Below are 144179 nucleotides of genomic sequence, written 5' to 3' on the forward strand. Positions count from 1 at the left end.
AACAAAGATAGCATAGATTTATTTTTCAATTTTTGGTGTTTTTTTTTTGTAAATTTGTATATTTTTTTAACATAAATAGAGTCAGATGGGTGAATTACTTGTATTTGTGGTTCTCTAGTTTGTAAAATGGCTTTTCGATTTACTGTTACCTGTGATTAATTTTATTGATCCATCAAAATAATTTGTAACCATAAAAATATGACATGCTGTCTACCAACTTCTCATTTACAAATGTGACAAATGAACACTGAAATAAAATTTGGAATGTTTAACAGGATATTTGAGACTGACGACAGTAATATACTAGAGCTTGCTACCAACGAGTTTATGGCTCAGCTGTTTTCATTACTGGCTAGTAACATTCTGGATACTGACACAGGTAAGTCAGTCACATTCTGGATACTGACACAAGTAAGTCAGTAACATTCTGGATACTGACACAAGTAAGTCAGTAACATTCTGGATACTGACACAAGTAAGTCAGTCACATTCTGGATACTGACACAGATAAGTCAGTAACATTCTGGATACTGACACAAGTAAGTCAGTAACATTCTGGATACTGACACAGGTAAGTCAATCACATTCTGGATACTGACACAGGTAAGTCAGTCACATTCTGGATACTGATACAAGTAAGTCAGTAACATTCTGGATACTGACACAGGTAAGCCAGTAACATTCTGGATACCGACACAGGTAAGCCAGTAACATTCTGGATACCGACACAGGTAAGTCAGTAACATTCTGGATACCGACACAGGTAAGCCAGTAACATTCTGGATACCGACACAGATAAGTCAGTCACATTCTGGATACTGACACAAGTAAGCCAGTCACATTCTGGATACTGACACAAGTAAGTCAGTAACATTCTGGATACTGACACAGGTAAGCCAGTCACATTCTGGATACTGACACAGGTAAGCCAGTAACATTCTGGATACTGACACAAGTAAGTCAGTAACATTCTGGATACCGACACAGATAAGTCAGTAACATTCTGGATACTGACACAAGTAAACCAGTAACATTCTGGATACTGACACAGGTAAGTCAGTAACATTCTGGATACTGACACAGGTAAGCCAGTAACATTCTGGATACCGACACAGGTAAGTCAGTAACATTCTGGATACTGACACAGATAAGTCAGTAACATTCTGGATACTGACACAGGTAAGTCAGTAACATTCTGGATACTGACACAAGTAAGTCAGTAACATTCTGGATACCGACACAGATAAGCCAGTAACATTCTGGATACCGACACAGGTAAGTCAGTAACATTCTGGATACTGACACAAGTAAGTCAGTAACATTCTGGATACTGACACAGGTAAGTCAGTAACATTCTGGATACCGACACAGGTAAGCCAGTAACATTCTGGATACCGACACAGGTAAGTCAGTAACATTCTGGATACTGACACAAGTAAGTCAGTAACATTCTGGATACTGACACAGGTAAGTCAGTCACATTCTGGATACCGACACAGATAAGTCAGTAACATTCTGGATACTAACACAAGTAAGTCAGTAACATTCTGGATACTGACACAGGTAAGTCAGTAACATTCTGGATACTGACACAGGTAAGTCAGTAACATTCTGGATACTGACACAAGTAAGTCAGTAACATTCTGGATACTGACACAGGTAAGCCAGTCACATTCTGGATACTGACACAAGTAAGTCAGTAACATTCTGGATACTGACACAGGTAAGCCAGTCACATTCTGGAGACTGACACAGATAAGTCAGTACATTCTGGATACTGACACAAGTAAGTCAGTAACATTCTGGATACTGACACAGGTAAGTCAGTAACATTCTGGATACTGACACAGGTAAGTCAGTCACATTCTGGATACTGATACAAGTAAGTCAGTAACATTCTGGATACTGACACAGGTAAGCCAGTAACATTCTGGATACCGACACAGGTAAGCCAGTAACATTCTGGATACCGACACAGGTAAGTCAGTAACATTCTGGATACCGACACAGGTAAGCCAGTAACATTCTGGATACCGACACAGATAAGTCAGTCACATTCTGGATACTGACACAAGTAAGCCAGTCACATTCTGGATACTGACACAAGTAAGTCAGTAACATTCTGGATACTGACACAGGTAAGCCAGTCACATTCTGGATACTGACACAGGTAAGCCAGTAACATTCTGGATACTGACACAAGTAAGTCAGTAACATTCTGGATACCGACACAGATAAGTCAGTAACATTCTGGATACTGACACAAGTAAACCAGTAACATTCTGGATACTGACACAGGTAAGTCAGTAACATTCTGGATACTGACACAGGTAAGCCAGTAACATTCTGGATACCGACACAGGTAAGTCAGTAACATTCTGGATACTGACACAGATAAGTCAGTAACATTCTGGATACTGACACAGGTAAGTCAGTAACATTCTGGATACTGACACAAGTAAGTCAGTAACATTCTGGATACCGACACAGATAAGCCAGTAACATTCTGGATACCGACACAGGTAAGTCAGTAACATTCTGGATACTAACACAAGTAAGTCAGTAACATTCTGGATACTGACACAGGTAAGTCAGTAACATTCTGGATACCGACACAGGTAAGCCAGTAACATTCTGGATACCGACACAGGTAAGTCAGTAACATTCTGGATACTGACACAAGTAAGTCAGTAACATTCTGGATACTGACACAGGTAAGTCAGTCACATTCTGGATACCGACACAGATAAGTCAGTAACATTCTGGATACTAACACAAGTAGGTCAGTAACATTCTGGATACTGACACAGGTAAGTCAGTAACATTCTGGATACTGACACAGGTAAGTCAGTAACATTCTGGATACTGACACAAGTAAGTCAGTAACATTCTGGATACTGACACAGGTAAGCCAGTCACATTCTGGATACTGACACAAGTAAGTCAGTAACATTCTGGATACTGACACAGGTAAGCCAGTCACATTCTGGATACTGACACAGGTAAGCCAGTAACATTCTGGATACTGACACAAGTAAGTCAGTAACATTCTGGATACCGACACAGATAAGTCAGTAACATTCTGGATACTGACACAAGTAAGCCAGTAACATTCTGGATACTGACACAGGTAAGTCAGTAACATTCTGGATACTGACACAGGTAAGTCAGTAACATTCTGGATACTGACACAAGTAAGTCAGTAACATTCTGGATACTGACACAGGTAAGCCAGTAACATTCTGGATACTGACACAAGTAAGTCAGTAACATTCTGGATACTGACACAGGTAAGTCAGTAACATTCTGGATACCGACACAGGTAAGCCAGTAACATTCTGGATACCGACACAGGTAAGTCAGTAACATTCTGGATACTGACACAAGTAAGTCAGTAACATTCTGGATACTGACACAGGTAAGCCAGTAACATTCTGGATACCGACACAGATAAGTCAGTCACATTCTGGATACTGATACACGTAAGTCAGTAACATTCTGGATACCGACACAAGTAAGCCAGTAACATTCTGGATACCGACACAGATAAGTCAGTCACATTCTGGACACTGATACACGTAAGTCAGTAACATTCTGGATACCGACACAGGTAAGCCAGTAACATTCTGGATACCGACACAGATAAGTCAGTCACATTCTGGATACTGACACAAGTAAGTCAGTAACATTCTGGATACTGACACAGGTAAGCCAGTAACATTCTGGACACTGATACAAGTAAGTCAGTAACATTCTGGATACCGACACAGATAAGCCAGTAACATTCTGGACACCCGACACAGGTAAGCCAGTAACATTCTGGACACTGATACAAGTAAGTCAGTAACATTCTGGATACCGACACAGGTAAGTCAGTCACATTCTGGATACCGACACAGGTAAGCCAGTAACATTCTGGATACCGACACAGATAAGTCAGTAACATTCTGGATACCGACACAGATAAGTCAGTAACATTCTGGATACTGACACAGGTAAGCCAGTAATAACTGCGAGTTGAAATCTCAAATATTGAATTATTTTACTAGCAAATATTTTCCTATGACATGATTATGCAAAGATGATTGGAAAAGTGCATGGTCAAGGTGGAGGACATTGGTTCAAAGGTCAAGGACAAGTCAGATGTCAAAGTTTAATTTTTTGCCTCTGAAATGTTTTTTGTAGCAATATTACAAATGCAAAAAATTAATTGAAATCAAACAAGGAATTGTATTATTAAAACAAGGGTAAGACATCCAGATCTTATTGATTACCCCCTACCCTGTAGATATTTTATAATGAACACTTACAATAGAGGCATTAGCCTGTTTCCCAATTTCCATTTAGTTTAGATATTCAGTAAAATCTTTGTGAAATGAAAAAGGAGTAAAAGGTTAAGACTTAATTTTATGTTCATAAAAACAGTTTCAAACTTCTTTTTTTATCATACTTTAGCACAAGAAGAGACTAGCACATGTTATATTGTCAAAAATCTGGAAATAATATAGAATCTTTGAATTGATTTCTCTCTCCCATATTTTTTTAGGTCAAAGAGATCTGCGTAACATACACTTCCTCATCACCAATAACTTCCTGTGGCTGGAACATCATCTTGACATCCAATATGTGCTGCCCCCTGGTGACAACAAACCACTTCCTGTTTTCACCACCAACATGAAGTCTACAGCACAGAGAGAATTTGACCCGGCAAAGGAGTTTGATTTGATCGGAACTCGGAAGTTTGATCATGTATGACTTCTCATTGTTTTCACCACATTTTTATTCCACTTTTATGTATTTGTATTTCGTGTGATAAGTTCTTTCATAAATCTAATTCAAACCAGATCATTATTTGAGTATTTGAGAGAAGAAGATTAAACTTACCCTCCAACTCCCTGAATCAGTGTATGAATATTTGCTGTGTCGAAAGTAGCTCATGAGCTCCTTAAAATGATTAGTTCATGTCCTTACCATAAAGTCATAACATCAAATTCTACACCTATTATATTTTGGTGGAAGGTTGAACGGTCAATAGTCACAATTGACCACTTTAAAAAGAAAGAAACACAAAAAATGCTTCATAACTATTAATATGTAAAAGACATCTCATGGATTTCTCAACATATTTTTATGTCATAATTTGGTTACAAGAACTTCTGCTTCTGATTATTAGATTTTCATGGTTATTGGTCAGGATTAAATGGTTCGAGGTAATACTTTATAATATTACGGTTTGATAGATGCCTACACCATTTTACTGGCACAGTGAGTGGGGATATATCGATACGAGAACCAACTTGTTGGTTTTTGTTATGTAAATATGATCAGATTGCTTGAACTTGAAAGAACTGACTCCATATTAACATGTTTTTACAGGAGACAATCAGGAACTTTACAATACAATGGCAACAACTGCTTCAGTCCGACCTCGGTCTCAGTGAGTTTGGATTCCGGACACTTCTCTACAATCGGCATGAGATGCAGGACGGAGCTTATCTCGAGGAAAATGAAAAGAAACCAGTTGAAGTTTTACGATCTGCATATGAAAATGAAGCAAGGGAACTCGGATGAGGGATTTATCAAGTGGAAAATTGTTTCCGAAATCAATGACTAATGTTAATACATATTTTAGAATCTTTAGTGCCATGTAATAGGTGATACAAACTTACAAACGTAGTGCTGCTGTTTTGTTTATTCTATAAAATCTTCAACATGGGCACAACTTTGTGACTTTCATAAAATAAAAATCAATTTGTACATGTTATATCAGCATTGCCTAAGTTGTAACGGAGAATTGTTGAATATTGAAACTGAATTAATAGTTCAAAAATATTCCGCAGGAAGATAGCAAAAACTGCTTTAAGAAGAAAAACAGCTTTAACATAAAATACTATTAACAAATCAACAGATTTGGTACCTTGTTATGTGTATTTTAGTCATGATCTAGTCCCGTTTTGAATTCTATAGTGAATCTTTTCTGTAACTATGTTCCATATAATTATGTATATATAAACATTACCAAGAAATTAACTTGTTCCTGGATTTTTTCCCATCGTACAAGAATATATCTCCTTATTGTCAATTGTATTGAATATTTTCCTGTTTGAACTTGAATTACATGTGTTTAAACCTCCAAGTAGTGACATTGCGCTTGGTTGTAACAAAGAATTTTTGTTTCTCTTTATAATGTCAATAGATAATTAACATAATCAAATTATTATCAAAAGCTTATTGAGAAACTCACATATTTTATATTTTTATGTAGATAAATCTATATTTCCTGGATAGGCAAATGTATTATTACAGAACTAGGCATTTTAACACATAAAATGATATTTAGTGATTTTAAATATCCAGATTTCCCAATTTTGTCCTTCTACGCAATATTGCAATGTTACAGCTTCATGTACTTAAAAGATTTTACCATTAGCATTGAATGTAGAAGTATTTATATTAATTTTGGTCAGTTAGTCTGATGTGTATTAATACTCTATATCTTTCTATAGATTCTCCCCGTATCTATTTATAACCTTTCCCTGTGTCTATTTATAGCTTTTTCAAGTTATATACAGTATATATTTATAGCTTTTCGCTTTATTTATAGATTTCCCCAGGATCTATTTATAGCTGTACAGCAATTATTTATTACCACACATCATATTTTATGAAGCTCTGATAAATTAATTAATTTCTGTAAGTTATTTGTTATCCAGATGTTGTACCGTCCAAAATACCCAGTTGCTCAAGTATGAACCATTTATATTACCGGTATCTTGTGTAATGTTTTTGTTCTTTGAAAATTCTGTATGTGTATGTTCATTCTGACATTTTTCTTTTATCCAGATTGAAAACACATAATGATCATAGTTGTCAGGTTGGTACTGTGAACCAAACATAATATAGTGTATTACATAATCAAGACTCCCTAAATCAGTTACTGAGGATCTACTCATATCTATATCTAATTGAATTATCAAGTAAATAGCTGTATAACATTTTGGTAGTGATAAAACTGGCTGATATGGATGTAGTACATCGTAGTATAGGTTTGACATAGATCTGTAGTGTAGTATGATGAAACACAAAGATATTTTATTTCAAATATCTGCGCAGTAATTAATATAGTGTTCTAATCTTTGTTAATGTATTTATTTTTGTTACAGTACTTTATAATAGATTCAACTCTCAAAACAGCTAATATACTAATATACATGTTTATTTAACATACATTGTAGTTTAATTTTCTAGATGCATGTTATAGTTAAAGATACTGTTTAAAACTTTTTGGGATATTTTAAACTTTTCGATATTGGTTTTTAAATAATTCTTTATGTCTTTTATTTAGCCTAAGGTATTTTCCTAATTTTTTTTTTTTTTTTTTTCTTTTTCGATTTTACGTCCCTTTTGGCAGTTATCAGAAATAATTCATCACAACAATTTTGTATCCTTTTTAGCAGGTGTTGTTACTGTGGTCAATCCTTCCTTAAACAATTCTTTCTAGTGCTACTTGCCAAAAAATATTGGAAGGATCTTTTTGAAATATATCATGATTGTTCCTCATGATGCCACCCTTCTTCTTCATGTTATGTTTTAAACTGATCAGTATATTGGTATTTATGAGAAACCATGACAGCCATCTTGAATTTTGTTGTTAAAAGTTTATTAGTGCTATTTCACAGAAAGTGAGATATTTTAAAGTTCTCAATGTAGATTTCCCCTGGCTTATAGCTGTGTATATTAAAGTAAAAGATAAGATGGAATTGGTTCGGCAAATCTGTATGCATTCTGTCACAATGGCGGGCTCCAAGATCCTTCTGGTAACACTAGTTATGAATTCCACACAGGAATCCCCTCCAAATCTACTAACTGTAATTAAAGTTTGTTATAAAAGTTTCTGACATCCTGTTTTTGAGATTAGCATGGATTTAAATTTGAGATTTCTATGTATCTAATACCATAATACTGCATTACCTTAACTTTTTGAGTGTTTTTATATTGATCATAGTGTTGGCTACTCTAGCTATCACAAGAACTCCAGATCTATAACACTTGTTCATTGCAAATGTTGGGATCAAGAAGATACTGCCTACAAGAAACGTTTGCCTTGTTTAACTGTCACCATTGCCCAATAGTAAGATTTAAGGGCAAATTTGATAATGTAACAAAAATTTCACAACGCTCTACCATAAACATTTCACATAAATATGATCAATATGTGTTAAATGCATTGAAAAAACTTTTCTTTCATTAGGCAAAAGATTTCTTGGGCAAAAGAACCACTGCATTCACTTGAACACTGAAAATCATGAAAAAGTAATTTATGAATCTTCAAAGTGTAGCAACTTATCAGTTTATCGTTTTTCCCGCCAAATAATTTATGGGGGGGATGTTTTTGTTGTCTCATGAAATGTTAAGACATATTTATACATTATTGTACAGAGACTTTATGACCTTGTTGAACATATGTTTTTGATGTGTAAATTGATAGTCTCCGATCTGATGTTTTTTGTTGTTAACCTTAAGGATTGTTGTCTGTGATATCCATGATATTTATTACTAATTTATGACCAAATAAAGTACTTCCTCCTTACTCCTTGTTTGATTCACATGTATTTTCTACTGGGAAACAGCATATCACATATAAAAAGACACAAACTAGAATGTTAAGACACATGCTAACAAAGTACTCCCAATGTCGGCATTACATGAGGTCAACATCCATACTTATATTGTACACTGAATGTGTGCTCAGGCGGCACAGTTGTACACATTTCACCAAGGAGATGAGGGTTCAGTTCCCTGATAGGACATGAAAAGGTATGGTGGTCACTTCGCTGACCGTGTGGATTTTCTCTGAGTGCTTGGGTTTCCTCCCACAATAACACCCTTTGCACGCTTCCTTTAGGGCCAACTTGAGTGATTAATATGAGTTGTTATCACTTGTTTCGTAGCTGCTGTAAAAGCTAGTTCACTGACCTCATACTTCTCTCCTGTCAGTCCCTGGATATGTTCCATATCCTTTCACTGCTAATCTAAGCCGCCTGCATTCCTATATTTTGTCAACAACATGTTCACATATTTGAGTTGGCTAGTTAGGCCTGTTTGGTGTCTCGTTACATCCAATGACAGTCAGATTGGAATAAAAAAGCATGACTTGATATGATCCACAATAGTTTGTTTGTTTAGGTTTTACGACCCATCGACAGCTATGGTCATTTAGGGCCAAACAAAATACTATTAATTAATTTCATTTGAGTATAAAAACATAAAAAAAATTGTTTAAAAGATTTGTACTGTAAATTTAGATCACTAAGATAAAAAAAAAAGTGGGTTAATATAATAAAAAATTCATATGGAATAGATTATGTGAACTTTGTGATGTATATATAACATCAAAGAGAGTAAGGTAAAAGAACATCAAAGTCGAATAGATACACAATAGTAAGCACCTTTGGGTTGATTATTTACAAACTCTGTGTAGATATCATGATTTCAATAATAGATGTCTAATGTTCACAAAAAACACTTTTAGAACTGATCTAATTTTTTTAATTCAACAAAGGGTATACAATTATTCGGCTGAATCATGTGACAGAGTTGGACCTGATGAGAAATGTGTTGAAACTTTTCCTAATGTGTATGATTGAAATTCAGTATATAACTTAGTGAGTAGGAAGCTCCGTTCTTTACATATGTTTGATGAAAATTGAATTATGTGGGAAAAAATACTATACTATATTGAAAAAAAAAAATTATATATATAAAATTAAAAAAAAAAAGACTTGTGCTGGCTGAGAGTCGAACCCATTCTAATATATTGAAAGGAAGTGAATTTTTGTAGACTTGCTAAAGTTCAGAAATATATCATAAATGAACCAATTTTCATATAATAGTACCGATTTGTATGCTTTTACTTTCCCGAAAAAAAACGCTGTTTTATCCTTTTTAAGTCGGAATTTAAGAACACAAGGGCGTATATAAGATGTTAACAAGTCTTTAAATGTGTATATGTGACACGAACGGGTAGCCAAATTCTATCTGATTAAATTGCGTGCTGTAAATTATACAACTGTAACTTCTAAATCAAATAAAAGAATATGCAAACACCCTTACACACATATTTCGATATATTTTGTGTCAATAACATAGAATGTATGAGACGATGACATTAAAATTTACTTTGTTTACATTTGTAAAATGAACCCTTAGAGCCACTTAAAGATTACTTCCGCATTCTCGGAATGTTTCGCGTTTATCCATCGCTCTGCGAAGAGTCAAGTAAGTTCCTGTTAGAAAATTAAATGAAAATGGCTACCGACGGTTTACGAGTTGATAATCCACAAGATACCATAGAAGCGCTCAGTCGGGAGGCGGAGATGCTGAAGAAAAGACTTGAAGATGAAAAACAAAAACTAAAAGACATCGACAGTATGATCCGTTTTTGCAATAATTATCTAGAAATGCGAATGACCTTTGAATATCGAACCTCCTTTCCCAAGTTCATGTTCCCGTCTGAGATTTTGTCTGTCTGGTATGCAGCTGTTTATTGAAGATTCAACGAATACCCGACAGACTAATCCGTAGCCGTTTGTTAGTTTTAACACCTGTTAATTTGTTTGTACAATCCTATAATGTAGTTATTTATGTTAAAAGAATATGTAAATCTCCCTTTGTCCATTTCGTTTCCTTGTCATCTCGACCAGCTGATCGACTGTCAAAGACCCATGGTACCTGGGAAATCGACCATATGGGCTCGATCGTCATCAAAACTCCGCGTAATCCAGCAGGGATCATTTGTTTTATTGAGTTAATTAATTTCTATTCCCGGGTTGTGAAACGAGTATACTGTCAAAGTGGAAAATAATATGTTGACAACTAGCCCAAGTTTTCTCTGGTCCTGTCACCATGTCTGGTGTAGGGCCACAGCGCACTACTTGTATATGAAAACGTGAAATTATCCGGACGGAATAAAACACCTAGATGGGACTAAATGGGTGTTCTGGGGTAAATAAATATCTCATTTATCCATATATGTAAAGTAGGTGTTATGTCACTCCTGATTTTATTGTATTTACACCAGATTCTTAGCGACACCAAACTGTGTCGAATAATTCCACGTTTTCATATAGTAGTGCGCTCTGGCCCTACACCAGACATGGTGACAGGGCCAGAGAAAACTCGGGCTAGTTGACAACATATTCTTAACATTTGGAACCTACATTAAACCCAAAATATACAAACAATATTTGGTTCAGTCATGTATTCATTGACCTTCTCAGTTTAGCTGGCAAAAGTCTGAGAGTGTGCATGAGTGCAAACAAGAAAAAGTGTAGGTAGAAAGGGCATTTGCAGTTGGCTGCAAATGAAAAACATGTGAAGGGAATGGATTCTGACATTTGATTCTGGTCTAATAATGGAATTCAAAATAGTTCTTTCTATAGAACAGAAGAGAAAGGGATAGTGAGACAAATGTCACTGTCTTTGAAGACGAAAAATGCAATAGCAGGGCCAAAGATGATTAAATCCTGATCAGGACTTAATAAATCTAAACGAACATTATTGATTGAACCATGAGTTACACGGTTACCCTTGTCACTCTGACCCAGTCACACTCAGTACTGAAGAGGTCTTCAAACCAGTGTTATTGTTGAAAATTTATCAGGTCAACCTGCTCATAAAAATTAAATTGTAATTTAAATTAAATTTAATGTAGATGTACAATGCTTAAGTATTTTAATGTCTGATGGGCATGAGCTTTTGTTCAACCATTATCTTGTCTTTTCTTTGGTATATTGTTCCATTCCTAATACAGTATTTAAATCTATATCAACGGAAATTTACCTTTTTTTTTATAGTCTTTTGGGTGCATGATTAGATCTGTTTTGTTTTTCAGTGTGCTCTGCCACAATGAACATAGAAAATACCGGTATAAGTAACTTTGTTATGAAGCAGAGGAAAATGTTGAAAGGACACCATGGCAAAGTCTTATGCATGAACTGGTCAACTGACAAACGTCGTATAGTGAGCTCCTCACAGGTAAGACTGACAAACATTGTATAGTGAGCTCCTCACAGGTAAGACTGACAAACGTCGTATAGTGAGCTCCTCACAGGTAAGACTGACAAACATTATATAGTGAGCTCCTCACAGGTAAGACTGACAAACGTCGTATAGTGAGCTCCTCACAGGTAAGACTGACAAACGTCGTATAGTGAGCTCCTCACAGGTAAGACTGACAAACATTTTATAGTGAGCTCCTCACAGTTAAAACCGACAAACGTTGTATAGTGAGCCCCTCACAGGTAAGACTGACAAATGTTGTATAGTGAGCCCCTCACAGGTAAGACTGACAAATGTTTTATAGTGAGCTCCTCACAGGTAATAAGACTGACAAACGTCGTATAGTGAGCTCCTCACAGGTAAGACTGACAAATGTTGTATAGTGAGCCCCTCACAGGTAAGACTGACAAAAAACGTTATATAGTGAGCTCCTCACAGGTAAGACTGACAAACGTCGTATAGTGAGCTCCTCACATGTAAGCCTGACAAACGTTGTATAGTGAGCTCCTCACAGGTAAGACTGACCAATGTCATATAGTGAGCTCACAGGTAAGACTGACCAATGTCATATAGTGAGCTCACAGATAAGACTGACAGATGTTTAATAGTGAGCTCCTCACAGATAAGACTGACAAATGTTGTATAGTGAGCCCCTCACAGGTAAGACTGACAAAAAACGTTATATAGTGAGCTCACAGGTAAGACTGACCAATGTCATATAGTGAGCTCACAGATAAGACTGACAGATGTTTTATAGTGAGCTCCTCACAGATAAGACTGACAAACGTTGTATAGTGAGCTCCTCACAGGTAAGACTGACCAATGTCATATAGTGAGCACACAGGTGAGACTGACAAACATCGTATAGTGAGTTCCTCACAGGTAAGACTGACAAACATCATATACTGAGCTCACAGATGAGACTGACAAACATTGTAGTGAGCTCCTCACAGGTAAGACTGACAAATGTTGTATAGTGAGCCCCTCACAGGTAAGACTGACCAATGTTGTATAGTGAGCTCCTCACAGGTAAGACTGACCAATGTTGTATAGTGGGCTCCTCACAGGTAAGACTGACCAATGTTGTATAGTAAGCTCCTCACAGGTAAGACTGACCAATGTTGTATAGTAGGCTCCTCACAGGTAAGACTGACAAATGTTGTATAGTGAGCTCCTCACAGGTAAGACTGACCAATGTTGTATAGTGAGCCCCTCACAGGTAAGACTGACCAATGTTGTATAGTAAGCTCCTCACAGGTAAGACTGACAAACATTGTATAGTGAGCTCCTGACAGGTAATAAGACTGACAAACGTTGTATAGTGAGCTCCTCACAGGTAAGACTGACAAACGACGTATAGTGAGCTCCTCACAGGTAAGACTGACAAACGTCTTATAGTGAGCTCCTCACAGATAAGACTGACAAACGTTGTATAGTGAGCTCCTCACAGGTAAGACTGACCAATGTCATATAGTGAGCACACAGGTGAGACTGACAAACATCGTATAGTGAGTTCCTCACAGGTAAGACTGACAAACATCATATACTGAGCTCACAGATGAGACTGACAAACATTGTAGTGAGCTCCTCACAGGTAAGACTGACAAATGTCGTATAGTGAGCCCCTCACAGGTAAGACTGACCAATGTTGTATAGTAAGCTCCTCACAGGTAAGACTGACAAATGTTGTATAGTGAGCCCCTCACAGGTAAGACTGACAAAAAACGTTATATAGTGAGCTCCTCACAGGTAAGACTGACAAACGTCGTATAGTGAGCTCCTCACATGTAAGCCTGACAAACGTTGTATAGTGAGCTCCTCACAGGTAAGACTGACCAATGTCATATAGTGAGCTCACAGGTAAGACTGACCAATGTCATATAGTGAGCTCACAGATAAGACTGACAGATGTTTAATAGTGAGCTCCTCACAGATAAGACTGACAAATGTTGTATAGTGAGCCCCTCACAGGTAAGACTGACAAAAAACGTTATATAGTGAGCTCACAGGTAAGACTGACCAATGTCATATAGTGAGCTCACAGATAAGACTGACAGATGTTTTATAGTGAGCTCCTCACAGATAAGACTGACAAACGTTGTATAGTGAGCTCCTCACAGGTAAGACTGACCAATGTCATATAGTGAGCACACAGGTGAGACTGACAAACATCGTATAGTGAGTTCCTCACAGGTAAGACTGACAAACATCATATACTGAGCTCACAGATGAGACTGACAAACATTGTAGTGAGCTCCTCACAGGTAAGACTGACAAATGTTGTATAGTGAGCCCCTCACAGGTAAGACTGACCAATGTTGTATAGTGAGCTCCTCACAGGTAAGACTGACCAATGTTGTATAGTGGGCTCCTCACAGGTAAGACTGACCAATGTTGTATAGTAAGCTCCTCACAGGTAAGACTGACCAATGTTGTATAGTAGGCTCCTCACAGGTAAGACTGACAAATGTTGTATAGTGAGCTCCTCACAGGTAAGACTGACCAATGTTGTATAGTGAGCCCCTCACAGGTAAGACTGACCAATGTTGTATAGTAAGCTCCTCACAGGTAAGACTGACAAACATTGTATAGTGAGCTCCTGACAGGTAATAAGACTGACAAACGTTGTATAGTGAGCTCCTCACAGGTAAGACTGACAAACGACGTATAGTGAGCTCCTCACAGGTAAGACTGACAAACGTCTTATAGTGAGCTCCTCACAGATAAGACTGACAAACGTTGTATAGTGAGCTCCTCACAGGTAAGACTGACCAATGTCATATAGTGAGCACACAGGTGAGACTGACAAACATCGTATAGTGAGTTCCTCACAGGTAAGACTGACAAACATCATATACTGAGCTCACAGATGAGACTGACAAACATTGTAGTGAGCTCCTCACAGGTAAGACTGACAAATGTCGTATAGTGAGCCCCTCACAGGTAAGACTGACCAATGTTGTATAGTGAGCTCCTCACAGGTAAGACTGACCAATGTTGTATAGTGGGCTCCTCACAGGTAAGACTGACCAATGTTGTATAGTAAGCTCCTCACAGGTAAGACTGACCAATGTTGTATAGTGGGCTCCTCACAGGTAAGACTGACAAATGTTGTATAGTGAGCTCCTCACAGGTAAGACTGACCAATGTTGTATAGTGAGCCCCTCACAGGTAAGACTGACCAATGTTGTATAGTAAGCTCCTCACAGGTAAGACTGACAAACATTGTATAGTGAGCTCCTGACAGGTAATAAGACTGACAAACGTTGTATAGTGAGCTCCTCACAGGTAAGACTGACAAACGTCGTATAGTGAGCTCCTCACAGATAAGACTGACAAATGTTGTATAGTGAGCTCCTCACAGGTAAGACTGACAAATGTTGTATAGTGAGCTCCTCACAGGTAAGACTGACAAACGTCGTATAGTGAGATCCTCACAGGTAAGACTGACAAACGTCGTATAGTGAGCTCCTCACAGATAAGACTGACAAATGTTGTATAGTGAGCTCCTCACAGGTAAGACTGACAAACGTTGTATAGTGAGCTCCTCACAGGTAAGACTGACAAATGTTGTATAGTGAGCTCCTCACAGGTAAGACTGACAAATGTTGTATAGTGAGCTCCTCACAGGTAAGACTGACAAACGTCGTATAGTGAGCTCCTCACAGGTAAGACTGACCAATGTTGTATAGTAAGCCCCTCACAGGTAAGACTGACAAACATCGTATAGTGAGTTCCTCACAGGTAAGACTGACAAATGTCATATAGTGAGCACACAGGTGAGACTGACCAATGTTGTATAGTGAGCTCCTCACAGATAAGACTGACCAATGTTGTATAGTGGGCTCCTCACAGATAAGACTGACCAATGTTGTATAGTAAGCTCCTCACAGGTAAGACTGACAAACATCGTATAGTGATTTCCTCACAGGTAAGACTGACCAATGTCGTATTGTGATAGTCGGAAGGACTTCCAATTGATAGGCGTTTGTTCATAGTCACAAGGAATTATAAATATTGATTGCAAACTTGACACAATAATGAAATACTGTAATGTATTGAACAAACCCAAAGTATTGTTAGAAAAGAAATATCAAGAGCCTAAAGAATTTTGTCTCAATTGTATTGCTTCAGCCATGGCCACATTGACAAACATGTAACATAAATGATGTAGTCTTTACACTGTAATAATATATTTCCATGTTGATCTTATTTTAAAATTGGAAGCCTTCAGCTAAATCATGATTGTGCTAATGGACATTTCTGTTTATTGTATTCTGTGACAAGCACTGTGGGTTTGCTGATTTGTCATTGTGCTAATCTGATTAAAGTCAATAATGTGCTGAAATTTAAGTGTGCAAAGCTGAATACTTTTACAATATTTTGTTTATCCTGACACTCATGGTTCAACCTTAACAAGTTTTCTGTGTTACTACATTCTTCACAAAAAAAATCCTTCCATTTCAGGATGGTAAAATGCTGGTATGGGATGCCTTCACAACAAATAAGGTAAGATATTTAGAAAAGCAGACAAGGTTTCTGATAATTTTCTAGCATTACTGAACCACCTTACACCCAGTCATGGACAAACACTGGCTTTGAAAATCTTGCTTGTATTGACAACTTTATGGCCCATTTCATTTGTTGTTATTTTGACATGTTTTCTTATCATTCTGTGATAAATTGAGAAACCATAATAATCCCTAATTAAGATAAAAGTTTGATTATTTGTACAGGAGCATGCAGTAACTATGCCTACTACCTGGGTGATGGCGTGTTCCTTTGGTCCATCAGGAGAGGTTGTAGCATGTGGGTAGGTACACAATTCTTATCACTTTCTTTGTTTGCCTCAGCTGTTAAGTTTATTATTGTCAAATGCTTCATTTAAAATCAAAACAAAAACAAAAACCTTTCTCTGTTTTCAAAACAATTTCTTTGAAAAAAAAGCTGTTTATGTAAATGTGGCAGTATTATGTTATGACAAATGTAGAGGTTACACAGTGAGAGAAGATATTCTACAGTTAATGCCTCTCATTGGGTCTAGACAACAAGAGTTTATTTTACTCAGTAAGAGAAGATGAAGTAAGATAACACATTCTTCTCATCATCATATTTTAGGGGTCTAGACAACAAGAGTTTATTTTACTCAGTAAGAGAAGATGAAGTAAGATAACACATTCCTCTCATCACTATATTTTAGGGGTCTAGACAACAAGTGTACAGTTTACCCGGTGAGAGAAGATGACCCCGCGTCTAAGAAGAAGGCTGTGGCTACACACACAAGTTATCTCTCTTGTTGTACATTTACAACCTCAGACAAACAGGTACGATTTCACAGATACATAAATGTCTTGTAACAGAGGGACTAACATATCACCTTAACTTAAAGTAGGACGTGGGGATATTGCTTAAAATGGGATATTTCTAAGATCTGAATTTGATAAATATCTTCATGTGGTGTTTAAAATTAGATATTTATGCTGTGTTGTGAAACAAATCATGTTTCGGCATATGATTTATTTAGGATTCAAAACCAAAAACTGAAATAAAGGAAATTTTCTTCTGCATATCACTATAGATACCTGTTATAGATTGACAATAACACAGGCATTCTTGGTATGTGGGCTCTTTCTAGAACTAAGATTTTCTAAGGTTTTTATTTATAAATTAATAGTGGCCTTTTATTTCTAATAATGCAGGCCCCATGAACCTCTTTATAACTGAAATGGCTGGTGTATGTTACCCACATTTGAACCTCTTACCAAGAATTAATAAAACAGAATTTTCAGTGCTCACATTAATTTTATACCCAGCTTTCTTATTTTTTGCAGATTTTAACAGGAAGTGGTGACAGTACATGTGCATTGTGGGATGTCGAGAGTGGCCAGCTGATTCAGAGTTTCCATGGTCACGCTGGAGACGTCATGAGTATTGACCTTTCTCCCTCGGAAACTGGCAATCTATTTATATCTGGGGTAAGTATGAAATGAACATGTGTGTAAATATTCATTCTTCCTGATAAGTTGTTTTCCTGCATGACTATTAGAATAGATCATTAACAGAAAGAAAACAAAGAGATTAAACATCAAAGATTTCTTAGTGCTATTCTAAAATTATCTGTGTGGAAGGAGTGGATAATTTTGAAACAGCCCTACTCAAATCTTGTTTCTGTATGTGAAATTCAGTTTGAATGGAATAAGATTATATAATAGAAAATGTTTTGTTTGAAATGTATGTTTTATCCAGTCCAGTACAGTAATATGTAGTGAATAAATTTTTTTTCAAATTATGTTCTCGTACTTTAAAAAACTGGACATATTTTGATTACTCAGTTGTTTCAACTGATTTCAGTCTAAACCTATTTGAATTTTGAAAAGTTTACAAAAAAGTTTGAAATACTGGTGCATTTCTTGGTTGGACAGAATTCATCCATCACTCTCCTGTGACAGAGGCTGCCATTTCTAATTTTATGTCGTGATAGATTACTAAAACAGATACATAATTATGTCACAAACAGCTTCAGTGTCCTCCTGGCTTGAATTTGAAAATTTTCTAGATGGTCCACCCTCCTGACTATTTTGTTGTAGCCTAGTTTAGTATTGTTTAATGTCCTATCAACAGCTAAGGTTATTTAAGGTTGACTTGTGTTTGAGTTTCATGTGTATACTTGGAGACTGCAACATGTTCATGTTTTTCCTCCTTGTAATGGTGCAGAACTAATGCCAACTTTAAAATGCTATCTATTTTGTTGTTGTCTCTAATGAGGTACCATTTTGTTGTAGCCTATTCTCTAATGAGGTACCATTTTGCTGTAGTCTAGCCTCTAATGAGGTACCATTTTGTTGTAGTCTAGCCTCTAATGAGGTACCATTTTGTTGTAGCCTAGCCTCTAATGAGGTACCATTTTGTTGTAGCCTCTAATGAGGTGCCATTTTGTTGTAGCCTAGCCTCTAATGAGGTACCATTTTGTTGTAGCCTATTCTCTAATGAGGTACCATTTTGTTGTAGTCTAGCCTCTAATGAGGTACCATTTTGTTGTAGTCTAGCCTCTAATGAGGTACCATTTTGTTGTAGCCTCTAATGAGGTGCCATTTTGTTGTAGCCTAGCCTCTAATGAGGTACCATTTTGTTGTAGCCTATTCTCTAATGAGGTACCGTTTTGTTGTAGTCTAGCCTCTAATGAGGTACCATTTTGTTGTAGTCTAGACTCTAATGAGGTACCATTTTGTTGTAGTCTAGCCTCTAATGAGGTATCATTTTGTTGTAGCCTCTAATGAGGTACCATTTTGTTGTAGTCTAGCCTCTAATGAGGTGCCATTTTGTTGTAGCCTCTAATGAGGTACCATTTTGTTGTAATCTAGCCTCTAATGAGGTATCATTTTGTTGTAGCCTAGCCTCTAATGAGGTACCATTTTGTTGTAGTCTAGCATCTAATGAGGTACCATTTTGTTGTAGTCTAGCCTCTAATGAGGTACCATTTTGTTGTAGCCTAACCTCTAATGAGGTACCATTTTGTTGTAGTCTAGCCTCTAATGAGGTATCATTTTGTTGTAGCCTAACCTCTAATGAGGTACCATTTTGTTGTAGTCTAGCATCTAATGAGGTACCATTTTGTTGTAGTCTAGCCTCTAATGAGGTAACATTTTGTTGTAGCCTAGCCTCTAATGAGGTACCATTTTGTTGTAGCCTAACCTCTAATGAGGTGCCATTTTGTTGTTTCCCCAGGGCTGTGATAAGGCGGCTATGGTGTGGGACATGAGATCAGGAGAATGCGTACAGATGTTTGAAGGACATGACTCGGATATAAACAGTGTTAGATTTTACCCAAGCGGTGATGCATTTGCAACAGGATCAGACGATGCTACAGTGAGTGATTTCTTATTATGTCAGATTCATTGCTGATTGTCTCATGATCAATTGTATGTTATTATATATATATATATATAGCAATAAGACATGGCTGATGATAAGCTCTCCCATATGTGTGGCATTTGGAGTACAGTGAAAACTGCCAGCATATGTTATTTCATTGTCTTGTAATTCACTCTGTAATTTTGTGTTGTCTCCCCTTGTTTATTACCTGGCTTGGTCCAAAGGACCAGGTGATCTTATGTCATATTGTGGTGTCTGTCGTCTGTCGGCCGTTTGTGGCCTGTCATCTGTTGTCAGTCCCTTTCACAACAATTTATTCAAATGACTTCTTCTAAACTAATGATTGGAATTTAATTTAATTTAATTGACTAGAAGCATCCCCAGGTGGAGGGGATTCAGACCTGTACAAATGGTGGGACTGACCCCCTAAATTATATAATGGATATCACTGCTGAGGGGCCAGGATAAATGGGGGAAATTTGGTCTTGAGCGATTATTGAGCAAATAAGATTCATGTAATGTTGTAGAAATGGAGTGTGTAGCTCCCCTGGGGGCGGTGGACCCAATTGGAGAAACAAAAGTTTAAACTTTTAAATCGCTACTAGCCCTGAATGACTGTATGGTTTTCCATAGAATTTGGTCTGGAGTATTATTGGACACTGTTGTATAAATAAGGAGCGTGACTTCATCGAGTTCGGGGAGAGGAGCTAGGCGCAATAGGGAAAGAGAGCTTAAGTCTTTAAAATCATTCTTCTTCTATAAGAATGTCAGGTTTGGTCCACATTTGGTGTGAACCATTTGTTGGGAGAGGCAGCTCAAAATGACGAAAAATATTTGTAATATAATACACTTTGGGACTGAGTCAATGTGTCTGATATGACAGTGTGTCAGTTTAGACAGTGTTTGCAATGACATTGAGGTATGTAGCTATTTCGATAGATATGGTCATATGATACAGGAAGTTGTTGAAGTAAGTGGTTGGTAAAGTCAGGTTTCACTGTATCTTGTTTTCCAGTTCGTTTAAGATCAATAGAGCTTACATTTTATGAAGTACATGTATATTCTCCATTCAAACCCATCTTGATTTAGTGTCAAGTTAGGTACAAAGTAGGAGTTCTGTGTCAATTAACCCTGTATAATCAAAAAGTGTTCTGTGTTGTTAAATGGATTGGTTAAACATGTACCGAGTTTGACTGAGGGAGGCTTGAATATATCAACAAACTGATTAAAATTAGTTTATAAAAAAATGTGTTTCCATAAAATTTACAAATGGGTACATTGGTTCCAACGAAATTTGTTGTTAGACAAGTTACAAACTTGTCAGTTTGAAGTTCAAATTGGGGAATATTTATTTGACTTTTCAGTGTCGTCTGTTTGACCTGCGAGCTGACCGAGAGGTGAACTGTTATAAGAAAGATAGTCTAATTAATGGCTGTAACTCTGTGGACTTTTCCATTAGTGGTATGTATCAGGTCAACATTACAAAGGGCTTGTAACCCTTTAATGAGGTACATTGGAAAAATGTTTTGATATTCAATTATACCAGGACCTTAATTTAGAGGTGCTACACCGTGGACAGAGTATAAATGCATGACACCCACAATATTGAAATACATCTGTATATCTAGTTAACACCAACAAATGAAAGAAAATGTCCTAAGACTGATAGTTTATAAGACCGAAAGTTATGTACCAAATATAGGTATAGAGTATGTCGGAATTCCTTCAGGATGTAGTTAATTATTTCTCCAGTTTATATTCTAAAGATAAAAGAGAAGCTCAAAGTTCTTGAGAGTGGTAATAGATAATAGCATTTTGTTTTCAGTTGATCTAGCAGAATCCCCCAACAAAAAATACCTGAAGATATTTTTATTATAAATCAATACTGAAATTCATATTTGTCATGGAATGCAGACGTAAAAACATTCATGTGAAATATAAATTTTCTTACAGGTCGACTTCTATTTGGTGGATACAACGATTACACAGTGAATATCTGGGATGTATTAAAGGGAAATCGAGTGACCATATTGTATGCACATGAAAACAGAGTCAGTTGTCTTGGTGTCTCACCAGATGGCACTGCTCTATGTACTGGAAGCTGGGATTACTCATTAAAGGTATGAAAGAAGGAATGTCGGATTAAGATTTTATTTAATAAATATAAAAGAGAAACATGGTGATAAGCATAAAAATATTTCCATGTATCTGTCATTAATTCATATTGATTACAAATAAACATTACTTCATGGTTATTCTTTTGGAATGGAAATTACGATAGCATAACTTTTCCAGTCATTTGTTGTTTAAAGTAGCATACACCCTTAAGTCATTTGTTGTTTCTTGGCTTTATTTCAGATTTGGGCATAGGCATTTCTTTATATAAAAGATTTGATGGTGCATCTGTGTTAAACCTTTGGCAGTACCCATCAACCAGTCCTCAGTACTACCCCTGTGACAGAAGAAACCAACTTACTGCCATCGCTCTGATGATGATGATACTTATATCGAGGACATACACTCATCATTCTTATGCTGACGGTATTTGTGTAGAAGAACAGACTTACCATGACTGTAATTTTGATGTTAATGGTATTACGTCTAAGTCAAGGCTTACATCTATTTGATATTGATGGCATTTTTTGTTGAAGAAGTGCGGCACCATCATCTTTCTGGTGTTAGTGATGTGTATATTTAGGAATTAATTGATGACTATCCTTGTACTATCACACAGACAGTTTAATTGAAGGTAAGCCCTGTCAGTAAGCAGGTGTGAACAAAATTAACTCTGTCTTCATTTTTGACCCACAATCTGTTAACCTTTGACCCATGACCTTGTCATTTTTATTACCCCTCCCCAACCTTCATTATTCACCCTTAAATTTTTTGTGTGAAATTGAACAAACTCGAGATGCAACGTCAAATTCACATGGAGATATTATTTATGCTGTTAAGAGGTTACATTTATAAATGTTTTGACTTTTGAAGAGATCATACAATATATGATCCTCAGCTTCCAAAAATAAATACCAAATTCTTCTGCTATTCATTTTATTTGAGTCTGAAGTTGTGTGGTATGATATTAATTTTGTAAAAAGGAAATCTTAATTTGCTTGCTATCTAAAAACAGGCAATAACTAACTCCTGTATTTTCACATGGCTTGTACTGACTTTAATATCAGGTTGAATGTGAAAACATGTGACCTTCCTACTTCTTAGAGGTCAGCATGACTCCGAGTATTATAACACTTTGTGTGACCTTGAACCTGGCAAGTCACATGACCTTGGACCTGTACACTGGTATATCTTTTATAGAATGTTTTGAATTATGGGTATACATGCATATTTATAATTCAGGAATGTTTTCTCTTGTTAGTATAGGGGTCATATTCCTATATTTAAATTATGTTATAGATAATTCATCGTGAACTTTTTACATAGAGGTCATATTTCTTATGGATGACTGATACCTGTGTTGTTTCGAACCTTTATAATTATATAAACTTCTTTTGTAATGTTTAGTTTGGTATTCTCTGGCTTAAAATGTAGCACATACAGAGGTAAACAAGATAACAGGATAGATATGCTATTCTAGAGATTATTACAGCCACAGTTTCGCCTTTTGACTTTTCAGCAGATGAGAATTTATGTTCAGAGTTATCTTCCTTACAAATAGCACCATGACACACTGAGAGTTACTGTCCTTTAAACTGTTCATGCTTGATTATATCAAATGTCTGACACTCTGGGTGTATCAAAAGCTTGTATTATATCAAATGTCGGACACTCTGGGTAAATTAAAAGCTTGTATTATATCATATGTCAGAAATGTGTCTGTATAAAATTCACAGGCTGCATTTACAACCATCAATGATTTGTTCAGGGTCATTGTATTAAAGATATTTATAGGAAAAATAATATTTATCTTAGTAAGATGACATAACTCCTTATACAAAGATTAAATGATCGCCTTGTTTGCTTTAATGCATTATAGCCTAAAATTAATAGACTTTCAAAGACGGTTTACAACACAATATTTATTCCAAATATTGAAAATATACAATAAAAATGAAAGAAGACTTTAATTATTGAGAAATGTAGTCATTTTGGCGAGGTTGTTATTTGAAAATAAGTTAAATCCTTCATTTCATCACTGTCAAAATCACAGGGACTTGACACAAGAAATATTATACAGCCTGTTTGGAGGAGTGTGTACCAAGTCCCTGTGATGAGAACCTGTACCGGTGATATCAACACCTGTTCAGTCTGTACACTCAGTTATTCCAGTTCATACATTTTTTTTGTGTGAATTTGACTGTGTTCAATCCTCTAATGCTATAATCTAGTCAGATCTGATATTTTATTATTTTTATTGATATATTATTCTTTATGTAATATTTTGTGTAATATTTTGTCTACTGGTGCTGATTCTATTTTGTTTGATTATCAGAACTAACTGATACTATCCTGTAGAATTTTAATGCTTCAATCTTGTTTTAGCTGTCTCTATTATTGTTAATTTTTATTTTTTATAATATATATTTTAACACTTGTCCCTCTGTAGATGTAAATCTGGATATTTTCAAGAGAGAATGTTTGTTACAATTTGGTACTTAGTCATAATTTTATAGATTCAGAAGTGATAGTCATTGTTAGTCATGATACTAGAAATCCATTGGTGGAAATCGAAAATAAAATAATTCATGAATTGTAGTTCACTCATGAGAATTCCATTGGTGGAAAGTCAAAAATAAAATAATCCATGAATTGTACTTCACTCATGAGAAATCCATTGGTGGAAATTTAAAATTAAAAATATAATAATCCATGAATTGTAGTTCACTCATGAGAAGTATTCAAAATCTGTAATATCAAGCTTTCACAGAGCCTAAGTTTGGTCTTTGATTTGTTTGTTAAGTTATTTTCTGTACCAATACCAAGTTTATATGCAAAAATGACTTTGTAAACTGAATACTAATTGTACAAAAGGAACTTTATATTCAGATTTCTAGTGATTTGCCATGCCGTAAGATATGATATTTTGCTTGTTTTATGTTTTTGAACATTTGGAATATATCAAGTTAATAATAACTTATGTTAAACATCATTGTTAATTTGATAGGATCATGTTTTCATTGAAACAAAAAAATGTAAATTGAAAGGGAAGCATTTCACTAAAATGAGATAATTCTTTGCATTATTTTATCAAATACATGTAGATTTAACATGTAAAAATGTTGTATTTGTACAAATGTATCCAATGTCTGGTTTTGAAATGTTTCCAATTCTCTAGTCTGTGAGTAGTTGACATGGTTCATCACCGAGACACATACTTTAGCACTCCATCATGGAATACTTGCAGATTAAATTGTTCTTTTTGCACATGTCATTAATCCAGAACGAGTGTGAACATGTCCATTGGACAACACACAATTACACCATTACACCAGTCCCTTCACAGTATCGTCAACATGTGTTTAAGACATGTGACAGTTACACGTTGAATAGTATTACGATTAAGGCTCTGTTGTAACTTTGTGTCATGATATATTAATGTATATTTGTCTTGTCGAATCTCAAGGTCTTTCATCGTGGGAAGCATGTGAGAGTTTAAAAATGTTTTTTAGTGTACTACATAATTATATGATCAAAATTTACTAGTCAATTGAATTTTAGTGAAACGCAAACACAACACTTAGCTGAATTTTACATACAGTGTTTTTCTTTTGAAGAATTTGGTACTTTCTATCTGAACAGCATAACCTCATATCTAATATCATAATAGCAATTAGAGACTTCTTAATTGGGTGATTTTATCTTTGTCATTACCTTTCTGAGGTTCACATGACTGCATGTTCACCTCATCAAAAGTCAATAATTGTTGATAATGAGTTTTGTAGTCTGATATTCTGTGAACTTTTTCTTGTGAAATAAACTTTTGTGAAATCTGGTGAATTGCTATGACAGGAAAAAGAAGACCAATAACAGTTTAGTATTAAAAGAGGTTTATATTATCCCTTTAGGATACCTGTATAATGATCTCATATTTTAAAAATTCTCATCCGAAATCTATTTACTGGTTATCCTGAGGGAATTCTGATTTCTTCACAATTTCTTCTTGCTATAAAACAAAAATTGGACTCTTATGAAATCTATTTTGAGTTGGATTAGACAGTCCACATATCTGTAAGGTGGAAATTTTCATACTGTTATTTCTAATATCAATGTTCAGATAAATTTCTGTTTGCAAAATATATAGTTTCGAGTGGAATTAGTAAACAGATTCAACATCACAGGACATGGTACAAACCCCAATCCCCCTCAGTGACTATATAGGTATGTATATTGTATGTTAGGAAACTTACATCACTGTTTGACTTTTACTATTATCATCTAATGACAAGAGAGTGAATTTAACAATGAAGCAATTATTTGACTATTCCATATTTTAGATATCTTGCATTTGATCTGGACAAATTTGAATGTGTCGGAAATGTTCAATTTTGTCAGTGGACAAAGTGTCCTGATATGTAGTAAATACATACTCAATATGTTTTATAAGGCCATAACACTCTTTGATCATGTGACCTCTATAATGTGGTGTCACTGATCGTATCGTTACTCGGGAGATCTATAATCTTACCCTTGTCTCCTTCGTATCGTTACTCGGGAGATCTATAATCTTACCCTGTCTCCTACGTATCGTTACTCGGGAGATCTATAATCTTACCCTGTCTCCTACGTATCGTTACTCGGGAGATCTATAATCTTACCCCGTCTCCTTCGTATCGTTACTCGGGAGATCTATAATCTTACCCCGTCTCCTACATATCGTTACTCGGGAGATCTATAATCTTACCCCGTCTCCTACGTATCGTTACTCGGGAGATCTATAATCTTACCCCGTCTCCTTCGTATCGTTACTCGGGAGATCTATAATCTTACCCCGTCTCCTTCGTATCGTTACTCGGGAGATCTATAATCTTACCCCGTCTCCTTCGTATCGTTACTCTGGAGATCTATAATAATCTTCGTATGTTGGAAATCGATACCATGTCGCGGCCTGTGGGTGTTGGAAATCTATACCATGTCTTTGACCTTGGGTGTTGAAAATCTATGCCATGTCTCTGACTGTGGGTGGGAAATCTATACCATGTCTCTGACTGTGGGTGTTGACAATCTATGCCATGTCTCTGTGACCCATTTCCTTATTTGTTAGGAATAAGTAGGAATTACAGTACGTGATTAATTTATACCTGGCTTTACATGTTTGTACAGCTGTATAATCTGTGTGTGTGGGTAGTTGGGTGTGTGAGCATCACATTTTAACCTTCCTAATATTATAAGAACCGCCTGTCAATGTTGATTGTATACACTATTTAAATGTACAAAATGACTTGTCATGGCTTGAGCACAAATGTACTGGTAAAAAAATCTACTCATTAAAAATATCAACATTTTGCCTGTCTACTGGCTGGAATTAGTGGCAGATTAGCAGGTAAACCAAACTGTTTTTGATCTTTGACTGCCAATTCATGGCATATTTCATTCCTAATGCTTGTATTAAAATAGCTTGTTAATTCTTGTGTAGTTTGCACAGATAAGTAATTTGTGCAGGTAATTATTGGGATTGAAAATACCAACCTTATTTGGTTATTAGTATTCTGTAATGTCTAAAGGAAATAGTATGGAGACTTTTGTTATGGCTGATTTTGTATACAACATGCCACAGTAATGATGAATGCCCCGACAACTTTTGTCTTATGGTTGTTACAGCATGACTGGCACCAGGGAAGGTCTTAACAGTAACATGAAGGGAATAATGATGTCCTCATCAACAGAGGTTTATTGTAGTTTAAATCCTAAAAATGTTCTGTTATTCGGAATGTCAACAGAGATTTTTTTTGTATGAAATTTATATTAATTTAAACTTATTTACAGTCCTAGTAATGTGAAATGTTGATAGCGATGTAATAGTGTCATGATGTAGAAACATGTAGTAATGTGATGATATATTTGTATACTAGACAATATAATCGGTCAGTGCAGGAACTCCTCCTCATAAACAAAACTTAGGTTATTTTGTTTGTTTCCTGGTAATTCCCCCCCCCCCCCCCCCCCCCTAGTTTTGTACTAGTATATACGTATGTTTAATCTCTTATTTGTGAACTCTTGCATAATATCTATTGCAGAAAAATATTCATAATTGTGATCAAGTTGCATAATCTTGACAAAGTTTTGATGTTGATGACAAAGAGCCACAATAACCCAAAATTATTATTTTGTTTCAGATAACGGAACGTTCTAGTAAAAATTATGGTGGTGAGATGGTATAAAACCTTGCACATTGTCCCATAATACTAGTAGTAGGAAAACCCGATAGGTGGTAACCAAATGTTCCTAGGAAAGGTATTGGTGTTAAGACAGCTAACAAGCTCGATTGTAAATCAAATGATATTAACTCTCATTCACATGATCAAAATGATACATGTACACCACATGTATTACTTAAGCATTTTCACACTATATATGTTGGTAGATGCTGTGATGAAATTTATTTGCATGGAAAGGAATTTGATGGATGGATATAAAAACATATTTTCTTGCTAAATGTATGTACATGTATCATACTGTACTTCAAAATTAGTATTCTTACCTGATCTGAAAGTTGATTTGAGAAATTTATTTCTGTGGTAAGGAATTGAGATGTATAATATTTATATGTTTTGGAATTTTGCAGATAAACACATCTTTTTCAAATTATAAAATATTACAGACCTAGAACGGTGGTGTTATTTGATTAACATAGGGACCAAGTTTTGGAACATTTTACGAGTATATGTTCCTGATCACTTATATATAGAGGAACTCAAGATTATGTATTAGTTTATACAGACAGAACCAAACAATTTTGAGTTTTAATGAACAGATTTACATTTCACTCATCACGGACATGATAAGTGTAGTTATTAATCGTCGGAGTTGGTACAGCAGTGTTTAGAATAAAATCCATGACATATTATTGTATATGTTTTCTCTTAATCGTGTAATAATAATGAAGCAAAAGTTCAGCTGATACTTTTCTTTCTGTTAAATCTTTCAATTGCTTCCCTACTATTTGAATTACATTATCTCAACCAATCTTTGGTATTGTTGAAAATCATGCAGATCTAAATACCAATTCTTTGTAACATGCGTGAAATAAAATATTATCAGATGATTCTATGGTAAGAAGCATGTATGGAAAATATTTTTTGAAACCTTTTTAGACGTCGGGTCTTGATAAAACCAAAGACACCCAGCAGGACTCCCTATGTTGTAGTCCTGTAACAAAAGCACAGATCTAGATTTAATTTTCCCCAAATATTTTCCGACAGCCAAAGACCTATTAAGGTAAATGCTGTACTTTGACATAAAGAAAGCCATGGTGTATTATGATGAAAGAAATTTAGAAAGTAGAATATCAGACAGCAGAAACCCGGAATCCATTTATAAAGCAGCAAATAATGATGTATTACACAGTATTTAATTTAAAACAAAATGTTTGAATTGTTTTTATTGTAATCTACTTTTTTGAACTCTCTTGTATACTAACCAATTTGTATAGACGTGAGGCAGTATTATAGATATAGGACTTCCTCATAAATCCATAGATTTGAGTGAGTTTTACACGGTATGTATAATGTTTGTCGGGAGATGGTGGCGACACCTCTCTGCTACACTGGTATTTACGTTCTCATATAGTGCAATAGTGTTCTTGGTGAAGTGTGCAATATATGTTTGAGTGCTTCTTTGATAATCAACACTAAATACATTTTGCAGATAATTAATGCAGCAAAAAAGTACCAATTAATGTGTTTTTATTCATATGACCATCTGAATATATTTGTTATATAGACAGTACATGTTAAATAAAATATTACAAACACATTCAAATCTTTTGAATCGTCATTATTAAATTTGGCACTTGAGCGTCTCTGTCCATGCATTTTTTCCTCTCCTATTACAGAATATTTGAGTAATCAAGGCAAAATATTCCAATTTCCAACTATGGTTTAAACCAAACATTGACCAAATCCCATCTTTCTTCCAGAAGAAGATCTCTTTCGGCAAAATAATGCTTCAGACCAAATTTCATCAAAATACATTCAGTTGTTATGGACAAGTAACGATTTATAGGAAACGTTGGCAGACTGAGGCCGGATGGACAGACGCTACATCATGGCGTAAGCTCACTGGTTCTTTGGACCAAGTGAGCTAATAGAAATAAAAGTGTGTACAGAAAGTGGAGCCCCTGGTGTACCAGATATCATATCGATGGGGGAGGGTGTATAGATATGGGAGTCCCTGGTGTACCAGATATTGTAGTGATGGGGGAGGGTGTATAGATATGGGAGTCCCTGGTGTACCAGATATTGTAGTGATGGGGGAGGGTGTATAGATATGGGAGTCCCTGGTGTACCAGATATTGTAGTGATGGGGGAGGGTGTATAGATATGGGAGTCCCTGGTGTACCAGATATTGTAGTGATGGGGGAGGGTGTATAGATATGGGAGTCCCTGGTGTACCAGATATTGTAGTGATGGGGGAGGGTGTATAGATATGGGAGTCCCTGGTGTACCAGATATTGTAGTGATGGGGGAGGGTGTATAGATATGGGAGTCCCTGGTGTACCAGATATTGTAGTGATGGGGGAGGGTGTATAGATATGGGAGTCCCTGGTGTACCAGATATTGTAGTGATGGGGGAGGGTGTATAGATATGGGAGTCCCTGGTGTATCAGATATTGTAGTGATGGGGGAGGGTGTATAGATATGGGAGTCCCTGGTGTACCAGATATTGTAGTGATGGGGGAGGGTGTATAGATATGGGAGTCCCTGGTGTACCAGATATTGTAGTGATGGGGGAGGGTGTATATATATGGGAGTCCCTGGTGTACCAGATATTGTAGTGATGGGGGAGGGTGTATAGATATGGGAGTCCCTGGTGTACCAGATATTGTAGTGATGGGGGAGGGTGTATAGATATGGGAGTCCCTGGTGTACCAGATATTGTAGTGATGGGGGAGGGTGTATAGATATGGGAGTCCCTGGTGTACCAGATATTGTAGTGATGGGGGAGGGTGTATAGATATGGGAGTCCCTGGTGTACCAGATATTGTAGTGATGGGGGAGGGTTATATATATGGGAGTCCCTGGTGTACCAGATATTGTAGTGATGGGGGAGGGTGTATAGATATGGGAGTTCCTGGTGTAGCAGATATTGTAGTGATGGGGGAGGGTGTATAGATATGGGAGTCCCCGGTGTACCAGATATTGTAGTGATGGGGGAGGGTGTATATATATGAGAGTCCCTGGTGTACCAGATATTGTTGTGATGGGGGAGGTTGTATAGATATGGGAGTCCCTGGTATACCAGAAATTGTAGTGATGGGGGAGGGTGTATAGATATGGGAGTCCCTGGTGTACCAGATATTGTAGTGATGGGGGAGGGTGTATAGATATGGGAGTCCCTGGTGTACCAGATATTGTAGTGATGGGGGGAGGGTGTATAGATATGGGAGTCCCTGGTGTACCAGATATTGTAGTGATGGGGGAGGGTGTATAGATATGGGAGTCCCTGGTGTACCAGATATTGTAGTGATGAGGGAGGGTGTATAGATATGGGAGTCCCTGGTGTACCAGATATTGTAGTGATGGGGGAGGGTGTATAGGTTTGCCCTGCTTATTTTCTCTTGTTTGTGATGAAGAATTGCCTTGTTTGTGATTGTTCAGAAAACACACAAAAAATGTTCAATTACACAAAACAAAATATTTTATTAACTTTAATTTTATATTGCAGTATGTAACATCTCACAAAACAAAGGAAACTAAAATGTTACAAATAACAATTACATTAATAACTCCATAAACAATCAAATTTTTCTTTCATTTACTGCAGGACTGACATAACAAAATCCAAAAATGTATACATTTCATATTGATTGTGACATCTTAATATGAAACGATGCAACTAACAATGACATCAACAACATTTAGGCATGCTTTGCTTAATTCACTCTTTGTCATTGCAGTTCTCCAATAAATTGTGAGGATCTTAATGTCCCATCTTTATCAATGGTTTTAATAGATTCATCAGAAAGATAATAATTCTCAAAAGAAAACTTCTACAAGAGGCCAAATGGGCCTGTATCATCAACCTGTTTCCCAGGTTATATGAAGTGAAGGTTTTGTTAGACGATTCTTTAAATTCATTTGAATTTTGAAGTTGATTTATGACATGGTTACGAAACTCAAAACAAAGAAAAGAATTGAATATTTCTGCTGATTTGACCCCAAGAAAAGAAATAATAATGACTGGAGGGATGGATAAAGCACCAAGGCATAAGCTCACTTGTCCCTAGGGCAGGTTACCGAAAATTTGAGGTTTAAGCATTTAAATAAAAGTTCAACCAAACTACATTTTTGGGACTGAATCTGGACAAAGTTTTGTACTCTTAATATGAACACTATGGCTTCCAAATATATACTTGTAGAACAATAATTATCAGTGAAAACACTTCGAACTTGATTTTTTTTCCCATTGTCAGTTTTTTTCATTGTCAGTTGTCTTTAGGGTCAGACCAGATAAACATGTTTCATTAAACCACACTTTAATATAAATGTAAATCACAGAAATACGTGAATCTGTTGACACTGTAGTATGAACTATTCCGATGTTTATTGACTTTTTATATTCCAATAGTATGAACTATTCCGATGTTTATTGACTTTTTATATTCCAATAGTATGAACTATTCAGATGTTTATTGACTTTTTTTTTATATCTGTCTGGCATTGACTAACACCAGACCAACATAAGTTGATAATACAGTGGTAATAATTTGGACCACACTCCCTAATGAACAAACAATACTGGATGTCTGACACATTTACCCAGGGACTCTCAAAGTCACTGCTCTAGCTGACTAGATCAGAACACTATAGAATATATCACCTCAAATTAAATTGCCATTGTTTTCATCAGATTGACTAACAGTTTGGAGAAATAACATTTGCTGTCACATTTCAATAATACATACTAGCAAACAGATATTTGATGTTTTCAAATTACATACCATCAAATAACTAATACATACCACCAAATGAAAGTAAGAAATGAACTAAACATTATCAGGCTTGGGAAATTCCATAACATCTCTGGTAGATGAGGATGCTGGGAAATTCCATAACATCTCTGGTAGATGAAGATGTTGGGAAAGTCAATAACATCTCTGGTAGATGAAGATGCTGGGAAATTCCATAACATCTCTGGTAGATGAGGATGCTGGGAAATTCCATAACATCTCTGATAGATGAAGATGCTAGGAAATTCCATAACATCTCTGATAGATGAAGATGCTAGGAAATTCCATAACATCTCTGATAGATGAAGATGCTAGGAAATTCCATAACATCTCTGGTAGATGAAGATGCTAAAGTGTTTTAAGACTGGATAATACAGACTTGGTGTCTGGTCAAACATGATATGGCATAAAGTTGATCAGTCAGAAATTAGAGCATGCTGCGTTCATTTGATAAAAAACAGACTTATCGGTTAATTTAGTTTTACTTTGTATGAAAATTGGTCAAAGCTGTTCTGTAACTGTCAGTTAAACACCAATTCATAATACAGTGTAATATTTCGACACGCGACCTATACACTATATACTTAATATGGTACCACAGCATTATGATTTAATACCTTACATTCAAGTCAGACTTTCCATGCAATGAATCCATGACTCATTTCATTATTTTCATGACCAGCTTATTTTAAAGATTTACAGTATTTTAATACCCAGGTTATGACTGTCAGCTTGTATAATAACCTGGATTCTGTGCAGATTATTAATCTCTGAACCTATTAATGAAACTCGGGCCAGTCTATATCAGGTGAAACTCGGGCCAGTCTATATCGGGTGAAGCTCGGGCCAGTCTATATCAGGTAAAACTCGGGCCAGTCTATATCAGGTAAAACTCGGGCCAGTCTATATCGGGTGAAACTCGGGCCAGTCTATATCGGGTGAAACTCGGGCCAGTCTATATCAGGTAAATTCTGGCCAGTCTATATCACCTGAAACTCAGGCCAGTGTATATCACGTGAAATTACTGGTTGACTAGAAATAACATAATGAACCTGTTCTCAGCTGGAAGTTGTTTTCAAAGAATGTGAGTGTACTGTGTTTATACTGTAAATAACCTAGGGTGTCAACCAGTAGTGGGCAGGTTTTTTATCAGCATTTTGATGGCAAAAGGAGAGATGGACTTATTACCAACTTACGGTAATGTGAAACCTCAGCCAGAAATCTCAAATTGGAATTCTTGATACAGTACTTACATTCAAATACTTAAATACATCAAAAGCAAATACATTGATCTAGAAAACACTAATAGCCAATACATTGATCTGGAAAACATTAATAGCCAATACATTTATTTGAACATAACAAATTCCTAATTCCTTCCTGAACACAAATCAATAGTTCTATTACACTGAAAGTTTTGCGTCAATATAGATATAAATCATTTTAAGCTAAGTTGCTTAGCCTCCCAATAGTTCAGGTATAAGTACTCTACATCAATGAATATAGTTTTTTTTCCACATTTTAATACTTATTTAAATATGTCTGTTTTTTGTAGTAACCATCTCCTTGATTTCTTCACTGAATAGGCTGTTTGGGCTGAAAATATACATTAAAATACATCATGAAATGGTTATACAATGTATTTGAAATAACATAATATAGAATTTTAAAACCAATCATCATTTAGGACAAATTTTAATACAAAACACCATTTAGGGTAAAATTTAACTCCAAACACTATTTAGAGCTAAAAGTGAGTCCCCCCCCTCCATAAACACAGACTACCCCTCTCTGTCACAATCTTAAGGTGAGCCACCCCCTCCAGTAACACAGACTACCCCTCTCTGCCACAAACTTAAGGTGAGCCACCCCCTCCATTAACACAGACTACCGCTCTCTGCCACAATCTTAAGGTGAGCCACCCCCTCCGTTAACACAGACTACCCCTCTCTGCCACAATCTTAAGGTGAGCCACCCCCTCTATTAACACAGACTACCGCTCTCTGCCACAATCTTAAGGTGAGCCACCCCCTCCGTTAACACAGACTACCCCTCTCTGCCACAATCTTAAGGTGAGCCACCCCCTCCATTAACACAGACTACCACTCTCTGCCACAATCTTAAGGTGAGCCAACCCCTCCATTAACACAGACTACCGCTCTCTGCCACAAACTTAAGGTGAGCCACCCCCTCCATTAACACAGACTACCGCTCTCTGCCACAATCTTAAGGTGAGCCAACCCCTCCATTAACACAGACTACCACTCTCTGTCACAATCTTTAGGTGAGCCACCCCCTCCATTAACACAGACTACCCCTCTCTGTCACAATCTTAAGGTGAGCCAACCCCTCCATTAACACAGACTACAGCTCTCTGTCACAATCTTAAGGTGAGCCACCCCCTCCATTAACACAGACTACAGCTCTCTGTCACAATCTTAAGGTGAGCCACCCCCTCCATTAACACAGACTACCGCTCTCTGTCACAATCTTAAGGTGAGTCAACCCCTCCATTAACACAGACTACCCCTCTCTGCCACAATCTTAAGGTGAGTCACCCCCTCCATTAACACAGACTACCGCTCTCTGTCACAATCTTAAGGTGAGCCACCCCCTCCATTAACACAGACTACCCCTCTCTGTCACAATCTTAAGGTGAGCCACCCCCTCTATTAACACAGACTACCGCTCTCTGTCACAATCTTAAGGTGAGCCACCCCCTCTATTAACACAGACTACCGCTCTCTGTCACAATCTTAAGGTGAGCCAACCCTCCATTAACACAGACTACCACTCTCTGTCACAATCTTAAGGTGAGCCAACCCCTCCATTAACACAGACTACCGCTCTCTGCCACAATCTTAAGGTGAGCCACCCCCTCCATTAACACAGACTACCCCTCTCTGTCACAATCTTAAGGTGAGCCACCCCCTCCATTAACACAGACTACCGCTCTCTGCCACAATCTTAAGGTGAGCCACCCCCTCCATTAACACAGACTACCGCTCTCTGTCACAATCTTAAGGTGAGCCACCCCCTCCATTAACACAGACTACCGCTCTCTGCCACAATCTTAAGGTGAGCCACCCCCTCCATTAACACAGACTACCGCTCTCTGCCACAACCTTAAGGTGAGCCACCCCCTCTATTAACACAGACTACCGCTCTCTGTCACAATCTTAAGGTGAGCCACCCCCTCTATTAACACAGACTACCGCTCTCTGTCACAATCTTAAGGTGAGCCACCCCCTCCGTTAACACAGACTACCACTCTCTGCCACAATCTTAAGGTGAGCCAACCCCTCCATTAACACAGACTACCGCTCTCTGCCACAAACTTAAGGTGAGCCACCCCCTCCATTAACACAGACTACCGCTCTCTGCCACAATCTTAAGGTGAGCCAACCCCTCCATTAACACAGACTACCACTCTCTGTCACAATCTTTAGGTGAGCCACCCCCTCCATTAACACAGACTACCCCTCTCTGTCACAATCTTAAGGTGAGCCACCCCCTCCATTAACACAGACTACCCCTCTCTGTCACAATATTAAGGGAGCCACCCCCTCCGTTAACACAGACTACCACTCTCTGTCACAATCTTAAGGTGAGCCAACCACTCCATTAACACAGACTACAGCTCTCTGCCACAATATTAAGGTGAGCCACCCCCTCCATTAACACAGACTACCCCTCTCTGTCACAATCTTAAGGTGAGCCACCCCCTCCATTAACACAGACTACAGCTCTCTGCCACAATCTTAAGGTGAGCCACCCCCTCCGTTAACACAGACTACCACTCTCTGTCACAATCTTAAGGTGAGCCACCCCCTCCATTAACACAGACTACCGCTCTCTGTCACAATATTAAGGGAGCCACCCCCTCCATTAACACAGACTACAGCTCTCTGTCACAATATTAAGGTGAGCCACCCCCTCCATTAACACAGACTACCCCTCTCTGTCACAATATTAAGGGAGCCACCCCCTCCATTAACACAGACTACCCCTCTCTGTCACAATCTTAAGGTGAGCCACCCCCTCCATTAACACAGACTACAGCTCTCTGTCACAATATTAAGGTGAGCCAACCCCTCCATTAACACAGACTACCCCTCTCTGTCACAATCTTAAGGTGAGCCACCCCCTCCATTAACACAGACTACCGCCCTCTGTCACAATCTTAAGGTGAACCACCCCCTCCATTAACACAGACTACAGCTCTCTGTCACAATCTTAAGGTGAGCCACCCCCTCCATTAACACAGACTACCGCCCTCTGTCACAATCTTAAGGTGAACCACCCCCTCCATTAACACAGACTACAGCTCTCTGCCACAATCTTAAGGTGAGCCACCCCCTCCGTTAACACAGACTACCACTCTCTGTCACAATCTTAAGGTGAGCCACCCCCTCCATTAACACAGACTACCGCTCTCTGTCACAATATTAAGGGAGCCACCCCCTCCATTAACACAGACTACAGCTCTCTGTCACAATATTAAGGTGAGCCACCCCCTCCATTAACACAGACTACCCCTCTCTGTCACAATATTAAGGGAGCCACCCCCTCCATTAACACAGACTACCCCTCTCTGTCACAATCTTAAGGTGAGCCACCCCCTCCATTAACACAGACTACAGCTCTCTGTCACAATATTAAGGTGAGCCAACCCCTCCATTAACACAGACTACCCCTCTCTGTCACAATCTTAAGGTGAGCCACCCCCTCCATTAACACAGACTACCGCCCTCTGTCACAATCTTAAGGTGAACCACCCCCTCCATTAACACAGACTACAGCTCTCTGTCACAATCTTAAGGTGAGCCACCCCCTCCATTAACACAGACTACCGCCCTCTGTCACAATCTTAAGGTGAACCACCCCCTCCATTAACACAGACTACAGCTCTCTGCCACAATCTTAAGATGAGCCAACCCCTCCATTAACACAGACTACCCCTCTCTGTCACAATCTTAAGGTGAGCCACCCCTCCATTAACACAGACTACCGCTCTCTGTCACAATCTTAAGGTGAGCCACCCCCTCCATTAACACAGACTACCGCTCTCTACCACAATCTTAAGGTGAGCCACCCCCTCCATTAACACAGACTACCCCTCTCTGTCACAATCTTAAGGTGAGCCACCCCCTCCGTTAACACAGACTACCACTCTCTGCCACAATCTTAAGGTGAGCCACCCCTCCATTAACACAGACTACCACTCTCTGCCACAATCTTAAGGTGAGCCACCCCCTCCATTAACACAGACTACCCCTCTCTGTCACAATCTTAAGGTGAGCCACCCCCTCCATTAACACAGACTACCCCTCTCTGTCACAATCTTAAGGTGAGCCACCCCTCCATTAACACAGACTACCCCTCTCTGTCACAATCTTAAGGTGAGCCACCCCTCCATTAACACAGACTACCACTCTCTGCCACAATATTAAGGTGAGCCAACCCCTCCATTAACACAGACTACCCCTCTCTGTCACAATCTTAAGGTGAGCCAACCCCTCCATTAACACAGACTACAGCTCTCTGCCACAATCTTAAGGTGAGCCAACCCCTCCATTAACACAGACTACCCCTCTCTGTCACAATCTTAAGGTGAGCCACCCCTCCATTAACACAGACTACCACTCTCTGCCACAATATTAAGGTGAGCCAACCCCTCCATTAACACAGACTACCCCTCTCTGTCACAATCTTAAGGTGAGCCACCCCTCCATTAACACAGACTACCCCTCTCTGTCACAATCTTAAGGTGAGCCACCCCCTCCATTAACACAGACTACCCCTCTCTGCCACAATATTAAGGTGAGCCACCCCTCCATTAACACAGACTACCCCTCTCTGTCACAATCTTTAGGTGAGCCACCCCCTCCATTAACACAGACTACCACTCTCTGCCACAATCTTAAGGTGAGCCACCCCTCCATTAACACAGACTACCACTCTCTGCCACAATATTAAGGTGAGCCACCCCCTCCATTAACACAGACTACAGCTCTCTGCCACAATCTTAAGGTGAGCCACCCCCTCCATTAACACAGACTACCACTCTCTGTCACAATCTTAAGGTGAGCCACCCCCTCCATTAACACAGACTACCACTCTCTGTCACAATCTTAAGGTGAGCCACCCCCTCCATTAACACAGACTACCACTCTCTGTCACAATCTTAAGGTGAGCCACCCCCTCCATTAACACAGACTACCCCTCTCTGTCACAATCTTAAGGTGAGCCACCCCCTCCATTAACACAGACTACCCCTCTCTGTCACAATCTTAAGGTGAGCCACCCCTCCATTAACACAGACTACCCCTCTCTGCCACAATCTTAAGGTGAGCCACCCCTCCATTAACACAGACTACAGCTCTCTGCCACAATCTTAAGGTGAGCCAACCACTCCATTAACACAGACTACAGCTCTGTGTCACAATCTTAAGGTGAGCCACCCCCTCCATTAACACAGACTACCACTCTCTGTCACAATATTAAGGTGAGCCAGCCCCTCCGTTAACACAGACTACAGCTCTCTGTCACAATCTTAAGGTGAGCCACCCCCTCCATTAACACAGACTACCCCTCTCTGTCACAATCTTAAGGTGAGCCACCCCTCCGTTAACACAGACTACCCCTCTCTGCCACAATCTTAAGGTGAGCCACCCCCTCCATTAACACAGACTACAGCTCTCTGTCACAATCTTAAGGTGAGCCACCCCCTCCAGTAACACAGACTACCCCTCTCTGCCACAATCTTAAGGTGAGCCACCCCCTCCAGTAACACAGACTACAGCTCTCTGTCACAATCTTAAGGTGAGCCACCCCCTCCATTAACACAGACTACAGCTCTCTGTCACAATCTTAAGGTGAGCCACCCCCTCCAGTAACACAGACTACCCCTCTCTGCCACAATCTTAAGGTGAGCCACCCCTCCATTAACACAGACTACCCCTCTCTGTCACAATATTAAGGTGAGCCACCCCCTCCATTAACACAGACTACCCCTCTCTGCCACAAACTAAAGGTGAGCCACCCCTCCGTTAACACAGACTACCCCTCTCTGTCACAATCTTAAGGTGAGCCACCCCTCCGTTAACACAGACTACAGCTCTCTGTCACAATCTTAAGGTGAGCCACCCCTCCGTTAACACAGACTACAGCTCTCTGCCACATCCTTAAGGTGAGCCACCCCCTCCATTAACAAAGACTACCCCTCTCTGCCACAATCTTAAGGTGAGCCATCCCCTCCATTAACACAGACTACCCCTCTCTGTCACAATCTTAAGGTGAGCCAGCCCCTCCATTAACACAGACTACCCCTCTCTGCCACAATCTTAAGGTGAGCCACCCCCTCCATTAACACAGACTACCCCTCTCTGTCACAATCTTAAGGTGAGCCAGCCCCTCCATTAACACAGACTACCCCACTCTGCCACAATCTTAAGGTGAGCCACCCCCTCCATTAACACAGACTACAGCTCTCTGTCACAATCTTAAGGTGAGCCACCCCCTCCATTAACACAGACTACCACTCTCTGTCACAATCTTTAGGTGAGCCACCCCCTCCATTAACACAGACTACCCCTCTCTGCCACAATCTTAAGGTGAGCCACCCCCTCCATTAACACAGACTACCGCTCTCTACCACAATCTTAAGGTGAGCCAACCCCTCCATTAACACAGACTACCCCTCTCTGTCACAATCTTAAGGTGAGCCACCCCCTCCATTAACACAGACTACCCCTCTCTGTCACAATATTAAGGTGAGCCACCCCCTCCATTAACACAGACTACCCCTCTCTGTCACAATATTAAGGTGAGCCACCCCCTCCATTAACACAGACTACCCCTCTCTGTCACAATCTTAAGGTGAGCCACCCCCTCCATTAACACAGACTACCGCCCTCTGCCACAATCTTAAGGTGAGCCACCCCCTCCATTAACACAGACTACCGCTCTCTGTCACAATATTAAGGTGAGCCACCCCCTCCATTAACACAGACTACCCCTCTCTGTGTCACAATCTTAAGGTGAGCCACCCCCTCCATTAACACAGACTACCCCTCTCTGCCACAATATTAAGGTGAGCCAACCCCTCCGTTAACACAGACTACCCCTCTCTGTCACAATATTAAGGTGAGCCAACCCCTCCAGTAACACAGACTACCCCTCTCTGTCACAATATTAAGGTGAGCCAACCACTCCATTAACACAGACTACCACTCTCTGTCACAATCTTAAGGTGAGCCAACCACTCCATTAACACAGACTACAGCTCTGTGTCACAATCTTAAGGTGAGCCACCCCCTCCATTAACACAGACTACCGCTCTCTGCCACAATCTTAAAGTGAGCCGACCGCTCCATTTATACAGAGTATCCCTCTCTGTCACAAGGTCAAGGTGAGCCAGACCCTCCATTAATATGACCTACACCCCTCTGTCACAAGGTCAAGGTGAGCCAGACCCTCCATTAATATGACCTACACCCCTCTGTCACAAGGTCAAGGTGAGCCAGACCCTCCATTGATATGACCTACACCCCTCTGTCACAAGGTCAAGGTGAGCCAGACCCTCCATTGATATGACTTACACCCCTCTGTCACAAGGTCAAGGTGAGCCAGACTCTCCATTAAGATGACCTCCACCCCTCTGTCACAAGGTCAAGGTGAGCCAGACCCTCCATTGATATGACCTTCATCCCTCTGTCACAAGGAAAAGATGAGCCAGACAAAACGCTCTGTAAAGGTGAGCTAGACCCTCCATTGATATGACCTTCATCCCTCTGTCACAAGGAAAAGATGAGCCAGACCCTCTATTAATATGACCTACACCACTCTGTCACAAGGTCAAAGTGAGCCAGACCCTCCATTAAGATGACCTACACCCCTCTGTCACACAGTTAAGGTGAGCCATTGAATCTTCATCTCCCATTTTTCTTCAGACCAAAGAATAAAATCCTTCCACACAGGACATTAAAACAGAATTTCCTATATTTCACCCTTTTGGGCCCTGCCCCTATCACCCCCTTAGGAGCCAAACCTTCCTCTACATGATGAATACCATATATGATACTGAGGTAAAACTCACCACTGTGGTAGGTTGTGCTCTTGGTGCATGTCTTGGACTGCCAAATTCATGGGATATTTTCTCAAAAAGAAATTTTGCTGTTCGTAGGATAGCTGCATGTAATACGTATTGAAAAATCACAGCTCCAAAACCTTTGTAAAGTCCAGAAAACCCTTCCTCTATCACAATATCTCGAAAACAGTCGATTACTCCATTGTAACGTGTGCTGATGGGAATGACATCCATGCCAGTATCTGTATTGTCTATGATAGTCCGTGTGCCCTGTAGATATAATCTGTGTACTACGGTCTCCAATGGATACGTCATCATGTCCGCCAGCACATTTCCTGTAAAGCTAGCAAGCATTTCTGTGAAGAAATTTTCGTACATCTTCTTGGCAACTGTGTGACCATCCACTGGTGAAGAATTAGCCTAAATGACAAATATACAAATGGTTTATTAGCATTTAGTTTTAAAGATGGACATATGAGATTGTACATCAAATTAACTGAACATTACAAAGCGAATAAGTAACTTCTGTGAAGCAGAGAGGAGTGCATTAGTGGAACATTTAGTAAAAGTCATACAATGGAAAAACTAGAGGCCCATGTGACTTATGGTCATCTTACTCTAAAGACCCTTCAACTACTGAAGTATACACACTCAATAGCAAATATAGTGGTACCATTGGCCTTAGCAGATATATATGTATTTCTGACCAACCGGAAAAAATTACAACACTTTGTCAGGACCATCTCAGGATCATTGTAGGCAGTTTTTTACAAGGTTGAAAAATAACAACACTTTGTCAGGATTATCTCAGGATCATTGTAGGCAGTTTTTTACAAGGTTGAAAAATAACAACACTTTGTCAGGATTATCTCAGGATCATTGTAGGCAGTTTTTTACAAGGTTGAAAAATAACAACACTTTGTCAGGACCATCTCAGGATCATTGTAGGCAGTTTTTTACAAGGTTGAAAAATAACAACACTTTGTCAGGACCATCTCAGGATCATTGTAGGCAGTTTTTTACAAGGTTGAAAAATAACAACACTTTGTCAAGACCATCTCAGGATCATTGTAGGCAGTTTTTTACAAGGTAGAAAAATAACAACACTTTGTCAGGACCATCTCAGGATCATTGTAGACAGTTTTTTTTTCAAGGTTGAAAAATTACAACACTTTGTTACGACCATCTCAGGATCATTGTAGGCAGTTTTTTACAAGGTTGAAAAATAACAACACTTTGTAGGATCCACTTCCTTAACATCCCTAACAATGCTTAGCTCAATGGCACCAGTGGAACTAAAGAGAAAGTTTAAAATGTTTTTCACAATGTCCACCTTTTCAGGTAAGTTTGAGCTGAATCCCACTGGTTAAATTTGAAAAGAAGTTTGAAATGTGAAAAGTTTGCGGACGGTGAACTGAACTCTGTGGCGGACAAAGCAAGATGGCTATAGGTCATCCTGACCATTCGAGTTAGATGACCTAAAAACTATTATTAAGATATTAATAGTAACTATTAATCAAGCGAGTATTTAGAAATTCATGTACCGGTATATCTGAAAATGATGGATTATCTTACGGAAATAACATATTTCATAGTAAACAGCCACAAGATTTTGGTCTATAAATTTCAACTATTTTACAACAATTTTATAACAAGTTATATCAACTTATTCTAATAACTCTTGTTGACCCTGATGGAATGTGAGGGAAGGAAACAGATTACAGGAAGAATCAAAGTACTGAAAGTACTGTAGGAGGCGTTAGTCAGATGTAAAAGGAGATATTTGAAATAAAGCAAGAATACAAATTAAACTGATATCAACATGACTAAACATTTCCACTTAAGTGTGTCAAACCAACCGGACATAATGGTTTTCACAGTCCTGATGAATGTAATGGTTTAGACTGTTCAGATATACATAATGGTTTTAACCATCTTAAAGTTTCAAACCTACTTCTAAAAGTAGTTAAACATTTCTTATTTCAATCAAACCTTTACTTAAGAAGTCAAACATTTTAAATTTTTTCAAATCAACTTCTACTTAGGTACATGTCATTAACATTCATACTTTAAACCATCTTTTATATTTAAGTAGTTCAAAATTTGCATTTATGTGTTTAAAACAAACTTATATTTTATAGGCCTGGGTATTAGAAATGTCGAAACAATATGATATGCATTTCGATAAGTTATAACAATACACGATATGTATTGAAAATACAGGGAGTGTCTGCTACTTTTTTTGTTGAAAGTGTGCAATGTCTTTCAATATCTTGTAAACAAAATTGTTTATTCCTTTCTATTTTGATCTTAGAATAATATCAAAATTAGATTGAAGGCTTTTAAAAGTTATTACACTTTTTTTTCAACAAAGACCTCATTTGTTAAGGACAATTATTTTAAAATTAGATATCAATTCCATCTATTTTAATAGATCCAATGTCAATATTAACAATAAACTGTGATTTGTGATTTGTTGCTTTTTAATTTACCACCAAGATGTAGATAATAGCCTAGTAGCTATAGGTACTGTATATAAATATACAGCGTTTTACATGCAAAATATTGAAGAAAACTTTCATATTTGATATCAATTCAATATGATTGTATAAGTCCCTTGGGGTGGGGAAAGAACCCTGGGCCTATTTTTACATCAGGATTGTGTTCATCTCTTGGTCAATTTGGCTTAATTGACATAAATAACTTCTTCTCTGAAACTAAGCAATCGATATAGCTCATACTTGACTGGTAGCGTCATTTTGGGTAGGGATTCAAAATTGTAACAAGGGCCCAATGGGCCCAAATCGCTCACCTGCAATGCAGTGATCTTTTCATATATGGATCCTACAGTTATTTGAAAGCATGCTACAGGACCAATATAATGTCTCTCTGCACTTTGGCTTTTCACTAAAAGTCATTTAAAGATTTAAGCATACTTGATCGACGTGACCTTGAATGAAGGTCAAGGTCATTCATTTGAACAAACTTGGTAGCCCTTTACCCCAGCATGCTACAGACCCAATATCAACTCTCTGGGACTCTTGGTTATTGAGAAGAAGTCGTTTAAAGATTTTAGCCTTTTTGACTCCTGTGACCTTGAATGAAAGTCAAGGTCATTCATTTGAACAAACTTGGTAGCCCTTCACCCCAGCATGCTACAGGCCAAATATTAGGTCTCTGGGACTCTTGGTTATTGAGAAGAAGTCGTTTAAAGATTTTAGCCTTTTTGACTCCTGTGACCTTGAATGAAAGTCAAGGTCATTCATTTGAACAAACTTGGTAGCTCTTTACCCCAGCATGCTACAGGCCAAATGTTAGGTCTCTGGGACTGTTGGTTATCGAGAAGAAGTCGTTTAAAGATTTTAGCCTTTTTGGCCCCTGTGACCTTGAATGAAGGTCAAGGCCATTCATTTGAACAAACTAGGTAGCCCTTCATCCCAGCATGCTACAGACCCAATATCAACTCCCTGGGACTGTTGGTTATTGAGAAGAAGTCGTTTGAAGATTTTAGCCTTTTTGACCCCTGTGACCTTGAATGAAGGTCAAGGTCATTCATTTGAACAAAATTGGTAGCCCTTTACCGCAGCATGCTACAGACCCAATATCAACTCCCTGAGACTCTTGGTTATTGAGAAGAAGTCGTTTAAAGATTTTAGCCTTTTTGACTCCTGTGACCTTGAATGAAAGTCAAGGTCATTCATTTGAACAAACTTGGTAGCCCTTCACCCCAGCATGCTACAGACCCAATATCAAGTCCCTGGGACTCTTGGTTATTGAGAAGAAGTCGTTTAAAGATTTTAGCCTTTTTGACTCCTGTGACCTTGAATGAAGGTCAAGGTCATTCATTTGAACAAACTTGGTAGCTCTTTACCCCAGCATGCTACAGGCCAAATGTTAGGTCTCTGGGACTGTTGGTTATCGAGAAGAAGTCGTTTAAAGATTTTAGCCTTTTTGGCCCCTGTGACCTTGAATGAAGGTCAAGGCCATTCATTTGAACAAACTAGGTAGCCCTTCATCCCAGCATGCTACAGACCCAATATCAACTCCCTGGGACTGTTGGTTATTGAGAAGAAGTCGTTTGAAGATTTTAGCCTTTTTGACCCCTGTGACCTTGAATGAAGGTCAAGGTCATTCATTTGAACAAAATTGGTAGCCCTTTACCGCAGCATGCTACAGACCCAATATCAACTCCCTGAGACTCTTGGTTATTGAGAAGAAGTCGTTTAAAGATTTTAGCCTTTTTGACTCCTGTGACCTTGAATGAAAGTCAAGGTCATTCATTTGAACAAACTTGGGAGCCCTTCACCCCAGCATGCTACAGGCCAAATATTAGGCCTCTGGGACTCTTGGTTATTGAGAAGAAGTCGTTTAAAGATTTTAGCCTTTTTGACTCCTGTGACCTTGAATGACGGTCAAGGTCATTCATTTGAACAAACTTGGTAGCCCTTCACCCCAGCATGCTACAGACCCAATATCAACTCCCTGGGACTCTTGGTTATTGAGAAAAAGTCGTTTAAAGATTTTAGCCTTTTTGACCCCTGTGACCTTGAATGAAAGTCAAGGTCATTCATTTGAACAAACTTGGTAGCCCTTCACCCGAGCATGCTACAGACCCAATATCAACTCCCTGGGAATCTTGGTTATTGAGAAGAAGTCGTTTAAAGATTTTAGCCTTTTTGACTCCTGTGACCTTGAATGAAAGTCAAGGTCATTCATTTGAACAAACTTGGTAGCCCTTCACCCCAGCATGCTACAGACCCAATATCAAGTCCCTGGGACTCTTGGTTATTGAGAAGAAGTCGTTTAAAGATTTTAGCCTTTTTGACTCCTGTGACCTTGAATGAAGGTCAAGGTCATTCATTTGAACAAACTTGGTAGCCCTTCACCCCAGCATGCTACAGACCCAATATCAAGTCCCTGGGTCTTTTAGCTATTTAGAAGAAGTCGTCTAATTTTTTTTTAGCCTTTTTGACTCCTGTGACCTTGAATGAAAGTCAAGGTCATTCATTTGAACAAACTTGGTAGCCCTTTACCCCAGCATGCTACAGACCCAATATCAACTCCCTGGGACTGTTGGTTGTTGAGAAGAAGTCGTTTGAAGATTTTAGCCTTTTTGACTCCTGTGACCTTGAATGAAGGTCAAGGTCATTCATTTAAACAAACTTGGTAGCCCTTCACACCAGCATGCTACAGGCCCAATATTAGGTCTCTAGGCCTTTTGGTTATTGAGAAGAAGTTGCTTGAATGGAAAGTTGACGCCGGACGGACGGCCGGACGACGGACGGACGACGGACGCCGCGCCACGGCATAAGCTCACTTGCCCTTCGGGCAGGTGAGCTAAAAATGGTGGGGTTGACCCCTGGGGGGCAGGGTCAAAAGGGGTCAATTGGTTTCTCTGAAACTAAGTTATGGATATAACTCACATTGGTGTGGTAGCAATCCCTATGGGGTTGTACCCAAAGTCAATTTCATTTCATGGATTAATTGCACAATTTGGTATAAAACCTACATTTGTATGGTAGCATGGTTATGGGGTGGGTATTCAAAATTGTACGAATGTTGGGGTTAACCTCCCGGGGGCTGAAGGATGGGACCAAAATAGGTCAATTTCGCTAAATTGACATTTTTAGAATAACAATAAGCCAATGTACATGTACCCATATAAAATGCTTATGATATATTGACATAGAAATACCAGCGACAAATTAACTTAAGCATCATTCTTGTTTCATATCTCATAAAACCAGGTGAGCGATACAGGCCCTCTGGGCCTCTTGTTTTATCTGTGAAACCATTCAGATCCCAACTCCATAATCTTGCTGGACACCCCTTTTGAGCCAACAATTGAATTACAATTTATGGATAATTTTTAATTTTGGCAAGAAAACATTCTTTAAAGGGCATGTCTGCATCATTTTTAATAATTTGCCCATGAAACTTCGCACACACCTTCATAAGAGCCGGTTCTTTAAAATGTGAATGAAGGTCATGGTCAGAGAGATAAACTCAATATTTGTAGCCAGTCACACATGTTACATGTATCTGTTTGCCAAATATCCAGCCTTCATGTGTATGTGCAGTTTTGGGTCATTTTTTCATTTTGGTAGGAATTTCTTTTTAAAAGTGCCATATCTGCGTCATTTTGATTATTTGACCTTGATACATTGCACACACCTTTAAAAGGGCCGATTCTTTAAAATGTGACCCAAATTAATAATTTTGAAAGAACTTTGAATTTTTTTCAACATTTGACCCCCGTGACCTTGAATGAAGGTCAAGGTCAAATATAAATATAACATTTGTAGCCAGCCATACGTTATCGATGCGCCAAACATCAAGCCTTCATGTGTATATAGATAAAAGAGCAGAAACCTTTATTCTGCAATTTTGGATTATTTTTTAATTTTGGCTGGAGAAAATAGCTTTATGATTCTTTTCCAAGTGCCATATCTTTCTGCCTTATTTTTATCTGATGACAATAAAATATGCACATTCTGTTTCAGTGGACTATGTTCTTTCATATGAAATGAAAAAAATAATCAATTTGAGATTTTTATTTTTGACATTCGAACCCATAACAAGTCGTTGGCCTTGACATTCTCTGACAATATGTCATTGAGAAAAGTTTGCCCTAACTACGTGCTAACCAATTTCCAATGAAAATGAAACAAATTATGCTAAAATATGTGTGATGAGTTTCCTATATAAACTATAGTAAAATGTATCCTCTCCCCAGGGAGAATGCGACACATAGGGGGCCATGAAATTAACAATTTTGATAAAACAGCTTAAGAACCTTTTGTACACCATTCTGCGATATCTTGGTCTTAAGAAGAAGACCGACGCATGACGACAGATCAAATTATAATGGTGTATATTATGAGCTGAATGTCAAAGGATTGTAAACTCTGTACAAATTGTATTATATTATCAGGCAGTCAGCCTAAATGTATGTTTCATATCTACCATATTAGAAGTTTGAGGTTTTGTACGATATATATATATACTTAATTTTTACACATACATTAAATGAGTTAGCTACTTTCATAAATTAAGATGTTTTTTCTAGAGTTTACTAGGCCGGATGAAATATGATCATGAGCAATCAGTATGGTCAATATGAGATTTGATAAAATGCCTCTCGTAGGTCAACCACTCATGATCACTCAACTTCTTTTTGTAGGAGTCAATATTATATGTACGAGAATTAAACTCTCGCGATGTCTGTTGCACATAAGTACAAAGAAATACATTATCACTTAAGCCGAAAAAATTCACACTTAAGTAGCAATAACACATAATAGTCGAAAACCCAATATATGTTATCAGTGATAAGAAACAGTACTTATAAGCATTTTTGGCAATTTATCCTGAAACAGCTATAGCCTTCCATATTTGACATCCCACAGATTGTTGCTTGTATATATATATAGTTTTAAAGGTCAACATTGGAAAAAACCTAAATGGTTATACATGAATTCATAATAAATAGAATTATTGACAAACAAGTTTCATTTATTTTCACACTTTCTGGAGACCAATAAGGAGATTGATGATTATTTTAAGGGATATGTTCGCGACATGAAAATCAAACATTTTTAATTAAATTTCAAAAGCAAATATAGATTTATTTTGAAAGTTATGAGGAATTTTGATATTTGAGAAAGTCTTATATTATATAGATTTGATATCGATTGCCAATAGATATACATGTATTTATCATTTTACATGAAAACAACAAAAAGTTATATTACATGAAAACAACAAAAAGTTGTACTAATAGGTTAAAATGCAATTGGTATACATTTTGTTAATCTACAATTACTTTGTATTTTTTAAATATTCTATGTAATACAAACATTTCACAGCTTGGTGCATACAAATGTATATATATATTACATGAAAACATTTGAAAAGGTTGAATTGTGAGCTGAATAATATATAAATAAGACAAGCTGGTTCAATAATAATTTAGCATTTCATATATATTACGAGCGCGAGTAGCTACTGCAGTAAACCTTATCACAGAAATCCAGATTCTGTATATTGTCTCTGTCGGGGAAGGTACAGCACAAATGACCACCACAACAGATATGTGCCAGTTTTCTTAGTTTTAAAAAATAAACGATCGAATTCCATCACGCCATCACGTAGGTCTACCGATTCATGGATTTGAAACACAGGGACTTCGATCAGTTATCGCAGTAATCCGAAGGGTTCTGGGGTTGATATCGCCTTTAAGCTGATTAAAGTTTGCATATAGTATATAGCAAGATCGTCAGAAAATTCGGACTATAATCGCAGTAGATATTGTGATTTTGAATTCGGACTATAATCGCAGTAGATATTGTGATTTTGTGGTCTGGCCAGGCTTGAACAACTTATCGTAAACAGTTTCGTCCTAAATAAACAAACACTTATTTCAGTGAGTCAACAAACAGATTTAAACTTTGTAAGCAACTTGCCTTTAATTCATGTTGATAGATATTAATTTCTAGCGACAAACATCATTTTGATGCTTCGTGTGAAGCCCGTGTCCACGTGCTTCCATTTTGACAGAGTGCTCGCTCACGTAAACAGACGGAACACGTGATCGCTAAATATCGGACTAAATCTCATAAAATCTCGTGAACAAACTACCAAGTTGTAAACAAAAGAAATGTTGTTAGCCAAAACCTGGAGGGTATTATGAAAATCAGGAATTTGTTTGCGCTTGGTTGTTATGCCATCCTTATTTCTAGTAGTTAAACAAGTGTCCTCTGTAAGGTAACGTCAGAATCTCGCAGTTATCTCCCTTCAAACAGTATTTTCAATATAGATTTGCAAAAATCGATGCAGGTGTAGATATTTACAAGACATTACTCTTATTGTTTATTCAAAATAATTCCTGAAATGTTCAAAACATTATCAGCATAGTTAATACATTTCTGTGCACATCTACTTTGAATGACGGACTACAATGACGTGCCTCATACTTGGAACTAATTATAAGCGAATCATTACCCCTAGTTACAGAAATTCCCACCAGAGGTCTCAAACTCCGGACTTCCGCCGAACAGAAATTTATACTGAATATACCTTTTTCCATGTAATAGCACTTTATTTGTAGTCTTGATAGTTTTCATAAATGTATATATAGTTCAACTACATCATATATGTACCGAAAGAAACTACAAAATGAACTGTGAAAGGAAATATAACGAAAATGAAAGTGAGAGATTGTGACGTCACAACTCGTAGGTGATTGTAATATGGCAGGCGTAAACGCCTCCATAAAAACCATGTAGTTGGGAAGGTGACCCTCAGACCTTTTCACATCACGTAGGTGAGAGGCGAGTTTGTCACCACTGTACCATCTCACCACCCAACTCAGACCTTTTCACATCACCGAGGTGAGAGGCGAGTTTGTCACCGCTGTACCATCTCACCACCCAACTCAGACCTTTTCACATCACCGAGGTGAGAGGCGAGTTTGTCACCGCTGTACCATCTCACCACCCAACTCAGACCTTTTCACATCACCGAGGTGAGAGGCGAGTTTGTCACCGCTGTACCATCTCACCACCCAACTCAGACCTTTTCACATCACCTAGGTGAGAGGCGAGTTTGTCACCGCTGTACCATCTCACCACCCAACTCAGACCTTTTCACATCACCGAGGTGAGAGGCGAGTTTGTCACCGCTGTACCATCTCACCACCCAACTCAGACCTTTTCACATCACCTAGGTGAGAGGCGAGTTTGTCATCACTGTACCATCTCACCACCCAACTCAGACCTTTTCACATCACCGAGGTGAGAGGCGAGTTTGTCACCGCTGTACCATCTCACCACCCAACTCAGACCTTTTCACATCACCGAGGTGAGAGGCGAGTTTGTCACCGCTGTACCATCTCACCACCCAACTCAGACCTTTTCACATCACCTAGGTGAGAGGCGAGTTTGTCACCGCTGTACCATCTCACCACCCAACTCAGACCTTTTCACATCACCTAGGTGAGAGGCGAGTTTGTCATCACTGTACCATCTCACCACCCAAATTCTAATGTTGGAATAGAAAACTTAGTAGGTACCCTTGATTCCTGTTCCTCCAGCTTAATGGTGGAGATGACTGTGTATTTGGCCAGCTGCGTGATAGTGTAAGATGCGATGCCCAGGATGGCTGTTGGCAGGACGAGTTTCCAGACAGGCAGAAGATGTGTAGTTTGTGGAGTCCACCACCCCATCACACGAGCAACTCCTTCCTTTAGACAGTCAAATGTTCCAGGCCTTTCACTGGACACATCAGCCTACAAAATACATCACAAGTTTTTGACTCGATTATTAAGAATTTTTCCGAGCATACCAGGTAATTTATACCATTTTTGTGGAGGTGTTTATGCCTGCCATATTGAAATCATCAACAGGGTGTGATGTCACAACCTTTCACTTTCATTTCCATTTTATTTCCTTCCACAGTTTATTTTGCACTTTCCTTTGCAGTGACAGTCATTAAGACAGGCGTCTGCCAGATTTCCACCAGCAGTGAATTTTAAATCAAGAAAACCTACTTTACCCTTACGATTGTGTAACTTACAGATTCTAAACTTACCTGAACAGTTTCTAAACTTACCTGAACAGTTTCTAAACTTACCTGAATAGTTTCTAAACTTACCTGAACAGTTTCTAGTAGACTGGCAGCCAGGAAGGGTGTGGCTATCATGTATGACAGACTGAAATGGACAGACATCATCATCATCATCATAAACAAAATGACCCATGAATCATTTGTACACATATTTGATATTGTTTTAAAAGGTTATTTATTAATCGTTTGTACACATATTTGATATTGTTTTAAAAAGTTATTTTTTAATCGTTTGTACACATACTTGATATTGTTTTAAAAGGTTATTTATTAATCGTTTGTACACATATTTGATATTGTTTTAAAAGGTTATTTTCTAATCGTTTGTACACATATTTGATATGGTTTTAGAAGGTTGTTTATTATCACTTTTTTGTGTATTTGATTTAGACTGCATATATTACATGTAATTTTATCCCCATGAATTCCCTTTTAAAGCAGTTTACGTTTCAAGTGCTTGAGATTGCAAATAGAAAGTTTTTGAAAATGTTTTTATGTAAGCTTGATTTATTTTACAACAATTGTAAAACAAGTTATATCAACCTACATGTATACAATTTATTAATCAATTTTGTAGCAGATTCTTACAAAAGTTTGCAATCAATATTTTTTTCATACCCCTATGACACTTAGAAAATAATTGACATCAATGCTTATAATTAGGGGATAGTAAGTTGTTTTGAGTGGCTATACTGGCGATTAGAACATGAAATTTGGTTTGAACTCGAGACCGATAGGTTGAGAGTTTAAACCAAATTTCATGTTCTAATCGCCAGTATAGCCACGAAAAACAACGTACTATCCCCATTCTAACACGTTTACTATTACATATATTTAGAAACATTGTTTTACAGTGCTACAAGTACGCTGTTAAGTACTCTGTGACCTCCGTTAGTGACGTGTCATACTGTGGCGGATTGACCAATCAGAGAGAAGCTATCAAAGTCGGTCAATTGGCCACGCCCATACTGGCGAGAGCTCGGTCTGTATGTTAACGAAGCGGGGTATTTGGATTGTTGTGAAAGTCCTGTTTCCGTAGATTTAAAGACATATTTGGATTTACGCAGTATGCTTAACGACATGCGCATTTTAACAAAGTCAGGGTTGATGTGTTTCTACAGGCTCAACCGTTATGTGAAGTTGTGTGCACTTGTTCCATTTCATTTCGGATTTTACTTGACCTTAGATGCTTACACACGGACGAAATGAACGTTTCAATCAATAAATGACGGTAAGAATGATGTTAACGATTTTTGTTGAATTTATTAAGTTAATTCATTCTATTCGATTTCTTCACTTTCGATTCCAATATCACGGGTCATCAATCATAAATGGTGCAGAGTGTTGAATTTCGCTACGAGTCGAACTTGATGCCATATTGTTTTGATTAGGAACGGGGCGTGGCTTAACACGATATGTCATGGTTCTATCGCAGATTAGAAGTCGGTCCGCAACCAATCAAAACACGCGTTGCAAACGAATCGTGTTAGAATTGATTTTTGAAATTGATTTCAAAATGAAAACATGTTTTATGTACAATTTAACACCCCTGATCTTATAAGGGATTCTTTTTCACAAATCAGTACGTAACATAAATGGCCGTATTGTGACATCACATTTTCCGCGCCATTTTGGGATTTTTTTCCCATAGAGATATGAAAAATAAATCTCAACCAATCAGAAAGCTGCATTCTGCATACAAACAATAAAAAATTAATTATTGATTAAATAACTTACCCTTTCAGTAGCATGTGTTGGCAATGTTTTTTAAGTGGACTGTGTTTTGATACTTCTCTGAAAAATAAAAGGACAAACCTGTGAGAAGGACATTTTCGGTTAAATACAGCATTATTATTTACAGTAAGTAATTTTATTTGCTCCACTTTATTGATTCCAATACAGAGAAATCACTCTAAACTGATCTCTCCCTATTCCAGAACTCTCTCTCTTCTGGCAAAATAAATAAAACCCTTCTGATAGTAAACTCAGACTATTTTCTAAATAAGACAAATCATTTGATTCCAAAGTCGTTATGTTTCAGAGTCCATGATAATAAGCCCATGCCTGCTGATAAGCCCACCCGTATTTAAGCTATAGTTTAGTAGAATTATCAGCTACTTCACTGTCAATTATAAGGTCATTCCCTAATTTTGAATAGGGGATGGATTTTGGGATGGATTTTGACTTACTTAGGAAGGGGTGTGACTTCACTGATGGCTGTTTCTATACTTACTTAGGAAGGGGTGTGACTTCACTGATGGCTGTTTCTATACTTACTTAGGAAGGGGTGTGACTTCACTGATGGCTGTTTCTATACTTACTTAGGAAGGGGTGTGACTTCACTGATGGCTGTTTCTGTACTTACTTAGGAAGGGGTGTGACTTCACTAATGGCTGTTTCACTGACCATGAAGATTCCCTTGGCTAGAAACACACTTCCTATACCTTTCCATAGAGTACCTAGGCCCTGGAAAATTAATGAATCATTACTACAATGAACCTATAACCAGAAATCATCACTACAATGTACCTTTAACCAGAAATCATCAAATGATTCATTACTACAATGTACCTATAACCAGAAATCATCAAATGATTCATTACTACAATGTACCTTTAACCAGAAATCATCAAATGATTCATCACTACAATGTACCTATAACCAGAAATCATCAAATGATTCATTACTACAATGTACCTATAACCAGAAATCATCAAATGATTCATTACTACAATGTACCTATAACCAGAAATCATCTAATGAATCATTACTACAATGTACCTTTAACCAGAAATCATCAAATGAATCATTACTACAATGTACCTATAACCAGAAATCATCAAATGATTCATTACTACAATGTACCTATAACCAGAAATCATCTAATGAATCATTACTACAATGTACCTTTAACCAGAAATCATCAAATGAATCATTACTACAATGTACCTATAACCAGAAATCATCAAATGAATCATCACTACAATGTACCTATAACCAGAAATCATCAAATGAATCATCACTACAATGTACCTTTAACCAGAAATCATCAAATGATTCATTACTACAATGTACCTATAACCAGAATTCATCAAATGAATCATTACTACAATGTACCTTTAACCAGAAATCATCTAATGAATCATTACTACAATGTACCTTTAACCAGAAATCATCAAATGAATCATTACTACAATGTACCTATAACCAGAAATCATCAAATGAATCATTACTACAATGTACCTTTAACCAGAAATCATCTAATGAATCATTACTACAATGTACCTTTAACCAGAAATCATCAAATGAATCATTACTACAATGTACCTATAACCAGAAATCATCAAATGATTCATTACTACAATGTACCTATAACCAGAAATCATCAAATGAATCATTACTACAATGTACCTTTAACCAGAAATCATCTAATGAATCATTACTACAATGTACCTTTAACCAGAAATCATCAAATGATTCATTACTACAATGTACCTATAACCAGAAATCATCAAATGATTCATTACTACAATGTACCTATAACCAGAAATCATCAAATGATTCATTACTACAATGTACCTATAACCAGAAATCATCAAATGAATCATTACTACAATGTACCTATAACCAGAAATCATCAAATGATTCATCACTACAATGTACCTATAACCAGAAATCATCAGACTGCCTAAGTACAAGTGACCAAACTTAAGATGGATTCTTGATTTGTATGACATTTCAAGACATATTTCAATGTTTCAAAGACTGGGTCAAGAGATAAAAAATAAAGACATATTAACTTATCTTTTGGTACACAATTGTCTGCCATAGCTATACAGTTGAACCCACTTTATTTGAAATTGAATACAAAATGTATATTGAGATATTGTTTAATTTGAAATTTAATGAAATCCCCGTCCAAATGCCTTCTTTGTATTTTTTCATCGGTTAGTTTGAAATATTGCTTTATTTGAAAGGAAAATGTTACCTCTCGGCAATGCTAAACCATTCTTTATACAAATGTATATTTAACATAACATGCATTTCTAAGAAACTGTGAAAATATGATCATTTGGGAACCAATTGCAAATACTGACAAAATAAAATGTTGTTTAATAATATAATCTATAACTATAAAATGTTGTGTTGTTTGATGTAGCGCAGTACTGAAATATGTCGGCCACAGACTGGACCCTGGTTATATTGAAAACCGATTCATTTGAAGTATGTTTTTCATTCCCCGAGGATTTCAATATAACCAGGTTTGAGTGTTATTGTACTGTTAACACCAAATTATCAATTACAGGTATCAAAATAGTACAGCAGCCATAATTGGCAAAGCATGATGGACAAAATATACCTTTTTTTCACTGGTTTTGGTTGGGGGCTTTTTTGCCTCATTTTTGGAAGAAAGCTGGTGAATTGGGAATGAAATTTTCAGGAGTAAATTTGGCTTATACATGAAAGGAAAGCCCTGCATGCATACCATATAATTAAGAAATAAAGAATGACAAATTGCCATCTTTTAGTCCCCTGTGGTATATAAATGGAGGCTGGACAAAGTACTGGATGAATTCTCACCTGTGTTCTCTCCAGATTCAAAATGACATGGAACAGTGAAAATGGAGTCAGGTGATACCAGGAGGCATTGTGATGGACCTGGAAATGATACATACAATATGATAGAGATAATTAAAAATGAACTAGTTTGCAAAATCACTTACATAAAAAATATTTTTAGTTGATACGTAACACTTCAGAAAGAGGATTCTAATTTCCTGAATTTTTATTTTATCTATAAATTATTTTCAGGTCTTATCAATTGTACTTCAAGCAATATTTCTACAATGATGCACAGATTAATGGAAAATAAATCTGACATTCTTATTACAGAACAATGAAACAAAGACATGGAGACATACCTGACATTGTCATTACAGAACAATGGGGAGACATAAAGACATGGAGACATACCTGACATTGTCATTACAGAACAATGGGAGACACAAAGACATGGAGACATACCTGACATTGTCATTACAGAACAATGGGAGACATACAGAACAATGGGAGACATACAGACATGGAGACATACCTGACATTGTCATTACAGAACAATGGGAGACATACAGACATGGAGACATACCTGACATTGTCATTACAGAACAATGGGAGACCCAGCCAAAGACATGGAGACATACCTGACATTGTCATTACAGAACAATGGGAGACATAAAGACATGGAGACATACCTGACATTGTCATTACAGAACAATGGGAGACATAAAGACATGGAGACATACCTGACATTGTCATTACAGAACAATGGGAGACATACAGACATGGAGACATACCTGACATTGTCATTACAGAACAATGGGAGACATGGAGACATACCTGACATTGTCATTACAGAACAATGGGAGACATAAAGACATGGAGACATACCTGACATTGTCATTACAGAACAATGGGAGACATACAGAACAATGGGAGACATAAAGACATGGAGACATACCTGACATTGTCATTACAGAACAATGGGAGACATAAAGACATGGAGACATACCTGACATTGTCATTACAGAACAATGGGAGACATAAAGACATGGAGACATACCTGACATTGTTATTACAGAACAATGGGAGACATACAGACATGGAGACATACCTGACATTGTCATTACAGAACAATGGGAGACACAAAGATATGGACACATACCTGACATTGTCATTACAGAACAATGGGAGACACAAAGACATAGAGACATACCTGACATTGTCATTACAGAACAATGGGAGACATACAAACATGGAGACATACCTGACATTGTCATTACAGAACAATGGGAGACACAAAGACATGGAGACATACCTGACATTGTCATTACAGAACAATGGGAGACACAAAGACATAGAGACATACCTGACATTGTCATTACAGAACAATGGGAGACATAAAGACGTGGAGACATACCTGACATTGTCATTACAGATCAATGGGAGACACAAAGACATGGAGACATACCTGACATTGTCATTACAGAACAATGGGAGACATACAGAACAATGGGAGACATACAGACATGGAGACATACCTGACATTGTCATTACAGAACAATGGGAGACATAAAGACATGGAGACATACCTGACATTGTCATTACAGAACAATGGGAGACATAAAGACATGGAGACATACCTGACATTGTCATTACAGAACAATGGGAGACACAAAGACATGGAGACATACCTGACATTGTCATTACAGAACAATGGGAGACACAGACATGGAGACATACCTGACATTGTCATTACAGAACAATGGGAGACACACAGACATGGAGACATACCTGACACTGTCGACGCAGAACTATGCATGGGTGGGACAGGATGTGTTCTGCAAACACACTACTGTAATAAGAAACATTTTTTTTATGACAAAGTATGTGGCACAAAATGGAAAGAAAAGAATGAAATAACTAGAGGCCCATGGGCCTTAACAGTCATCTGATTCTCAACACACTTTTACAATGTAGTTTTCATACAAAGTAGCAAGTATATAATGGTATAATTGGCCATGGTGGCCATCTTGGATTTTGGACCATCTGTAAGATAATAACAATTGGTTGGGACCATCTCAGGATAATTGTAGTTAAAAGTATTTTCTTTTTATGCTTGAAGCGTAGAGACTGCCGCAATCTTGGGAACTCACTTAATTCAGTTGTGTTCCATTATAGGGTAAAGTAGCAATTCAATACAACTGGTATGAACCAAATAAAGGAACAAGTGGCAGGTGTTGTTCCAGAAAACCATGATTGCGCATGTTACAAAATGGCCATCATGGCTGCCACGTAAAAAGATTTTACAAGACCGAAAAATATTACCACTTCATTGGCTCAACTTCCTAAACATTCTGACAAATTTTCAGCTCAATGGCACCAGTTGAACTGGAGAATAAATTGATAATGTGATTTTCAAGATGACTGCCATGGCGACTATCTTGGATTTTGGACCAACTCAAAAAATATTAACACTTGGTCAGTACCATCTCCGATTTATTTTAGGTATGTTAGAGCTGAACCAACTAGGGGAACTGGGGGAAGTTTAGAATAGGTGTTGTTCAGGAAAACCATGAGAAGAAGCTTAAAATGTGAAAAGTTTATGGATGGTATATGGTGGATATCAGACAGCAAACAACACATAACAATGGACAAAGCATGATGGCTATAGGTCATCCTGACCCTTCAGGTTAGACCTAAAAATTGAATGGTAAACTAGATTTCGGATATTGTTTCTATTACTTCTATATACTGTAAGTCATCTGTTGTCGCCAATGCAACACTTGGGACATTTGATTTAAATTTCTTGGTCTACAAACTCTTCGTATGTCGCCCAAGGAGTAATGACATTAAATCATGCACAAAGTAAAAATACTACCAACCTTGATATTCCTATTGCCCATCCAGCAAAGGTCTGGAGTTGTTCTGAAAAAAAAAAGAAAAAAACAACTGATTTTTGAAATTGAAAGGGAGAGATTGTGTGTTTCTATTATAAGCATAGGAAAATCTCATTTTATATACCTCCTCCAGACAAATAACTTTACTGTCAAACAATACATATTTGAAGCTAGTCTTTATTCTGGATCCAAAATTAGGAGTTTCTTTTATAAATAGTAGATAGTAACTTGTTTATTACTCAACGTTGTAACTGTTACTCAAATGCAGGGATATGCCCAACCTCTTAATAACAACAGTACAAAAGTCAGATCTACACTTGGATTCCTACGAAGAAACCTACAGCAATATATGATAGAATGCAGAAGAACATCATATAGGTCTAGTTAGATCAATTATGGAATACTGAGCAATTATTTGGAACCCTCACAAAACCAAACAGATCACAACGTTAGAAAGCAATTCATAAAAGCTGTGAGACATGATGCACGACAAAAATGCTGCAAGATCTAAACCTACCCCACACTATAATCAGAAGACAACACCCATGTCTCCTACTCTTTTACAAGGCAAAAGAAAGGCAAATACCAGCAATACCACCTGACCACTCAATCACACCCCAAAACAGTAAGGAACATCCCATCAGGAAAAACTGAACAGTACAAACAGAAACACATTTGTTGTGCGCACAGCAATTGACTAGAAACCTCTACAGAACTGCACTAATTCCAGTGATAAAAGTTGAGTCATTCAAGTAGGCACTGCAGGCAATCTAATTAAAATTAGACTTGTAATTTCCGTTCCTCTACGATACACTGCAATACAAGATCTAACAACACCCCGTAGGAGGTCATCTCAGCATGACCTTTGAGCCTTAGATATAAGCCAATGATAATTGTTCAATGACGTCATCAGTCAACCAATGACAAACAGCCTTATACGAGCCTTCGGTTGCGTCTCCTTAGTATTTGAGACTCAAATCAGCGCTTGATTTGAAATACGCAAAATTTCACAAACTTTGGTAGACTACTCAAATGGCTACGATTTAAAAAAAAAAGTTGCTAATCCCTGGGCGTTACATTGAAAGAAGAACAGAAAACGATAAGGCATATATATTGTCTTAGTCAACAGGACGGACTGTGTTGCCAACTGGATTTCGAAAACCGTTACCTTACACGTTATTCCCTACCAAACTATTTTTACACGACGCTGCTGTCCTCACTGTCTCTCTCTCTCTCTTTTGTATGATTAATGAAAAATCTCACAGGTAGCACGCGTTTGTAAAAATATAAATCTGTTGAAGTGTTCTCGGTGAGGTGGAATGGGTGAAGCCATGTTGTTTACCGTTGCTATCGACCATCGGAATACCTCGGGAACGTTACGTAAGTATTTATACTTCCGAATAATGAAATCACACCGAAAATTTCATAGGCGACGCGCTGATTGGCTGAGCTCAAAGGTCATGCTGAGATGAACTCCTACGGGGTGTCGTTAGATCTTGTATTGAAATGTATCATAGAGGAACGGAAATTACAAGTCTAATTTTAATTAGATTGGCACTGCAGGTAAGACAGTGATTAATCGCTCTCCCTATACAACATATTATAGCCAAACTGGGAATCAATGACATACTAAATATAATACAAATACACATAATTTGCTATAGCCTAGCTTACTCATATTATTGAATATCATTGTGGGTTTTTTTTAAAAATGAATTGGTGTTTAACTAAGTTTTTGTTTTTAATTAGTAGCTACTCCAACACTTCTACAGTCTGGACAATGTCATCCTCCAACAAGTGTCTGACAGTCCATACAGAAGACAATATGTCATCCTCCAACAAGTGTCAGACAGTCCATACAGAAGTCAATATGTCATCCTCCAACAAGTGTCAGACAGTCCATACCTAGGAGACAATGTCATCCTCCAACAAGTGTCGGACAGTCCATACCTAGGAGACAATGTCATCCTCCAACAAGTGTCGGACAGTCCATACCTAGGAGACAATGTCATCCTCCAACAAGTGTCGGACAGTCCATACCTAGGAGACAATATGTCATCCTCCAACAAGTGTCTGACAGTCCATACAGAAGTCAATATGTCATCCTCCAACAAGTGTCTGACAGTCCATACCTAGGAGACAATGTCATCCTCCAACAAGTGTCGGACAGTCCATACCTAGGAGACAATGTCATCCTCCAACAAGTGTCGGACAGTCCATACAGAAGTCAATATGTCATCCTCCAACAAGTGTCTGACAGTCCATACCTAGGAGACAATATGTCATCCTCCAACAAGTGTCAGACAGTCCATACAGAAGTCAATATGTCATCCTCCAACAAGTGTCTGACAGTCCATACCTAGGAGACAATATGTCATCCTCCAACAAGTGTCAGACAGTCCATACAGAAGTCAATATGTCATCCTCCAACAAGTGTCGGACAGTCCATACAGAAGTCAATATGTCATCCTCCAACAAGTGTCTGACAGTCCATACCTAGGAGACAATATACATGTCATCCTCCAACAAGTGTCAGACAGTCCATACAGAAGTCAATATGTCATCCTCCAACAAGTGTCTGACAGTCCATACAGAAGTCAATATGTCATCCTCCAACAAGTGTCAGACAGTCCATACCTAGGAGACAATGTCATCCTCCAACAAGTGTCTGACAGTCCATACAGAAGTCAATATGTCATCCTCCAACAAGTGTCGGACAGTCCATACCTAGGAGACAATATGTCATCCTCCAACAAGTGTCAGACAGTCCATACAGAAGTCAATATGTCATCCTCCAACAAGTGTCGGACAGTCCATACTAAGGAGACAATATGTCATCCTCCAACAAGTGTCGGACAGTCCATACTAAGGAGACAATATGTCATCCTCCAACAAGTGTCGGACAGTCCATACCTAGGAGACAATATGTCATCCTCCAACAAGTGTCGGACAGTCCATACCTAGGAGACAATATGTCATCCTCCAACAAGTGTCTGACAGTCCATACAGAAGTCAATATGTCATCCTCCAACAAGTGTTGGACAGTCCATACCTAGCTTAGCTAGGTGACAATATTTAATGTCATCCTAGGCCTCCAACAAGTGTCAGACAGTCCATATACCTGAACTAACTATCAGCGATAACATGAAATTTGATGAACAGATCAACAAAATTACCTAAAAGGCAAACTCATCACTGGGTTTTAATGGAAGGAATTTAAAATACTGTCTATATAAAATCTAAAAACATCAGCCTTATATACACAGCATTATTACAGTTCATACTGGAATAGTGAAACCGTATGGGACCCATTTCTTCAAAAGGATGTAGACAAAATCGAGGCTATTCAAAGATGAGCAACAAGATTTATTTGTTACAATTACAGTAGAAAATCTGTTGTACCGTAATGACAGAAAGACTACACCTTTACTACCCTGGCAGAAAGACAATGTGAACAATTGCCTCACTATGATGTTTAAGATAATAAACGGTCTAGTAGCAATCCCCCTGCAAACTTTATTACTCAAAACACTTCAAGAACATGGCAAAAAACATTTCAAAACTTAATAGGGCCTAACAGTTTAACTTCTGACAGCAACCAGTCAAATATACAAAACAGCTTCTTCCCATCAACAATCACGAGTTGGAACCACTGAGACAACAACTGCAAAACAGCAACTGATGTGGAGGACATGTGACAGAACCTCCACAAAATGGACTTAATTCTGCCAACCCCTCCCTGAGCAGAAATCTTTAGCTTCAGATCTGAAGGTACAATAAATGTAGATCAGTACTACACAGAACAGAACAGAACAGAAAAGTGGAAGTCATATTCTCATCACAGTTCTAGTCCCATTCATGTGGACCTAAGATTCGTTTAATATTTATGAAAAAAAGTCTAGAAGCATGAGAAAATATCTAGTTGATATAATGCGCTGATTTGGACAAAAAAGAACAGTTATCATTATTTTCTGACTTCTTTCTATTGAACGGCATTTTGTCCCGCTTGACATTGAATCAATTCGTGTAAGAGTTATCTCCCTTATAACATTTTTTCAAACCTGTTTGTCCACGATTTTCCTGTGGTTGCTGGTGTGATCGTCCGGTCCTCTCGTAAAAAGCGTCATCTTGCCGCGATTCTTGGTGTCTGAACGACTGTCTTAAGTTTCTTTCTTGCACAAAGGAACGGTCACTCATTATTTTACCTCCGAAGCAGGAACCGACAATCTCAGTGGCATTGCATGTCGGGGAACGAGTTTTGACAGGTGAGTTCGTAATAAAACACTATCATGTTCATTAGTTTTAACGTGAAAAACGTATTTTAAACGCAAACAGCAAACCCAATTTTACATCAAATTTTATATAAGAAATACATGTATTAATCAATGCATTTGTGTTTCCTTGAATATAGAGACATATATAGATATGTCTCTGAATATACCCTGTAATCAAGAGATAATTTATCCTGCTGCCATAAGCGGTGCGTTCGAACCACAATATGATTGTTCACTTCCGGTTAGGGTGGTAAGTCATGTAATTATAGTTTCGGTTCAGAACTTTTATCAGTGTATAATAGAGTACAACAGGGTTTGACATGGGTTTTAAAAATTAAGCTCACACCATATATTGGTACTTGTCCAAAATAATATTTTAGAATAAACCTCATTGCTGATGCTGGAAATCTTAGCCAAAGTCAATGTTATTAGCAATTCTAAATTTAGTTGAAATGATAATAGCCTATATATACACTGCACGTTCTCGTAGGCCTAGCTACTATAACACATTGACATAGTTGTCGTGGATTCTGACTAACTTTCCACAGAATTGCTAGTGTTGGACAATTTTTGCTTTGCAGTTATATGCTGTAGTTTGGACCCTTTTTTATGGGTGGGGTCTTTTAGTGTTATATTGACAAGCAATATGAAATATTCATCAATGATAAGCAATTTCAGTATTAGGAATAGTTAAAAAAATGTTAAAAGAATAGGCACATGAGATTTATATAGTTTAAGGCCGTCTTTTGACAAATTAGTGTAACAGAGTGCATGATTAATTAAATTTGAATCCTGATCATTAGTCTCCGCTTATTAAAGGGACCAAACCCCGGACATCTGGCTTACTAGTTTAACACTCAACCGATCAAGCTAAAGAGAAGATCTCTCTAAGGTGAGTAGCATATATATTGCGGCTAGTATTTTAACAGGGTTACATAAGAAACAAAATCTTTAAACTGTTGGACTTAGAAGAATAAAATTATAATTAATATTTAAGAAGTACCAGACTGAGAGCTTCTGACACCAAGATGTCTGGGTACACCGTACAACAATTCTACACTGGACTGAGCTGAATGCCAGTGGACAGTTAGCTCAAATGGTTATAGAATCTGGCTAGAGGTTAGAGGTCCTTTGTTCAAGTCCCCTGTCTGGTCATTACATTTTTAGCTCACCTGCCTGAAGGGCAAGTGAGCTTATGCCGTGGCGCGGCGTCCGTCGTCCGTCCGGCGTCAACTTTTCCATTCAAGTAACTTCTTCTCAATAACCAAAAGGCCCAGAGACCTAATATTGGGCCTGTAGCATGCTGGGGTGAAGGGCTACCAAGTTTGTTCAAATGAATAAAGTTGACCTTCATTCAAGGTCACAGGGGTCAAAAAGGCTAAAATCTTTAAACGACTTCTTCTCAATAACCAAGAGTCCCAGGGAGTTGATATTGGGTCTGTAGCATGCTGGGGGGAAGGGCTACCAAGTTTGTTCAAATGAATGACCTTGACTTTCATTCAAGGTCACAGGGGTCAAATATGCTTAAAAAAAATTAAACGACTTCTTCTAAATAGCCAAAAGACCCAGGGACTTGATATTGGGTCTGGAGCATGCTGGGGTGAAGGGCTACCAAGTTTGTTCAAATGAATGACCTTGACCTTCATTCAAGGTCACAGGAGTCAAAAAGGCTAAAATATTTAAACGACTTCTTCTCAATAACCAAGAGTCCCAGGGAGTTGATATTGGGTCTGTAGCTTGCTGGGGTGAAGGGCTACCAAGTTTGTTCAAATGAATGACCTTGACCTTCATTCAAGGTCACAGGAGTCAAAAAGGCTAAAATCTTTAAACGACTTCTTCTCAATAACCAAGAGTCCCAGAGACCTAATATTTGGCCTGTTGCATGCTGGGGTGAAGGGCTACCAAGTTTGTTCAAATGAATGACCTTGACCTTCATTCAAGGTCACAGGAGTCAAAAAGGCTAAAATATTTAAATGACTTCTTCTCAATAACCAAGAGTCCCAGGGAGTTGATATTGGGTCTGTAGCATGCTGGGGTGAAGGGCTACCAAGTTTGTTCAAATAAATGACCTTGACCTTCATTCAAGGTCACAGGAGTCAAAAAGGCTAAAATCTTTAAACAACTTCTTCTCAATAACCAAGAGTCCCAGAGACCTAATATTTGGCCTGTTGCATGCTGGTGTGAAGGGCTCCCAAGTTTGTTCAAATGAATGACCTTGACCTTCATTCAAGGTCACAGGATTCAAAAAGGCTAAAATCTTTAAACGACTTCTTCTCAATAACCAAGAGTCCCAGGGAGTTGATATTGGGTCTGTAGCATGCTGGGATGAAGGGCTACCAAGTTGTTCAAATGAATGACCTTGACCTTCATTCAAGGTCACAGAGTCAAAAAGGCTAAAATATTTAAACGACTTCTTCTCAATAACCAAGAGTCCCAGAGACCTAATATTTGGCCTGTAGCATGCTGGGGTGAAGGGCTCCCAAGTTTGTTCAAATGAATGACCTTGTCCTTCATTCAAGGTCACAGGAGTCAAAAAGGCAAAAATATCTAAACGACTTCTTCTCAATAACCAAGAGTCCCAGGGAGTTGATATTGGGTCTGTAGCATGCTGGGATGAAGGGCTACCAAGTTTGTTCAAATGAATGACCTTGACCTTCATTCAAGGTCACAGGAGTCAAAAAGGCTAAAATCTTTAAACGACTTCTTCTCAATAACCAAGAGTCCCAGGGAGTTGATATTGGGTCTGTAGCATGCTGGGGTGAAGTGCTACCAACTTTGTTCAAATGAATGACCTTGATCTTTATTCAAGGTCAAAGGGGTCAAAAAGGCTGAAATATTTAAACGACTTCTTCTCAATAACCAAGAGTCCCATGGAGTTGATATTGGGTCTTTAGCATGCTGGGGTGAAGGGCTCCCAAGTTTGTTCAAATGAATGACCTTGACCTTCATTCAAGGTCACGTCGATCAAGTATGCTTAAATCTTTAAATGACTTTTAGTGAATAGCTTAAGTGCCGAGAGACATTATATTGGTCCTGTAGCATGCTTTCAAATAACTGCAGGATCCATATATGAAAAGATCACTGCATTGCAGGTGAGCGATTCAGGCCCATTGGGCCCTTGTTCATCTCCTATTATGTTTGACGCCAAGCTAAATACCCATCCAATTATGTTTGACGCCAAGCTAAATACCCATCCTATTATGTTTGACGCCGAGCTAAATACCCATCCTATTATGTTTGACGCCAAGCTAAATACCCATCCTATTATGTTTGACGCCAATCTAAATACCCATCCTATTATGTTTGACGCCAATCTAAATACCCATATACCTATTATGTTTGACGCCCAGTTAAATACCCATCCTATTATGTTTGACGCCAAGCTAAATACCCATCCTATTATGTTTGACGCCAATCTAAATACCCATATACCTATTATGTTTGACGCCCAGTTAAATACCCATCCTATTATGTTTGACGCCAAGCTAAATACCCATCCTATTATGTTTGACGCCCAGCTAAATACCCATCCTATTATGTTTGAAGCCCAGCTAAATACCCATCCTATTATGTTTGACGCCAAGCTAAATACCCATCCAATTATGTTTGACGCCGAGCTAAATACCCATCCAATTATGTTTGACGCCGAGCTAAATACCCATCCTATTATGTTTGACGCCAAGCTAAATACCCATCCTATTATGTTTGACGCCGAGCTAAATACCCATCCAATTATGTTTGACGCCGAGCTAAATACCCATCCTATTATGTTTGACGCCAAGCTGAATACCCATCCAATTATGTTTGACGCCAAGCTAAATACCCATCCTATTATGTTTGACGCCAAGCTAAATACCCATCCAATTATGTTTGACGCCAAGCTAAATACCCATCCTATTATGTTTGACGCCAAGCTAAATACCCATCCTATTATGTTTGACGCCAAGCTAAATACCCATCCTATTATGTTTGAAGCCCAGCTAAATACCCATCCTATTATGTTTGACGCCAAGCTAAATACCCATCCTATTATGTTTGAAGCCCAGCTAAATACCCATCCTATTATGTTTGAAGCCCAGCTAAATACCCATCCTATTATGTTTGACGCCGAGCTAAATACCCATCCTATTATGTTTGACGCCAAGCTAAATACCCATGGATGTGGTTAAGGGTCGTGTGTGTGCATATCTTCGGGGTCATAGACTTTGTTGATGTCAAACATATTGCAGAAATCATTGTAATTTCAAAGTACTAAAAATACTTCTATTTTTCATTTGTTTGCCTGGAAGATTGCTGAAGACAGCATGGTAGTAAATCTCACCATCAGCCTTTTGAACAACACAAGTGCTGTATATTCTCCTGGACAAACAATTCAGGCTAATGTCCAGTTCAACTCAACAGAGAGCAACCGTGTGAAAGGTTAGAATCAGTGTATTTCTAGCTGAAGATACTGTGGAATATTTTGATTTGGATACTGGCCATGGTATTCCGGTCATTATCACTTTCCAGACTCAAATAATTACACTAGATTGAGGAATGAATATATACATGTACATTCATCCTAATTACCAGTAGCCACAATGAAAGATGGCGTCAGTTGTCTCCCCTGACAGTTATATTTTCTTTGAACAGCTGTTTTTTTGTGTATGCAGTTTTTGGACTTACCAAAAATATGATAGACTGTACTTCTGCACATTATAAATTGATTATGGAATTTTTACCATTTATATTTTCTTGGTAAAATTACAGGTTGACTGCATGTCATTTATGTACACAAAATGATTTACCTGACTATTGTCTGAAATATGTATTAAAAATCACATCGTTCTTAAAAAAAATATATATATATACATGTATATATGTTACAGGAGTGTTTGCTAAATTCAAAGGAGAGTCCCACACGAGTTGGTCAACTGGATCTGGGGACAATAAACAAAGCCACTCTCAGACTGAGCAGTATTTCAAAACAGAGATATCACTATTCCAAGGTTTGTTACATCATTTAGGCACTTTGGTGGTACCATTTCTCATGAAAAAAAAAATGAGAGGTTTTCTAACAAATAGAAGCAGTATAAATAAAATCTTTTAGTTTTTTTATTTGGAAAATGTTCATTCTACAACCTTTACAAATATACATATATTTAGTCACTTTCAGGTAGCATACAGTCTTAAATCTCCAAATCACTATCAGATAGCATACAGCCTTAAGTCTCTAAGTCACTATCAGGTAGCATACAGTCTTAAATCTCCAAGTCACTACCAGGTAGCATACAGCCTTAAGTCTCTAAGTCACTATCAGGTAGCATACAGCCTTAAGTCTCTAAGTCACTATCAGGTAGCATACAGCCTTAAGTCTCTAAGTCACTACTAGGTAGCATACGGCCTTAAGTCTCTAAGTCACTATCAGGTAGCATACAGCCTTAAATCTCTAAGTCACTCTCTGGTAGCATACAGCCTTAAGTCTCTAAGTCACTATCAGATAGCATACTGACTTAAGTCTCTATGTCACTATCACATAGCATACAGCCTTAAGTCTCTATGTTACTATAATGTAGCGCACTTCTTATAAGATTTGTATGATGTTTTATTGTCAGTTCCTGATGGAGACTTTGTGGAACTAGATCCAGGAAACTATGACTACCCAGTCAACTTTGTATTGCCTCAGGTCTTGCCCTCTTCCTTTGAGGGTGGGACTGGCTATGTGCGGTACTTGATCAAAGCCAAAGTCAAGATAAAGGGTGGAGCCGTTTACAGGGTACAGCATCCGTTCACAGTCATCTTTATGCTGGACCTAAACACTATACCAGAGGCCAGGGTGAGTTCAATATTTATCTTCAGATAAGCCCCCTCCACCCGTGTATAAGTTAAGTATTTAAGTTTAGGGAGTGATTACTTGTGAACCACTGTGAGCTTTCTATTTCAAAATTGACAATTCTTCAAAAATGAAGAAGGGGCTTATTTGTAGGTTGGGAACTTATTTGCTTGGAAATTTATAACAAAATTTAATATGAATGGTTTTATACTACCCTTGAGACGAGGCATCAAGATGGCCTAATTAGGGGAATCGTGTACCTGACATTTTATCCTTTGGATATGTACTGAAATGGTGTAGAGTGACATGTGAAGTTGTATTACTGTGGCTGTCCTGTTATTCTACGAAGGTCGATACATACTACACTTGATATTTCACGATAAAGTCAGAATTATCCATGCTTTATCCATCATAGATATCTTAGGATAAGAATGGAGCAAAAAGCTAGAACAAATAAGATCTTTTGTGTTTTATATCAATGACATTATAAAAATCAATACCTGTATATATACAAGTATTGATTTTTAAGGTAAGCATACACCCTTTAAATGGGTGAGGGGAGAAAGGTCATTAATCTCTTAAAATTAATGCCGTAAGTATTGTAAAAATAGCACTAGTGTTTTGTTGTTTTCAGATGCCGACTCAGATGCAGGATACTAAGACTGGATGTTGTTGGTGTTGTGAAACAGGGCCTGTTACCTGTATGATGAGATTAGATAAACAGGGCTACGTTCCCGGGGAAAGTATTTACATCAACGCTGAGGTCACCAACAATGGCACGTCATCGATCAGTAAGACCACTATTAGCCTCCATATGGTAAGTAACTATTTAAAAAAATAGGTCATTAAGTGATGCTTTCTCAAGGATCATCAAGTTAAGGTGTTATGCTGTATTTGATTAGGATCAATAATGCACTTTGTTTTCTGATATAAGTATATATATCCTGTACTGTATATTTACGTACTTTCACAGTGTTGTTATTTTAACACGTCTCCCATTGCAATTCTTCCACTAAATTATGGCTAATTAAAGTGTCTGTATACAGATTTTCTATGCCAGTTACTATGGATCATTGATTCATCTCTGTGTTAGTCTGTTTAGATATAGTTATAAACTAGAAGTTGAGTGCATCAATATCAATATGTTAATAGTTTACAACTTGTTTTGATGAGTCCCCATCATAAGTTTATGAACAATATCACCGCTAATTCCACACTCTTAATAAAGACCTGTGGGCCTTTTGTTTTAGACAACAGAGTTCCGAGCTCATAGCAGTACAACTAATCGTCACAACGTTATATCGACAATTTCCCATGGGGCTGTGGGCCCTGGAGAGTCTGATGTTTGGAGCGGTGACCAACTTGCTGTACTACCCACCCCGCCATCTTACCTCTACGGGTGTTCTATAATTGATATCAAGTATACATGTCAGGTAATCAGGGCATTGTCCTCTTTAGCAATTTCTCATGGCTGAAGTAAAAATATTCTACTTCATGCTAAAGTTTAAGGTTGAGGAATTAAATGAAAAGTTTAACATGTAAATAAAGGAGTCTTTTATTATGTTTACCATAATTCACCCCTTGATATATCCAAATATAGTCATTGGGATTTTCTTTTCGGGTCATCTGACCCGAAGGCCCAAGAGTCGGGATGACCCACCATATATAGTAATTGTGTTATATCTCTCTTTGTGCATCAAGCACCATGTGTAAACTTTTCATATTTAAAACTTCTTCTCAAGTTGTACCTGTCGGATTCAGTTCTAACTAACCTGAAATGATACTGAGATGGTCCTGACCAAGTGTTATTTTTCTGACTTGTCCAAAATTCAAGATGCACACCATCTTGAAAAAAAACAACACATTTTAACCTTCTTCTCCAGTTCCTCTGGCGCCTTTGAGCTGAAAATTGGTAGGAATATCAAGGAAGGGGAGCCAACAAAGTGTTGTTGTTTTTTGGCCTTTTAAAAGCTTTTATATGGCAGCCACAGCTGCCATTGGGTAACATGATTGCACAACCATTGTTTTCCTGAGCAACATTTATTTCAATCTTCTTCTCAAGTTCCACCAGTGGGAATGAGCTCTAACTTGCCTGAGATGGTTCTGACTAAGTGTTGTTATTTTTTGGGTTTGTCTGAAATCCAAGATGGCTGCCATGGCCAACAGTACCACTATACTATACTGAGCCACAGGCACAAACATACTCATACCAACATATGGATTGAGAATGTGTGCCAAGTCCCTGTTTGCTGAACAGATGTAGAATTCTTAGCTCACCTGGGCTGAAGGACCAAGTGAGCTATTGGGATACCACAGTCTCTGTAAATCATTGAACCACTTTGAGTCTTTTGCCATAATTACTGAAATATCCATGTGAATAATACAGACCCTGTGGTCCTCTTGTTTTTAACTTACAATGTATCACTGGGGGCTGCGACAGCTCAGTCGGTCACATTCCTTCAGGTGAAGATCCGAGGTTTGTGGTTCGATACTCCCTACCTGTGTTGGTTGATGTTTCTTGGAAAGCTGATCTGTGCTGTTGTGGTTGTGTCCTTGGGCAAGATACCTTACCTGAATTGTTCTGGATGGCATGCAATGGGCCTCCTGTATGTTGTTCAGTGTTGTTCAGTGATTTAGTCACCAACTACTACAAGGAGACCAATCAGAAAATGATAATTACTTTGGTAAAAGTGGAGAGAATAGGTCACATTACTAGCCCAGTCTAGTGGGAATTTTAAATCCAGCAAACATGAAATCTTTCGTCATTCCTGATGTCTTTCAATCTTTCGTCATTCCTGATGTCTTTCAATCTTTCACAGCTTGCTGCTGACATGGAAGGATCATTAATGGACATTAAGTTTGATTTGCCGATCATAATTGGCACAATCCCGCTGCGCCCTGAAGGTCAGTTTACTCCTCAACCAGCCCCTGTATTGTATCCAGGACAACAGCCACAAAACTGGGGGATTACCAACAACCAGCAACCAGACGGTATACCGTTAGACAACATGGCGGCTGCCCAACCCATTGTCTCACAACCGACTCTCCCCGCTGATGGTAATATACTGTAAAATTTCAATTGTGTTTTACTCTTTATATGTCAAGCTATATCACCCTTGATACTACAGCGATTTATGTTGACTTTCACTCACTGTATCCCTGGAATGTGTCATTGTATCATCAAAGACACACGACAAGCTATTTGATTGGTGTCAGAAAAAGACTATAGTCAATAAGCTGGTACATTTCTTTTGAAAGGAGCAACAAACAAGTTGAAATCCAATCAATTTAATGGTATGGCAACCACAAGGTTTGTTTGATGGACATTCAAAAGATAAAAAAGTCTTTCTGATTTATCAACAGTGACTGATCCTTTGATTTTGCCATGCCATATTCCAGGGATGCAGAGAGAGAAATTGAATGTAACTCCTGGAGTATTGAGGATGACAATGTGTTGTGGTAGGGGACATGTATTGTATCATGACTAGACAATGTGTTGTGGTAGGGGACATGTATTGTATCATGACTAGACAATGTGTTGTGGTAGGGGACATGTATTGTATCATGACTAGACAATGTGTTATGGTAGGGGACATGTATTGTATCATGACTAGACAATGTGTTGTGGTAGAGGACATGTATTGTATTATGACTAGACAATGTGTTGTGGTAGGGGACATGTATTGTATCATGACTATATGATATATGTGATATATGGGTTGTGTTTTTATGACTATAATATGTTATGACAGAAACTGTATGTACATTGTATCAATTCACAGCACCACCAAGCTATGAGGAATGCATGACAACAGACAGAGTCCGAATCATGCGTCAGAACAGCACCAGTGCAGACCAAGAGGAAGAATTCACCAACTTCACCCCTTCCTACCCATATTACAAACAGAAGTCATAATCAACTATTATGGAGGACTATAATTCCTCATGACATCAGAAATAAGGAACTCTTTCATGTTGGAGGAACAAATGGTGGTGGTGATAATGAATTTCTCATTATTTGCCTTCTGTCCAATGTGTGTACTTTGCTCTATTTTTATAAGCCTGTCAAAATTTTATTTTATTTTTTGAGCATTTTGGTATCACATTCTCTGTTTGTCCAGTGTAAACTTCGATGGAGTATTTTGGTACCACATTCTCTGTTTGTCCAGTGTAAACTTTGATTGAGTATTTTGGTACCACATTCTCTGTTTGTCCAGTGTAAACTTTGATGGAGTATTTTGGTACCACATTCTCTGTTTGTCCAGTGTAAACTTTGATGGAGTATTTTGGTACCATGTTCTCTGTTTGTCCAGTGTAAACTTTGATGGAGTATTTTGGTACCACATTCTCTGTTTGTCCAGTGTAAACTTTGATGGAGTATTTTGGTACCACATTCTCTGTTTGTCCAGTGTAAACTTTGATGGAGTATTTTGGTACCACATTCTCTGTTTGTCCAGTGTAAACTTTGATGGAGTATTTTGGTACCACATTCTCTGTTTGTCCAGTGTAAACTTTGATGGAGTATTTTGGTACCACATTCTCTGTTTGTCCAGTGTAAACTTTGATGGAGTATTTTGGTACCACATTCTCTGTTTGTCCAGTGTAAACTTTGATGGAGTATTTTGGTACCATGTTCTCTGTTTGTCCAGTGTAAACTTTCGTCTGTCCAAAGATCAATTCCTTCATTATTCAACTTAGCTCTTTGGTAAGCTTTACAAAATTATAATCATGACACATGTACATTTATTATGTAGTTAGGATTTCTAACATTTTAATTTGACTATTTGTGCAAAAGTCATTGACCCCATGGATTTGTTATTTCATGACTTGTGGTGGATTTTTACTGGAGATTTCAACCAAATTTTTAAAACTTGCAATTGGTATGGTTTATTTTCATGAATAATGGTTGTATTTTCCCTGAGGGACAATTTGATTGAACATTTTGTTTTCATGAGTGATTGCCCTTTGTTTATTTCAGGATTTGATTTTGTCCAGACATCACTAAGATTCTACATTTTTTGACTGATATTTTTTAAACTATTTTGGCTATATAATCAGATATATAGTTGTGTTTTCCTAAATGACATTTTGATTAAGACTTTTTTTGCAAAGAATTTTGCCCTTTGTTCATTTAAGTATTTGAATCTTGTTGATATTGTTTGTAGATCTTCGCCCACAGTTGCCAACTAATTTCATTCCAACTCTATACAGTTTGATATGACATGAAATTGTACCTTCTCAGTGCCATTTTGACAATTATTGTTACTTTGATGTATTTGTATTCATTCGGAAACATTAATACATTTCTCTTTTGTATGGGACAGGTGTATATTGTCTACCCTGCTGTACTCTTGTTTGAAATCAGATGTTAATTTTAGATCCTTTGTGTCGTGTGATTTATTTGAATTCAGCTCTCCTGTCATGGTAAGTGATAACTAATACTGCAGTGGGTTGTCTCACACATTACCTGTTGTTCATGTTTTGATAAAAAAAAAAGATCAATTATGACTGATGATAAAAAAGTGTTAGTTTGACATGGATGTTTTCGTCCTGTTTATGGTTTGTAGAAGTTTCAGAAGTTTACTATATCTACGATTTAATTAAATATAGCAAGAAAATCTATACATGTACTCGGCAAATATCTATATACAATCAAATGTAAGGGAGAGTTACTGAAGAATGTTTTCTGGGCATGTGAACTAGGTCGGACTGGGAAAACCAGAAATATTAGCCCGATGAAATAACAACTATACAGTACATGTATATACCAATGTAGCATTGTTCTTAGTCAGAAAGGGGCCGCAGTGGCCGAGTGATGAAGGTGTCTTGACACATTATCACTAGACCTCCACCTCTGGGTTGTGAGTTCAAAACCTACGTGGGGTAGTTGCCAGGTACTGACTGTAGGCCGGTGGTTTTTCTCTGGGTACTCCGGCTTTCCTCCACATCCAAAACCTGGCACGTCCTTAAATGACCCTGGCTGTTAATAGGACGTTAAACAAAAACAATCCAAACTTAGTCAGAAAGTTATCCTCGACGTTAAACAAAAACAATCCAAACTTAGTCGGGAAGTTATCCTCTATTTGAGGGAGGCTCCACTCCCAAACTACAGGCGATATGTCCGTGTTAAATTATTAAAAAATATTGATTTTAGAAATAGCAGTTTAAGAATTTTAGGGATGTTGTTTAACATCATGACATTTTTCAGGTAATTTCTAGTACTCTAGGATGTATCAGATGTTTTTTGAAGAAATTATTAAATTTAAATTTATTATGTGAGGTATAACATTTGTGTCATATTTAACTGAGAAAGGACCAGGTCCGGTATGGAGTGTTATTTGCCCAATTTTTAGAGATATTTTCTAAAGTTTCCTTTGAAACATAACATCAAACAGATTTGATGCATTAGATGTTTAGAAAGTGATATATGGTCAAATTATGTCCACTATGAATCTTAGTCCGATGCCATTCTTCTTACATTTTATAGTCACATAATAGTTTTAAAAGTAATTATATATACACAGGGACTTGGCTCTCATTTCTAACACATGATTCATATATATGTATCATAAGTACCACAGGGACTTGGAGCTAATTTCCTACATGATGTATCATATAAATGTGATATATATATATTATATATGGACTGTAGGTTGGAAATGCCAAGTCCCTGTGTACTGTATATAGTATCTGTGGAAATAAGCAGATGTGTACAACACAAACAATCAAATAGTTGTGCCTTTTTTAGCTCACCTGGTCCGAAGGACCAAGGTGAGCTTATGCCATACCGTTGCGTCCGTCGTCCGTCGTCCGACCGTCCGACCGTCCGTCAACAATTGACTTCTTCTTCATAACCACACATCAGAATTTGACCAAATTTGGTCAGAAGCATCCCTATGGGTAGGGGACTCAGAATTGTACAAATGATGGGGCTGACCCCCTGGGGGCTTCTGGGGCGGGGCCAAAAGGGGTCATTTTTGCGCTATTGATATAAACGTCTTCTTCTCTGAAACCGAGCAATGCCTGTTACTCATATTTGCCTGGTAGCATCACTATGGGGTTGGGATTTAAAATTGTACAAATGATGGGACTGACCCCCCAGGGGCCTGAGGGGCGGGGCCAAATGTGGTCAATCGGGCTATATTCATATAATTGACTTCTTCTCTGGAACCAAACAATGGATATCTCTCATATTTTACTGGTAGCATCACCTTGGGGTAGGAATTTGAAATTGTACAAATGACGGGGCTGACCCCCTGGGGTCTGAGGGGCGGGGCCAAAAGGGGTCAGTTTTACAGAATTGATATAAACGACTTCTGCTCTGAAACTAAGCAATGGATATCACTCATATTTACCTGGTAGCATCCCTATGGAGTGGGGATTCAAAATTGTACAAATGGTGGGGCTGACCCCCAAGGGGTCTGAGGGGCGGGGGGCTAAAAGGGGTCAATTTGGCTCTCTTAATATAAACGACTTCTTCTCTGAAACCAAGCGATGGATATCGCTCATATTTGCCTGGTAGCATCACTATGGGGTGGGGATTAAAAATTGTACAAATGATGGAGCTGACCCCCGGGGGCCTGAGGGGCGGGGCCAAATGTGGCCAATTGGGCTATATTGATATTAGCGACTTCTTCTCTGAAACCAAGCAATGGATATTGCTCATATTTGCCTGGTAGCATCACTATTGGGTGGGCATTCAAAATTGTACAAATGGTGAGGCTGACCCCCCGGGGGCCTGAGGGGCGCGGCCAAGAGGGGTCAATTTGGCTGAATTGATATGAACAACTTCTTCTCTGAAACTAAACAAGATATATCGCTCATATTTGCCTGGTAGCATCCTTTTGGGTAGGGATTCAAAATTTTATAAAGGAAGAAACTGACCCCCACTCCCCCCGGGGTGCAGAAGGCGGGGTCAAAAGGGGTCAATTGGTTTAAACAACTTCTTTTCTGAAACTAAGCAATGGATATCACTCACATTTGTGTGGTAGCATCCCTATGGGGATGTGCCAAAAGTTAATTTTATTTCATGGATTAATGCATTTTTTGACATCAAATCCTCACGTACCCACATAAAATGCCTATGATATATTGACATAACAATACCAGTGACAAATATACTTAATCGTCATTCTTGTTTCATATCTCATGAAATCCAGGTGAGCGATACAGGCCCTCTGGGCCTCTTGTTATTAGTATAAAAACCTTATAACCAGGTATTTACAAATGTATTAAATGGTTTTTTTCGACCTGAAATATTTTTTTGTATATGATATACCACTGTCGTTGTATGTAAAGCTCAAGTGGTGATTTTTAGCTCGCATGGCATGAAATGTCAGTAATAAAATCTTGGTCATCAAGATATATCTATGTAAATAATAACCAAACAGTTTGGTGATCTTGAATAAGAGTTCTCAAAGTATATGATATATGTATAGTGAATGGATATATATAACCTCCTTTCTTATATTGATAATTTTCATTATTTCTTTGTTATTTCACTGATAATATTGTTATACAAGTGTCTGTGTATGAACCTGTACCAATGTCATATATCGCGTGTGCAATAGTTAGTTTTTTTATTTGCCTGTGTAAACAATTTGTTTACATATTTTACATATGTGTTCAGGATGTATCTAGTTTATTATATGTTGGTAGAATATTATTTAACAATCCAGAAGGGTTCTACTTTTGATGGGCTGATTTCATCTCGACAGTCTATTTATATAAAGATAGAGAAAATCAAAGCCTGCTGGTCAGCCATTTTCTTGGTTCCAAACAAAATAGATACCGACCAAGCACAAGGCTCGTCAATATCCTGATAGTGCACCCTGGTACCTATGTACCTCGCAATAAATACCCTGGTACCTGTACATTACCTCACAATAAATACCCTGGTACCTGTACATTACCTCACAATAAATACCCTGGTACCTATGTACCTCACAATAAATACCCTGGTACCTATGTACCTCACAATAAATACCCTGGTACCTGTACATTACCTCACAATAAATACCCTGGTACCTGTACATTACCTCACAATAAATACCCTGGTACCTGTACATTACCTCACAATAAATACCCTGGTACCTGTACCTTACCTCACAATAAATACCCTGGTACCTGTACATTACCTCACAATAAATACCCTGGTACCTGTACATTACCTCACAATAAATACCCTGGTACCTGTACATTACCTCACAATAAATACCCTGGTACCTGTACATTACCTCACAATAAATACCCTGGTACCTATGTACCTCACAATAAATACCCTGGTACCTATGTACCTCACAATAAATACCCTGGTACCTGTGTACCTAACAATTAATACCCTGGTACCTATGTACCTCACAATAAATACCCTGGTACCTGTACATTACCTTACAATAAATACCCTGGTACCTGTACATTACCTCACAATAGTCCTTTTATCTTCACCATAGACATCACATGTGTTAATATCTCTACTGACAGAGTCACAAGGCCAGGATCATCCACAAGGGGGTACATTGGGTGGTCGTTCTCGTGGTACATTGGGTGGTCGTTCTCGTGGTACATTGGGTGGTCGGTCTCGTGGTACATTGGGTGGTCGGTCTCGTGGTACATTGGGTGGTCGGCCTCGTGGTACATTGGGTGGTCGGCCTCGTGGTACATTGGGTGGTTGGTCTCGTGGTACATTGGGTGGTCGGCCTCGTGGTACATTGAGTGGTCGGCCTCGTACATTGGGTGGTCGGTCTCGTGGTACATTGGGTGGTCGGTCTCGTGGTACATTGGGTGGTCGGTCTCCTGGTACATTGGGTGGTCGGTCTCGTGGTACATTGGGTGGTCGGTCTCGTGGTACATTGAGTGGTCGGCCTCGTACATTGGGTGGTCGGTCTCGTGGTACATTGAGTGGTCGGTCTCGTGGTACATTGGGTGGTCGGTCTCGTGGTACATTGGGTGGTCGGCCTCGTGGTACATTGGGTGGTCGGTCTCGTGGTACATTGAGTGGTCGGTCTCGTGGTACATTGGGTGGTCGGTCTCGTGGTACATTGGGTGGTCGGTCTCGTGGTACATTGGGTGGTCGGCCTCGTGGTACATTGAGTGGTCGGTCTCGTGGTACATTGGGTGGTCAGTCTCGTGGTACATTGAGTGGTCGGTCTCGTGGTACATTGGGTGGTCGGTCTCGTGGTACATTGAGTGGTCGGTCTCGTGGTACATTGGGTGGTCGGTCTCGTGGTACATTGGGTGGTCGGCCTCGTGGTACATTGGGTGGTCGGTCTCGTGGTACATTGGGTGGTCGGTCTCGTGGTACATTGGGTGGTCGGTCTCGTGGTACATTGGGTGGTCGGTCTCGTGGTACATTGGGTGGTCGGTCTCGTGGTACATTGGGTGGTCGGTCTCGTGGTACATTGGGTGGTCGGTCTCGTGGTACATTGGGTGGTCGGCCTCGTGGTACATTGGGTGGTCGGCCTCGTGGTACATTGGGTGGTCGGTCTCGTGGTACATTGGGTGGTCGGTCTCGTGGTACATTGGGTGGTCGGTCTCGTGGTACATTGGGTGGTCGGTCTCGTGGTACATTGGGTGGTCGGTCTCGTGGTACATTGGGTGGTCGGCCTCGTGGTACATTGGGTGGTCGGCCTCGTGGTACATTGGGTGGTCGGTCTCGTGGTACATTGGGTGGTCGGTCTCGTGGTACATTGGGTGGTCGGTCTCGTGGTACATTGGGTGGTCGGTCTCGTGGTACATTGGGTGGTCGGCCTCGTGGTACATTGGGTGGTCGGCCTCGTGGTACATTGGGTGGTCGGCCTCGTGGTACATTGGGTGGTCGGCCTCGTGGTACATTGGGTGGTCGGCCTCGTGGTACATTGGGTGGTCGGTCTCGTGGTACATTGGGTGGTCGGTCTCGTGGTACATTGGGTGGTCGGTCTCGTGGTACATTGGGTGGTCGTTCTCGTGGTACATTGGGTGGTCGGTCTCGTGGTACATTGGGTGGTCGGTCTCGTGGTACATTGGGTGGTCGGTCTCGTGGTACATTGGGTGGTCGGTCTCGTGGTACATTGGGTGGTCGGTCTCGTGGTACATTGGGTGGTCGGTCTCGTGGTACATTGGGTGGTCGGCCTCGTACATTGGGTGGTCGGTCTCGTGGTACATTGGGTGGTCGGCCTCGTGGTACATTGGGTGGTCGGTCTCGTGGTACATTGGGTGGTCGGCCTCGTACATTGGGTGGAAGGTCTCGTGGTACATTGGGTGGTCGGCCTCGTGGTACAGTGGGTGGTCGGTCTCGTGGTACATTGGGTGGTCGGTCTCGTGGTACATTGGGTGGTCGGTCTCGTGGTACATTGGGTGGTCGGCCTCGTGGTACATTGGGTGGTCGGTCTCGTGGTACATTGGGTGGTCGGTCTCGTGGTACATTGGGTGGTCGGTCTCGTGGTACATTGGGTGGTCGGTCTCGTGGTACATTGGGTGGTGGGTCTCGTGGTACATTGGGTGGTCGGTCTCGTGGTACATTGGGTGGTCGGTCTCGTGGTACATTGAGTGGTCGGTCTCGTGGTACATTGGGTGGTCGGCCTCGTGGTACATTGGGTGGTCGGTCTCGTGGTACATTGGGTGGTCGGTCTCGTGGTACATTGGGTGGTCGGTCTCGTGGTACATTGGGTGGTCGGCCTCGTGGTACATTGAGTGGTCGGTCTCGTGGTACATTGGGTGGTCGGTCTCGTGGTACATTGGGTGGTCGTTCTCGTGGTACATTGGGTGGTCGGCCTCGTGGTACATTGGGTGGTCGGTCTCGTGGTACATTGAGTGGTCGGTCTCGTGGTACATTGGGTGGTCGGCCTCGTGGTACATTGGGTGGTCGGTCTCGTGGTACATTGGGTGGTCGGTCTCGTGGTACATTGGGTGGTCGGCCTCGTGGTACATTGGGTGGTCGGTCTCGTGGTACATTGGGTGGTCGGTCTCGTGGTACATTGGGTGGTCGGTCTCGTGGTACATTGGGTGGTCGGTCTCGTGGTACATTGGGTGGTCGGTCTCGTGGTACATTGGGTGGTCGGTCTCGTGGTACATTGGGTGGTCGGTCTCGTGGTACATTGGGTGGTCGGTCTCGTGGTACATTGGGTGGTCGGTCTCGTGGTACATTGGGTGGTCGGTCTCGTGGTACATTGGGTGGTCGGCCTCGTGGTACATTGGGTGGTCGGCCTCGTGGTACATTGGGCGGTCGGCCTCGTGGTACATTGGGCGGTCGGTCTCGTGGTACATTGGGCGGTCGGCCTCGTGGTACATTGGGTGGTCGGTCTCGTGGTACATTGGGTGGTCGGTCTCGTGGTACATTGGGTGGTCGGGCCTCGTGGTACATTGGGTGGTCGGTCTCGTGGTACATTGGGTGGTCGGTCTCGTGGTACATTGGGTGGTCGGCCTCGTGGTACATTGGGTGGTCGGTCTCAGTGGTACATTGAGTGGTCGGTCTCGTGGTACATTGGGTGGTCGGCCCTCGTGGTACATTGGGTGGTCGGTCTCGTGGTACATTGGGTGGTCGGTCTCGTGGTACATTGGGTGGTCGGCCTCGTGGTACATTGGGTGGTCGGTCTCGTGGTACATTGGGTGGTCGGTCTCGTGGTACAGTGGGTGGTCGGTCTCGTGGTACATTGGGTGGTCGGTCTCGTGGTACATTGGGTGGTCGGTCTCGTGGTACATTGGGTGGTCGGTCTCGTGGTACATTGGGTGGTAGGTCTCGTGGTACATTGGGTGGTCGTTCTCGTGGTACATTGAGTGGTCGGTCTCGTGGTACATTGGGTGGTCGTTCTCGTGGTACATTGGGTGGTCGGTCTCGTGGTACATTGGGTGGTCGTTCTCGTGGTACATTGAGTGGTCGGTCTCGTGGTACATTGGGTGGTCGGTCTCGTGGTACATTGGGTGGTCGGTCTCGTGGTACATTGGGTGGTCGGTCTCGTGGTACATTGGGTGGTCGGTCTCGTGGTACATTGGGTGGTCGGTCTCGTGGTACAGTGGTAACATGCCTGCCTTTCACCTTTAACAGTTGCTCCCTGATCTGATGTGAAAAGGTATGGATCACCTGCCCAAAAACATGGGATTCTTTTTTGTACACTGGTTTCCTTCCACAGTAGGACCCCTCTTGTGCTTCCATCCGACAAGTGTGATCAATTTAGGTTGAAATTACTAGTTTTGTAATTGTTTTAAAAGAAAAACAGTTTACAAGGTGTCACATTCAGGTTGAGACAGGAACCCTTTGATTTTGGAGATGCACTCCGGTCATTTTCCTATTATATTTAATGTCCTCCATAGCCTTTATAATAGGTATATGTAACATTCATCTGTAAGTTTGTACATTCAGGTTGAGACTGGAACCCATGGATTTTGGAGATACACTCCGGTCAATTTCCTATTATATTTAATGTCCTCCATAGCCTTTATATAGGTATATGTAACATTCATCCATAACATTAGGCTGGAACCCTTTGATTTTGGAGATGCACTCCGGTCAATTTCCTATTACTAGTATATTTAATGTCCTCCATAGCCTTTATATAGGTATATGTAACATTCATCCATAAGATTAGGCTGGGACCCTTGGATTTTGGAGATGTACTCCGGGCAATTTCCTAGCTATTATATTTAATGTCCTCCATAGCCTTTATATAGGTATATGTAACATTCATCCATAACATTAGGCTGGAACCCTTTGATTTTGGAGATGCACTCCGGTCAATTTCCTATTACTAGTATATTTAATGTCCTCCATAGCCTTTATATATGTATATGTAACATTCATCCATAAGATTAGGCTGGGACCCTTGGATTTTGGAGATGTACTCCGGGCAATTTCCTAGCTATTATATTTAATGTCCTCCATAGCCTTTATATAGGTATATGTAACATTCATCCATAACATTAGGCTGGGACCCTTGGATTTTGGAGATGTACTCCAGTCAATTTCCTATTATATTTAATGTCCTCCATAGCCTTTATATAGGTATATGTAACATTCATCTGTAAGGTTGTACATTCAGGTTGAGACTGGAACCCTTGGATTTTGGAGATGCACTCCAGTCAATTTCCTATTATATTTAATGTCCTCCATAGCCTTTATATAGGTTTATGTAACATTCATCTGTAAGGTTGTACATTCAGGTTGAGACTGGAACCCTTGGATTTTGGAGATACACTCCGGTCATTTTCCTATTATATTTAATGTCCTCCATAGCCTTTATATAGGTATATGTAACATTCATCCATAAGATTAGGCTGGGACCCTTGGATTTTGGAGATGTACTCTGGGCAATTTCCTAGCTATTATATTTAATGTCCTCCATAGCATTTATATAGGTATATGTAACATTCATCCATAACATTAGGCTGGGACCCTTGGATTTTGGAGATGCACTCCGGTCAATTTCCTATTATATTTAATGTCCTCCATAGCCTTTATATAGGTATATGTAACATTCATCCATAAGATTAGGCTGGGACCCTTGGATTTTGGAGATGCATTCTGGTAGGATCTTATCCTTTAACTGTTACAAATAATGTCTTACATAACCATTGTATAGGTATAGCTATTTACAATTACTGTCCTCTATAACTTTATATAAGTACATATAGTTATCTACAATTGTCCCCAACAGTCCTTGTATATCACCATGGTATCTTGTTTTCAGTTCAAAAATTGTGAGAATGTTGTCAACTTATATGAGTCTTATGAAGCTTGATAAAACTGCTGGAGAGAAGTATTTTTGAAAAAATGGAAAATAAAATAAGTATTTACAACGGGGGAACCAGATTTTGTATTTATTCTTAATGCATCTTTTTAGCTCACCATCTTCAGGTAGTGGGCTATTCAACTATCACCCTGCGTCTGTCGTCCGCCTGTCTGTAAGCAATCGTTGTCGCTATTTCTTGAATAGTACTGGGGGGATATTTGTAAAACTTCATGTGTAGGGGGGGACCAATTTTATATGAACCATGATTCTGGCCCCCTTAAGGAATGTCTTTAAAATCCTTCTTCTGTAGGAATAAAAGGATTTGGTCAATATATGGTCCATGGGTGGGGATTCGATTATGGACCATGGGTGGGGGATTTGGATGGACCATGGGTTGGGGATTTGGTTATGGACCATGGGTGGGGGGATTTGGTTATGGACCATGGGTTGGGGATTTGGTTATGGACCATGGGTTGGGGATTTGGTTATCGACCATGGGTTGGGGATTAGGTTATGGACCATGGGTGGGGATTAGGTTATGGACCATTGGTGGGGATTTAGTTATGGACCATGGGTGGGGGGTTTGATTATGGACCATGGAGTGGGGATTTGGTTATGGACCATGGGTGGGGGGTTTGATTATGGACCATGGGTGGGTGATTTGGTTATGGACCATGGGTGGGGGATTTGGTTATGGACCATGGGTTGGGGATTTGGTTATGGACCATGGGTGGAGATTTGGTTATGGACCATGGGTGGGGGATTTGGTTATGGACCATGGATGGGGATTTGTTATGGACCATGGGTGGGGGATTTGGTTATGGACCATTGAGTGGGGATTTGGTTATGGACCATGGGTGGGGATATGGTTATGGACCATGGGTGGGGGATTTGGTTATGGACCATTAGTGGGGATTTGGTTATGGACCATGGGTTGGGGATTTGGTTATGGACCATGGGTTGGGGATTTGGTTATGGACCATGGGTGGGGATTTGGTTATTGACCATGGATTGCAGATTTTGTTATGGACCATGGGTTGGGGATTTGGATATGGACCATAGGTTGTGGATTTAGTTATGGACCATAGGTTGGGTTTTAGGTTATGGACCATGGGGTGGGGATTTGGTTATGGACCATGGGGTGAGGATTTGGTTATGGACCATGGGTTGGGGATTTGGTTATGGACCATAGGTTGGGTTTTAGGTTATGGACCATGTGGTGGGGATTTGGTTATGGACCATGGGTTGGGGATTTAGGTATGGACCATAGGTTGGGTTTTAGGTTATGGACCATGGGGTGGGGATTTGGTTATGGACCATGGGTTGTGGATTTAGTTATGGACCATAGGTTGGGTTTTAGGTTATGGACCATGGGGTGGGGATTTGGTTATGGACCATGGGTGGGGGATTTGGTTATGGACCATGGGTTGGGGATTTGGTTATGGACCATGGGTTGGGGTTAATTATGGACCATGGGTTGGGGATTTGGTTATGGACCATGGGTTGGGGATTTGGTTATTGACCATGGATTGCAGATTTTGTTATGGACCATGGGTTGGGGATTTGGTTATGGACCATAGGTTGGGTTTAAGGTTATGGACCATGGGGTGGGGATTTGGTTATGGACCATGGGTTGTGGATTTAGTTATGGACCATAGGTTGGGTTTTAGGTTATGGACCATGGGGTGGGGATTTGGTTATGGACCATGGGGTGGGGATTTGGTTATGGACCATGGGTTGGGGATCTGGTTATGGACCATAGGTTGGGTTTTAGGTTATGGACCATGGGGTGGGGATTTGGTTATGGACCATGGGTTGTGGATTTAGTTATGGACCATAGGTTTGGTTTTAGGTTATGGACCATGGGTGGGGATTTGGTTATGGACCATGGGTTGGGGATTTAGTTATGGACTATGGGTGGGGATTTAGTTATGGACCATGGGTGGGGATTTAGTTATGGACGATGGGTGGGGATTCGGTTATGGACCATGGGTGGGGATTTAGGTTATGGACCATGGAGTTGGGATTTGGTTATGGACCATGGGTGGGGATTTAGTCATGGACCATGGGTGGGGATTCGGTTATGGACCATGGGTTGGGGATTTGGATATGGACTATAGGTTGGGGATATGGTTATGGACCATGGGTTGGGGATTTGGTTATGGACCATGGGTGGGGATTTGGATATGGACTATAGGTTGGGGATATGGTTATGGACCATGGGTTTGGGATTTAGATATGGCCCATGGGTTTGGGATTTGGTTATGGACTATGGGTGGGGATTTAGTTATGGACTATGGGTGGGGATTTAGTCATGGACCATGGGTGGGGATTTGGATATGGACTATAGGTTGGGGATATGGTTATGGACCATGGGTTGGGGATTTGGTTATGGACCATGGGTGGGGATTTGGATATGGACTATAGGTTGGGGATATGGTTATGGACCATGGGTTGGGGATTTAGATATGGCCCATGAGTTTGGGATTTGGTTATGGACTATGGGTGGGGATTTAGTTATGGACCATGGGTGGGGATTTGGATATGGACTATAGGTTGGGGATATGGTTATGGACCATGGATTGCAGATTTAGTTATGGACCATGGGTTGGGGATACGGTTATGGACCATAGGTGGGGATTTGGTTATGGACCATGGGTTAGGGATTTGGTTATGGACTATGGGTGGGGATTTGGTTATGGACTATGGGTGGGGATTTAGTTATGGACCATGGGTTAGGGATTTGGTTATGGACCATGGGTGGGAATTCGGTTATGGACCATGGGTTAGGGATTTGGTTATGGACTATGGGTGGGGATTTAGTTATGGACCATGGGTTAGGGATTTCGTTATGGACTATGGGTGGGGATTCGGTTTTGGACCATTGATGAGGATTCGGTTGTGGACCATGGGTGGGGATTTGTGTCAAGTCCCTTTGTTTGTATGGAACAATTCTTAACCATTGATGTATAAGGTATATAAAGAAAATACATTTTACTGATAAGATTATTTTATTATCAATGCATAATTCTCGATATGCAATTAATATACACATCATGATTTGAGTAATTTTTTATCACTACTGGTATATCATTACAAAAAATGGCCTTTTCACCACTGCAATAGCTCAACTTCCTTTTCTGACAACCCACGACCAGGGGATGTAATTATTACTGTACACCACTATATATATATCTTGGGTCAGACAATTTGGTGACATTCTAAAGCCAGAATAGGAACTGGGCACGAGTAAAAAGTTGTCTCCCTTCATTTAACATTAATAGAATTATATTGTTTCTATATTAATAGAATTATATTGTTTCTACATTAATAGAATTATATAACTTGTAATAGATCACAGTAACGTCCCATCATTAAGGAAAACTTTTCTTATAGCTATTATATACAATATACATTGTAAATGTAGGAATGTATATGGTTAAAAATGATAATTTATTTAAAACAAACAAATATAACAAAATATGTCAACATATCTAACATTGTAAAAACTAAATCTACTACATCAATGACAAGATATATTACCATGATTAAGTCAGGTAAAACTCTAGGAGAGGTCAATGGCCACTGACACTTGTCAGAAAGGTCAAAGGTTAAATGATAACACATGTAAGAAAGGTCATGGGTCACTTAAATCTGTAAGAAAGACCAATCCAGCCAGGAGGTCACCTTGTCACTGACATGTGTAAGTAAGGTCAACAGTTATTTGACAAAGTTATGATAAGTTGGGTTGGCAGGATCAGGAATGAACTGAAACTGGGACCCATATTCACGCATTATGGTGGAGTAGGCCACGGCCTGAGGAATGAAGGTGCTGCCTCCTAGGGCTGTACTACTCTGCATGTACATGTTATTTGGGTCGATCCCTTGAGGATGTTGCTGTTTCTCCATACCGTTACCATAGATACCATTCTGTGGGTCAAACTTCATTCGCCCCTGTCCAGGATGGGAGGACATTTGTGACTGTGGTGGGAGATAGTGTTGTGTCGGGAGGTGGGGTTGTCCATGTTGTATGGATAAGGGAACAGGTTGCCGTGGTGACTGTGTAGGTGATGGAGCAATATGTGGCATCATATCTGTCTGTCGGTCAATCACCATGGGTTGAGAATTATTCATAACAGTTGTCGACACGGCAGTGAATGGCATGGATTCAAGAGTATGGTTAGGTTCTGATGTCAAGTTGCCATTGACTACTGATTCATCTGGTTTGGCAGTTGATGTTGAGGCAGTTCGTTCATCAAAATAATTATGATCAGATCTCCCAAACTTCAATGCTTTTTTGGTACTTTTTGTAGTTTTCTTGCGACCACTTGTAGAAATTTTACTTGTTGTCAGTGAGCCTGTAAGCGATCCTGGATTTTTCTTATCACTGTCCAGAGTATTAACTCTACGAACCGGAGGAAGGATGTCATCAGCACCATGGACAGCTTTCAAATGACGACGAAGGTTGTACATACGTTTAAATGCAGTGCCACACCAACACTTGAACTCCTTCTCCACAGAATGTACCTTCATATGACGTTTAAGTGCATTTTTAGCCTTGAATGTAAGAAAACACTGATCGCAAGTAAATTTCCGGTCCTCATTATGTTTATAAGCATGGTGCATTTCTAGAGTTTTCTTGGCATGGAAAGCTGCTCCACAAATCTCACAAATGAAGTTTCTCTGCGATTCAAAGTGAAGTGACATGTGTCGTTTGAGATTGTTGACTTCACGGCAGCTGTAACCACAGTACTGACACGTGTGTGGTTTCTCACCTGTATGGTAACTCATGTGGCGCTGTAGAGCATGTTTTCTGGAATGACAAAAACACTGGTAATTATTTTTAGGCCAAAGAAGAGGTTCGGGGGCCTTAATTGTTACAAAAGTTTGTGTTTGTATTTATTTTTTACAATGCAGACAAGGTGAGCTTAAAATCCATTCAATATTTTAAAGAAATAATCTTCATATGTTGAAATGTAGAACCAGCTATTTTGTTCACCAAGATTGAAGCAGGCAAGGATACTTAATAAGGGAGGAGTTACTACAGAAAACCCACGTAGTCTGGTATGTGACCCTCATACAAGTGGATTGAACTGTACATGTGGTCATAAGTAAAAGGCGAGAGCGTTACCACTACAATACCCGACCATCCCTCTTTTCTAACCCTGTCCCCTTTCCACCCTCATTGGCCCCTTTTGACCTATAGCTACTAGCTAAATCAGGAAAAATCAGTTAGCACTGAAAAAGTATTAATAAAAAATTTAGACAAGCAAAGGGGTGGACAAACAGCATGCAACAGCTGGTTTAAAATCAAACAAGAGCTGTCAGAAGACAACATAGCTCATTGAGTTGGTTGAAATTCAGAATTTGTTTTTAAAAGTAGGTCAAAGGTCACAGTTAATTAGGTCAGCACGTCCACAAATGTACTAATGGAAAGGTCTTCTCACAAGGAACACATGTATGTCAAATACCTGAGCTGTATCCTCATTAGTATTGATACAACACTGTTTTATAAAAACATTTAATGAGGCTGACTATGGATGCTGATGCGAAATGCCAAGGTATCGCAATATCTCCCTTGGAACTTTTTCCTGGGTCAATCACTAAAAATGAAGAAATTACGATAAATCAGAAACTATAAACGTAGCTATTTCCAGGATTGTAAGTGTACTGACCTGAAGTAAGACTTGCCACAGGTAGAACAGAGAAAGGTGCGTTCCTTCACCTCCTCCCCCGCCTTGATGGAATGTGTGTAGGTCTGTTTGTGTTTAAACAGTGCCTTTCCTGTCCGGAAAAACAGTTTACAGGCCGTACACTCTACTGGACGCTCCCCTGTAAACAACACAAATATGAAGTTAACAAGTGAACCAGAGGGCCTGTATCACTCAACTGGATATAATCTACAATCATGGCAAAACATACTAATATCGTAAAATCTAAAAATATTTTCAATATCATGGGAAAGGTTGAACACTATTTCCTTACATAACTTAAATTAGGTCTCAAGGATAATTCAATTATTTTCTTTATAATCAATCCCACTTTCTATTTGTCCTCCTCCCATCTCTCTGTGGGTTTCGTCTTCCCTCTAACAGTCTACACTTTCGGAGGCCTGTGATTTCAGACTCTTTCGGAGGCCTGTGATTTCTGACTCTTTCGGAGGCCTGTGATCTCCGAGCCTTGCATTATCCCTATTTTAACTCCTATATTTATCCCGTCTTTACACATTGGTTATATATAATTACCTGTATGGATTCTCTTGTGTACAGCCAGACTATATGGACGGTCAAAGGACTTGCTACAGATGTCACACTTGTACTCTTTGCCATCGTTACTCTGGATGATATCATGCTTTTCCTTCAGATGTCGACAAAGATCACGGCGTGTACAGTAACTTGAACTACACAGAGGACATGCATGCTTGTTTGCCATATGACGATCAAAATGTTGAGATTTTGAAAATGTGGCACTGCACTTGCTGCAAGAGTAGGCCCCAGTCTTTCTGTGTGTACTGGAATGTTCAGTATGAGCGGCCAAATCGGCTGAGAAATGACCACACTTCATGCAAACTATTTTACCATCTGCATGCTTTTTATAATGTTTGTACAAAGACTGCTTCTTGATGAACCCAGTTGGACAGTACTCACAAAAGAATTGTGATTTCTGAATACCATGCTCACTACACATATGGTCACTTAGAAGTTTGGCATTTTGGAATTCATCACCACAGACTCGACATAACCTTAAACCATTCACTAAAGACTTTTTCTTACATCGATGAAGAGCAATACTCTCTTGAGATAAAAATTCCTCATTACACATCTCACATGATTTTGCCTGTTCTCCATGCTCTAGAGCATGGACAACCAACGATTGTTGATGAGTAAATGTTTGTCCACAAGTCACACATGTGAACACTTTCCGTTTGCGGGGCCGTCCTCGAGCACGTTTTATGATAATTGGCGCCACTTTTGGTTCTGGAAAAACTTCTGTCTCTTTTTGTTCAACTTTTAGGTGCTTCGGTTTTCTTCCCCTCTTTTTACCTGTATAGACAGTTCCTTTGACTTGTGTTGTTAGAGTTGTCTTTCTTGGGTATCGCTGCTTCCTGTTTCTTGGTGAGATTTCTCTACAAGAATCAGTATCAATGTCAAAGTCTGAAATGTCTCCATTGTTTTCTTGGTCTTCATCTTCACTTTCACGACTGTCTTCAACTTTCACATGAGACCATCGTCGCTCTCTCAGCCTCTGAGAAGGCCAGATTGTTAACTTGTCTTCTGCTGTTTTTACCGAATGGTTGACCAACTCATACAAAATACCTTGAATCACCTGTTTGGGACTGTAATACCTGTCGAGAATTTTGTTAGTCTGTGGGGCAAAAGTTGTCCAGCTATGATTCGAGCCCCCTACAACCTGTTCACAGGTCTTACACATTGAACTGATCACTCCCAGCGCCTGGTCTTGTTGTCTTGGATTCAGATGTTTGAACAAGATCTCAGCTTCGATGATCTGAAATGAGATACAGTGTTATCATTAACACAATCATACACAGCTATATAACTATATATTGATCTGTGATTATTTCTGAACATTACATTTGCAGCAGCAACCACCACCACCACCAGTAGATATTGATGCCACTCTTCAGCCTCAAGGGGTCCCAATATTCCAACTTACTCTGCTACCCAAAGACCATTCTAGTTCAGACTTTGGGGATCTTATTTTACAGCCCATGGCCATAGGCCATCCATCAGTTTGATGGAGCCAGCTCAGAGGTCATGTCATGAGGTCATGTGATGCCCAAAATCGGAGTTCATATTGAGTCCAATGAGCCAACTAAACTCCTCACCCCCTGAAGGCCATACATTTTTTATATTCACTTGTTCATGTCATTGATAATATTTAATCAATGCCTCTGTTATATCGAGAATCAAAATGGTTGTATCAATTGTAGCTAGAATTTACCGAGGTTACATATAGTCTGAATTTTCTGAGGACCTTAAGCTTGCAAGGCAGTTTTTAAGGCGATATTAACATCAGAACCCTTCAGATTAGGTTACATATAGTCTGAATTTTCTGACGATCTTAAGCTTGGAGGGCAGCTTTTAAGGCGATATTAACATCGTGATCAGAACCCTTCAGATTCGGTTACATATACATTTGTAGTCTGAATTTTCTGACAATCTTAAGCTTGCAAGGCAGCTTTTAAGGCGATATCAACATCAGAACCTTTCAGATTAGGTTACATATACATCCCCGTCCTTGTAAGAGTTTTCAAGAGGTAGGCCTAACAGCCAGGATGAGTTATATCTGACTCGATCACTACACGCTTGCCAATGTAACAGGCTTTTATTTATTATATTTATTCTAATGCCACAGCTAGGATCGAACCCTGGACCTCTAGCTTACAAAGAGAATGTCCGTCTAGCCGAGTTGGATATTGCGGCTGTACGATGTATATCATTCATTTTCAAATTCCACAAGGAGCTTTTACCCCTTTTCACAATCATTAATTTCACTGCCTTTAATCCTGTTACCATTAATTTTAATATCGTTGATTAAGTCTGTTTCAACATCAATTAAAAGTGCCACTTCTGTATTCCTTTATACTTTTTAAGATTTATTTGTAGCATTTCTTGTACTTGCTTTGTACTTTTCCATTGGTGTGTATAATATGATGTTAAAGGAAGATGAGAAATTTATGTTGTGTGTCCAATCAATGATTTTATCAAATGATGAGTCCAAGAAATATTATCTACCTTAACACTCACTCACAGTGACACACACCAATATATCTTAACTATAAACTTTTATTAAAATTCTATTTTACACACTTGCAAACATTAAATTATATCAACTTAATATACTAATCATGGTCTTGACTGTGGGGGGGAACTGAAACCCACATCATGGTAGGGCAGTTGGCCCCCATTCCGTTTCTTAACTGATTTTATAATTAGGGTTACAAGAAAATACACGAAACTTTATTTTACTTCAAATGTACAGTAACAACATATTCTTGAGCTTGTGTTTTGAGAAAAAACACTCAATCAATGAATTTAAGGAATCATGGGAACTTAGGTGAAAAGAAATTTGTGTTCGAGCTGTATCACCAGACCAGTCATTATATTTTTTAGAATTATAAAAATATGTACAAACTGGCTCGCTTAATATTTTATTATATTTTAAGGCGGATTGATATATAATTTGACAAACCCTTACGTAGCAAATACTTTTAATCTGGCAATAACAATATTTGTTATAGTGTACAATAATAATATGCACACAGGCAACTGACACGTTCTTATGACCTAGAATGAAAAATTAATTCCAAGGTCCAACCCATAGATCACTTCAAGCCCCTGTGAGTATGCATACCCGGAACGAAATTACCAGGTGCAAAATTGTATCTGTACGAAAATTTCCGTAAACGAGAGATGCTATAAATTCAAGCTTATCGAGAGACCCGTGACATGATCAAACAATTAGAATATTTACTCCCAATTTTCTGCTAGTAAGGACAGTAAGAGCAAATCTCTAAGCGACGTTGACACCGTTGCTGGGTCGATATAGGGGGACCTGGAAAATATTTGCATAATAAATTCCGGTCGTCTAACAAATCTCAGCAATTAATATTCTGTCATTAAACGTCACCTTTGACACGAAAAGTCCGAGATCATCCTGCTCCATGTCTGTTGCTGTCGTGTTTTCAAGTCGACAAGAACATTAACACCGATATATTTTCTCCGCTAACGGCGACCATGACAGTTCCCTCGTTTCGACCCTCCATAACCGATCAATGCCACATCCGGTTACCGAGGGAGCAGTTAGTTATTGGTAACACACCAACTAAAACGTGTATCTTAGGGCGAATTTGTTCTCCTAAAACCAGTTTTAGTTTCGAACCGGTTCTGTAAACTTTCCATTTGTTGAGTAAACCAGTTTCAAACCACATTTAAACTGAAACCGGTTCATTCATTTGTTTCTGATAAACCTAAACTAGTTTATTAAACCATTCAAACCACCACCGGTTGTGGTTTGGAAGGTTTCGTTTCTGAAAACAAGATGGCGAATGCTGTCAACACACATGCAGAATGTGCTCTTGAAGTGCGCTACGTGCTCCAAATTTGCCAGCTATGGCTTGTAGTGTCATTTGACTGGACAAATAAAATATAAATTATAAATATAATAATTGTTTTCCCATTGGTATGACAGTTTTCCCTTGTGTTTGAAAGAAAGTCTGCTAGAACTGCATGCGTTTCCCTGTCATTGCATTGAATTGTGGAAGTATGTCTTCAACATAATTTGGGATTCGGGGGATTTTTGTGCGTTCATGAGGTATTAACGTTTCAAATACTGCTCTGAAGCTTTTTCTCCCAAAGACACCATATTGAAAACTAGAATTTCGCATTTGTTTCTCAAGAGCAAACTAGTTTTAGTTTACAAACCGTTTTGAAAACCAGGTTTAAACCATAAACCCAAACCTAAACCAGTTTATTTGCAACAAATTTGCCCTATAAAAGAACTAGGTTTCAATAGCACATTGACAGTGTAGAAATGTTGTAAAAATAGAATAATAATAATAAAAACAACTTTTAAAAGGATCTTTTACAGAATTCAACTTCAAAATTCAAATATTATATCAGATATCTACTGTATACTAGTCTAATTTAGTCTCTGATAAACGTTATATTAACAGATAATTTGGCTACACGGAGTAGAGGTCTCTGAGTAGACATACTACTAGTAGAGCAAGCAGTATGAGTTTTTAAACACATTCGATCAAATTACCAAGAGAAAAGGTCCTTGACCTACTTTCCTTTTAAGTCTTATGGGCAAAATATGTTTAAAAAATTTTAGCATTTTACAAGCAGTGTGCTGAGTTGAAAAAAAATCGACAACTTTATTTTCAAATTCCTGGCATTGACAACTTTTGTTCAAAGTTAGAATGTCAAAATATATCAACATGTATCAAATGAATCGCGTATAGATATACTCGGCTGCAATCAAATGTTGTTGTTTCCCCCCTCCCCTACCCGAGACAATCTTTTCACCACCATTTCATTTTTGTGTGCGATGGTGTATCAGAGACATATATGTATATATGTCTCTGGGTGTATTTATGTTTATGTTTTATCGAAAATTAGACTCTTCATAACATCAATTATTATTTGCAAAAAACAATTGTAAATTAATAAATTAAGGCCGTTGTTGAAACTGTAATAATTTGTAAAATTGAGGCCAGTTTGGTGGTGAAAAAATCCTATGATCAAATGTCGTTTTTTTCTGGTAAATACTTTCCCCAACAGAAAGTTTTACTAGTAGCCATACTTTACAAGTGGTTTCTTATTTTGATGAAATATGGCGAGCTTTTACGACACTGACATGATAGATAACTAAAAGTGCGTCGACAGGTTGACTTGATTGTATTTTACTTACCATAGAGTAAATTTAAATTAGCGTCGCCACAAAACAAAAAGATACATAAATAGATAAATAAATAATATGTGCCTTTTGAAAATTATGATGGTCATGGGCAAGTGGTTTTTCTAATTGTCATTATTATCACATAACTGAAATTCGCTAAGAATAAGTTAAAACTACGGAAATTCCGTGTAAAAAAGCGAAATTCTGACAGAATGATTTCGCGTTATTGAGGTAACAAAATTGAGTTACTTCCCTTCGATCATTCATTGCCACTGTAACCCAGCTACCACCCTGTCTATAACGACCGTTCTGTGACATGCCAAGTACTTTACTTTATTAACATGTGTGTAATTACACTGTAACAACGGTCGCGTGTATACCGACCCACAGGGAAACTTGTCTATAGCGACCACATGGTCTGTTACAGACAATAATATAATTATTATACTTATAGTGTTTCTTCACCAACCATTTCACATCTCGTCAAAGTTGCTCATTATTTGACCTGGTTTTAATCTTTATTTTCTATTAAAAAAACTCACACAACTTGATACAGCAACAGAAAAAAGTAGAAATACACGAGAGAGAAAAAAACATGTTTCACACATCGTTAGATATTTAACCTAACTAAAACTCAAGTGGCAAAACAAGACTAGCCCGTTCAAAAATTGATCACCAAAACCCCTGTCACCTAAACCCGGATCAACCAAACTCCAGATAAACCAAACCCCTGATAAATCAAACCCAGCACTGATAAACCAAACCCCTGATAAACCAAACCCTTCATAAACCAAACCCGTGATAAACCAAACCCCTGATAAACCAAACCCCTGATTACCCAAATCCCTGATAAACCAAACCCCTGATAAACCAAATCCCTGATAAACAAACCCCTGATAAACCAAACCCCTGATAAACCAAACCACTGATAAACCAAACCACTGATAAACAAACCTCTGATAAACAAACCCATGATAAACCAAACCCATGATAAACCAAACCCTTGATAAACCAAACCAGTGATAAACCAAATCTCTGATAAACCAAACCCCTGATAAACCAAACCCTTCATAAGCCGAACCTTTGATAAACCAAACTCCTGATAAACCAAACCCCTGATTAACCGATCCCTTCATAAACCGAACCCTTGATAAACCAAACCCCTGATCAACCAAACCCCTGATACACCAATCCCCCTGATAAACCAAACCCCCTGATAAACCAAACCCCTGATAAACCAAACCCCCTGATAAACCAAACCCCTGATAAACCAAACCCCTGATAAACCAAACCCCCTGATAAACCAAACCCCTGATAAACCAAACCCCTTGATAAACTAAACCACTGATAAACAAACCCCTGATAAACAAACCCGTGATAAACAAACCCCTGATACACCAAACCACTGATAAACAAAACCCCTGATAAACCAAACGCCTGATAAACAAACCCCTGATCACCCAAACCTCTGATAAACCAAACCACTGGTAAACAAACCCGTGATAAACCAAACCACTGATAAACAAACCCCTGATAAACCAAACCCCTGATAAACAAACCCCTGATACACCAAACCCCTGATACACCAAACCCCTGATAAACCAAACCCCTGATAAACAAACCCCTGATCAACCAAACCCCTGATAAACAAACCCCTGATAAACAAACCCCTGATAAACCAAACCCCTGATAAACAAACCCCTGGTAAACCAAACCCGTGAGAAACCAAACCCCTGGTAAACCAAACCCGTGAGAAACCAAACCCCTGATAAACCAAACCCCTGATAAACAAACCCCTGATAAACAAACCCCTGATAAACCAAACCCCTGATAAACCAAACCCCTGATACACCAAACCCCTGATAAACAAAACCACTGATAAACAAACCCCTGATAAACCAACACCTGATAAACCAAACCACTGATAAACCAAACCCGTGATAAACCAAACTCCTGATAAACAAACCCCTGATAAACCAAACCCCTGATAAACAAACCCCTGATAAACCAAACCCTTCATAAACCAAACCCCTGATAAACCAAACCCCTGATAAACCAAACCAGTGATAAACCAAACCCCTGATACACCAAACCCCTGATAAACAAAACCACTGATAAACAAACCCCTGATAAACCGACCCCTGATAAACCAAACCACTGATAAACCAAACCCCTGATAAACCAAACCCCTGATAAACCAACCCCTGATAAACCAAACCCCTGATAAACAAACCCCTGATAAACCAAACCCCTGATAAACCAAACCCCTGATAAACCAAACCCCTGATAAACCAAACCAGTGATAAACCAAACCCCTGATACACCAAACCCCTGATAAACAAAACCACTGATAAACAAACCCCTGATAAACCAACACCTGATAAACCAAACCACTGATAAACCAAACCCGTGATAAACTAAACTCCTGATAAACAAACCCCTGATAAACCAAACCCCTGATAAACAAACCCCTGATAAACCAAACCCTTCATAAACCAAACCCGTGATAAACCAAACCCCTGATAAACCAAACCCCTGATTACCCAAATCCCTGATAAACCAAACCCCTGATAAACCAAATCCCTGATAAACAAGCCCCTGATAAACCAAACCCCTGATAAACCAAACCACTGATAAACCAAACCACTGATAAACAAACCTCTGATAAACAAACCCATGATAAACCAAACCCATGATAAACCAAACCCTTGATAAACCAAACCAGTGATAAACCAAATCTCTGATAAACCAAACCCCTGATAAACCAAACCCTTCATAAGCCGAACCTTTGATAAACCAAACTCCTGATAAACCAAACCCCTGATTAACCGATCCCTTCATAAACCGAACCCTTGATAAACCAAACCCCTGATCAACCAAACCCCTGATACACCAAACCCCCTGATAAACCAAACCCCCTGATAAACCAAACCCCTGATAAACCAAACCCCCTGATAAACCAAACCCCTGATAAACCAAACCCCTGATAAACCAAACCCCCTGATAAACCAAACCCCTGATAAACCAAACCCCTTGATAAACTAAACCACTGATAAACAAACCCCTGATAAACAAACCCGTGATAAACAAACCCCTGATACACCAAACCACTGATAAACAAAACCCCTGATAAACCAAACGCCTGATAAACAAACCCCTGATCACCCAAACCTCTGATAAACCAAACCACTGGTAAACAAACCCGTGATAAACCAAACCACTGATAAACAAACCCCTGATAAACCAAACCCCTGATAAACAAACCCCTGATAAACCAAACCCCTGATACACCAAACCCCTGATAAACCAAACCCCTGATAAACAAACCCCTGATAAACCAAACCCCTGATAAACAAACCCCTGATAAACAAACCCCTGATAAACCAAACCCCTGATAAACAAACTCCTGGTAAACCAAACCCGTGAGAAACCAAACCCCTGGTAAACCAAACCCGTGAGAAACCAAACCCCTGATAAACCAAACCCCTGATAAACAAACCCCTGATAAACCAAACCAGTGATAAACCAAACCCCTGATACACCAAACCCCTGATAAACAAAACCACTGATAAACAAACCCCTGATAAACCAACACCTGATAAACCAAACCACTGATAAACCAAACCCCTGATAAACCAAACCCCTGATAAACAAACCCCTGATAAACCAAACCCCTGATAAACAAACCCCTGATAAACCAAACCCCTGATAAACCAAACCCCTGATAAACCAAACCCCTGATAAACCAAACCAGTGATAAACCAAACCCCTGATACACCAAACCCCTGATAAACAAAACCACTGATAAACAAACCCCTGATAAACCAACACCTGATAAACCAAACCCCTGATAAACCAAACCCCTGATAAACCAAACCCCTGATAAACAAACCCCTGATAAACCAAACCCCTGATAAACAAACCCCTGATAAACCAAACCCCTGATAAACCAAACCCGTGATAAACCAAACCCCTGATAAACCAAACCAGTGATAAACCAAACCCCTGATACACCAAACCCCTGATAAACAAAACCACTGATAAACAAACCCCTGATAAACCAACACCTGATAAACCAAACCCCTGATAAACCAAACCCCTGATAAACCAAACTCCTGATAAACAAACCCCTGATAAACCAAACCCCTGATAAACAAACCCCTGATAAACCAAACCCTTCATAAACCAAACCCGTGATAAACCAAACCCCTGATAAACCAAACCCCTGATCACCCAAACCCCTGATAAACCAAACCCCTGATAAACCAAATCCCTGATAAACAAACCCCTGATAAACCAAACCACTGATAAACCAAACCACTGATACACCAACCCCTGATAAACAAACCCCTGATAAACCAAACCAGTGATAAACCAAACCCATGATACACCAAACCCCTGATAAACCAAACCCCAGATAAACCAAACCACTGATAAACAAACCCCTGATAAACAAACCCCTGATAAACAAAACCCCTGATAAACCGAACCCCTAATAAAGCAAACCCTGATTAACCAAACCCCTGATAAACAAACACCTGATAAACCAAACCCCTGATAAACAAAACCCTTCATAAACCGAACCCTTCATAAACCAACCACCTGATAAACCAAACCCCTGGTAAACCAAACCCCTGATAAACCAAACCCTTGATAAACAAACCCCTTATAAACCAAACCCCTGATAAACCAAACCCCTGATAAACAAACCCCTGATAAACCAAATCAGTGATAAACCAAACCCCTGATAAACAAACCCCTGATAAACCAAACCCCTGATAAACAAAACCCTTCATAAACCGAACCCTTGATAAACCAAACCCGTGATAAACCAAACTCCTGATAAACAAAACCCTTCATAAACCGAACCATTGATAAACCAAACCCGTGATAAACCAAACCAGTGATAAACCAAACCACTGATAAACAAACCCCTGATAAACCAAACCCCTGATAAACCAAACCCCTGGTAAACCAAACCACTCATAAACAAACCCCTGGTAAACCAAACCACTCATAAACAAACCCCTGATAAACCAAACCCCCTGATAAATCAAACCCTTGATAAAGCGAATCCTGATAAACCAAACCACTGATAAACAAACCCCTGATAAACCAAACCCCTGATAAATCAAACCCTTGATAAAGCGAACCATGATAAACCAAAGCACTGAAGTGACGTTTAACTGCGATAACAGCAATGTATTATTATCAATTGACAGTTATAGCCAGAAGTTAGACATGTCTGCAGTGTACCGAAGTGTTGGATGTCACGAAAACTAAATCATACAAAACTTTAAAATGTTCAAGAAATGAAAGTTATGATTATATGCCTGATGATTTCTTTTTCACGTGTTTACTATTTTACTTTCTTTAATGAGAACAGTTTCGAAAAATGTTCATGCTTTTGGACAAGTTTTTACAAGTTTCAAGGTCTACATTTCATTCTAAAATAGCATTATTAATTGTTTGCATAACTGTTGAATTCAGTTTGTGAAATATAGAATCTAAATAAAAAAAAATATCTTCAAACGTTAATGAATATTTTTTGGGGGACAAAGCTTGATTTTCTTTCTTGGCCTGTAAGTATTACCGTACGTATGGACTATGTAAACACTGGAAAGGCCCAAAAGACCTATTAGGGCTACGGTTTAACAGCCGGACGGCCTTTTGTTAAAAGAAAATCAAAAGGGTAGGGAAGGAGATGGGGAGCTTACTTAATCACTTTTTTTTGCATTGGATTACAAAAAAAAAAAAAAAAAAAAAATATAATCTCTTGAGAAACCCGTCCTTGTTTTTCGAGATGAGGGCACATTCACCGTTTTAAAATGCCATTCTGTTTCATGTAGTGCGGCATTTTGTGTGATTATCGAACTCGCGTCGAAGTGTTTGAGGAAAACATATTAAAAGCGAAAATCCTCACCTCCGACACACAGTGTCGCCTCGGAATCATGACTCCACGTCAAACACATCCGTGACTCCATGTGTGGCGCTGTACTCGGCGGATCATTGAAGCTAACGTTCACACAATGATAAAGTTTTCTGAGGGCAGACATTAACTGCATATGGATTGGCAATGCCAGAAGTCGGCCATTCTTCTTGTCTCAAGGTTCATCTAAGTAGCGAATCCAGTGATATGTTACAAGCCTATAAATCACACCTCTGGTGCAATATAACAGAGTAACTCATTAGTATGTATCATGGCTAGCCATGGGTCTTACTCTTAACATGTAATTTGTTAGGATGCTCGTTAATTTGGGCAAAACATGATTAAACATGCAATTTTTAGGAGAATACAATAAAGTCATGTGGACCACGTATATTGCACAAAATAGCCATGTCATTATACTCAAAGGTGTCTATAACATGGATTCTGTTTTAACCTTAAAATGTTAATGGCGGCTGTGAATTATTTTGCAATTAGATGCTATAGCTCCGACAAAGAGTAATTATGACCGATTTTAAACAAGAATAAGCTGTTGGATATTTTTATTCACAACCCGAAATTTGATACCCAAAGTTACTTTTAAGCTAATCCATTACCACACTTCAAAAGTGTCAGCTTCTTAATATTTTAATGTTTATTCAACTGTTATCCTTACGGCTCATAAGCATACTATTGACAACATCATACAATTAACAAGCCTTAATATGTCATACAAATTAACGCAATATGAACGGCATTAACAATAATACTTTACATGTACAACAGATCTATACCATGTTGTAAATAACTACTAGAGTAAGTTACAGGTGATTTGACAACATTTCTGAGTGGCAAAACCGAATGAATGAGTGGAGTATACAATAGTGTAGTCAGGGGATAGACGGCTATAATGTTGGTAAACCTAGAAACTGATATGAGTGAAAACACAATAAGCTGAAGCCGAGATCTAGAACGTGCTGTAAAACACAATTTCAAGTACTTCCCTAAAGTACAAAGCTCTTTCCTGTTACATACAGACAACAACTGGACAGGTTTATATGAAGGTGGGCGATTCCAGTAAACATTTTGATGAACTTCGTACCATTATCTCTGTAGAACAGACATATGAAAACAAAACGAAACTCATCCTCCACATGGTTTTGGTCCCAATAACGACAGACTTTGTCAAGTAAAAGTGTAACAGGTTATAAGAACTTAACACAGCATTTTGACGACATTTCAACAAATACATTTTTGCTCGAATAAAATCAATTATCAGACGCTGCCTAAAACAATGTAAACCACCCTTCCATTTTAAACAGAATGAGTAAACCAAACCTCACCAAAGTCAAAAGACAGCAATAGATTTCTAACTTGACAACGCCAATTACAGTTTCTGTGATTACAATAATACATTTCTCATAAATTGACTTTAGAATACAACTATCAGATTAGATTAATTTGAACCAATATCAAATAATTCGATATTTCCTTGTTCATGGATAACTCTGGAGGGAGCCATGGGGACCATTTGCCCCATATTTTCCAAAATGGCCCCACCAAAACTCACAAATTTCTTCAATTTTCTATGTTTTGGCCCCTAGGATTTCTGAAATCTTGTCTAAATGGCCCATGATATTTGGGTCCAGGGTGAACCCTGCTGGTTATATATATGTAGATCCTGGCAGGCGTCCTAATTCAGTGTAATTCATAAAAAATGGCGTACTCTTCTTAACAAATCAACTTGTACTTTTTCTACCGAGATTACTGTATTACAGTTTAAAACTCCCATGTTTCGCAACCCTTGGCTAATTCAGAACAGAGAATACTTCAACATCACTAAGTTAAGATTCTACACTCAGGGACAAATTATTACAAGTTCTAAATGCATCATAAATATACACTGCCCTCCAAAAGTTCAGTTACATATGTTAAGGTTTTACTAAAAAAATGTTTTTGAACAAAACTATTGGAAAAAATGATTTTCTGTTTATAATTTTCAAATGATGAATAGGGATATAATGCTTTTTAAAGATTTTTCTTCAACGATTGTCAAAATTGAGTCACAAAATGGGTCTTTATGAACAATTTTATTATTTCACATTAATGTAAATCTACTACGTGTTTGATGAAAGTAAAATTAATTGAAGTATATTAAGTATTTAATATAGATTTAACTGATAAAATACATTACTATTCACCATTCATTGACATTTTGTTATCATTTATGTAAAGATATACAATTCAATTGATTAACAAGACTTATGAGACGAAATGCAGCGAATGACAAGAGAAGACAGATTCCAGTGTTTTTACCATCGTAATGGTGTTGGTGTGGCGCAAACTGCAAGGATGCTTGGAACCAGCCGGTAAGTGAATGCACTTGTCGCGAATTTGTGTGCTTTCCATACATTTCCTTAGGCAGTACCAGTCTTAAGTTGTTTTACTCTTTCTATTGTGTTGCAGACATAACGTGTATAGGGCCATTAAAAGGTATCTTGATACTGGAAATTATGAGGATAGAGAACGTTCTGGCCGGCCACGGACTTCAAACCCTGGTGATGACAGATTGGTAGTCCGGACTAGTCTTAGACATCGGATGGATACCGTACCGGAGCTTAGAATGGTGAGGATCCAGGATACCTTACCGGAGCTAAGAATGGTGAGGATCCAGGATACCTTACCGGAGCTAAGAATGGTGAGGATCCAGGATACCGTACCGGAGCTTAGAATGGTGAGGATCCAGGATACCGTACCGGAGCTTAGAATGGTGAGGTCCAGAATGGTGTGATGGCATTCAATGCCTCAGCGAGGAGACTACAAAATGCCGGATTAAAAGGTTGTGTCGCTGTCAATAAACCACTTTTGACTGCTACCCATCGTCAGAAGAGATTAACATTCGTACAGAACCATGCGAATTGGACCTGGGTGGACTGGTCGACGGTTTTATGGACTGCTGAATCTAGGTCACCCTTTTCCGATCAGATGGCAGGACGTATGCTAGAAGAAGAGGCAATGAACAATTGCAAAAAGACTGTAGTGCCCACAGTGAAGTTTGGTGGTGGTGGTGGTGGTGTGACTGTGTGGAGTACAATGCCCTACCGAGTGTGGAAAACTCACGCCTTTAAAAGGAAATCTCAACGGAAATAAATACATTGACATTTTAGAAAATAGCGCTTTACCATCAGCACATCTACTGGGCTATGGAAACAACTATTTCTTCCAGGATGACGGTGCTCCATGAATGGAAGGAGGAAAACAATATTCACCCCCCCCCCCCCCCCCCCCCCCTTGAACCCCATAGATAACTTGTGGAGAGATCTTGGCTTGGATGTTCGTCGAAACAGAGGGTTTCTTTTCTTCGAGTTGCGAGTTGCAAAGTGCGAGTTGCGAGTTACAAAATGCGAGTTGCAAACTGCGAGTTACGAGTTACAAAATGCGAGTTGCGAAATGCGAGTTGCGAAATGCGAGTTGCAAGTTACAAAATGCGAGTTGCGAGTTACAAAATGCGAGTTGCAAACTGCGAGTTGCGAGTTACAAAATGCGAGTTGCGAAATGCAAATTACAAAATGCGAGTTGCAAAGTGCGAGTTGCGAGTTAACTCGCATTTCGCAACTCGCAAATGACAAAAAGTGAACCTCGTCGAAACAAGAGCAGAAACCTAAGGGAGCTTGAAGCTGCCTTACTGCTGGCATGGGATACCTGCTAGGAGATGTAGAACATTTATTAGGAGTATGTCTGACTGTGTACAGGCTGTAATTAAAGCACGTGGATGATATACCAAATATTAATGAAATTACAATGTTTTTGACAATTTCATAATATCCCAATTTTGGAACATATTAAATTATTTAACATATCAAATTCACCAGAAATGATTGTCAAATAAATTGATTAATAACATATACAAATGATAATAGAAACAAGAATCGCATGATTTTTTACTTTGATTATATTCATTGAAATGGATTTGTATCAGAACTTTTGGAGGGCAGTGTATTTTCAACCGTGCTCAGCATTTTCGGAATAATCCCATGTAAGGCAAAAATAGCATCATTAGTTCCAAAACCAGGCGTGAACCGGATGAAAAGACGTCCGAATATAAAATAAGCCTAACCCTAAACTAGACTTGGAGGGAGACGGCCGAATAAAATATAACATTAATTTTTTTTCAAATGTTTAACAAAAAAATATTAAGAAGGTTATTAATTCCAGGTTACTTACCTAGTTTAAATATTCAGCACTTCGTTATTCGTAATATATTCCAACTCATCAAACAAATTTGAATCTTCAAAGTCTGACAAATCTAGTGGATTATCAAAATCTGCATCACCATTACTTACAGTATTTACAGCTTTAGAATACTTGAAAAAGTCACCAATACACAATTTGTTACTTAGTATTTTGGACAGTCAGACTTTTTCTTAAAAAGGTTTTGGATTTCTTCTACGTTACATGCTGTTACTGCCACCTTCTGATCCAAAATACAAACTTTTACGTGCCTTTCATAGTGTTTATATTTACACTATGTCGCAGGACATCTATAGGAATTAAAATAAAATAAACCGCGTCGATATAAGCTGTAGAGTCATCTACAATTATCATCGAAACAAGCTTTGTGGATACGATGATTTGTTTGATATACATAAGAAGGTAGAGATATACGAAAGCCTATTATTGTCAATACGATAAAATATAGTTAATTGTTACACGTTATAACGCGAAAAAAACCCCACGTAATTACGGAAATAATGACGCTTATTTGCGTTATAACGAAAATCGAAACGCCTAATAACGCGAAAAAACACGTTATTACATATTCCAAACCTATATAAACTCCCACATAAGACACATTTAGACATTCTGTCAATGGATGAGATGGACCAAAACATAAGTGTGTACTTCCAATTGGGATTTAACAAAATAGAAATAGTATCCTTACTAGCTCATTCAGAAAGAGTTACTTTTAACATTTTCAGAATAATATATGTACATGTTCATTAAAAAATCATAAAATGAACTCCTAATAGGTGCGAATAACCCTTAAGTTAGACCGTTTAATATTGGACTCTTTTCAGAATATCGTCCGTATACTATACATCACCAAATCTACAAATGATAATGCATGTGTTTTTTGTTCATCGGCATGTGACTTTTTTGCAATAACAAACACACATACCAGGTAAAAGTTTATTTTAATGTAATTCATAACCGAAAAAGTTGATATTTGATATGATTATCAAAACCTCAATATCTAAAGCCTTGTTGATCATCATAAATCAAACAGATCCTTTTGAAATATTCTGGGTGTCAATGGACATTTTATCAAGCAAACGACAAGCGTTTAAGATGTGGTTAATGATTCGATTTGCGTTATTACGTGTTTTTTTCGCGTTATTACGTGTTTGTATGCGTTATTACGCAAATAAGCGGCTTTATTTCCGTAATAACGTGTTTTTTTTCGCGGCTAACGTGAATCAATTAACTACCGATTTTATCTTATTGATACCAATAGGCTTTCGTAGAGAAAGGGATTTACTACATGGGCTAAATGTTTCATTTATAACAAATCAAAAACGGTCAACGCCGTGATCTACTGAGTCAACCGAGGACTGCTTGTTGATAATAATTTAATGTAATAATTCAATGTTATCATCTTAATTACTTTTCATTTAAGATATGATGAACATTGAACAGCTGAAAGTATAGAATAGTGTAATGTCAACAAATGTCAGCTGAGTCGAGAAAGATCACTCGCTCTGTTTAAAAATAATATTTTAAAACTTTCTTGTTAAAAATGTTCTGATCATTCTTCAAAAATTGTAAATTAAATTGCAAATGAAGGAGACTTCTAAATTCTCTTCCTCCGTTTCCCTCTTATTATCACCCTATCTCTACTCTTCTTAAATTCACATTTTCAAAAATAAAATCACTTTATGTAAATTCTAATGTCATCTTGTGTAAATATTTGTGTTGTACAATGTTTTTGGGAATGGGCTTTATATAAGTTTGAAAATTTGTGCCCGATCCCTTTGTATATTTATGATCCAATATAATATGTCTAAACTAAAATTTGAGATCGCTCATCGTCATTTCATTTATACGTTTTTGTTGTTTAATTGCTATTTACATATAATGTACATAATTTACCTAATTAACATGTCTTGCGTGTATTTCAGTTGGACGAAACAGTGCATTTAATTTAAAATCAATCAGTGCGTGGTCATACCATTAAAATCACCAGGGACGTGTAAATAGATATTTCGGTGTTCGTCCCCAAAAAAAATCAGTCTGTATGAAATCATACTTTACCCCCAAATGATTGTAAAAGGTACTTTTTACACAGTTTTCATGATTTAAGTCTAAACGTATTAACAGTACTATCGACAGGTTTACGATTAGACATAACAGTATCATTGTCATGTGCAGAAATGTTAAAAAGCGTATGGAGGATAGTGGTCTAGGCACAGTATAAATTCCCAGCAACAATGGCGGTACCAACTTGTGAGTAAAAAGAAACTCATTACATTTTCAAGGATATAGAAGACATTATTTTCGAACAAAGCGTATATGTATATAATAATAATAATCATCATCATCATCCAAACCACCATCAAGTATCTTCATCATCATCATCATCATCATCATCATCATCCAAACCACCACCACGTATCTTCATCATCATCATCATCATCATCATCATCATCATACAAACCACCATCACATATCATCATCATCATCATCCAAACCACCATCACGTATCTTCATCATCATCATCATCATCATCAACATCATCATCATACAAACCACCATCACGTATCATCATCATCATCATCATCATCATCCAAACCACCATCACGTATCTTCATCATCATCATCATCATCATCATCATACAAACCACCATCACGTATCTTCATCATCATCATCATCATCATCATCATCATCATACAAACCACCATCACGTATCTTCATCATCATCATCATCATCATCATCATCATCATTATCATCGACTCTTCTTAGGATACGAAAATTAGGTGATGTGTATCGAGTACATACAAGATATCTCGAACAGTGACGGGTCTGTAAACAAATCCAAATGAATTAATGTTGTATAAATTACTGGGCATGGCCCCTTTGTCATACTCAATGTGTCTTTATAAACAGATGAAGTGCAGGTGAAGTGATACTTTATGAAACTACATGTAAGATCGTGTGGTATAAAAGGGAATATTTATGCTTGATTCTCAGACTATTTACACCATCGCTGTCAACGTGTCGTTATATATTATGAATGGTAAACAATCCTATTTAACATACATCACAGCAGGAGTCCCCAGGGATCAATCTTAAGCTCATTACTATTTTTAATATTCATAAACGACATTGTTTAAGACATCAATTGTACTTTAAAACTATTAACGATACGTCTCTATATGTCGAAGAGGAGTCGCCGGATCGGACTGCCATCTTTTTGAATGATAATCTAACAAAACTCCACAAGTGATCTAAAACATGGCTTGTTGATTTAAACCCCAACAAAGGTGTTACAATGACTGTAAAATAAAACCACTCTTTATTTATGAACAACATTTCATTAACATAATTAGTCACGTACGACAAACACCTCGGTATCACTATCTTAGCTAAAAGAAGTTGGATTGACCATTTAAAATACAATATTAGTAAAACCTCTGAAATACTTAGTCTACTTAGGAATCTTAAATCTGTGATTGACAGGAAGCCCCTTCAAACAATATATTTTGCTTTTATCAGACCTTTGTTAGAGTACGGTGAGATTGTATGGGACAACATAACTTAATGCCAAAGTCAGATGCATGCAAATATACAACTCGAAGCAGCTAGAATCGTGACAGGTGTTACCAAACTCACAAGTCACGATAGACTATAATATATAGAAACCAGTTGAGACCCCCCTTTTTGTACGAAGGAAGAAACATAAAACTATCCAATTCCATAAGATTGTTCATATGCCTTTCTTACCTAACCAACGCTCTACCTGCTCGCCACACTAATATACATTGCCATAATACCAGAAGAACTAACCATTTTTGTAAAGTAAACTGCTGAACTAATCTCTATAAAGATTCTTTCTCGTCCTCTTCTGTTGATTTATAGAACGCACTTTCCGATGATCTCTATTCGAACAAACACTGGTTCTACTGCATAGTCTCGTAGTCATATATTTTGCTGGGTTCCTGGACATTCCGAAATACCTGGAAATGAAAAAGCGGCATTATCACTTCCACCAACTGATTTTAAACTTCATTTGACCGATTTGAAGCCGTCAGTAACTATTATTTTTACTATCACAGTGGCAAAATGAATGGAACCAATATGTAGACAATAAACTACACTTAATCAAAGGAAATATCGGCGAATAGTCTCCTCGTAGAGAGACAATCGACGAGACGAGGTTGTTCTTGTCCGTCTTAGGATGGGCCATACACATATAACGCATTCCTACTTATTGAAGCGTGAGGATCAGTCTCGGTGCATTGCGTGCAATGAACCATTTACCGTTAAACACTTTTTATTGAATTGCATTGATCTACAGCTTGCAAAAGAGAGTTTTTACAACATCATAGCAAGTCTAAAGGTTCTTTTCCGGGTTGTTAGTATATACAATAAATTTGAACCATCTGAAAGATGTTTGTCTGTATCACACCATCGAGTAACCACAACTATTTTTTTTAAATTTTAAACTGGTCGCCAGTAACTGTGTGCCAATATGTTTCGTTTTTTATGTCTTTTCATCTCTTGCCCATTTCGCTCATATTTTTATCACTTTTTCTGGCCCTAATGACCATTATAGTGTTGATGGGTCATTAAGCACTTTAACTAACATAAGATACAATCCGTCAATTACTTACAGTTACACTTAAACAGTTCCGTAATGACGATGTTGTTCCCTCATACTATAATTACACGGCCAGATCCATCATGTAAGACTAAGGATAAACTACGGTAGTCCAGATCTATTACAGTACAATGGAACTAGTTCTGATTTTGTTCAAAACTTTATCAGTCAATCTAAGCGCCTTTAAAAAGCTAATTATTTGTTACCTTCGCCCCTTAATATCAATAAAGGATGGTATCTGCAGTATTGTTGTATAAGCACTACTTTCCACAACAGCTGCTGCCATAATGGTTCTATCATCATAGTTCCTGGAATGAAGAAATGACCCCAGCATCATCCCTGCCTGAACCCTTGCACCCTTTCTCTTTCATTTTCCCGCACATGTTACATATTTAGTTTGATACATGTAAATTTGTCTGTACTGTTCAATAGCTATTCTATAAACGCAATGGGACGGTTCATTAGTTTCTTAATCATTTCATTTTTTGTGCAACGTATTTTCTATTGCAATTTACAATAATTTGATCATGTTTGAATTAAAATGAAAGAAATAACATACCTAGTCGTTGCAATGTAGGCATGTCCGTTCATTTATTTTCAATAACATTAATTGGTTAAGGTTATGAAATGATTTTACATATTCGTATTGTTAATATTGAACAATTATATTATTGTTGGTCCTTGGAGTAAAGGAAGAACAAAGTTCTTTTGGATCGAATCTCGTTATACTTAAAGCTACAACATAAACATAATGTCCGGCAAAAGTGACTTAGATATTCTCTATTTTCAATGGGACCGGTCATCATTGGATTCAATTATCCAGTATATTAAAGGTATATATACATAACATAGTCCAGCGGAATAAGACTTAAGTGATTTTAGAGTATATCTATTTAACACTCTAAACAGTATGTATAGATCCGTATATAGAGTGAACACTTTACCAGACAAGAACGGATAAATAATGCCTTACTAAATAAATGTCGTGTCCCGTGAAAGGCGACTTAAGTGGTTTATATATATATATCTATTTTTAATTTTGGAGATGTAAATGTTTACAGTGTCTCGTAAGTCTGATAAGGTTGTGTCTATATTATATTGTATCGTAAGTCTGATAAGACTGGACATTTTAATGTATTATATGTATGTGATTGATGTATTTTTAGGTATTTAAAATGTGTGACACTTCAATAAAATACACCTGTACTCGCTGACGTAATCACCACGACTGATTCGTCAATATAAAAACAGTCTCTCACATCATTTTAAACTGTTGCATGTTACACATATGAAATATACATATTTCCATGCATTAATATCGACTCGTCTGTCAATCAAAGGTCAACACGACAGGATCCTCTGGTGGAATTATATCTCCAGGTCTTAAAAACTATCCTTACTGGGACACCGTTATCTTTTTGCTAATAAGATAGCTTGGACACCATGAATGCAAATCCTTTATGCGTTGTCGTGACGTGCAGTGTATTGGCCATCGGCTCTGTAGCACCACAAATCACATGTTCAGTAGGACCCATGGTTAGCCATGATAGATAGAAACAATAGATCAAGTTACTTTTGTTCCATTGCACAATAGAAGTGATGTATAGGCTTGGTAATTATCACTGGATATGGTTTTTACATGAACCTCAAATTTAAAGTGCACAACATTCAGTAAAGGTAAAATTGCGTCACCTATCACTGCCAATATAATATTTTTCGTGTGGACAGTGTATTGGCCTCTTACCAAGACGACAGGAGTTCGAATCCTCGATCAGATAGCAATAATTATCGGTCACCTGCCCGACATCGTGAATTTTATCGGGTAATCGGTTTCTTCCACATATTTAGACCCCCTGTATGTAAAGTAAACAGTTTTTCGTATAGAACGGTCATGATCAGTCAACAATTTTAAACTTTTTGCCGGGTTGTGTTTCCCTAGTACTTGATATCGAGCACCAGTAGAACCTACAATGGATATCTACTCTCATATATATGCCATTGTCTGTGGCCTTCCTACTTTACTGCGTGTCATTGTTTGTGTTTGTTCAGACGTTTTATGTTTCGAGTAAATAAAACGTAGAATGGGAGGATATTATAAATTAAACTTTTTCTCACTTTTGGCTAATGGCCATAACCTCATTTCGGCTATAAACACATAGGTATATCTAAAGGAAGGCTTTTCGTCCTTTACTGTCACCATATTTGTTAAAACTAGTCAGAATGCTAACATAATTTCTTCATAGGAATTAAATTATGATTTTTCTTGGGCAGATATGTCTTAAGGTAATTAGCGGAAAAGGAAACGAATAAACATTGGTGACGGACATTAATTAATGAGGCATTTTGAAAACGTCCTATTTCTTTTCCTTTTGTTATGCTTGGAGAAAGACATTTTGCATTCTAAAATAGATGTTATCAAAGCCATTTTAACATAACCACACGTTTGAATTGATCTAACCAGTCATCGAGGTCTCTGTAATAAAATACACAGGGATGTTAAGGATTAAATTGTGTACACATGTAAATTTTATCTTATTGACTATAAAGGATATTCCAGATTACCTACAATAGTGTTTATCACAGTGATCAGTAACTAGATTCCAGGAGGTGGAGATCTATACTTTCTCTTAAATAAAATCGTTTGTATATACATTTTGTATTTATATTTAAATTAGACGTTCTCTTTGATAACGAGTGTAATTATTCATTTTGAGCCGTATGTTCGATTTGCAATTCCACATGGATTAGCCGGACATGTTTACAGTTGTAGCATGTTTGTTTGTACGTCATGTAAGTTGTTTTTATTATAATCACCATATTTATAATCAGGTATTTTTACAGTCAAATAAATTTCCGGCGAATACATTTGAAGTAAGGAGAAATAATTATCTAGAAAAGACCTACAGTAAGGAGGCTTTGACCCAGCTAATAGTTAATTAATGTTAATGTCTTATTACATGTCCGTCAGACATGTCGTCGTGACGCGTGACAAAACAGCAAGTATATCCGGCTGTGACCGAGGTCAAAGGTGACAGGTACTGTCGAGCTTCGCCATTCCCAGCCTCAAGGGGCTGTCAAGCGCATCGCTTTAACGAAGGGAAGGAACTCTGATAGATCAGAATGCACTTGTCACATCCCAGCAGTTTTCGTACCTGCATCAAATGAATGAAATGGACCGGGATTATTTGAGGTTAGCCCCATGAATTTCTCGCGGAAACATTTTATGGAGGAACGACCCGCGGGCCGGCGATAGTCTGGTGGTAGGACACTGGGCTACGTGACCGAAAGGTCGCCAGTTCGAGTCCCGACATGGACGACTGTCCCTTCAAGAAGATACTTAACTCCGTTGTGTTCAAGTCGAGGACTCTGCTGTAAATAAGTACGCAAAAGGGCAGTGTAATAAATGTCGTGTATAAGCTGTTAGTGTCGAAATGGCCGCTCCGGCTGTATGAGACGAGAAAGACACTGGCTGGCTGTATGCTCCCCAGAGAGACGAGAAAGACACTGGCTGGCTGTATGCTCCCCAGAGAGACGAGAAAGACACTGGCTGGTTGTATGCTCCCCAGAGAGACGAGAAAGACACTGGCTGGTTGCTAAAGTCCAAATAACCACGGATAATGACTTGGAAACCGACATCAGACGATTACGGTATATTATTGTGTGTTAGCAGTATATAAGGACTTCAAATTAATTATCTATCACAAGTAATTGATTTCTGAATATTACCGGAAATTTCTCATATATGCTATCGGCGGACAAAGCTATCAAATATGACCCTGATGACTACTAGGGATTCTAGTGATTAACCTGTATGACCCTGGTCATGAATATTAATGAAACTTACCTATCTGCACTCGGACCTCCTTGGGGAATCTATCATTACGCAACCAATCGGAACGCCTCGCCTAGAAGTCTTTCGTAAAAAATGACGAGGGGTTCCGATTATTACGCACCATATTTCGACGACAATTCCTGATGAATCTGTTTGTATCTATATTGGATAGCATGTCGTAGTTCTTCTACTCGCCGCTTGGTGTCACTTCGAAAATACAACGTGCCAAGGGCTACGAGATACTCTTATCCAACATTTTAGGTCTTTAAATGTTGAATTCAATTTGGAAACAATTTGGTTTAGAAACCCGCATCTTACCGTGTACCTGAATCTTAATGTCTTCAGTTATGTGTACACGTTCATTAAATCCAGCAACATATTTCAATAGTAAAACATTTGTTTGATATTGTATACATATGCGTTTTCATTGTATTACTAGTCTATGTAAATGTATAATGGGAGAAGCGTAGATAAGCTGTTACAACTTATGACTAATCTTTTGTTATAAGTTTAACAATAAATATGTTTAAAAAAACAACCTATCCTGCCATTTCAATTGACAAATATCTATGTCTGCTTTATCTTTTTCTGTCCTATACTGGGGTTAGAACGGTACGGGCCGCCTTGGTACCAATTATCTTCGCGAGGCTGTGCTCATAATACAAGGCCAACAAGTTTGTATAAAGTAAAATTTTCGAAACAACCCAGGTGGGGAGTAGAAAAATACGGCAAGCAATCCATTTTATCTCTTTCCAAGATTGGTACACGGAATTTGCGTGATAATGAATCGAATTTCTTCTTCTTCCAATCGCTCATATCATGGACATATATTATGTACGTCTAAGTCCGTACTAATATCATGGACATATATTATGTATGTCTATGTCCGTCCTAATATCATGAGTATAAACTGATCAATACCTATCGCATTACTCGTGTGTATATTGATGGTCATTGTCCCATATCGCTGGTTGGATATTGACTACAAATCAGGAGGGAATCCCAAGACACAAACCGAACCAATTATTTGTTAATCCAACTTTCAGGACTAATCATTTGCATTAGTCAGGACACTGAAATCCGCCGTATTCTTCCCTTCGGAGATGGAAATGTCAAATTGAATGGGTTACTTCAAGTGGAGGAACATGTTGCGATCATTCATTGTTTGATTCCGAGTCTTGACGGAATTGACCGATGTGTAGCTATTGATAGCTCGGCTAGAGTAGTGCACTGGCATATTATATTATATATATGTATATATATATACATAGGTTTTTTTTCATTTCAGAATATTTTATTGTGCAGATCTTTGCTACAATGGGAATTAGGTTACAGGCATAGCCAATACAAGCCCTCTCCCTACAATGATAATAACAGTACATACACATCAATACAATAATATATAAAATCATTATTAATATATGAAAGTGATAATTTATAAATAGCAGACTGACTGTACCATATCAAATAAATCATCATGACATAGAATTAAGTCTTGTATTCATAAAATTATGTATAAATTACAGTTTATAAACTATTCAGGTAAAGCGATTTGTATCTCTGACGTAACATTGAACCTTCTCTAAAATAATTTTGTTTGTGATAAGATTGTGCGTTTCAGATCCGTGCAAGAAAGTTTGGATAGTTGGCGGAATAATGCTTCGAGTTCAGAATTAGAGTTAAAAAGAAGTCGTCTTGGATTAGTATAAAGGGGACAGTGTAATAATGATAACGATCTTCATTTGGAAAACCACACAGGCAGGCTGAACTGTCACCAAGATGAGAGTTAAAAAGATCATTATTGGGATAACTAGCAAACTTCCTAAGCTGGCATAGTATAGTATTAGTTCTACGATCACCATAATACATGTACTTAAAAGTGTGTGTACATTGGGTATTCCTATCAACTATATGTGTATTTAAGATACTCTTCTTTGATTATCTTATATATGATCATTCCATTCCGACATAAGGGACGGGAAGAAGATATTTTGATATAAATGGGTTCTTACTGCTGGAACATTAAAAAATCGACTATGACGAAAATTATAGTTGTTTCCTGTATTAATATAAGGTTGTAAAAGTTCGTGAATATGAGAGGGGCAATTCTTATTATAGATATTAAAAAATGCAATATTTCTCAATTCTTATTATAGATATTAAGAAATGCAATATTTGCATGTAGATGTCTTCTTTAAGTAAGTGGTATTAAGCCAGATTCTTGATAAAGTATATCATGGTTTGTCCCTCGTCTTAACCCGTAATGATGCGAATTGCTTCTATTTGAATTGACTCCAGGACGTCACACTCAGTCTGATTACAATTTGACCATACAATATTTAAATACCCCAGAACTGGTCGAATAAATGTGGTATAAAAGTTAAGAAATTCTTTTATGAAGTCTGAATTTTAGCATTCTAAGTATATTTATTCGTTTATAGGCTTTTTCATAGATATAATATATGTGGGTTGACCAGTTTGCCGTTGTGTTGAAGAATAAACCTAAGTGTTTATGATGGGTAACATTGTTGATAACTAGATTATTAAAATAAAGATTAGATTGCAATGTCTGGGAGTCAATTCGCCTAGAAAAAAGAAGAGATACAGTTTTATCAGGATTGAAAATTATGCCCCATTTTTCAGGCCATAAAGATTTTTTTCTCAAATCATCATTTAAAATGGCAGCGGGTTCCTGATGATTATCTTCATTAAGGCTTCAAAAAGAAGTATCGTCAGCAGACAATTTAACATTTGAATTTATATCATCACCAATGTCATTGATATACAACATAAATAGTCCTAGGACAGAGCCTTGGGATACCCCTGCCTGTATTGTTTTCAAAGTAGATTTGAAACCATCTATGACCACTCTCTGCCTTCTATTACTAAGATAAGATGAAGACCATATTAAAATGTTACCAGTTATGCCATATTTGTTTTAACTTGTAGACTAAACAATCATGCCAAACAAAATCGATTGAAATCTTTACTGATATCACAAAAGATCATCCTTGCCTCTTTACCTTTATCCAAATGTTTTGTAATTGCATCATATATAGCTAAAAGTTGATGTTTTTGAATCTTTGGGTAGAAAACCTGTTTGATTTTTGGAAATAATTTTGTTTATAGAGAGATAATTAGACATGTATTTGAAAACATGTTTTTCTAATATTTTTCTGAAAATAGGATTAACAGATTGGTCTATAATTAAATGGATCGTACCTTAAGCCGTAAGCTTTATCTATAGGGGTAACGTAGACACATCTCCAGACATTAGGAAGTATGCCACAGGATATTGACTTATTGGATATAATGTGAAGATGATTTATAAGTAAATTGGAAACACCTTTAATGAATTTAGGAGGAATGGTATCAGGGCCTGCAGGTTTGTTAGTATTGAGGAGATGTAGTTGGTCAGTGATATCTTGTTCGGTGATGTTGCATTTAGAAAAATTGTGTTGTGGTTGGTGACAATCAGGGGGTAAATCGTCAACATTTTGTCCGTTACAGATATGGAGGTGAAGTAATCATTAAGTGTTTCAGCTCAGTGAGTAGGATGTATTTTTAGTTCGCCGTTAATGATTAACGGAAAATCGGTTTTGCTTTTTGTTTTTGAAATTCATTACAGATTTTGCGATTCGCCACCATTTTCCAGGCGATATAGATTTGTCAACTAAAGGTCCATGCAGTTTCGATAGATATATTTCTTTGGCCCCTTGGATTAGAGAAATAGCCTGGTTTCGAATAGTTCTAAATTTGTTCCAAGAAGCTGGTGCATTTAGTAATTTTGCTTTAGAATGTTGACGAATTCTTTGGCGTATTTTTAGCCGAATATCATTTGTCATCCATATTTTATCGTTAGGTCTTATATTTACTGTTTTGTGAGGTACAAATTGGTTAATAGCTGTAAGGATCTGTTAAGTAAGTGTAGAATTCATATCATTAATGTCACCTTGTAATTGGGCATCCCAGTCCATAGATCTAATATATACATTAGCTCCTTCATAGCCTGTACTATTAAAATATAAAAGATTTTTCTTATAGGTATGCTTTTTTAAGCGATTTAGAATTTAGGTCGGTACTTACAGGGCACTGGTCACTAGAGGATGGGGTGTATACTATGGTGTTATTGGTGATATTAATATGGTTAGTAATAACACATATAATACAGTTAAATGAATAGTATGGATCAAACTACTAGTTACTAGAAGCCATCAGAATAGAACGTAGTATAGATGCGTGGTATAAAAAACTTATCCAAATCACTTAATTCTTTAACTTTACCAGTTGATGGTAAATCGAATAACTTATAGACAGAGGGATTAACCCGATGGTAAGACTTTATATATGTTTTAGAAAGTGTAGTTCTGACATCTGAAGGGTCTGACAATGTAGGGATTCCATCATGATACTGTATTGGTCTGACCAGTGGTCTGATCCTATATCGCAGCTATTCCCTGGGTTTCCTCTAATTGTTGTTTATCTTTTAAATCCCAAATGGTGCAGTTGTACATGTACTCCTTTTTGGTCATCTTAAGGTATTATTGCAGGCTATTGACCATGATTTGGCCGAAACTTACCAATGTGGGTTGTTGACCATGAATAAGGACATTACCATTTGACCATGGCTTAGTACAAAAGTGACCAGTCGGTTTCTGGCCGGCAATAGGTACAAATGAACTGTGCGATACAGGTAATGTTTATCAGATTGTCTACAATTATTGTCTACACACGTAAGTCGGTTTATGTATGATTACATTGTCTTACGGGAATATATCGATGGTACATATTTGATTACAATCATAAACATATGGATTGGACAAGGATTTTTACCACAGTACATATATACCAGGTATACGTTTAGAATTAGTATATTAATATCAGTCATAAAGAACGTCATGCTCATTTTACATGGAATAAAATTGTCAAACACAGCAAGGGACTATAAGCACCTGATATATCAGAAGAATACATATATTAATAAAAGTTTATATGATAATATACATGTATAACAATGCTCAAAATTTTAGATTATTTTAATACAATAAGACTCTACTTAAAAAAAGAGCATTCCTCTGTTCTGAGAACGGATGATGACTTGCGTGTTTACTTACCTTACATATGTAAAACAAACCCCACAACTATGTATATTTGAAATCGGACCAATTTTAATGGCGTCAGTCACCCTTAAGGAGCCTCTTATAATTTGAATATGTGACTGTTGAATGGTATATCCTCGTACGTCGGACAGGTATTCGTTGTTTGATGTATCACATGATTAAGTCACAAAAAGTCTATGTGTCAAAATAATTTAACCAGAAAATTCCGCAGATGGATGAGAGCGATCATTGCCATACGTCAAAAATAGCCATCCGGGCCTTTTACCGATGGTGTATAATTACTTTTGTTTTGTGATTGGTACACCGCCCCTTTGTTTCCATGTAATTTTGATTTTACCTGTGATTCCTTACCTAATACATACGTACTTGTGGAGAGACAGAAGGGACGTAGCCCCTACAGACAGGTACATTGTATGGGATGTTGTCACTGGCTTTAAGAGACTATAAACATATACGTACATCACCTATCATCACGCTACTGTAGGGGCCTACACGATACCAACACATCTATATAGTACATCGACTCGCTGTTACACCGATCGTTTACCTGTTGATTAGCTGTAAACAGGAGTTTCTACTTACAGGTGATCGGTATAAAAAGTTTCCCTAATAGCATCGTGCCACGATATAGTTTATTGCTGTTCGCTTTAAAACGGCACAAGGACCAAAGCTCAGTTATACAGTACACACCTCTGTCGACGGCACTACGATTTCGGGATTTACAAGGAGAAAGACCAAAACAGATTTGAAGAACTCTGTTCTGCCAGTATGAACAAGTATCTAGTGATTTTATCACTGCTCGTGCTTTTATCAATATCACGTGACGCCAATGGCCATGAAGATGAACATCCCCATACACATCCGCATGAAAAGGAACATGCAATTTCAGGAAGTGATAGTTTTATTGGATTCGGGGATTTGCTTCCCCCAACGTGCCGTAATCTTATGGAGACACTGAAGCTTAACATGACAAGATTGCAGAAGAAATCGATTCGTGTTGAAGACGAATTTAGCAGTCTGGCCGTGTATTGTCCGTTCTCAACTTTACTTCTGACATGTCTTATGCAGAATGTATACGAAATCAGGAGAACACCGAACGCTCTAGTTTGGTCATCCGGGTATCTTTTAAACTTTCGAATGGCTTCGGATATATCCCAAAAAGTGTGTCTGTGGTATCAATACCCTTCGAATGGAACGAAGGAGTGTTTGAAGAAAACAGAGCACGCACGCGCACTATGTCGAGAAAGGGTAGTGAAAAACCTTCAGTATGTTCGGACGACGATGTATCCAGAAATTAAAACATACGAACAATTTAATATGATTTGTTCTGTCCAACAGCAACTTCCGGAATGCGTTGCCTCCGAACTATCGGGGCATTGTGACAATGAAACCGTCCACCAAATGAAGATGTTTTACGAGATATTGGGTCGTCAAAACTGTTCCATAATGGACCCTTCAAGCTCGGAGTCGAAAGCAGCCGCCCAAGTCAATCTAAAAGAAGTTATAGTTCGAAAGACATTATCCGGGTGTGGGTTTGAAGAAGCTTTGTATGGATTACCAACGCAAAAATTCTCCTTCGAGCGTTATGTTTCGTCCCTAACTAGAATTTGTGGTAAACTTGACAGTATTATTACATGTTTGAACGACAAAATTGGATACCCAAAAACCAGTAACGAAAGATATCTTAAGGAAAGTATTGATATCAAAGCCATGACGTCATATACTCGTACTCTCTGTAGCGCAGAGAGGACATTCCGGAATGAGGTGAACTGTTTGGAAGGTTTGGATAATAACGTGGAATATTGTATAAACACAGTCAAAAGCAACAATATGATTGACAGATATTTCGATATGAAAAAACGCAAGGAGCCAATGATTTGTTCTGTCCTGGAAGACTTCTCAAGCTGTTTTACGATCCAATCCAGCCGGTGTAGTTCGAAAATCTCCGACGTATTAAAGAAATCTCATTCAGATGGTATGCATGGCATGTGTAAATTAGGCAGGCATACGCCCAGTCACATAGGAGGAGCCGTACTTCTGCACTGTGGGGTTACCATGGCAATAGAGGTGGAGGGACTTATGGCGACAATGAAAAACAACGGATCCAACATGCTTACGATTATCGATCGATTGATAGATTTTGGGTGTTCGGAATTAAATAGATACATGGACTGTCTCGAACGGTATTTTGATAAATCTACCAGTTTATTAGATGGATTTATGAGAAGCATTTTGAATTTTTCGAATAAGGAAAAAATGAGAGCTGTTCTGAAAGAAACATGCCATCACGCTAGTCATATTAAACAGAATATGCCATGTTTATTACAGCACGAAAGGGACTTCCGGACATGCGCAAGTTTGTCGCTCCCTCTGGTGAACAATAATTTAATTGCATTGCATAATTCAAACGGAAAACAAATCCGTGCAAAATTCTGTTCCGATCTTGCCGCCATGATGGCATGTTCAATCGATGCTTTAGGACATTGTGATGGAAGTTTGGCTACCCTCGCTAACAACACGATCTTACAGCTTCTAAACCACGAACACTGTGGTGAGGTGGGGCTCCAGGGTAGCCTCCAATCCCCGAATTCCGCGCTACCCTTAATGGTGGACACATTAATGACCTTTATGTTTATATGTTTATATGTGTGTTTACTTTAATGTAAATATAGTATATAATTGTTCATTTCTTTTGACATGCTTTCATTTTTGACAGTCAAATGATTTCAATGTGACGTTTCGGTGACTACTCTGTCACCTTTGCTCGGTACACATTTTTATACAAGGACATCTCGATTCGGCCACACTTTTAACAGATGTACATTGAGGTGCAAAGTGTGAAATGAATGTTGAATATGGTATCAAAAATATGTCGATTCGGTCGCATATTAGTGTATGTTTAGGTGTTACTACGAACGAAATGACTACAATAACATTACATATAAAGTCGATTCGGCACATACCCGGTATAAGTGTATGTTTAGGTGTTACTACGAACGAAATGACTACAATAACATTACATATAAAGTCGATTCGGTCACACTTATACAAGTAAGTGTTAACAATGAGCGAAATGTTTGTCGCATAACATATACATAAAGTCGTTTCGGTCACACCTATACCTAAGGCATGAACAATGAAGGGCTAACGATATGCTAATCGAAAGGTCAATTCGGTTACTCTTTTGTAGTAATGAATTTTTATGTGTGTGGTATGCCAAAAAGGACCTGTACGGAATCGATACGAGGGCAGACAATGGACTTGTCGATTTTCACCTCGTTTGTTATTTTTCGGATCGGTTGACACATTTAAGTAGACAGGACTCGTTAAACGTCACACAAACTTCAGACTGGTGCTATACAGAATCTTATCTCCGGATAAATCATGATTGACCTCTACATTTAATAAAAGACCGATAAATTCAACAATATGTTTATATCTGTTCGGTTGAGGAACAGCAGATTTATTCTCAATTGTTTTTGTGTTGAATTTAATATATATATTGAAGATTTATTTATGAAAATTGGCATAGGTGGTGTTGAAATAGCCAATGTTTTCCGAGTGTGTAGATTTGTTTTGGGGTCGGAATGGGGGGAGGGGTCCGGGGTCGGATTGGGGAGGTCTGTTTTTGGGTCTAGGTTGGGAGTTTCGGCAGATCTGTTTTGGAGTGGGGCCAGAATTGGGGAAATCATTTTCGATTCGGGATGGGGAGATTCAGTTTAAGGTTGGAATGGGGAGGTTGGTTTAAGGTTGGAATGGGGAGGTTGGTTTTGGGATCTGAATGGAGAGTACTGTTTTTGAGTCGGAATAGTGAGAGTCGTTTTCAGGTCGGAATGGGGTAGGTTTGCTTTTGGGTCTTAGTGGAGAGATTTGTTTTTGAGTCGGTGTGGGGAAGGTTTGTTTTTGGGTCGGGATGTCGGATAGGTAATCTTTATAATCTCGATCACGTGGTTTGCATTAAGGTCTCGGTAGCTGAGATTTGTTTTCGAGTCGAGGGTGTTTGGGGTGGGGGGTTTAGTCGCTGTATTGGGGAGGTTTGTTTTCGAGTCGAGGGTGTTTGGGGTGGGGGGTTTAGTCGCTGTATTGGGGAGGTTTGTTTTCGAGTCAAGGGTGTTTGGGGTGGGGGGTTTAGTCGCTGTATTGGGGGAGGTTTGTTTTCGAGTCGAGGGTGTTTGGGGGGGGGGTTTAGTCGCTGTATTGGGGAGGTTTGTTTTCGAGTCGAGGGTGTTTGGGGTGGCGGGTTTAGTCGATGTATTGGGGAGGTTTGTTTTCGAGTCGAGGGTGTTTGGGGTGGGGGTTTAGTCGATGTATTGGGGAGGTTTGTTTTCGAGTCGAGGGTGTTTGGGGTGGGGGGGTTTAGTCGATGTATTGGGGAGGTTTGTTTTCGAGTCGAGGGTGTTTGGGGTGGGGGGTTTATTCGCTGTATTGGGGAGGTTTGTTTTCGAGTCGAGGGTGTTTGGGGTGGGGGGTTTAGTCGCTGTATTGGGGAGGTTTGTTTTCGAGTCGAGGGTGTTTGGGGTGGGGGTTTAGTCGCTGTATTGGGGAAGTTTGTTTTCGAGTAGAGGGTGTTTGGGGTGGGGGGTTTAGTCGCTGTATTGGAAAGGTTTGTTTTCGAGTCGAGGGTGTTTGGGGTGGGGGGTTTAGTCACTGTATTGGGGAGTTTTGTTTTCGAGTCGAGGGTGTTTGGGGTGGGGGTTTAGTCGCTGTATTGGGGAGGTTTGTTTTCGAGTCGAGGGTGTTTGGGGTGGGGGGTTTAGTCGCTGTATTGGGGAGGTTTGTTTTCGAGTCGAGGGTGTTTGGGGTGGGGGGTTTAGTCGCTGTATTGGGGAGGTTTGTTTTCGAGTCGAGGGTGATTGGGGTGGGGGTTTAGTCGCTGTATTGGGGAGGTTTGTTTTCGAGTCGAGGGTGTTTGGGGTGGGGGGTTTAGTCGCTGTATTGGGGAGGTTTGTTTTCGAGTCGAGGGTGTTTGGGGTGGGGGGTTTAGTCGCTGTATTGGAAAGGTTTGTTTTCGAGTCGAGGGTGTTTGGGGTGGGGGGTTTAGTCGCTGTATTGGTGAGGTTTGTTTTCGGGTCGAGGGTGTTTGGGGTGGGGGGTTTGGTCGCTGTATTGGGGAGGTTTGTTTAATTGTCGGGATGGATGAGGTTTATGGTATAGATGGAATGATTTGTTTTACATGTAGTTGTGGTGTGAGAGGATGTCATCCTGATTTGTGAGGATATAACTGTGGTATGTGTGATACAGATAAGCCGAATCAGATACAGTAAGACAATAGAAGTATGGAATTGGTCAGAAAACATCGTTATGTTATCGTTATGTAGTGAACAACGATATAATTATTGTGTTTTGTTCAACTTGGTATATATCTAAGACAATACTGTGTTTTAAACTGGTGCGTGACATGACGTGATTTACAAGATAAAAAGTGGTAAATATTTGATATCAATAATTTTGTCCTATAAACATTCCATTGTTAATCTCTAAAGCTACGACACGGTTATCACCTGATCGACTGGTCTACAGGTAAGTATCTTACCTCTTATAATCAAACAACCTGTCGATAGCGGTCACTCTAAGATTAGAAGTGGTCTTTGTAGGCAAGTAGTCTTTGGTGTGATTTAACATAATTTATTGTTTAGACACAACTGGATTGGGCCCAAGTTTTTAACAACTAAAAACCCTCTCCACAAATATATATTACAAATATTGTGATAGTGACACAGTATACTCATAATGACTATATAGAGGTTCAGACAATGCATTGTGTTACATTTTGACGTTTACGAACTGGAACAAGCGGCATTTATGGAAAGATATTTACTATTTAAAGTGGTCTGTATTGACAGGGTTTGCTATATACATGTGACCTTTATAGTGGTCTGTTTAGACAGGGTCTGCTATGCTTTTTTATTATATAAATTGACTTTATAGACAGGTTGATATATATTATTGGCCTCTACATGTATAGGTTTTTGTTATATATAAATGGTCTTTATATACAGGTTTATATATTATTGGCCTCTACATGTATAGGTTTTTGTTGTATATAAATGGTCTTTATACAAAGGTTGATATATTATTGGCCTCTACATGTATAGGTTTTTGTTATATATAAGTGGCCTCTACATGTATAGGTTTTTGTTATATATAAGTGGTCTTTATAGACAGGTTTATATATAAGTGGCCTCTACATGTATAGGTTTTTGTTATACATGTATATAAGTGGCCTCTACATGTATAGGTTTTTGTTATATATAAGTGGCCTCTACATGTATAGGTTTTTGTTATATATAAATGGTCTTTATAGACAGGTTTTTATATGATTAGTGGTTTCTACATGTATAGGTTTTTGTTATATATAAGTGTTCTTTATAGACAGGTTATATATATTATTGGCCTCTAAATGTATAGGTTTTTGTTATATATAAGTGGTCTTTATAGACAGGTTATATATATTATTTGCCTCTAAATGTATAGGTTTTTGTTATATATAAGTGGTCTTTATGGACAGGTTTATATATTATTGGCCACTACATGTATAGGTTTTTGTTTTATATAATTAACCTCTACATGTATAGGTTTTTGTTATATATAAGTGGTCTTTATAGACAGGTGTATATATATTATTGGCCTCTAAATGTATAGGTTTTTGTTATATATAAGTGGTCTTTATAGACAGGTGTATATATATAAGTGGCCTCTAAATGTATAGGTTTTTGTTATATATAAGTGGTCTTTATAGACAGGTTTATATATATTATTGGCCTCTACATGTATAGGTTTTTGTTATATATAAGTGGCCTCTACATGTATAGGTTTTTGTTATATATAAATGGTCTTTATAGACAGGTTTATATATATTATTGTCCTCTACATGTAGAGGTTTTTGTTTTATATAATTAACCTCTACATGTATAGGGTTTTGTTTTACATAATTAACCTCTACATGTATAGGTTTTTGTTATATATAATTAACCTATACATGTAGTGATTATATAAAAGTAACTTTTATATATGCTCGACAGTAAATTCATTTCTTCAATTGGCTTGTGAATGTTAATTTTAGTCTGTTTCTGTATGATGCATGTTTTTAGATAAAAGCATATTTCAGAGTAATCTACACATGACAGATGACGCCAAATGATTCATGATACATGTATATCTTCCTACAATACAAGCTGTGACGTATCTGTTAACATTGATAAATCACTGTTTTCCCTGATTTAGTGATCATTGATAGTCCCCCGAGAAAACAATGGGAATATTCCAATATTATAGCGTGTGGGTTACATCTTACCTTCTGTTTTATTTTCCGATGTTAAATCCTACATAGTCTGTGTGTGACGTAACGTCCTAATGAGTCTACCATTTGTACAGTTATTACCCTATAACGAGTCCCCTATAAAACCATTAACGTGCCTTTATTGTCATACTGGCCTTGTATCATATAGGCGCTGTTATTTACCCTTTAGAACAAGTCGCTTATTAAGGCCGGGTTATCTCTGTGGCGATATAAATGTCGGTATATTAAATAAGTCGACTTTGGATTGCCTGTCATACTAGTACCATTATCTCCGCTAGGCTGCGCTCTTTGATACTTTCTACTCTTTGCTTTGATATGCTTCGAAAAATTGTCTAATAGTTTTATAATGCATATATGAATAATGAAATTAATATAAATGATCTCAGACTAACGTAGATAAATGGTACTTGGGCAGGTAACAAACAATATACCATCTATCATGTATAATCATAAAAATACAACGACAGGAAGGCCCAATCTACGCAAGATTTATTTTATATCGGCAAATTAGACCATGGATTTAAGTGTTAGGGCGAACTTGATTCTAGCTTGCCGTTTGTGCCGTACAGAAGGTAAGCCTAGCTAGCTGTGTCATTTACAAAGTGATAGGTGTCGAAACAATAATATTACAACATACCATGTATTTCTTTAGAAGGAGCGATTCATGCATGTCCCTTTTCTATTAAAACCATACATTATTTGGAATAGTCGTTTGTCTTTTTTCCTTGAATAAATCCAACAGTCTCATACCCCAATTTCATCAACATTCCCATATGCCAGCTTCAATCAATATTCCGCTGATTCCTCCCCTCCCCCCCCCCCCCCCCCCCCCCCCCCCCCCCCCCCCAAAGGAACATTTTCCTTAACTCCAATAACGTATTCACGTAAACATTTTAAGGTGAATAATTTGACTTAAATAAATGAACGTTTCTCAGACCTGGACGGAGTTGTGACGGAGTATATACATGGGAAAGGTGACCAATTTGTGCCATTTCGTCCCTTCGTCTTTCCCGCTACCACTGCGCATGCGCCACCAGACTACTCGTAAACTTGGTTCAATGGATCCTAGAGATCCAGACGAGGATAAGATATTTCTGTAAGAGTATTCTACTTAGATGTATTACGATGAATTCAAACACTACAGGGAATATTACCCATAACCTTGTGTTTACTTGTAATGTTCACTGATGTAGAGTATTTTCAACCCGAAATCGCTACATGGCAGTGTAACTAATTTGTCTGTGGTGACAGCAGATATTGAGGAATAAAGTATTTGATGATTAAATTGATTCTAGGGAAATGCTATTGAATGCGACGTAATGTCATTGAAGAGTTGCTGTCACATAATTATGTGAAGACAAAAGTGTCGGTGATCAACTTGGGATTCCTGAAAATCATTTGTCCACAAACATCATGGAAAGGTTTCCCGTCTGAACAATCAATTTAGAATCACACTTAGGCAGTCTTGGAATATATGCACCACTACTTAGTGTCTTACTGATAGGCACCCAGTAAAAGGTTTCCAAATTCGTGGACATGATATAAGAAAAAGGAGTTGTCAAACATTAAGATTGACATGACTTACAGAGAAACGATTTACAATCGATAAAACTACAGACAGTGACGACAAACCAAACCGTACCGAGTTTTAACTCAGAATTGATAATACGACAAACCAAACCGTACCGAGTTTTAACTCAGAATTGATAACACGACAAACCAAACCGTACCGAGTTTTAACTCAGAATTGATAACACGACAAACCAAACCGTACCGAGTTTTAACTCAGAATTGATAAAACTACAGACAGTGACGACAAACCAAACCATACCGAGTTTTAACTCAGAATTGATAACACGACAAACCAAACCGTACCGAGTTTTAACTCAGAATTGGTAAAACTAAAGACATTGACGACAAACCAAACCGTACCGAGTTTTAACAGAATTGATAAAACGACAACATAACATAAGAAGATTTTTTTTTGAAAAGGAAAGTGTCTTTTTACTCCGATGTTATAGACAAATGGAAGACATTTTTGGAGACTTCTGCCTTCTTGGTTTAGAGTTTGTGTGACAACTGCACAGAATATAGTGTTGTAATGTAAACTTTATATATTTTACAACACATTGCGAAACAAGTTATATTTAGGGGATAGTATGTTGTTTTGAGTGGCTATACTGGCGATTAGAACATGAAATTTGGTTTGAACTCGAGACCGATAGGTCGAGAGTTTAAACCAAATTTCATGTTCTAATCGCCAGTATAGCCACGAAAAACAACGTACTATCCCCATTCTAACACGTTTACTTAGGGGATAGTATGTTGTTTTGAGTGGCTATACTGGCGATTAGAACATGAAATTTGGTTTGAACTCGAGACCGATACAAGTACGCTGTTAAGTACTCTGTGACCTCCGCTAGTTACGTGTCATACTGTGGCAGATTGACCAATCAGAGAGAAGTTTTCAAAGTCGGTCAATTGGCCACGCCCATACTGGCGAGAGTTCGATCTGTATGTTGACGAAGCGGTGTATTTGGATTGTTGTGAAAGTCCTGTTACCGAAGATTTAACGACATATTTGGATTTATGCAGTATGCCTAACGACATGGGCGTTTTGACAAAGTCAGAGTTGATGTGTTTATATAGGCTCAATCGTTATGTGAAAGTTATGTGCACTTGTTCCATTTCATTTCGGATTTTACTTGACCTTAGATGCTTACACACGGACGAAATGAACGTTTCAATCGATAAATGACGGTAAGAATGAAGTTAACGATTTTTGTTAAATTTATTAAGTTAATTCATTCTATTCGATTTCTTCACTTTCGATTCCAATATCACTGGTCATCAATCATAAATGGTGCAGAGTGTTGAATTTCGCTACGAATCGAACTTGACGCCATATTGTTTTGATTAGAAACGGGGCGTGGCTTAACACGATATGCCATGGTTCTATCGCAGATAAGAAGTCGGTCCACAACCAATCAAAACACGCGTTGCAAACGAATCGTGTTAGAATAACTTATATTAATCACGCTTGTTGGCCGATGGAGGGGTCTTACTGTGGGAGGAAACCGGAGTACCCGGGGAAAACCCACGTGGTCGGAATATATACTGCGCTGTTAAATTTGTTCGTTGGAAAATTAAATTGTTCCTGTAACAGGCTATCGTAAACAAATGTTTTTTTTAAAGCACATTGCAGCATTTAAAGAACAAATGTGAAACTATAATCCAATATCGCTACTAGTTCTATTTGATTTTTTTGCAAAAATATATTTATGAATATTTTACATCGTACAGTCCTGACGTAATCTTACAAGGCTGATAAGGTTTTTAGTCCTGACAAACTGCGCCGTCAAAATCACAAACACACATGGTTTTATATAGAAGGAACACTTGTCAGTCATTCTACTTTAGAAAGGTCTTCGACCTCGTAGATCACAACAGGTCAGTCGCCAAGCTTAAATGGTTGTCCTTAAGATACCATGAACTTTTGACAAGAAACATTAAGGATCGTTCTCAAACATTTAATTAAAAAACAGCCTTAAGTGACTCAACACGGTGCCCACAAGGATCGATCCTCAGGCCGTTACACTTGTACATAAACCACCTACTCCACACACACATGGCAAGTCAAAGGAAACAACACACATGGCAAGTCAAAGGAAACAACACACACACGGCAAGTCAAAGGAAACATTAACTCCATCTTAATTTTTAAATGACCATCGGATGATCAGTTAATTCATAAATGGTCTTAACAATGTGTTTTAATAATAACAATAATAATAATAAAAAAAAAAAACGCTAATTGGAATATCACAACAAAAACAAAAACAAAAAAAACGTTGACAATTGACATTACTGTGTAAGATTTAGAACAGGAAAAACTTAACCATAATGTAAAGTTGGAAATATTTGTTTGGCCAAATTGATCTATCTCGCTCGTATATTCGACCACTGTTTCACATTCAGCAAAATGTAAGTTCCTCCATTCACTGATATATAATGGGTACATGTTTTCCGTATATAAACATCGGTGACATTGTAATTAGCGCGTGTCACTACCTGTAAATTAGCTCCTGAGGTGTAGGGTATAGCTGTTTACGCTAAGCCATTTTCATTGGGTCGGGAATTATCAAGTCTTCGTACTCTTTTAGATTTCCACACCTTTGGTCCCAAGCAACAGCTGCGTGGTGTAGCTTTCCTGTATCCAATAATATGTCCACTTCTCTGTCCTTTATACTATACAACATATTTCTGGCATTCTGCTTATATACAGTAAAGTGATATTAAGTCGGACACGATCTAGAGTCGGATGTTTTCAGCACGTCTTCCCAACCTCGTTCCTTCTACCCTGTTATATAAAACACCGTATTTATACACAATAAAGCCCCCACTACCCTGTTATATATAACACCGTATTTATACACAATAAAGCCCCCACTACCCTGTTATATATAACAATGTATTTATACACAATAAAGCCTCCACTACCCTGTTATATATAACACCGTATTTATACACAATAAAGCCCCCACTACCCTGTTATATATAACACCGTATTTATACACAATAAAGCCTCCACTACCCTGTTATATATAACACCGTATTTATACACAATAAAGCCCCCACTACCCTGTTATATAAAACACCGTATTTATACACTATAAAGCCCCCACTACCCTGTTATATATAACAATGTATTTATACACAATAAAGCCCCCACTACCCTGTTATATATAACAATGTATTTATACACAATAAAGCCCCCACTACCCTGTTATATATAACAATGTATTTATACACAATAAAGCCCCCACTACCCTGTTATATATAACAATGTATTTATACACAATAAAGCCTCCACTACCCTGTTATATAAAACACCGTATTTATACACAATAAAGCCCCCACTACCCTGTTATATATAACACCGTATTTATACACAATAAAGCCTCCACTACCCTGTTATATAAAACACCGTATTTATACACTATAAAGCCCCCACTACCCTGTTATATATAACAATGTATTTATACACAATAAAGCCCCCACTACCCTGTTATATAAAACACCGTATTTATACACTATAAAGCCCCCACTACCCTGTTATATATAACAATGTATTTATACACAATAAAGCCTCCACTACCCTGTTATATAAAACACCGTATTTATACACAATAAAGCCCCCACTACCCTGTTATATATAACACCGTATTTATACACAATAAAGCCTCCACTACCCTGTTATATATAACAATGTATTTATACACAATAAAGCCCCCACTACCCTGTTATATATAACAATGTATTTATACACAATAAAGCCTCCCCTACCCTGTTATATAAAACACCGTATTTATACACAATAAAGCCCCCACTACCCTGTTATATATAACACCGTATTTATACACAATAAAGCCTCCACTACCCTGTTATATATAACACCGTATTTATACACAATAAAGCCTCCACTACCCTGTTATATATAACACCGTATTTATACACAATAAAGCCCCCACTATCCTGTTATATATAACACCGTATTTATACACAATAAAGCCCCCACTACCCTGTTATATATAACACCGTATTTATACACAATAAAGCCTCCACTACCCTGTTATATATAACAATGTATTTATACACAATAAAGCCCCCACTACCCTGTTATATATAACACCGTATTTATACACAATAAAGCCCCCACTACCCTGTTATATATAACAATGTATTTATACACAATAAAGCCTCCACTACCCTGTTATATATAACACCGTATTTATACACAATAAAGCCCCCACTACCCTGTTATATATAACACCGTATTTATACACAATAAAGCCTCCACTACCCTGTTATATATAACAATGTATTTATACACAATAAAGCCCCCACTACCCTGTTATATATAACACCGTATTTATACACAATAAAGCCCCCACTACCCTGTTATATATAACAATGTATTTATACACAATAAAGCCTCCACTACCCTGTTATATATAACAATGTATTTATACACAATAAAGCCCCCACTACCCTGTTATATATAACAATGTTTTTATACACAATAAAGCCCCCACTACCCTGTTATATATAACACCGTATTTATACACAATAAAGCCCCCACTACCCTGTTATATATAACAATGTATTTATACACAATAAAGCCTCCACTACCCTGTTATATATAACACCGTATTTATACACAATAAAGCCCCCACTACCCTGTTATATATAACAATGTATTTATACACAATAAAGCCTCCACTACCCTGTTATATATAACAATGTATTTATACACAATAAAGCCCCCACTACCCTGTTATATATAACAATGTATTTATACACAATAAAGCCCCCACTACCCTGTTATATAAAACACCGTATTTATACACAATAAAGCCTCCACTACCCTGTTATATATAACAATGTATTTATACACAATAAAGCCCCCACTACCCTGTTATATATAACAATGTATTTATACACAATAAAGCCCCCACTACCCTGTTATATATAACAATGTATTTATACACAATAAAGCCCCCACTACCCTGTTATATATAACACCGTATTTATACACAATAAAGCCCCCACTACCCTGTTATATATAACAATGTATTTATACACAATAAAGCCTCCACTACCCTGTTATATATAACACCGTATTTATACACAATAAAGCCCCCACTATCCTGTTATATATAACAATGTATTTATATACAATAAAGCCCCCACTACCCTGTTATATATAACACCGTATTTATACACAATAACGCCTCCACTACCCTGTTATATATAACAATGTATTTATACACAATAAAGCCTCCACTACCCTGTTATATATAACAATGTATTTATACACAATAAAGCCCCCACTATCCTGTTATATATAACACCGTATTTATACACAATAAAGCCCCCACTACCCTGTTATATATAACACCGTATTTATACACAATAAAGCCTCCACTACCCTGTTATATATAACACCGTATTTATACACAATAAAGCCCCCACTACCCTGTTATATATAACAATGTATTGATACACAATAAAGCCTCCACTACCCTGTTATATATAACAATGTATTTATACACAATAAAGCCCCCACTACCCTGTTATATATAACACCGTATTTATACACAATAAAGCCCCCACTACCCTGTTATATATAACAATGTATTTATACACAATAAAGCCCCCACTACCCTGTTATATATAACACCGTATTTATACACAATAAAGCCCCCACTACCCTGTTATATATAACACCGTATTTATACACAATAAAGCCCCCACTACCCTGTTATATAAAACAATGTATTTATACACAATAAAGCCCCCACTATCCTGTTATATATAACAATGTATTTATACACAATAAAGCCTCCCCTACCCTGTTATATAAAACACCGTATTTATACACAATAAAGCCCCCACTACCCTGTTATATATAACAATGTATTTATACACAATAAAGCCCCCACTACCCTGTTATATATAACACCGTATTTATACACAATAAAGCCCCCACTACCCTGTTATATATAACAATGTATTTATACACAATAAAGCCCCCACTACCCTGTTATATATAACACCGTATTTATACACAATAAAGCCCCCACTACCCTGTTATATATAACAATGTATTTATATACAATAAAGCCTCCACTACCCAGAGTTGTCTCTCTTTGAAAACACGCTCGTTTCTGACCTTGGTGTGTTTGACCCCGACAAACAAGAAAACCACCAAAATGTAAGGAGTGAAAACAAACGTTTGCGATGTCAAAGTGATATGAGAAGGCATAAAATAATTACGGCTTACAGCTGACAGCTTCATTTGAACTGTAGGAACCGTGCATGATATATTCAAATTTATCTATTTTGCAATAAAACGCATTATTTTTTCATTTGAAATTAAGCTTCGAAGTCGGCCATATGATTTGATCTTGAGTAGGACACAAAAAGTATACAAAATGATCATAACTCGGACAGTTTCCAACTGTATATCAATCAATAACTCTGTAATTACCCTGATATTACTGATAAAAAACTCTGTAATTACCCTGATATTACCGATAAACTCTGTAATTACCCTGATGTTACCGACAAACTCTGTAATTACCCCGATATTACCGACAAACTCTGTAATTACCCCGATATTACCGACAAACTCTGTAATTACCCTGATATTACTGATAAACTCTGTAATTACCCTGATATTACCGACAAACTCTGTAATTACCCTGATATTACTGACAAACTCTGTAATTACCATGATATTACTGACAAACTCTGTAATTACCATGATATTACTGACAAACTCTGTAATTACCCTGATATTACCGACAAACTCTGTAATTACCCTGATATTACTGCAAACTCTGTATATACCATGATATTACCGACAAACTCTGTAATTACCCTGATATTACTGACAAACTCTATAATTACCCTGATATAACTGACAAACTCTGTAATTACCCTGATATTACTGACAAACTCTATAATTACCTGATATTACCGACAAACTCTGTAATTACCCTGATATTACCGACAAACTCTGTAATTACCCTGATATTACCGACAAACTCTGTAATTACCCTGATATTACCGACAAACTCTGTAATTACCCTGATATTACCGACAAACTCTGTAATTACCATGATATTACTGACAAACTCTGTAATTACCCTGATATTACCGACAAACTCTGTAATTACCCTGATATTACTGACAAACTCTGTAATTACCCTGATATTACCGACAAACTCTGTAATTACCCTGATGTTACCGACAAACTCTGTAATTACCCTGATATTACTGACAAACTCTGTAATTATCCTGATATTACCGATAAACTCTGTAATTACCCTGATATTACCGAAAAAACTCTGTAATTACCCTGATATTACTGACAAACTCTGTAATTACCCTGATGTTACCGACAAACTCTGTAATTACCCTGATATTACCGACAAACTCTGTAATTACCCTGATATTACCGACAAACTCTGTAATTACCATGATATTACTGACAAACTCTGTAATTACCCTGATATTACCGACAAACTCTGTAATTACCCTGATATTACCGACAAACTCTGTAATTACCCTGATATTACCGACAAACTCTGTAATTACCCTGATGTTACCGACAAACTCTGTAATTACCCTGATATTACTGACAAACTCTGTAATTACCCCGATATTACCGATAAACTCTGTAATTACCCTGATATTACCGAAAAAACTCTGTAATTACCCTGATATTACTGACAAACTCTGTAATTACCCTGATGTTACCGACAAACTCTGTAATTACCCTGATATTACTGACAAACTCTGTAATTACCCTGATATTACCGATAAACTCTGTAATTACCCTGATATTACCGAAAAAACTCTGTAATTACCATGATATTACTGACAAACTCTGTAATTACCCTGATATTACCGACAAACTCTGTAATTACCCTGATATTACTGACAAACTCTGTAATTACCTGATATTACTGACAAACTCTGTAATTACCCTGATATTACTGACAAACTCTGTAATTACCCTGATATTACCGACAAACTCTGTAATTACCCTGATATTACCGACAAACTCTGTAATTACCCTGATATTACTGACAAACTCTGTAATTACCCTGATATTACCGACAAACTCTGTAATTACCATGATATTACTGACAAACTCTGTAATTACCTTGATATTACCGACAAACTCTGTAATTACCCTGATGTTACCGACAAACTCTGTAATTACCCTGATATTACCGACAAACTCTGTAATTACCCTGATATTACCGACAAACTCTGTAATTACCCCGATATTACTGACAAACTCTGTAATTACCCTGATATTACTGACGAACTCTGTAATTACCCTGATATTACTGACAAACTCTGTAATTACCCTGATATTACTGACAAACTCTGTAATTACCATGATATTACTGACAAACTCTGTAATTACCCTGATATTACTGACAAACTCTGTAATTACCATGATATTACTGACAAACTCTGTAATTACCCTGATATTACTGACAAACTCTGTAATTACCATGATATTACTGACAAACTCTGTAATTACCATGATATTACTGACAAACTCTGTAATTACCCCGATATTACTGACAAACTCTGTAATTACCCCGATATTACCGACAAACTCTGTAATTACCCTGATATTACTGACAAACTCTGTAATTACCCCGATATTACTGACAAACTCTGTAATTACCCTGATATTACTGACAAACTCTGTAATTACTATGATATTACTGACAAACTCTGTAATTACCCCGATATTACCGACAAACTCTGTAATTACCCCGATATTACCGACAAACTCTGTAATTACCCTGATATTACCGACAAACTCTGTAATTATCATGATATTACCGACAAACTCAGTAATTACCCTGATATTACTGACAAACTCTGTAATTACCATGATATTACTGACAAACTCTGTAATTACCCTGATATTACTGACAAACTCTGTAATTACCCTGATATTACCGACAAACTCTGTAATTACCATGATATTACCGACAAACTCTGTAATTACCCTGATATTACCGACAAACTCTGTAATTACCCTGATATTACTGACAAACTCTGTAATTACCCTGATATTACTGACAAACTCTATAATTACCCTGATATTACTGACAAACTCTATAATTATTCTGATATTACTGACAAACTCTGTAATTACCCTGATATTACCGACAAACTCTGTAATTACCCTGATATTACTGACAAACTCTATAATTACCCTGATATTACTGACAAACTCTGTAATTACCCTGATATTACCGACAAACACTGTTATTACCCTGATATTACTGACAAACTCTGTAATTACCTGATATTACCGACAAACTCTGTAATTACCCTGATATTACCGACAAACTCTGTAATTACCCTGATATTACCGACAAACTCTGTAATTACCCTGATATTACCGACAAACTCTGTAATTACCCTGATATTACCGACAAACTCTGTAATTACCCTGATATTACTGACAAACTCTGTAATTACCATGATATTACTGACAAACTCTGGAATTACCCTGATATTACCGACAAACTCTATAATTACCCTGATATTACCGACAAACTCTATAATTACCCTGATATTACCGACAAACTCTGTAATTACCCTGATATTACTGACAAACTCTGTAATTACCCTGATATTACTGACAAACTCTGTAATTACCCTGATATTACCGACAAACTCTATAATTACCCTGATATAACCGACAAACTCTGTAATTACCCTGATATTACTGACAAACTCTGTAATTACCCTGATATTACCGACAAACTCTGTAATTACCCTGATATTACTGTTAAACTCTGTAATTAACCTGATATTACTGACAAACTCTGTAATTACCCTGATATTACCGACAAACTCTGTAATTACCCTGATATTACCGACAAACTCTGTAATTACCCTGATATTACTGACAAACTCTGTAATTACCCTGATATTACCGACAAACTCTGTAATTACCCTGATATTACCGACAAACTCTGTAATTACCCTGATATTACTGACAAACTCTATAATTATCCTGATATTACTGACAAACTCTGTAATTACCATGATATTACCGACAAACTCTATAATTACCCTGATATAACCGACAAACTCTGTAATTACCATGATATTACTGACAAACTCTGTAATTACCCTGATATTACTGACAAACTCTGTAATTACCCCGATATTACTGACAAACTCTGTAATTACCCCGATATTACTGACAAACTCTGTAATTACCCTGATATAACTGACAAACTCTGTAATTACCCTGATATTACCGACAAACTCTATAATTACCCCGATATTACCGACAAACTCTGTAATTACCCTGATATTACCGACAAACTCTGTAATTACCCCGATATTACCGACAAACTCTGTAATTACCCCGATATTACCGACAAACTCTGTAATTACCCCGATATTACCGACAAACTCTGTAATTACCCCGATATTACCGACAAACTCTGTAATTACCCCGATATTACCGACAAACTCTGTAATTATCCCGATATTACCGACAAACTCTGTAATTACCCTGATATTACCGACAAACTCTGTAATTACCCTGATATTACCGACAAACTCTGTAATTACCCCGATGTTACTGACAAACTTTGTAATTCGACCAAACCTTTGATAGTATCTTTAACGACTCTGTAAGAAACAAAATTCCAATCCGCCGTCCCTTTATGTATTATTTGTGGGCCTTGGTCGGAAATTGGTCCCCTGTGTCGTCTAATACTTGCATATTCTTGATATGTCTTTCATGAAATTTGACCTAATGTGTCGATGAATTTCCAGGAACTCCAGCTGCTACAGTGGCTGTGATTCCGGTGTGGACCGCGGTTCTGTCTGCTGTCTGCTAATATTGTGTCCATAATTGCAATATGCTAATGAAAACACCGCACTCTATCAAAGGGATTTGCAACCAATCTGCGGTTATTTGCATTTCACGTCGGACGAAACGCCAAGGGAACAATTTCTATGGCGACACAGATATCTTATCGCATATGACCAATATGATAATAGAGGCATTATTGATAAATTGAGGCGAGTTATTGGTGCCTCGAGATACAAATTTAAAGTTTTATCACAACGACTATAATCTGTAATGTGAGAAATCGTTTATTTACACACGTATATTACCGAGAGACAGACTTCATTGGATGGTACACGTGTGCACCTGTACGTGTTTGTATTCGGTACACACCCACCCCTCCTCCTAACAGATACATAATATCGAAGAAACCTCTTTGCTGTATATAAATAAGCACAGTTCCAATATGGGCGCCAGCTAAAGGCAGACTCGCTATAGATGGGTGGTAAATGATGCTTCTGTTGTGTCGATTACACTGAAATAACACAATCGCTTTTACGCTATTTTCATGTCTGTCAAAATTTCACACGCGATGAGATGAAGGATGTTTTCACGCCTAACCGTAATATGTGCGAGATATTTTATGAATTCTGATATGTTAGTTTCCGCGGATGAGGAGGAATCATCCTGGAGATCCACGGCGGGGAACAAGGATATATTGATGTGTTTGACCAGTGTTGGGTATTGGAATAAATGACTGAATCGCCGTGGCAACAGGTGTGATAGTCTGGTAGCCTGGTCACTGTGACAGGTTGTGTGTAATCCTCTTGAAGGGGAAATGGGTTGCGCTCCGAGTATACATGTCAATCAAACTGGAGTTGTCGCTTACTGTAAGGACTCGGAGGAATCAAACTCTCCCTATAATTCCCAAAATGTTTCTTACCATGCTCAAATAATGCTTCCTGACGGGTCGGGCGAACCCGTGGGGTCGGGTAGCAAGCGAGATAATCTCGTATCTGAGGATAATCTCGAATTATGTGGAGTAACTAATATTGAAGCAGAAACGCAGACAAGCCATTTACACCCGGAGGTAGGTTTGCTTTTTATATTATTTTAATGATCAATTGTTATATATATATTGAAATGAAAATTACCATAAAACTGTTACAGATTAGAAGTATGATATGGCATTCACAAAGTATAAGCATGACGTTTGCCATTTTACATCGGGAATGTAAACATACATGTCTGTGCTCATTACATAAACGCACGTGTTATACACGATATAAAATGTACATGTAAACAGTGGAAATTAAGGAAAGATGAACATGCTGAATACATTTTTAACGGAAAATGAAAAAAAAAAAAAAAAAAAAAATCATTTGACTGAAAGAAAATAGACAGTGATACAAAACGGCACGATATATTTGTTCACACGGCAGCCTTTCAGCATTTATCAGCTTTGCTGAAGAGGATATCAGAAAACACGATCGAGTAAAGAATGACCTTGATCTCGAGGTCACGTATCAAACCACTGCGCGTGCAGTATTACATGATGCCTTTCAGAGTTTAAACATGTGTATGAGGATATGCGAGTACACAGCCTCGCTAAGAAGATAATTCATAACCATAGTCCACATAGCCAAACTATTTGTGTTGAAACTGACAACCGCGCGAGCTACCATGGCAACCGTTCATTGAAAACAACATTTATCTAACGCAGTGGTCATAGACAAAAACAACCTCCAAACAGGCACCTCACACAACATATAGCTGTTTGTAGTAGGTAAATGATGCTAGAAATGTTTTGTAGAAGTCTGTTTTAAAATAATATATTTTAAAGAGCACATCTTTTCGATGCTTTTAATTAAAGGTGCTGGCGGAGACTAGCCTTGGCTATATCATGCAGACAATGGAAGCGTGAAAAACTGACATCAGAGGCGAATATTTATATATATACATATTTACGTCTGTGCATATATCGAGGAACTCTCTATAAATAGGTTTAAGTTCCTGAGTTTGCCTAACCTCAGCTAACTCGCCGTGTCTAAGTTTCTTACCAATCGCTGGCATCGGCTCAGAGTACATGTTGATGCTCTTTTAAAACTTCCCAGTATCCAGAATATATCACAAAAGATTGAATAATGGGATCAAAGTTCACGTTCTTTACAGATAGTGTACAATGTACATCCCTGGTATATATAATTATATTTAAGTTAAAATGGGGTCAAAGTTCACCTTCTGCACATGTATCGCTAGCATCCCCGTATCGAGTCTTAGATGAACGCTGGATCAGTATAAATTCCTGTTAAATGTTGAACACTATAACTCATTCCATAGGCTGTATACTATCATTATGAATTATCAATGAACGTCTTTTAGTAAAAATAAGCGGGGACGTATTGTACTAATTTTTTACTAGGCATTTTGCGATGGACAACGCCGTATGGTCCGCGTGTGCAAAACTGTGCCCATGTGATCGCCAACAAATTGTTCGTAAGTAATATTTATACTGCTGACAGGAATGCGGAAGTACGTTTTTAATTTATTATCCATCAATACGTGAACAGTACGTTTTTAATTTATTATCCATCAATACGTGAACAGTACGTTTTTAATTGATAATCTATCAATACGTGAACAGTACGTTTTTAATTTATAATCTATCAATACGTGAACAGTACGTTTTCAATTTATTCAAGTTCTTTATTAACTTTGAGTCTTGCGAATTTATAATCTATCAGAGTTCGCGATTGGGAATGTGAAAGTTGCGTTATAATGTCGAGTTCAACACAGACACATGTGTTATGTTGATATTTCATTGACAGCCCACTTGTCACATTTCTCTGATATAAAATAGATCTAGGTATATCTAGACTAGACTTGGTTTGTTTGTAATTGGTAACCCTGGCGGGCGGCAAGGTTGTGGCACTCGAGTTGTCTCCCTTCGCATGCAATCTAGACTTATTCGAAAACTTGGGAATTTACATTTATATCATGATGATATTTTGTCATTAATTGGCATTATGGAAATGGACTTAAAAAGTGCATTATCTTTTGAACATTTTTCTTATTCACCATTTTTTTTTTACAAAATGAATGATTGATTATGCTGTTTCAATGATTTGCTCAGTTTGGGATTGTGTGGGCAGTGCTGAACCTAATGATCCTTTTTCATTTAATTGGTGTCTATGTAGCTAACATTAATTAGAAATGTTTGTTTTATTTTCTTTAGTAAAATTAATGATAACTTCTTTTCAATTGTCTAAGTCATAACATGGAAAATCATTCTTATTGTGTAAATACAAAATGTTGGTGACTTTTCACATGTTTTTTTTTTATTAGCCTTGGTTTTCTCGGACTCCAACACCAGACAATTTGGCAGATAGCTGTCTGGTGTGAGTCAAAAAGTTTAAAGTGTGGTGTTGCTACCAGAGAAAACTTTAGCAAGTGTGCTTCAGAAATATTTTGAAAACAGACTGTGACAGGAAATGATTATCATTAACCATTTTTTTCAGCCTAGGGACAGACCCAAAACATTCCTTATAGGGGTGATACTCTGTTCCAAGGCCAAAAGTTAGGCAGCGTTGAAGAAAACATTAAGTAGAAGGAAATATACCTATAAGGAAAGAAAAGATAAGATTCCAAATTTAGTCTCATCCTACATGTATGTATGCCACAGTTTGGGGCAGCAGTTCTTATGTGCCAGCTGTAGTCCAGAGAGAGATGGGGACGTATATCAATAATCTGGATATAATAATAATTAGTCCAGAGAGAGATGGGGACGTATATCAATAATCTGGATATAATAATAATTAGTCCAGAGAGAGATGGGGACGTATATCAATAATCTAGATATAATAATAATTAGTCCAGAGAGAGATGGGGACGTATATCAATAATCTGGATAATAAACTAGATTTTACTTAATATGCTTTCTCTAGGAGTCAATAGGCCTGATTTGATGGATTTAGTAATTTTTGTTCCAGCAGATATTTTTCTAGTTTTCATTTTCTCTCCCCTTCCTGTTACAAACTTCCTTAATTAACCTCAGGCCGTTCTGAAAGTTAGAAAGTACTGATCATCATTAAGGAAGCATTTTTTAAAGCTCTGTAATGCTTTCAGGCCGTTCTGAAAGTTAGAAAGCACTGATTATCATTAAGGAAGCAATTTTTAAAGCTCTGTAATGCTTTCAGGCCGTTCTGAAAGTTAAAAAGCACTGATCATCATTAAGGAAGCATTTTTTAAAACTCTCTAAT

General features: G+C 38.2%; 5 protein-coding genes and 1 long non-coding RNA gene across 7 annotated transcripts in view; 4 read left to right on the forward strand and 2 right to left on the reverse strand.

Moving 5' to 3' along the window:
• Positions 1 to 8590, forward strand: part of LOC117334471 (uncharacterized protein KIAA0825-like) — a 33152-nt gene extending 24562 nt beyond the window's left edge. The window contains 3 exon segments of the mRNA XM_033894114.1: positions 276 to 379; positions 4547 to 4749; positions 5377 to 8590. Coding sequence (XP_033750005.1) covers positions 276 to 379; positions 4547 to 4749; positions 5377 to 5571 — 502 coding nt within the window. The 3' untranslated portion in view covers positions 5572 to 8590.
• A 1689-nt stretch (positions 8591 to 10279) lies between these two features.
• Positions 10280 to 27346, forward strand: LOC117334253 (guanine nucleotide-binding protein subunit beta-5a-like). 2 transcript variants are annotated; one of them, XM_033893760.1, is made up of 10 exons: positions 10280 to 10428; positions 11894 to 12036; positions 16528 to 16569; positions 16797 to 16873; positions 17261 to 17384; positions 17892 to 18035; positions 19786 to 19926; positions 21297 to 21393; positions 21886 to 22052; positions 22291 to 27346. In XM_033893760.1, exons 1-10 carry the CDS (start codon positions 10302 to 10304, stop codon positions 22300 to 22302), a joined length of 1074 nt encoding a protein of 357 aa, XP_033749651.1. In that variant the 5' UTR covers positions 10280 to 10301; the 3' UTR covers positions 22303 to 27346. The 2 variants fall into 2 exon arrangements, with proteins under 2 accessions (XP_033749651.1, XP_033749652.1); XM_033893761.1 differs by lacking the exons at positions 10280 to 10428; positions 11894 to 12036 and adding an exon at positions 15501 to 15728.
• A 4381-nt stretch (positions 27347 to 31727) lies between these two features.
• LOC117334254 (solute carrier family 25 member 46-like) lies at positions 31728 to 64544 on the reverse strand. The gene is made up of 10 exons (XM_033893762.1): positions 64294 to 64544; positions 60218 to 60260; positions 59127 to 59187; positions 57357 to 57434; positions 55141 to 55241; positions 54513 to 54569; positions 52803 to 52860; positions 52222 to 52437; positions 42159 to 42569; positions 31728 to 34654 (listed from the first exon to the last, which is right to left on the reverse strand). The coding sequence occupies exons 1-10, from the start codon at positions 64427 to 64429 to the stop codon at positions 34634 to 34636; spliced, it is 1182 nt and encodes a 393-aa protein (XP_033749653.1). The 5' UTR covers positions 64430 to 64544; the 3' UTR covers positions 31728 to 34633.
• Positions 64545 to 64853: 309 nt separating this feature from the next.
• On the forward strand, positions 64854 to 74254 carry LOC117334255 (arrestin domain-containing protein 3-like). The gene is made up of 8 exons (XM_033893763.1): positions 64854 to 65398; positions 68796 to 68925; positions 69375 to 69494; positions 70101 to 70321; positions 70953 to 71135; positions 71569 to 71751; positions 73138 to 73375; positions 74101 to 74254. Exons 2-8 carry the CDS (start codon positions 68811 to 68813, stop codon positions 74232 to 74234), a joined length of 1194 nt encoding a protein of 397 aa, XP_033749654.1. The 5' UTR covers positions 64854 to 65398; positions 68796 to 68810; the 3' UTR covers positions 74235 to 74254.
• Positions 74255 to 83744: 9490 nt separating this feature from the next.
• LOC117334740 lies at positions 83745 to 85095 on the forward strand. The gene is made up of 2 exons (XR_004534224.1): positions 83745 to 84186; positions 84294 to 85095. It is a non-coding gene; the product is annotated as an uncharacterized LOC117334740 (long non-coding RNA).
• A 2917-nt stretch (positions 85096 to 88012) lies between these two features.
• LOC117334670 (zinc finger protein 3-like) lies at positions 88013 to 94847 on the reverse strand. The gene is made up of 4 exons (XM_033894423.1): positions 94672 to 94847; positions 91266 to 92526; positions 90696 to 90852; positions 88013 to 89833 (listed from the first exon to the last, which is right to left on the reverse strand). The coding sequence occupies exons 1-4, from the start codon at positions 94705 to 94707 to the stop codon at positions 88741 to 88743; spliced, it is 2547 nt and encodes an 848-aa protein (XP_033750314.1). The 5' UTR covers positions 94708 to 94847; the 3' UTR covers positions 88013 to 88740.
• Between the last annotated feature and the right edge of the window lie 49332 nt (positions 94848 to 144179).

The sequence above is a fragment of the Pecten maximus genome, chromosome 9 (assembly GCF_902652985.1).
Source record: "Pecten maximus chromosome 9, xPecMax1.1, whole genome shotgun sequence".
Lineage (NCBI taxonomy): Eukaryota > Metazoa > Mollusca > Bivalvia > Pectinida > Pectinidae > Pecten > Pecten maximus.

Excerpts from the sequence above, each read along its gene's own strand:
- LOC117334253 (XM_033893760.1), top strand. The coding sequence starts at position 10,302 with ATGAAAATGGCTACCGACGGTTTACGAGTTGATAATCCACAAGATACC. Across the intron at positions 16,570-16,796 it reads ATGCCTTCACAACAAATAAG|GAGCATGCAGTAACTATGCC; the intron begins GTAAGATATTTA and ends TTATTTGTACAG. Across the intron at positions 19,927-21,296 it reads CAGGATCAGACGATGCTACA|TGTCGTCTGTTTGACCTGCG; the intron begins GTGAGTGATTTC and ends TTGACTTTTCAG.
- LOC117334254 (XM_033893762.1), bottom strand. The coding sequence starts at position 64,429 with ATGAGTGACCGTTCCTTTGTGCAAGAAAGAAACTTAAGACAGTCGTTC. Across the intron at positions 52,861-54,512 it reads CAACACATGCTACTGAAAGG|TCTGTCATACATGATAGCCA; the intron begins GTAAGTTATTTA and ends TGTCCATTTCAG. Across the intron at positions 42,570-52,221 it reads TGGAGGAACAGGAATCAAGG|GCTAATTCTTCACCAGTGGA; the intron begins GTACCTACTAAG and ends TTTGTCATTTAG.
- LOC117334255 (XM_033893763.1), top strand. The coding sequence starts at position 68,811 with ATGGTAGTAAATCTCACCATCAGCCTTTTGAACAACACAAGTGCTGTA. Across the intron at positions 70,322-70,952 it reads ACACTATACCAGAGGCCAGG|ATGCCGACTCAGATGCAGGA; the intron begins GTGAGTTCAATA and ends TGTTGTTTTCAG. Across the intron at positions 71,136-71,568 it reads CCACTATTAGCCTCCATATG|ACAACAGAGTTCCGAGCTCA; the intron begins GTAAGTAACTAT and ends CTTTTGTTTTAG.
- LOC117334670 (XM_033894423.1), bottom strand. The coding sequence starts at position 94,707 with ATGGAGCAGGATGATCTCGGACTTTTCGTGTCAAAG. Across the intron at positions 92,527-94,671 it reads TCGGACTTTTCGTGTCAAAG|ATCATCGAAGCTGAGATCTT; the intron begins GTGACGTTTAAT and ends ATCTCATTTCAG. Across the intron at positions 90,853-91,265 it reads ACACAAGAGAATCCATACAG|GGGAGCGTCCAGTAGAGTGT; the intron begins GTAATTATATAT and ends TGTTGTTTACAG.